The 144,179-nt window shown below is 39.9% G+C and overlaps 3 protein-coding genes across 4 annotated transcripts in view; 1 reads left to right on the top strand and 2 right to left on the bottom strand.

Annotated features, from left to right (window-relative positions):
* Positions 1-51,092, bottom strand: part of SGSM1 (small G protein signaling modulator 1) — a 52,104-nt gene extending 1,012 nt beyond the window's left edge. The window contains exons 1-23 of the mRNA XM_089489533.1: positions 51,060-51,092; positions 44,363-44,441; positions 29,134-29,296; positions 28,580-28,732; positions 27,442-27,509; positions 25,204-25,349; positions 23,500-23,631; positions 22,708-22,832; positions 19,630-19,697; positions 19,152-19,315; positions 18,942-19,071; positions 12,249-12,387; positions 9,850-9,914; positions 8,430-8,575; positions 7,415-7,543; positions 6,643-6,825; positions 5,757-5,828; positions 4,558-5,154; positions 3,076-3,200; positions 2,144-2,226; positions 1,435-1,544; positions 652-748; positions 184-351 (exon numbers count right to left, since the gene is read on the bottom strand). Of these exons, the coding sequence (XP_089345659.1) occupies positions 184-351; positions 652-748; positions 1,435-1,544; positions 2,144-2,226; positions 3,076-3,200; positions 4,558-5,154; positions 5,757-5,828; positions 6,643-6,825; positions 7,415-7,543; positions 8,430-8,575; positions 9,850-9,914; positions 12,249-12,387; positions 18,942-19,071; positions 19,152-19,315; positions 19,630-19,697; positions 22,708-22,832; positions 23,500-23,631; positions 25,204-25,349; positions 27,442-27,509; positions 28,580-28,732; positions 29,134-29,296; positions 44,363-44,441; positions 51,060-51,086 (3,169 nt within the window). The 5' untranslated portion in view covers positions 51,087-51,092. The remainder of the gene's footprint in view (positions 1-183; positions 352-651; positions 749-1,434; positions 1,545-2,143; positions 2,227-3,075; positions 3,201-4,557; positions 5,155-5,756; positions 5,829-6,642; positions 6,826-7,414; positions 7,544-8,429; positions 8,576-9,849; positions 9,915-12,248; positions 12,388-18,941; positions 19,072-19,151; positions 19,316-19,629; positions 19,698-22,707; positions 22,833-23,499; positions 23,632-25,203; positions 25,350-27,441; positions 27,510-28,579; positions 28,733-29,133; positions 29,297-44,362; positions 44,442-51,059) is intronic.
* Positions 51,093-85,446: 34,354 nt separating this feature from the next.
* LOC149290201 (uncharacterized) lies at positions 85,447-115,959 on the top strand. Its single transcript, XM_089489438.1, has 16 exons — positions 85,447-85,862; positions 87,065-88,081; positions 89,286-89,512; positions 92,205-92,438; positions 100,993-101,127; positions 101,790-102,009; positions 103,648-103,786; positions 104,227-104,361; positions 106,521-106,624; positions 107,389-107,516; positions 107,964-108,076; positions 110,357-110,488; positions 111,556-111,655; positions 111,995-112,095; positions 115,179-115,346; positions 115,882-115,959. The coding sequence occupies exons 1-16, from the start codon at positions 85,447-85,449 to the stop codon at positions 115,957-115,959; spliced, it is 3,447 nt and encodes a 1,148-aa protein (XP_089345564.1).
* A 20,018-nt stretch (positions 115,960-135,977) lies between these two features.
* Positions 135,978-144,179, bottom strand: part of LOC149290200 (ankyrin repeat domain-containing protein 13A-like) — a 15,554-nt gene continuing 7,352 nt past the window's right edge. Inside the window, exons 6-15 of one of the 2 annotated variants that reach the window (XM_089489577.1) lie at positions 143,338-143,527; positions 142,782-142,848; positions 142,568-142,649; positions 142,118-142,179; positions 141,895-142,025; positions 140,847-141,004; positions 139,971-140,087; positions 137,349-137,509; positions 136,675-136,742; positions 135,978-136,173 (exon numbers count right to left, since the gene is read on the bottom strand). In XM_089489577.1, the coding sequence (XP_089345703.1) occupies positions 135,978-136,173; positions 136,675-136,742; positions 137,349-137,509; positions 139,971-140,087; positions 140,847-141,004; positions 141,895-142,025; positions 142,118-142,179; positions 142,568-142,649; positions 142,782-142,848; positions 143,338-143,527 (1,232 nt within the window). Of the gene's footprint in view, positions 136,174-136,674; positions 136,743-137,348; positions 137,510-139,952; positions 140,088-140,846; positions 141,005-141,894; positions 142,026-142,117; positions 142,180-142,567; positions 142,650-142,781; positions 142,849-143,337; positions 143,528-144,179 lie in introns of both variants that reach the window. The other variant, XM_089489578.1, reaches the window with a different exon arrangement.

The following is a 144,179-nucleotide window of genomic DNA, read 5'->3' as shown; positions in this document are numbered from 1 at the left end:
CATGGTGCCGAGGCTTACTGGTTGAAACAAAGTAAATTAATATAAAAGTAAAATGGAACAATCTGTAGGCCTTTCATACCCCACCTTTCCAAGTTTTTCCTTGAAAAGTAAAAGCAATAAATACTTTTCACTTTACAGTCATGGCTTGCAATTCTTAGAAATCAGCCAAAATCAAGTACTTACCATTAAAAAACTTTATTATATCCGTAAAGTCCATATTGTTTTCCAAGATAATGTCACGATAAACTTCCACCAATGCCAAGGCAATGAACAGGACAAAGTGAGAGGATGACACGTGCTTCGCTGCCCAAATAGTCTCCCAAACCGAAAAGACATCGTCATAAACCAGTTCTATTGAAGAAAGGTGAGGTCACTAACTACTCCAGACAATGTTAACAGACATTAAGTCATTTTTTTTTAAGATGAACTGCATTTTTTATAGAAACTTGCTTTTGCATAAATGCAGAGCAAAGCACATTACTTGTAAGTTGCCCCAGTAAATTAGTGTGGAAGAATAATCAAACAAATATAGTAGATATGGGTTAGATGGTGTCCGCAAAAGTCCCTGACAGGCTGCACATCTAGAATGAGGCATTTTTATTTCCTAAAAGTTACTGTTACAAAAAAAACAGAAGTATCTTGATTACGGACCTCGTTTGAAGTCAAGAAGGAACCAGCGGTAACAGAAATAGAAATGAGTGTAGTCTCCATTTTGGTGCATCAGCTCAAATAGTTCAGAATCCAAAATCTGGAGAAAGGGAATTAAAAAAAATGTTGTCACAAGAACAGCACAACAAATAAAGAAGTAACGCTAATATTGTGTTAATCGAAATGAAGAGATCTGAGTGGTTCAAATATCTATTAATGTAACCTACCTTACATTACATTTAGTTATATAGTGCCAGGAGATTCCTTAGCACTTTACCTGCACATATCTGTCGTTATAGTAATACTTCTGATGCTATTTACATGCAGTAATGACAATGATTGTGAACTTTAACCTCAACTTTCATGTTTTCAAAAGGTAATAAGGCATCATGACCGTCCCAGTTGCCCACACAGTTCAAAAAAATGAAATACATTATTTTTGGATATACTATTTTATACACTACATTATAATATTTACAGGTAAAGTGCTAAATGCAAACACATCTAATTATGTGGATAATGTGAGTACGGCTCTTCTAAGTATTGAGCTGACTGTCCTTATAGCTCTGACCATTATTTTGTTGCTTAAATCCTAGAATCACCAGATTTAGTTTAGCTAAGCTCAGGCTTTCATTCTCTATTTGACAGATGAAAGGTTTGCCAAAGTGTGAAAAATAAGCAAAATCAGATGCTCACGTTTTTAGCTACATGGTATATATTGTCTGCTACTCCTGGGAGTAGCCTAGTATAAGGATAATACCGATATATCATATCCCATGAAAATACCTGTATCAGTGATCTCATGTTGGCAAAGTGTGTATCCATGGCACCTCCATGTGGAAAGTTTTGATTCATCCTCTTCATCAGTTCAGTAAAGCAGCTGAAAGCTAGGGCCTCTGTAAAACAAGGTTATAGTCTGACACTTACACTGACAGCAATACACATAACGTAAAAAGAGGGCCATTCAGACAAAATGTGTTCCAGCGGTCATCAGAATCACTCCACTGGTTGCTTTGGTGATTCTTTGCACCAGAATTGATATTTAGAAATAGCCAACTTTGTTTTAAATCCAGTCTCAAAGAATCCATGCTCTTAGAATTTGCTTATTGGTAATCTATTGATTCTCAATTTCTTATTCCTCAGTCACAAGCAAAACAAGACTGACACCTGCTAATTGTTTTTATTAATTATTGATTTATGTAAGCAGTTGGCTTCCAATTAGTTAAGTGATGAGGAATATCTCAACCTACAGACACACACATGAAGAAGAGAGGTAAGAACTTCAAAATAAACTAGAAATGAGTGTACCTTTGCTTAAGCTGTAAGAATAAATCCCTTTTAATACTAGTGGATGAAAAACTAGCAATACATGGAGTGCTCAATTGTGCGGTTCATGTACCGTTTCTTTTTTTTTCTTGCTTTAAACCCATAATACAATTGTAAATAAACTACAAATAAAGACATCAGCTACCAGTAGAATAAGAAAATATCCTACCATCATCCAGTATTACCAATAAGGGGGCCAGGAGATCACACATGCCTTGTACATAGCCAATTTCAATGTGCTGCCAGACATAGCTGAAAAACATGCAAGAACAACTAAAACTGTAAAGCTGATATTGCATTTAAATATGAAGCAAAGGAGATGAGGCAGCGTGGACTGCATCTGTATGGATTACCTAGTGGCTTTAGCTTCACATACAAAATGGCTTCTTTTGTCATTCAACAGAAGGTTGGTGGGGGTCTATTCACTAAACAGCAAATGCATGCAAGTTGCCAGAAAAAAGCCTAGCTCGCAAATTCGTAAACTTGTATTTTTAATGGGAAAAAAAATCACTCTTAGCTTGCATACTGCACATATTTATCCTTGCATCACTTGTCATTCAATAACCATGCCCTCGCCAGAACTTTTAAGCATGTAGACTGATTCATGGAAAAGCTTGAAAAGCTATCATGTTATATTATTACGTTATATTCTTAATAGTTTCCAGTGGTTCTAGTTTGGGCAGTAAACTGTTAGCTATATAAAGTAAGTTGAAATCTATTTCATACATGTTCAAAACTGGTATGTTTTTCTACATATTAAAGTGGCTCATATACTGTTAGAGACCGACTTGTGTAAGGAATACCAGGAACAAGATGGCAGGTAACTATACTGTCTTCTTCTTCTCGGTTCTTCAAGAGACAATTCTGTAAATCTTTTAATATTAAGATCTCATTAATACTTTTCTCAAGACTAAAACAAGATATGATGTGTTTTAAAGGAGACAGTCTTGTGTTGGGGGCCAGAACAAGAAGGATAACATACATAACAGAATTCTGCATTTCGTTCTGGGGTGCACCGGCTGACAGCCCTGCAATATAATGAAATAATGGTGTTGTGTTGTACTGCTTTATAACCTTCCTTTGGCTTTACATGACACATACCTGCACATAACATTGCGAAGCTTCTCCAAATTGGCAGGAGTAAAATACCAATAATTGCGGTCACACCTTTGAACATCCTTCTCGATTCGATGCAAATTAATGGTGTACATGTCAAGGAGTTCTTGCTATAGGAATGTTGGTGAGGGAGAAAGTTAAAATAATAAGCCTTTTCATCAGAACAGTAGTTACAGTGACACTGTATTTAATGTGTATTAGTAAACGCAAAATAGCAGGGTCCACCAGTGAGGAGTTTCAACATGAACCATGGCACATTGATGTGTTAAAGAAGGGGTTATTACCGTACTTGCTCGATTATAAGACGAGGTTTTTTTCAGAGCAAATGCTCTGAAAAATACCCCTCGTCTTATAATCGAGGTCGTCTTCTAATCAGACCTCGATTAGGTTGCCAGGCTGCTTACCGGGCTTTGGTCGCGAGCAGCGTCTCTTCTTCTAGCAGCAGGAGAACAGGAAGCTAGCAGAGTGTCACATAACTCTGCCTCCCCCTCCTTCCTCTGGGGGCGGGGCCAGAGAAGTTGCTCGCACAGCCGGGCCCCTGCAGAAGTCTGCGAGTGAGAGATCTGCAGTTCAGGTAAGGGGGTGGGGGAGGGTTTTTGAGCAAGTATGTGTGATTAATGGAATGAATGAGTATTTAAATGTTTGTGAATGAGTGTGTGTGTGATAGCATGGATGTGTAAGGTGGGTGGTGATGGTAGCATGGAATAGGCTGTACTCACACTCCTATCATCCCCAGGTTCCAGCATGTACTGGCTGCCTTGGCTTGATAGGAGTGTGATTGCTGTTAGCAGTTATATACCTCCAGAAATGGCTTTTAACCCCCTATATGCCACTCTGCCCCATGATATGCCTTTTAACCCCCTATATGCCACTCTGGCATATAGAGGGTTAAAAGGCACATCATGTGGCAGAGTGGCAAATAGGGGGTATAAGGCATTTCTGGGGGCGCAGGTTGACAAATAAAAGGAAATAAAAAATATATATATTTTTCTCAATCATAGCTTTTATTAGATATGAAAAAATTGTTTACATGCATTAATATTTACCAGTAAAACTTTTTTTCTATAGGGTAGTCTTATATTCAGGCTTTTTGTTTTTTTCCTAAATTAATATTTAGATTTTGGGGGGTCGTCTTATAATCAGGGTCGTCTTATAATCGAGCAAATACGGTAATATAACTGGGATTATGAAAGAGGGTTAAAAATGCTCTATGGTTTCCAATCACCACTTAGGTTACTTTTGCTAAAATTAAGGGCTATTTGTTGGCAAACCTGACTGATTAAACAGATTCACTCTTTGCTAAACCACACATTAGCCTCGTTTTTACATTTTTACTATTTACACCATTTTGATGTAGTTTTGTTAGCGAACCAATGTATGTGTGCACCATTTTACAGCACATCAAATTATGCTAAGCATACATCTGTCAAAGATAAGAAAAATACTAACATTTTTCCAAATACTTACAGAGTATGTCACTCCTGTGGATGAGACAGGTGACATTTCAGAAACAGTGGCATCAATGACAACTAATGAATCATGTGTTGGATACAGACTCTCCATTTCTGGTTCTTCTGACAAATTGTCTTCACTCCCTATAAGACTTTCTTTATCAGCTTCACTATCTGGCCAGCCTTCAACAACAGAAGGCACAGTATCCTTGTCTGGAAGGATCTCTTCTGCGCTTTCAGTCATAGACAGGAAATCATCCAGACTTTCATTGGCTGTCGCTTCCGTATCCATGCTTTCTTGGATAGGAATATCCTCTTCGACCATCTTGTTATCCGCCAGGATGTTTTCCATGCTGCCCTGCTTTTTCCCACTGCTAGCACCAGGTTTAATCTGCAGGTACGTGGCATTTTTGTTGGCCTCCAAAGAAGTATTGTCATCAGTGCTGAAGCTGTGATCTGAATACCCAGAGGTAATTGAGAAATTCCGGGAAGAAGGGTGCCCAGAATCTGGTGAGCAGGTCCCATTTGGTACCGTTCCGTTATGTATCTTAGCAGGTTTGTTATCCTCGCTTCTGAGCTCTGTTTGCTCGACTTCCTCCACTGATTCAAACACCTGTGCAAGAAATAATGTTACAAGCAATGGGTTAAAAGAACATAGACATTAATATGAAGTTGAAAAAAAGATTTTGGAGGGTTTCTGTAGGGATTTTTGCCCACTCATCCAGTAGAGGTCCATTGAACCCTATTGGGATGAACTGGAAGGAAAACTGCAGGCCAGGTCTTCTCGTCCAACATCAGTGCCTGACCTCACAAGTGTTCTACTGGAGTAATGGGCAAAAAATTCCCACAGAAACACTCCAAAATCTTGTGGAAAGCCCCCCAGATGAGTGGGAGCTGTTATAGCTGCAAAAGGGTGGACAACTACATATTTATGTCTATATATTTAGAATGCAATGACATCAAAGTCCCTGTTGGTGTAATAGTCAGGCGTCTCAATACTTTTGACCATATAGTGTATATGATTATGGATACCTATTTTATCTCGGTCACTCATGTACACTGTAATTTCTTAAATGACAATTTGCATGCTGTTTTCTTATTAGAAAGATAAAGGAATATTTGGAAAAGACAGATTGAAAAGAATAGAAACTTAAACATATTTGAAATCTAGAAATATATATTCTGCAATGCTTAAGTCAAGGAGATGCCTTTTACCTGTGTACTTGTACTCGAGTCACTCTGCAAATGCGCATGATTTTGTCGGTCAGAGTTGCAACTTTGGGAAGACTGATATAACAAACAAAAAAAGAGAGAGTCCTTTGTCATCTCCATCCCCAATATGGAGAATCATATTAACCATACTCATACTCATAAGTCCAAAGGCTATTAAAGTGTGTATTCTTTTATCAAACACACAGGATACTTATACAGGTATATTGAATATTTATATTCAAACATTGAAAATGTTTGAAAATGTACCTGCATGTGTAAGACACACTTTAATAATATGAATATCTAATTTTGGCAATTTAATTGAATTATGAAATGATTCTTCAATATAATCTAGAACAGTGCTGTCCAAACTACGGCTCGTGGGCTATATCCAGCCCTGGTAGGCCGCCTCACCTGGGGTCTTGAGGCTGGCCATATGAATATGTGTGGCTGCAGCCATAGCCGTAAGAGAGATCTGTGCCGATTGAGGCAGAGATCTCCCATTCACTGTGCGTCTGCCAGACAGCGGTGCACTGGAGATGACCTCATGTCTGGCGCGGCACTGACGGACAGACATGTAGAGCAAGACCACACTGCAAACCTAGAGGCAGACTGACAGACTCGGGTTGAGGATAGGGAGGTAAGGCGATTAACACAAGGGAAACAATGCGGAGTATAGAGATTTTCATATCATACCGATTACCCTAAAAATCCAAATAAAAAATATATTCATTCATTTGTAACTGTTTTTTTCCCTTTGACCTGTGAAAATGTGTAAGATATATTATGTGGCCCTCATGTCGAAACGTTTGGAGACCCCTGATCTAGAACAACCACTGTACATTAGCAATTTGATAAGGCATAAACAGATGCCACTGCTGGGTCTGACCTCGTTGCTGACAGTTGAATCTCTGTGCATCATCCTTTGCATCTGAATATCCAGACTGGCTCCAGACGAACATTTAAGCAAAGCAGCAGCATGAGATTCCTTCTCCCGTTGACGCACAATAGCCTCACAGCCCAGCCACTCTGCCATGGTTTGTTCGTAACAAGCACGGATTTGATCATCCACCTGCAGCATTTCCAAAAAAACAGCCACAGCATGTCATGGCAACATCAATATAACTCCCTACAATCATGATAACACAAAAACACGCACCGCCTCGCTGTTAATGAAAATTGGCTACCCACTTCTGACACCACTTCCCAGCTGCTCTCCCCTGTGGAGACCTTCCATTTTGTACTTTTTAATCTATTCGCCCTGCTCCTTCACCTGCTTTAAGGTTCATGCTGTTCATTACTGTTTCCTTGATCCCTTCTTGGCATGGATTTCACAGCTCCTTTTCTTTGATGCTACTTCATACTTGGTAAGACCCCTTTTTATTATTTATTCCTTTAGTGTCACACATAATATTAACACCCCTACTTACACGGATAGACACACCATGGGCCTTATCTTTTCTAGCCTGTGCTCAAGCACCCATTTTTCTGCTATCTGACCGCATCTTGTTATCAAAGGCTCTTTAGCTCTGCCCCAAGCCCTTCCATGTCTCCCAACAACCTTGCCCAGCAATTCCCTGCCTGTTCTTTTCATAGAATTACAAATATCAATTAACCTTCATGCAGATTTTTATAGAATCTCATTGATTTCGATAACTTGCCTCTTTTCTTTGCGTTTCTGTCATGCCAAATTGATAGTGTCCAAGGAGAAAAGGCCATACATCTTTCCTGATCTCGTGTTGAATCCCACCATAGTAAATAAGACGTAGCAGCTCCTGCTCTTCATAACTCTGAATAAAGCCAGACAAATAAAAGCATTATTGCCAGTTGACAGGGATTGGTTAGAGGATGAGTACACAGACTAAGTATTCCATTGCACATAATTTCTTAAACAGCAAACATGGGAGATTTTAGCTCCATGCTCTCTGTGCGACCTCTTCCTCATTAGTTTTTATGCACGTTTCTCAAGCCGCATGATCACTACGTTCAGTATCTTTAGACTTACTCCTGCCATCTAACAGACTGAGAAGAGTTCCCTACCTGCATGAAAAAAAGGTTTCTTAAAAAATCTGTGTGCTAAAGCCTTGAGTCATGTAATGTCCTAATAAATTATATACCCCGGTGTGCATTTATGGGTAGTCAAAGGTGCTGCACAAGAAAGGTAAATAATTGGTGCTTTCCTGGAACAGATCTACTTCACTCCCTTGCTAAATCAACCAGTTAGCCAACAAAAGACTTAATGTATCGTGTTTAATACTACAGGTTTAATAAGCAGTACTGCATCTTACTTGGCTATTTCTTAACAATCTTAGATTGCTATGTTTTTGGTTTTCTCTTCCCTGCTTCTTAGGCAATATAGGTAGCGTTAAAGCTGTTGGACTACCTCACCCACGATCATTACACAACCTTTGTCAAGTCAAATTCTGGAGTTAATGGGAGTTTTACTTCAACAGCTAGAAGATTACCCCTCAGTCTTAGATTATTTCACCCACCACTCACCTTATCTAGTCTCTCCGTTATGTAGGTTCTATAACTCAAGCAGTAAATCATATACAAGCGTCTATTTTACTTTTATTTATTTATTTCCATTCTTAAATTCCACATAACAAACAAGGAGACGTTTGTCTGCATTTTCATTATCATTAAATGAGGCTGGAATAAAATACACAAACACACCGTGCTGTCTTCTAGGTACTTTTGCCAAATCTCCACAGTCAGTCCCAAGCTGGCATCAACTGGCACATCAGGATACACAATCTTGTGATTGACCAGAGCCGATAAGTGTGTCCGCACAGTAGACAGATGTCTGCAGTAGGCAAGCCCTTATACACAGGCGATATTTAGAAATAAATCATAACGAGAAATTGTCTTCGGATTACAATAAATTATGTGATGTAACGTTCTGTTGGAGGGCTACTGAAAAACTTCTTTATCTTCCACTGCAACTTCCACTCCAACCCCAGCCATCGTTTCATGTTAAATGCATATTGGGAGTCCATTTTGTATGGACACCAGTGCATTTTGCTGCATAGAAATTGATGCAGACGATCTATAGTTATATCTCCTCCTCCAGCTGCCTCTACTGAAGGCAGGGAGTATTTGTCAGTACAATTCTTGTATATGCTCATTAGAATTCCCAAACTCCTATTGAAACCATTGGGAGTACCAACAGCCAATCACAGGTATGCTATTTGAACGCTGATGTGTTTGCTAGCATATGGTATTGGCAGCTGCTGCTCCCACAGATGTCAATATACTTCAACTACAGTGCATCTCAGCATACCACTGCTTACTAGTTTGAGCAGAGGCACCCAAGGGATGAAGAAAATGAGACAGAAGTCTCATTCACTTAACTTAATAACTAAAGAATGCTTCCACTGATTTGCATAAAGTAAAACGCACTGGTGTTTTGCTCAAAATGGACTCCAACATAAATTAAACAATGAAAAAAAAAGATTTTAGAGAGCTATACGGTTTAATATGTTGTCTTAAATCATTCCTTTTATAGATTTTCTATGTTCCAAAACACACAGGGTTATATGGAAAAGTCATTGCAATATTACTTCCCTTTCTATGATTGGCGATGAACGGTGCCCATGGTGCTGTATTTAGATTAAATAACAGCAGATTTTTACAAGGCTATGATTTAGAACGCTTATGTATGATGAAAGAGAGAAGCACAGAAAGAGAATGGGGTGCAAAGACACATTACTCATAGAAAAATACTTAGAGAAACAAGTTGATAGCACAAAGCGATAGTTCCAATCAACAGAAAAAGCTGCAGTGTATCAGAATTCTGATTGTCTAGCAGGTTTAAAATGTTTGTAATGTCATTAACATGTTCACTTTCCAATATAATTCACTGTCTTTCAATGATAAAATATACCCATTTACTATTTCTTCTTTTCTAAGAAATAATGAAGCAGTCTGTTGATGGTATTTCTTTAAATATGAAACCTAAACCCGCAGGGTACCATTACCATTTTTTTTACCTGGTACATCACATGTGAAATTCTAGGAGAAAATACAACTCCCTGGATATATATTTATAACCTGATAGCGAAATAACTCAGAAATGGGTTAAAGAAATACTCACATCCATAAAACGCCCTAGATACAATCTGATACTTCATGTTGTCGCATAACATTTTCAGAGGAGCTCTGAGAAGAAAAAACAATCCTTTAAACACAGATATGATGCTGGTTGTAGAGTTAGTTATGGCTGATATGAAAGGACAAGGCTGATAATTCCTCAAAATAAGAAAAGCAGCGGTATGTATTTCTATCCTAATACATACCTAAGCTGGCTTGTGTTAAGCCAGGCCACAAGGTAAAAACAAAGTCAGGGAGCAATGGCAGAAATACACAGAAAGTCAGAAAGTAAATATTGCCTCAAGTCCTTGTTACTCTAGGCACTCCAGTGGATACATGTGAACTGCAAACAGAACGCACAAAAAGTTGATAACCCAAAATATATAACCAGGGTAAGCCAGGGGGGCAATTGCACCCCTCGCTAGCCCTCCCCTGAGGTCTTCTAAGACATTTTTTACAAGGTTCCCCGGGGGTTCCCTGCATAGTTAAGTTGTGGAGCAAAAACTAAGTTTACTGTACAATCTCCATACACATTGAGGAGTGGGCTATGTACAGACAAGTAATTCTGGTGCAAAGTTTGGTCTTCTCACCAGAGTAACCAATCAGTACTTTTTAAATTATTAAAAAGCTGCACACATTAAGAGGTAGTGGATTCCTGTGAAGGGAAGAGCATCACAGTACACCACAGAAGGTCCATCATAAACGAATTGGGTTCCGTAGCTTCATTTATAGGACACATCATTTCTGCTGTCCCTACGCTTTCAAAGTATTTTTGGAATAGGAGCAGCATAGCTCTCCTATGAAAAGGTGATTAACACGCATTCCCCTACAAAAGCAGATATAAAATGATGCAAGCATTTATGACTACTTTATCTATGTCTCGGCATCTCGCCACTACATAACAAGGACTTTTATAAAACCATCCATATCTTTTATGTTTGACCTCAAAATTCTTTCTCTAGAGGCTAACCAATAAAGTGTTCTGGTCCTCACCCAACATTTATTGACTCTTTAAATCTGGCAGTAGCTCAAAGTGTACTTTATTTAGGAAGCAGGCATCTAGCTTCCATTACGTATGGTAATCTATAGGTTTTTTTTTAGAGAGTTAACCGGACTGTCTACTGAGGAGGCAGAACATTTATCCTGGTAGTGTACTATATCAAATATCAACTCTGCAATTTCTAACATATGTTGTACAACTAGGGGTCTGTATGATACTTGCAGGGCTTAAGGGATTTCCAATGTTGCATCCAAAATAAAGTGTAAGCAGCTAATTTCAAAAGTTTTAAACAGTTGCATTATATCATCAAAATAATCTGAATGTCCCAACTACCGTGCTGCTAATCTGGTGGCAAATCTTGGGAGTCCGTATGGCAGGATTCTAAAATAGATCGAAACAGTCAATGGGATACAAGCAGGGCCTGAGACTCCATCTGCCACAGCATGCTCATCACATCCATGTTCTATTTTTGCTGTTGCACTTTCTCTTATTCCCAGTCTGTTACAGAAAACTAGCAGATTGCAGGCTGAAAGTTTCTTTCGCTGCGACTCCTTCTTCCACCCACCTCTTTCATTGTGCCCCAACTGAGAGCCAACAATCTTCAATCCCCTCATTAAACCATACACACACATTCATCACTCTATACAGGGCTAAATGTAGTGTTTGATAGAACTAGTGCAAAAGCATGACATTTTGACTGTTTTAAGGCTGGGTGATATCCTAAAGAGAGCACAGGACTTATCGTATAGTTACCCTACTGTTCACTTAACATATTTTGTCCATGAACAGTTCTAGGTATACTTAGTTTTAGCCTTATTACCATATTACCCACATACAACTGTGTGTAAAGTGGTTCCTCACAGTGTGACATTATAAAGAAATTAAGTTTCGATAGTACTTTCAAAGTTAAACAAGTTCTGACAAATCCTGTGTCACCCTAGTGGGTGTATCTGAGGTTGAGGAAATATCTCAAAGACGTCTTGGTGGACGAGCTAAATGTTAAAAAATAGATACAAATGCCGACAACGTAAAATCTTTCAAGAAAACCTGTTTTTAGATTTGCAGTCCTCCATTACATTGGCAGTTAAATGTAAGAACTCTATGAGGGCCAAGTGACACAGGCTTGAATCAAGAAGAGAAAAGCAATGCTGTTTCTTGTTGATAATTTTACTAAATAAGAAAATCCAAATATAAACAGTATCTGAACATGTTATTAGCTGGACTCAGGTATCGTGTTAATTGAGCTTTACCTGTAATGATTTTACCTAGAGCCTCCTTGATTGGAAAAATAGTGACTGTGGGATAACAAGTTAGCTGAATGTAAACTCTTTCCCAATGATGGACACCTGGTTTGCAGCATTACCCAACTGCACACATATTTATAAGGCAAGGTAGTTGAATACCTCTCATGATTGCAGCCATTGGAATGACCTCCATCAGAAGATCCGCTGTGAGAACATGAGGAACAAGAGGACTTGCGTGTGCTGGGCTGCCACATAGAAGGAAGCCCACCACCCTGAGTTTCAATCAACTCCTGAGGTGCTGTAAAAAAAACAAAAACACCAATCAGCCCATCAGTTTGCCATTAAAGAATACTTCATTTCTTATCTTATGAAGCAAGACAGCCAATATTATAGGGCATCTCTGGTATAATGAAGAATGAGATTTACGGTTGTTCTAATTTTTTCACATTTGAGAAGTAATTAAACCAAATATTTTTTTGGGGGGGGAGGCACCAAATTAAAGAATTTCCAAGAACTGCCAGTGAAATGCATGACTTCCTTACAATCACAAGTTCAGCAGGTATTTGATTGATTAGTAACTGCCCATGTTTACCACAGTGCGCCAGAACTACTCGTTATACATAACATCTAATGAAGATGAATTAAGTTACCATCCCAACTTCATTTCCACCAGCTCTCTGTGTTGCAGACTCTGATTACATTTGAATATGCAGGTGGTTTAGACTTTCGCATAGCTTTAATAGTTCAGGCAACCACCCAACCTAAAGTAAAAACTGATCCATAGAAAATTGCTGAGTTAACGAAACATGATTGAGAATGGAACTAACCCATGCAATATACCTCCCTACAAACTACATCAACACATCTGTAATAGGGCTGAAACAACTAATCGATAAAACCGATAATAATCGATAATGAAAATCGTTGTCAACGATTTTCATTATCGATTAATCGAATCGATTTTTATCGATTATAAAAAGAGGTTTTTTTCAGAGCAAATGCTCTGAAAAACTCCTCTCCTTATATAATCCGACCTCAAACAGAGATCGGATTATAACACTAGAATCCAGATCCCCGCAACGCTGCAGGGGACCTGGATTCCCCTCACTGTCAGCCGGTCTCTCACTTCCTTCTCTCTCCCCCCTCCCATACACCCCTCTGACTCCTCCCCCTCCCATACATCACTCTGCCTCTCTCCCGACTCGTTACTGACAGGCACTTTGCAGCCTCCGCGTAAGTGAAGGGCAGTAACGGAGGCTGGCTGTGCGCATCGTGCAGACCCCCACCGGCTGACAGAGAATCATCCTCTCTGTCAGCCGGTGGGAGTCTGCATCGCACAACTGCCCTTCACTTACGCTGAGGCTTCTATGAAGCTGCAGTGAAAGTGCCTGTCAGCAACAGAGCCGGGTAGAGAGGCTGAGCGGTGTATGGGGGGGGAGTCAGAGGGGTGTATGGGAACCACCCTCCCACACACCACTCTGGCTCCTCCCCCTCCCATACGCCACTCTGCCTCTCTACACGGCTCCCTGGTGTCTTGTGAACCTCCGTTGCTGACAGGAGGCAGAGTGGAGTATGGGAGGGGGGAGGAGGCAGAGTGGAGTATGGGAGGGGGAGGAGCCAGAGTGGTGTATGGGAGGGGGAGGACCCAGAGTGGAGTATGGGAGGGGGGAGGAGGCAGAGTGGATTATGTGAGGGGGGAGGAGGCAAAGTGGTATATTGGAGGGGAGGAGGCAAAGTGGTATATTGGAGGGGGGAGGAGGCAGAGTGGAGTATGGGAGGGGGGAGGGTAGAGGAGGCAGAGTGGAGTATGGGAGGGGGGAGGAGCCAGAGTGGTGTATGGGAGGGGGAGGAGCCAGAGTGGTGTATGGGTGAGTTATAGTGGTGTATGGTGGGTATTATGAATTTCAGGGCATATAGGGGGTATAAGGCATATCGATATTAGGCATATCAGGGGGGCATAAAACATATCTGGGGGTAAAAGGTATATCAGGGGGCTCAGTGGCATATAGAGGGTATAAGGCATATCGATATTAGGCATATCAGGGGGGCATAAGACATATCTGGGGGCAAAAGGTATGTAGGGGGCTCAGTTGCATATCACTGGCATATAAGGAGTATAAGGCATATCAGGGGCACAGTGGCATATCAGGGGGCACAGTGGAATCTGGCATATAAGAGGTATAAGGCATATATGGGGGCAGAGTGGCAAGCTGGGGGTCAGATGTGCATAACTGGGGGCAGTTTGGTAAATAAAAGAAAATATAAACAAGGCTTTTTTCTCATAGTTTTTATTAAATATGAAAAATAGTTAACATATGAATTAATATTTACTAATAACTTTGTATTAAAACCTAGTTTGAGAAACACTGTGTTTGGGTTCTTGTAGCTTTTATTATTATGTCAGTAAAATAAGAAGGTGAATAGAGAGAGAGAGGCCATTGCAATAAAGAGATGAAAGTGTAAATTGTACGTTTTTTATTACATTATTTTAAATTGAAAAAAAATTGCATTTTTTTATCCGATTAATCGATTAATCGAAAAAATAATCGGCCAACTAATCGATTATTATAATAATCGTTAGTTGCAGATTTGCAGCCCTAATCTGTAATGACAAACACTGCCCGTCACAACAACAAAACATACACAATACAAAACATACATATGCAAATGTCGTGTACATGATACAGTGAAAAATGTGAAACCTCAAAATAAAAGTACTGAAGGGGAACTTCAAAAAACCACACCAGCCAGAAAAACATTTGCAATAAATATGAATAACCATTTCAACATTAAGGACACCGGATTAAAAATGGACATAGGTTTCCTGTCACATTACCAGAACTTTATTCTAAATGATACATTTTCCTAATATAACAGACCTCAATTTACTTGTCTAAAGATATATATATATATATATATATATATATATATATATATATATTTGTTTTAACAACTCCCTCACTCCCTCTACTCCTCCAAATTATTTCACACTGGCTAAACATATTTACGGCCACCTTAAACTGCTGTGACCTATCCCTTATCAGCCTCTAACCTTATACTGCTGCCCATGTATGTGTTTAGTATTGCTAACAGAGGGTTATACTCTCCAAAAATAGTCCTTAAAATGGAATGTTAGTGCAATTAAAATGTATTATTTTATATTGCAGTACTCTTTTTTTCAATAAGCATAGCTTTAAAAAACACACAAGCAGGTACACTCGTCATCCAATTCATTAAGTTGATCCCTTATGTTGATGACATTCTGGGCCTCACCGCATTCCATAAAGAACATCTCGACAAAAAATGATTATCCACAAGATGTTGATCGTCATGTAATAATTGTAGAGTGATTATTATGTGTTGTGCACGCATACATGATACTGAGGTGACAAGTGTACAGCGCTACGGAATTTGATGGCGCTATATAAAACAATAAATAATACTAATAATAAGTGTATATACAAGTAATGCCAGTGTGTGCTGCAGGTCAAATATCAGCTGTTTTGCTCCAAGCCAGATAAGCTAAAATAGCGAAATCAAAAAAATCAATGAAAGCTTGTGCAATTATTTTGTAATTATTTTAATTCTACTCACTGCATAAAACCAGCAAATTGGGAAGGGCAGACCATATTTTTACCATTGTCGTAATTCTACACCCATCCATCAGCCCCTGAACTTGGTTAAAGCAGGTGAAAAAGCAGCGTAAAGCAGGTAGACATCATGTTGCCATTTGCAGAATGAAATAATAATAATAAATAATAACAGCAATAATACCGTAATACCCAAAAAATTAACCAATGAATAGGTAAAAAGGTATCAATAATTGTAATATTTTCTGTAAGTTAAATTTATTTTTAATACAGCAGAAAAAGACAATTTATATTCCTCACATTGAAGGCCAGATTTGTTCAATACAGAGCACTTGGCAACATGTAGTCTGGGTTACTTTGCTTGGGATGAGTGATATTACAGACAGCAGACCCGACATGGTGCAGAACCATTCAGCATGATTTTGGACCTCTGCATCTTGGCTTGTTGGCCTCTTGGATCTCAGGAGGAAAGTGGAGGTGGAGTGGGGAAGCTGTATGAATGAAGGATGAAAATGACGGTGCGGAGTAACTACAGATAGAAGGAGATGGAAAACACAAGATGAGATGACACTTTGCAGAATATAAATGAGGGGGTCTGCCCAGTTTCAGAATCAATCGCTGAACTATAAGATCAAGGCCTACACTGCTAGACTCACGGGTCTCAACTACGAAACTCCAATGAGAAAGACACTGAGTTCAAAAACTGCCCGCAGAGCCACTATTTGTTCTGCTTTACAAGATAGAGCCCTATAAATTGAGAGTCTTCACCAGTGGATGTCCCTAAACTGGAGCTCTCAACATTTTTGTTAATATTATCACATATGTTTTTAATAATATTGTGTTGTTTTCTGTTTTCACATAATGTTGTAGACATCTGCATATTTGTCAAGCATGTGTCTCCTAGCTCTGTTAGCCCAATTCACTAAAGACGCTGACTTCTTATACTGCCTGTGGTAAACTACAGAATGTCATAAGCACCCATCGGAAAATCTATGAAGGAAACTCTTTAATTGTAGAAGCAGGAGTCATCAAAGAATCAGCTCAATGTGGGAAAGCCACCCAAAATACCGTGACTGACAACAATGCCTGTTCTCCAGGTCTGCAGATTTAGATTATACTGTTCTGTGGAATTTATGAGAGTTAGGTGGTGGCCGCTGCAATGGAGTGTGTGACAATTTGTAAACATTGGACTGTGTGTTGTAGGCTGGCAATTCTATATTGCCCTAAAATGTGGACTTTAAAAAAACAATAACAATGTGCCTTGTATGACATTTCCATATTATATTGTCCCTCTCAATCCTCCTTTATGTCACTTTAGATAGTAATAATGTAAAATGTCATCATGCACAGAGAATGTAACATGTAAAATAAACTTGTAGACAGACACTCAGCAGATGAATCCGTGCCAGATAAATTTGTTATAAAAAGCGCTATTACCAAACATTGGCTCAGCTTTGAATGTTGAAAAAGAATTACCGTACTGACATATTTAAACTTTACAATACCATATTACCAATAGTGCAAGTGTACATATATAAATTGCTACCCTTTATCCAATGAAAGTATTTGATCCAGGTAGTTAACGTGGTAACTACTATAGAAATAATAATAAAAGATGCAGTCTACACTAGTAATTACATAGAATAATAATCTGAATAATTAATATTATTTAGGGCTGAAACAACTAATCGATAAAATCGATAATAATCTCCTCTCTTTATATAATCCGACCTCAAACAGAGATCGGATTATAACACTAGAATCCAGATCCCGCGCAACGCTGCAGAGGACCTGGATTACCCTCACTGTCAGCCGGTCTCTCACTTCCGTCTCTCTCCCCCCTCCCATGCACCCCTCTGACTCCTCCCCCCTCCCATACACCGCTCTGCCTCTCTACCCGGCTCCGTTGCTGACAGGCACTTTCACTGCAGCTTCATAGAAGCCTCAGCGTAAGTGAAGGGCAGTAACGGAGGCTGTCTGTGCACATCACGCAGACCCCCACTGGCTAACAGAGAATCATCCTCTCAGCCGGTGGGGGTCTGCATTGCACAGACAGCCTCCGTCACTGCCCTTCACTTACGCTGAGGCTTCTATGAAGCTGCAGTGAAAGTGCCTGTCAGCAACAGAGCCGGGTAGAGAGGCTGAGCGGTGTATGGGGGGGGGGAGGAGTAAGAGGGGTGTATGGGAACCACCCTCCCACACACCACTCTGGCTCCTCCCCCTCCCATACGCCACTCTGCCTCTCTACCCGGCTCCCTGGTGTCTTGTGAACCTCCGTTGCTGACAGGAGGCAGAGTGGAGTATGGAAGGGGGGAGGAGGCAGAGTGGAGTATGGGAGGGGGGAGGAGCCAGAGAGGAGTATGGGAGGGGGAGGAGCCAGAGTGGTGTATAGGAGGGGGAGGAGCCAGAGTGGTGTATGGGTGAGTTATAGTGGTGTATGGGGGGTATTATGAATTTCAGGGCATATAGGGGGTATAAGGCATTTCGATATTAGGCATATCAGAGGGGGCATAAAACATCTGGGGGTAAAAGGTATATCAGGAGGCTCAGTTGCATATCACTGGCATATAAGGAGTATAAGGCATATCAGGGGCACAGTGGCATATCAGGGGGCACAGTGGAATCTGGCATTTAAGAGGTATAAGGCATATATAGGGGCAGAGTGGCAAGCTGGGGGTCAGATGTGCATAACTGGGGGCAGTTTGGTAAATAAAAGAAAATATAAACAAGGCTTTTTTCTCATAGTTTTTTAAAATAATCGTTAGTTGCAGCCCTAATATTATTCCCAAATAGTGAGGAGTCTATAGCATTAAAATGTATTCTGAGTATAGAGTACCAGCTACTTAAAGAAAATTTCCTGAAAATATCTTTAATGATGCAAAGGGCACACAAGGGGGCATATTGTAATGCTGGTAATTTACTGTGAGGGTGGGTACACACAAGCTGCAGCTGGGTCCCTTTACATCAGCGGTTCTCAACCTGTGGGTCGCCCTTTGGGGATCAAATGACCCTTTCACAGAGGTCGCCTAAGACCATCGGAAAACACATATTTCACAATATATAATTACCACATAATTTTATGGTTGGGGGTCACCTCAACATGAGGAACTGTATTAAAGGGTCGCGGCATTAGGAAGGTTGAGAACCACTGCTTTACATAATAGTGCTTCAAGACAAAACAATATTAAGGTCTGAATAACTGAAAAGTAGAATATCAATATCATTTGCAACAATATTTCCTGTAAAAGTGACATTTTCGTACCATACTCAGACTGAGTCCCTGGGTAGATGATTCTGAAAACATAGTCAGTGGCTTCATCTTCTTCTTTGTCTGAAGCTGATTCGGAGGAACCTTGGGGGCTTCGTTTTCTCAGCTTGGGGAACACCTTCCCCTAAACATAAAAATGTATGGCCAAGTGGGTGAGCAGACAGCAGGAATATTTCTCAACCAATATTACTCCTGAGGAATTACCTTTCCCCTTTGAGACCACAATGGAGGATCAAGCTGCCCATGTGGGAGAAGACCATTCTCCAAGCAGGAAAGAAACTGCAAAAGATGTCCTCCCCGAGGGAACCTCAAAGGTGGCCTCTGTATTCCATCTTGACTTACTAGGACTACGGTGCCCCCGCTGTCTACTGTTAACAATAAAACACAAACAGAAAAGTCAGTATATCAGGGAAGTTTTTTGGCATTGGTATATGTTAAAAATCCAGTATGGAGGCATGTTTTCTAAGAGTTCTAGATGAAAGGGCATGGTCAGATTCTCACTAATTTAGTTGACATCAAAGTACTGGCAAATTGTGTTATTCTATATTATGAGTCCTGCTTATCCTTTACCAAACAGGCAGCAATTTATGCAAATTGTAACATATTTAGACAGTAATTTACATATAAGAAACTTATGTCAAAGGTTGCTTTCTGGGGCAGTTAATGATGTATGACATCTTACCTTGTTGATGACAGTGCAGGTATACTATTTCTTCTAGGCGAATAGTCATTGCATAGTCCCAATATACACTAAAAATAAAATACATACAACTCAAATGGTTAGACAGCTATAATGCCAAAGTTAGAAGACAGAGTTATAGCAGAACAAAATGTTTATTTATTATACTTATCTAAACAAAATAACACAAACGTGATATTGTAGTTCTTTTCCTCCCAGTAGGCTTGTCTTACTATCTACAACTATCTTTATTAAATGCTTAAGGTCTGAAATAGAAGCGAACATGTGTGGTTACTTCATAATCTAATATCTTTAACTTTCGTTTTACAGCATGGAAATGAAGAATTCTTTGTTTCTAATGGATGAATAAATAAGTATCGCTGCTCTATTCCCTGTTGGACAATATTTGTTTTATTCTCATAATTTATTGAATACACAAAAATAATTACTACCTAAGTACTCACCATTCAGTTTTTATTGCATACCACCTTTAATCCTTTAATATGTGGGTATATATGAGAGAGAGGAGAGAGAGAGAGAGAGAGAGAGAGAGAGAGAGAGAGAAAGTGAGAGAGGATAGAGAGAGTGAGATAGACAGAGAGAGAGAGAGAGAGAGCGGGTCATGTGGATGAATGGAATGTACAGAGTTGCCTATGTTCCCCCAACTTTGAGATATATGGACCGCTGACATCTGCATGCAGCGATGTACTTACAGGTCACACACAGTAGGAGGGTTTCCTACTGTTCCATAAGAGTCCTACTCCTTTAGGTTTCTTCATCACCCAGAACAATGTGATATGACATCATATCCTAGCACTCAACATTAGGATGTGCTATAAAGGTACTACAGGTGTCTACACAGACTTCTAGAGTACAAATGAGCTGGTTTTAATGGTGCTGCCCTAAAACTATTTCAGTAGTAATAATGTTTAAATGTATTCAATAGATTATGGGTATTATGAATAAATACTCTTTTTTTCCAGTTTTTCTGTGCTTCATTCTCCTTTGCAAAAGCACTGCGAGATCTATTGTTTTAAAAATAAGGTGTCATAGTATGGTTAATAACAATGTAGTTAATAAGGCTGAAATTCATAAACCAACCAAGATGACACATTCAAAGCCATGCTTAATTACTCCCCAAATCCTAACTAGAGATAAAGTATCTGCTCCATTCATGACTGTGTTGGATATTTTTCTGTTGCCATCTTTATGGCATATTGTTTCACTGAGTTTTTTAATGGGTTACTCCCAGGGTGCTAATTATGTTTGGAATTACTGAATTTCAGCAGTGCTTTATTGTGCATAGTTATAAAGTATATATTTTTTCCCATTTGTCCTCGATATCACAATCACAAAAAAACAAGCAGCACCAAGACGTAGTTTCTTCTTTCTGAAGCATTTTTACACTCCACAATATGTCATTTTTATGACTCAACTGTTTGAGTCTCTAATGCGTCAGGATGAGTGCTCTAATGTGCTGCAGTTGTGTTCTGTATTGTGCACTGCAGAAGAGGCATTCATCTCACAGAACCCCATTATACTCAATCCTGCTGAACAGATCCATTCTAATGTGGTTTGTCTGCACCAGTATAATTCCATGAGACCGGAACGGTGTATGTATGTATGCAAGTGTGTATATATATATACAGTATTTGCTCGATTATAAGACAACGTTTTTTTCAGAGCAAATGCATGTCAGGTCTTAGCCCGCTCTAACAATTAGGTAAATATAACCTCAGATGAACAACGCAACATGACATTACACAGTGTCATGATTTGTTCAACAAAAATAAAGTCAAAATGGAAATGTGTGAAAAACTTACTGCTTCCATATGAATTAAGATGCTAAATAGTAGACAGGTGCTGCTAATCAAATGCCCTCGATTATTTGATCATCAGCCTGTGTGACCACCTCTATAAAAGCCAAAGTTTTAGCAGTTTGCTGGTCTGGAGCATTCAGTTGTGTTTTAACACAATGTCAATGATCTTAGAGAAGCAATTGTTGCTGCCCATTAATCAGGGAAGGGTTATAAGGCCACTTCCAAACAATTTAAAGTCCATCATTCTACAGTGAGATAGATTATTCAAAAATGGAAAACATTCAAAAAAGTTGCCAGTCTTCCTAGGAGTGGACATCCCAGCAAAGTCAGTTGTGCAACATCAAAAATATGACGGAAAAATATAAAACCAGATACGGGAAAAAAATATAATTAATAAATATATAGAGCCAACCATAAAAGTCTTCTATAAAGTCCATCGCTTGCAGGAAGAGATGCAGGAAGGTCCAATGTGCCCCTTCTTCAAACATAACAGAAATAGCCCTTATTCAGCGTCCTACATTAAAACGATAGCAGGCCGAGCATCATAGGAGCTGTAGTCTCACAGTAGTTGTGGTGCTCCATGAGGTAGTGAGCATGGCATTTTTGTGAAATAAATGAATCCTGACACCTAATGTGTTGTGTTAAAGATGCTTTGTGGTTTTCTAGGATCCTGAAGACGGAACAGGCCACTGTCCGAGACTGCTTATTCACAGCTCCCTTAAAGACTCTTCCATTACTGATAGTTTTGAGGAGAACTAATGTTCAGCCTCCCTCTCTTGACGCCCTCAGCCCTTCGACTTTAGTTACAACCCTTTTCCCTGCCACACTTTCCAACAAACTCCAGGAGTGATTTCTAACAAAAGATTTTTTTTTGTGCGCCTGGAACTTTTTTTTACTGTTTTGCCATGATTATAATTGCGTCTATGTACCGTGTCTTGTGTCAACGCATACTTGATTATTAGTACTTTGTTGTGTCTTTTAAATCTGTGAGCTATGATGTTCATGTACTAATTTATTACTGACTGTGCACTCATGCTAGGCCTGTATATTCTTGGTTATGCTGTTCTTGTTTGTGTTCTGCACTGCGTTGCAGTAATCCTTGAAGATGACATGTATGTTCCATCTTGGACTAAACTTCAGGTTAGGCTTTTTACACCACTGCTACACAAAACTGCTCCTTGCCAAGATGACAGCAAATCCATTTAGTGTATGATTATCTCGCACCGGATAATTAATCTGAGAGTGAACAGAAAGCAATTACCTTTTCTCATAATCTAAATCTCCTACAGAGCCATTCATGAGCTGGTTCGGGGTCCATTTTAGGGTCATTGTATCTGCAGTTTGGTGGAGCGATAAGTAACCTGGAATTGCTTCCATATCATCTCTCTGAGGAAAAACCAGACAAACAAGAATGTTTCAAAAGCCTCATAAGTGAACAGTGATACAAACACAGATAGATTGCCTTGGAAATACTTTTATTGGCATGCAGTATGGTCTGTGATAGGATTTATGATGAGAGGGATTTATACTTGCATCAAGGTTTGATAATTCACCAACAACTACTTTTACCTACCTCATGCTGCGCATGAACTGGTGCATTGCATTTACCTGTACCTTGTATAGTACAATTATACATGGAATAAAGCAAATATATATATATAACCATTTTTCTTTTACATGTTCAGAATTCAGAGACCTGGAAGCCCTGCTCCAAAACGTGTGAATGTACAGAACACATTGTGAAACGGTGGGGATATGCTTCAAACAGGCATGATGCATCTTAACACAGCATTTCATCATTTCGACATTCAGCTCTTAATGAGCTGTAACTGATATAAAGCAATATGCATTTATCCCTCTAAAATGTGTGACTTAGAAGTGTGTTGGAAATGCAGGGGAATTTATAAGCACACTTTTGTGCTCTACAGAATTAGAAAAGCATCAATCTAACAGATTTGACAAAACACGCACAAATACAAATACACAAATACCTGCTATGAGTTAGGATGATGCACTGTAAGTAAATAATGTTCTGACTGAGCGGTCTACTTACTGGCTGAACCATTACGTTATTTTTTCCATAAAGTAGAGTTGTCCTTGAATTTTGGTGTAGTGATTCCACATAATCGCGCGCTGACATGGATGGTCGGTCATCCATACTTCCACTTGAGTGCCTTTTTTGAATCTGGTTATGTAACAAAAATAAATACAATGTAAAAACTATGTATGAATTTTAAAGTTGAACATGGCAAATAAAGGTGTTTGAGTTGCAAATAACCATCCATTACTTAACATACAGGAAAACAATGTAGCATTTAAAATGCTAATACAGAAGTCATCCAGTTCTGTATAACTTAGAACTTGTGTATCAACCAGGAACTTTTATTATGTATATTCCAGAAATCATGTACAACCAAGAAATTCCAGAAACCATGTATGAAAACCAACACTGAATCCACTTTCTGATGTAGGAAAGGGCATGGGCAAACAGGTGGAGCACAATGCAATGTATATATATTAAAGGGAGCCGAAGTTACCACAATGAACCATTTTTGGTGGGTCAAATGTAGCAATCCACCCACAGATCAGTGCAGAAACAGACACTATTCACTATTGCTCATACATGTCGAAGAGAAACAAAGCGGGTATTTCTCTACAACAAAAACAACTTAACAGAATGTTAGACTCCTCGCCACTTTATCTTACTGTGTGGAGATGTAATTAAAATTCTCCACACTATGCCATAACTGAACATGGAAACAGCCACAAAACGTGAAGGACCTTTTGAGTAGAGGTTAATGATGCATAAAACCACTGATTTGAGCTACACTACATAGATCACGAAGACCTCTTAACAATGGGAAGCATTACATTTTTATACACTTCTATATTGAAATGCAAGATGCATAACTAAAAACACAGAAAAAGCCACTGATTATAATAATACAAGATGTGGCTTATTATAACAATAATTGTGACATGTTTGTGGCGCTATGGCCCAGACTTCCCAATTTAACCTTAAGAAATATTTTCATAAGGATTTGCAATACTGCATAAAGTATAAAAGGAGAACATGTTTCCTCATGGTAGGAATGACATCTGTACACAGTATAATCCAGTGGATGGATTCCTCCATTACGGTATAGTGATTTTATAACTATTTAGCTAGTACGGTACTAAAGATTACATGTACATGACAAGGATTTTTTTGATTTGGGCTTTATACTGTTTACCGCCATTAAGAATACTATTGCATCATCAAGCTGGCATCATTTTAGCGGTCAACATTTTAGCTAACTGTATCTCTGCTTTTCCCTGTGCTGTTGCTTTACCATTGTACGCCATTGTGGAATATGCTGGCACTATGTCAACCAATTAATAATCATAATAAAAGTGTCATTGGTCCTAATTGCTGCAGTGACAACATTAAGGAGCTGTAGATATGTGGGGCTGCTGCTGCCTAATGGCCAAGCCTCATCCCTGCTGGTGGTGGTACATGGTTATGAGACAGCACTAAGCAAACAATAAAATACTCCCTAGGTTTCTATCAGTATATCTATCATCTATCAGTATATTCATAAAAATCTCTTATACCTTTTTCAGTTGACCCCAGTACAATTTTTTTAAAACTTCAACATATGACCTGCATTAGAATGTTTTACAATTCTAAGATAATAGGGTTCTGATGGAGAATGAAGAGTGTGTTACATGCGTTACATGCGCAGTGTGGCTAGGGTGACGTATCATGTTTACTTACACATAGTGCAGGCCTCTTGGTGGGTGAGTCTTGACGGCAGTGGGAGCTGTGGATACGATGCCTTTGAACAAGCTCATCTGCAGAAGGGTCAGTCCAGAAATGGTCTGCCGTTTTCATTTTTGTGTATTCCAGGGCACATGGACCAACTGTTCGTAAACCACAGCAGTCAATCATCATACCAGTTCTGTTCACCATTAAATATGTTTATATTCAAATTTTATTTAATTCATGCAAATTTAGATAAATCCTTTTTTTATATTTTACAGACAATTTAGCTTAGCAGAACTGAATTGCTTCACTGAATCCACCATATTTCACCTTAGTTGCCATAATCAAAGGAACAATTTAGTAGAAGGAGAAAGGTTTTGTAATGCCATTAAGTATTATTACTATGACTGCTCCTATCCCTAACAAATAAATCAGATTTTTAATAACCAATATTACTTTTTTAAATCAAAAATTAGATACCAATTATTTAATTCGCTTGTTATTCATAATACAGGATCTGGAAAGAAGACAGATCCAATTTAACATGTGCAAAATCTAATTTAGTGCAGCTTGCAAGGAGCAAGCTGCATTTCAACCTGCATCTCTACAGAGGTTAAAGTGCCTGTTCCTCTACTTGACTTAGCAAATGTCATGGATGTAGCAGCTTATTGTCATAGAAGGAAAGAGTTTTAGATAAACAGACTGGGTGATGATCCTAAGAGATGTAATGTCTCATCAGATGGACAATTACAGTTTGCAATGTACGCTGTCTGTACTTAAATGAGAGTTGACTTCTCTCTATTCTTAACATAACTAAAATTATGTATTAAAACTACCTATAGCTTTTGCCTTTTGTTTTATCTGAGTGAAGCTAAGGTCCAGTAGTGTACCTAGGGGGGAATTTCCCCGGGGGTCACTCATCAGGGGAGTGCCACCAGGGCCAGCCCGTGTGTGCACCCCTGCAGAAATGGACCATACTGTTAGCTGCTAGAGGAGCAGGGCCAGAGAGTGGGGATCATGTGTGCCGGTTTCTGATGCTGAGCACTGGGACATGATGTCATATACTAGCACTGAAGCCACACCCACCACCCTTATTTAGCAGACAAAGACAGAAGAAGAAGAGGAGGAGAAGCTTCGCAAAAGGAAACAGGAAAGTCATTGTGAGAGTGTGAGAAAGAGTGAGTTAGAGTGTGATAGGAGTTGTGCTGTACCACAATCAATGTCTGGCTTAGTATATAGTGATGGATGTTATGCTGTACCACTGTCAATGTATTGCTCAGTATATAGTGATTGGAGTTATGGTGTACCACAGTCAATGTCTGGCTTAGTATATAATGATGGAAGTTATGCTGTACCGCCAGCAATGTTTTGCTCCATATATAGCGATGGGAGTTATGCTATACCACCATCAATGTCAGGCTCAGTATATAGTGAACAAGAATATAGCTTTGACAAAGTCTTTGATCAATTTACAGTAATGGGGGCTCGAAGGCAGAGGATGTAAATCAATTTTCCTTTGTAGAATAGAATGAGTGGTCACTTTGGACCTGTGTTTTTTTTTTCAAGTTTTGTTACGATAGAAAGCAGTATTATCTGTCCAGTAAATTCTATTTATTTAAACATATTTAATGTATTTTATTATTCTTATTTGTAGTTTTTTTCAACAGTTCACATTTTCTTGTAGGTTTTTACATTTTAAAGTGTGTGGGGGGTGCATATAGGATCTACCCCAGGTGCTAAAAAAAGATGAGGTCTAGAGCAAAGGTGGCAAAACGAGAATGTCAATTAATTTCCTGTTCTGAAATAATTTTGTTTCTCCTCCCCATCCTTTAAAAAGCTACTAGATGAAGCGACCACCAAGGTAGAACAAAAACTTAACGAAAGGGAAAAAGACAACCTAATGGTGAGGAATAAAAATGCAGAACTTGATAATGGGTAGCTGAGATAGCTGTTCCCATAATACACATAATGACATAATATGATTTTTTAATACATATATTTTATGTAAATTATCATTTATTTATTCAGTGTATTGAACTGTAAAATGTAAGATTTGGAAATATTTGCTTTAATACTGTTCAAACATTTTCCAGAAACATGTTTCCAATAAATGTTATGGTAGTAAAAGTTTTTCTTGTATTAAGGCACATGAATGCTCAGTACTCGAAGCCACTAACTAAAATCTGTAAATATTTTAAAACAGTAATCCATCTGGGCCTACAGAGACAACACATTTATTAGACAGTTTACCCAGCAAAGAAGCAAGGATTGGTCCTTCCACTGGATCCATCAGAAGTGCTTCTTTTTCATAATATTTGCTGAAAATGAAAAGAAAACATATTTGTTTCAAATCTATTCTAAAGTAATGGGGGAGTTGCACTGTGAGTGATTTGAGTTATAAAAGCACCAAATGTAGATTGCACTTCTAAGCTGCCTGTGAACTAAAGTCTAAAGAAAAAAACAACTTACATTTATGTGTTACTTTGTATTAGTTGGTGCTTCCCATCTAGGTTCCAGGAACAATCCAATGTCCCAGTCCCAATCCAATGTCCCAGTCCCACAAATGAAAATGCAAGTAGTGCAACAATAATAAAAAAAATCACTTACTTTAAGGAGAAGCTGCAGCTCCTCCAAGGTCCAAATGTGTTGTGTCATTTTATGGTGCTTGAAGCAGCCAATCATTGGCAAGTACAGTCTCCCAGGGAAATGATTGGGACCACTACATGTCAATGCACAAAATGGGGTCTCATTGGGGCCTTTGAAACTCTTGTGCAAGTCAATACTGGTGCTGACTGGCAGTGAGTACAACGTGCATATAAAATGTCAAGTAGTAGATGTTTTAAACATATCCCCTTCAAGCCAAGGAGTAGGATGGCGGAGAATGCATGATGGGATCCTGCTAAATCCCTCCATCCATTTGTAAAGGTGATAAAAAATTATCTAATGGGGACACAGCTATCATATACAACTGCATATAATGGCTGGAGCGTCCCTATGAGTAAATTATTGTAGATTTTGCTTATATTATTGTGTTATGATTTAGTGAGCCAGGAACTCTCAGAACTCACTGCCTGGGCATGTAAGTATCAAGGTAAAAAAAAAACAATTAAAGAAAAATACAAAAAAATCCCTTGCAGTAGGATACATATTTATTCTACCTATTTAACTTATCTTACTACATATGTGTTGAATTTAACAAAAACAAGTCACATATCTTCCATGTACTTTTATGTAATAACTGCAATAGATTCCTAAGACTGTGCAGTTCATTGTGGAAACAATGGTTATACTACTAAAAAACTGACATCTATAAATCAGTCGGTCAGCAGATGCTTATTGAGGCTGGGAGCTTCAAACAGTGCTTGCATCCCTACTGTATTACACCTACCAGCAGTTCTCCACCAGATGAACTACTATTTTATCTAACACTTTTTCTATGAGTGCGGTCCGAATCCACAGATGTTTGATTGCTTGTGGGGAGAGATTTGGGAGTCTCTGCGTCTTCCGCACACTGTCATGGACACCTTGCATCTGATTCCTCCTAGTAATAAAGAAATATCATTTCATATATTAAAACATAAGATTTAAAATTAAAATCTTAAAATCAGAAATAATAACTTTAGCATGTAAATTACATTTAAATCCCAGGGCTATTTTAGTCCTACTAGATAAATCTGCTGATTATCACTTTAGTCAAAGAAATCTAAGTGGAGGTCATCCAGTTGGACCTGCTTAATAGTCCATGTGTTTTACTGAATTGAATAATTGATTTAAATGCAGCCTGCACCCCTGATACATTTCCTATAGTTTCAAAAGGTATATTGTCACCCATATTGTAAGATTTTCAGTGTACTTTAGCACATATTGTCAAAGCACTTTAGCGGACTATAATTCTCCAGCTCTCTGTCCTTGGCATTACCTAGTAGGACAAATTGCTCTTACTTGTTCTCCAATAGTTGTTCGAGATCTTGAACCTTTTTAGAAAGTTCTTCTGCAAGAGGAAAGGTCTTCCCCACTTTCATAAACAAGGCAGCAATCTTATTGCTGCGTAGGAAGCCAGCAGCCCTTCGTTTCAATCCATGAAGCACACAGGCTTCAACCGCAGCTGCAATAAAGAGTACTTAGGGTAAACACATGCCTAAAATCTGAAAGTAAAACATTAAATAGGAGCTGGTAATAAACTAGTGTAGTCATCAGAGTGTCTGAATAGAGGGGCATGTGCAGTTTACGACATGACCAAATGCAAACCAAGGTGAAGCTTCAAATGTTCTTCATTAAAGATCAAACAGCCAAACTAATGCAGGCAAGTTCCGAGTTAGTCTCATACAAAAAAAAAAATGATGATACACACTGATGTTTCTTAGTTGAAATGTTTTACCATAGTGCATGAGAAATTGTTAACATAAAACCTTTATTCTGTCTATCACAGGTAAGACAAAGGAGGCTTCAGAGGATTTTTCATGCTTATTTATAATTCAGTAGATTACGTAAATCATTTAATGTTGCGTGGAGACATGTTGTCCCAGTGGTTTCGCGGTATTCATAAAACCAAATTTTAGGTCTTGTCCCATCTGACTTTTTGTGCCGTTATAGCGCTCTGCAATCAATGCTCTTACAGAAGTATTTAGCAAGTGTACAGGTGTAGTTGGGGAACCTAAACTTGGAAAAGAAACATCATTTTGTGCTCATTTTGGGTTCATCTTTAACATGCTAAAAGCACAGCACTGCCAGCCATAGATAAGGTTGGTAGCCCAGCTCTCCAAAGGGACCTACAACACTGAGTGCCGACAGCTCTCCCTGCGGTATAAGCTACAGAAGATTGCAAATGAGCAGCTAAACTTAAAATCTGCTTGTGTTCAATATCATTTGCCAGAACAGCTCATCCATATGCTAAAAGGCACTGTGTGAATACATATAGCTTATCATATCCCCTTACTATACCTTAAGCAGATGCTGACGCCCCCACACCTGAACACAAACAGGATACAATGTGCTGCTTCTCAACACAAGATATTGTTATGATTCATTCATACATGATTAATATTGTCATTGAAACATCAGATGAAAAACATTATGGGACCGAACAACACAATGTTAACAAACCAAACCCAGCCTAACTTTCCATTTTTTATTCTTCACTTCAGAGTAGTAGGGGAAAGAACTGTCATCTACCAGCAAAGCTTAAACAGAGCTAACCCCCCGCCGCCCCCAAACTAAGCATTTCCTTAAAAATATATACTTTGCCTAATAGCTCTTGTATAAAACAATAGAATAAAAACATAAGGCACTGCCCTAGGCTCATCATCAATTTGTAGAACGAAAATCAACTCCTGTATCAGATTTTACCACTTTCAGCCATCTGGAAACATTTTGTTTTATTATATTTACATGTTAAACAATGCAGAGGTGCTGCAGAAAGCGATGGATGAACAAATCTGTCTAATGCGGGTTAACACTCACCTCCATTTTGTTTTAACAATGTAATATAGAAACTATTGTACATGATATCAGGTAACATATAAATGGTTATGGCACAGTGTTATGGCACAGACTCTCGCTCTTTCCTTGTAGGTTTCATCGTCTATAAGCTGCCTTGGTAGAAAGGTATAGGAATGGCTACCTGTAAGCCCAGGATCAGTTTCCATCTTGTGTCTGAAAACGTGGCGAGTAACCAAACAGCTTTGAGACTCCCTTAGGGGAAGGGTTGCAATTTAACATAGGGGTGAACCTAATGTAGATGGGGTGAGGAAGAGTTTTCCCCAAGTTCAGAGACAAAACACAAATCATGCAGCATGGAATCCTGTTATGTCTAAAGTTCTAAGCATTTGTGTCATTAATGTTTCCCAAGGTACATATACTCAGTACTTAATGAATGGATCGCTAACCAACAGGGCCAGGTGACACTGCCAGCTGTTTCTGTGTGGGTCTAAAAGTAAATGTATGTCTGTATGTATCAGTACATAACCACACATCAAAGGTGCTAAAAGCACATAACACAATGCTAGCGTGTCATGCATAAACCTTGCAATGTGTCATGATACACACTCCATTTTTACTGCATATGTTGGTAAGTGGTGTTACCCAGGAAACAAGGGACTTTCAGGTTATGATAAACAGCATGGGGAGCTTAAACAAAGCTTGTTCACTTCACACCTCAGAAATTACATTTTAACTCTTAATCGTGCCGGAATATTAGGAACTAGAGAAGAAACAGTGTTCCTTAAATGAACTCTCCAAGGTCCTCCTTCTGTGTTATTTGGATGCGGACACCGTATCCACTGCCTAAAACTTAATCACTTAATGGCTGGGCACTGTGTGTTCTTCCAGGTGAAAACAATACATAATGAGCCATAGGCTAGTGGTGGGGGTAAATACATAGATAAATACATCATTATGTATGGTTTCACCTGGAAGGGTAAATACATAGACCTTAATATGTAGTTGGTCCTTTCTTTGCAGCTTTCCACAATATTTTGACATGCTTCTGTGGCAAGGTCCATAAAGACATGTTTGAGTAAGTTTGGCGTGGAAGAACTTGGCTGCCCAGCACAGAGCCCTCACCTCAACCCCATCAAACACCTTTGGGATGAACTGAAACAGAGATTGCGAGCCAGGCATTCTCATCCAACATCAGTGCCTGACCTCACAAATGTTGTACTGGATGAATGGGCCAGAATTCCCGTAGAAACACACCAAAATCTTGTGAAAAGCCTTCCCAGACGAGTGGAAGCTGTCTATGTATGGTATTTAGAATGCAATGTCATAAAAGTCCCCGTTGGTCTGGTGTCCCAATACTTTTGTCCATATTGTGTATCTTAAGGATTGCTTGGTACAATTATTATTAGTATTATTATTAATTACAATTATTATTATTTATTATTCTATATAGTGCTATCATATTCCGTATCGCTGTACAATGGGTAGACAGGACATAACAAGTAGTACATAGAATAACAATTTGACTTACAGAAACAACAAGTGAGGAGGGCCCTGCTCCAACGCTCTTACAATCTAGAGATTGCTTGGTTTGTTATGAATGCAAGTTGAATTTCACACTAGTGACAGATCAATACAGGCTATATCTGTTATCGTATATACACAGACAACATCAATCTCGGAAATAAAGCTACTCCTCAGACTTAAATAGACTGAGCCCGCAAGGGATACAGTGTTTACCGCTGCAAGCCCTCATTATCACGACTCCTGATCATAATTGCTAAGGATGTTTCCTTCTTTTTTAATATTTCCAGTCCTTCGGCAAATCCCATCAGCAAACAGGCTTAGCTTTACAGATTCTATTCTGTTTAACAAGACATGGAAAGGTTTTCATTTGCAGATTTGTGCATAGTAGTAGGATTCAGGGTAACATCTGATGCAGGATTATCTTGGTTTTTTTTACCACAATAACATAAATATGTAGCAACCAGCAACAGCATACTTGGTCTCTTTTGCTTTAACTTGGGGAATCCACTGAAATAATGATCAAGGGATTGGGTTGGGCATAGAACCTCTGTTTTTCTATGGTTTTGTTTCCTGGGGTGAGGTGGGAAATGCAAAGTAGTTACCAAGGAAACAGAATGTGTCATTACAATTACTTTTGTACTTATACTTTTATAATTTTGGCCTTGGAGTCCAACCGACCATTTCTCTTCTCCAATGATAGATAGATAGATAGATAGATAGATATGCAGGCACACATCTTACGTATCTTTTCATATAAAACTGATATGTTAATTCTTGAACCATTGTTCATTTAATGGTATTGTCTGTTGAGAGCATGGATCCAAGTCTCACCTATGCCTTCTTCAACAACAACAGAAAGGAAATGTCATATTCTGAACTTGTGGCTTTTTCAAAGCTCACTAAACATATTATGAACAAAAGTGGTCTATTCTGATGATCACAAATATTGCTTTATGTGTGTGGCTCCTATGCTATAGGTTAACATACTAATCACACTCTTAGCACTCCCAGCCCTTACTATTCATAGCTATGCACCAAAATTACTCAGAAGCATCCCAAGAGCAGCTAAAGCTCAGGATGCATTAAACACATGAATGACAATTCTTTTTACTTGAGGCCCTATGATGATGACAAAATAGAACAATACTAAAATTAAAAGTGTGATGCAGGATTAAATTAGGGCTGCAACTAACGATTATTTTAATAATCGATTAGTTGGCCGATTAATTAATTGATTAATCGGATAAAAAAATGCAATTTTTTTTAATTTAAAATAATGCAATAAAAAACGTACAATTTACACTTTCATCTCTTTATCGCAATGGCCTCTCTCTCTCTATTCACCTTCATATTTTACTGACATAATAATAAAAGCTACAAGAACCCAAACACAGTGTTTCTCAAACTAGGTTTTAATACAAAGTTATTAATACATATTAATTCATATGTTAACTATTTTTCATATTTAATAAAAACTATGAGAAAAAAGCCTTGTTTATATTTTCTTTTATTTACCAAACTGCCCACAGTTATGCACATCTGACCCCCAGCTTGCCACTCTGCCCCCATATATGCCTTATACGTCCTATATGCCAGAGATTTCACTGTGCCCCCTGATATGCCACTGTGCCCCCGATATGCCTTATACTCCTTATATGCCAGTGATATGCAACTGAGCCCCCAGATATACCTTTTACCTCCAGATATGTCTTATGGCCCCCTGATATGCCTAATATCGATATGCCTTATACCCCTATATGCCACTGTGCCCCCTGATATGCCTCATAACTTCCAATATGCCATTACCCTCCATTTATGCCTTATACCTCCCTATATGCCACTGTGCACCCTGATATGCCACTCCGCCCCCCCATAAATGCCCTGCATCACCCTGAAATTCATTATACTCCCTGATTCACCACTCTGCCTCCCCCAGATATGCCACTCTGAAATTCATTATACCCCCCATACACCACTCTACCTCCCCCTATACACCACTCTAACTCCCCCAGATATGCCATTCTGCCTCCCTGAAATTCATTACACCCCCATACACCACTCTGCTACCCTGAAATTCATTATACCCCCCATACACCACTATAACTCACCCATATACCACTCTGCCTCCTCCCCCCTCCCATACACCACTCTGCCTCCTCCCCTTCCCATAGACCACTCTGCCTCCTCCTCTTCCCATACACCACTCTGCCTCCCTGGTATTTTGTGAACCTCCGTTGCTGACAGGCACTTTCACTGCAGCTTCATGGAAGCCTCAGCGTAAGTGAAGGGCAGTAACGGAGGCTGTCTGTGCGATGCAGACCCCCACCAGCTGACAGAGAGGATGATCCTCTGCAGGAGACCTCGATTCTCTGTCAGCCGGTGGGGGTCTGCACGATGTGCACAGACAGCCTCCGTTACTCACCTTCACTTACGCTGAGGCTTCTATGAAGCTGCAATGAAAGTGCCTGTCAGCAACGGAGGTTCACAAAATACCAGGGAGCCGGGAGAGAGGCAGAGCGGTGTATGGGAGGGGGGAGGAGTCAGAGGGGTGTATGGAAGCGGAGGGGAGAGGCGGAAGTTGTCTGTGCGCATCGCACGGACACCCACCTGCCGACAGTGAGGGGAATCCAGGTCCTCTGCAGCGTTGCGGGGATCTGGATTCTAGTGTTATAATCCGATCTCTGTTTGAGGTCGAATTATATAAGGAGAGGAGTTTTTCAGAGCATTTGCTCTGAAAAAAACTCTTTATAATCGTTAAAAATCGATTCGACTAATCGATAATGAAAATCATTGTCAACGATTTTAATTATCGATTATTATTGATTTTATCGATTAGTTGTTTCAGCCCTAGATTAAATGATTTAAAATGTTTGCATTAATCTATAGTACCAAAAACTGAGATTTAAATCAGTACAAAACCAGCAACCAATGAGAAAGATGAGATCATCCAAATACTGATAAAATGCAGAACATATGGATTATTTTAAAATATCCTAAAAATTCCATTCTACATTCAACTTGAGACACCTACAATTACTGTAACTCGGCTTGGCATCTTTATTTTGGGACTCCTGGCTTTGAAGTGGTTGGTCGTGAGTGCTGTTTTCTCATTTTCTGTTTTTAAATTGCTTTGTGGTTGTTTTACCTTCTGATTTGCTTTTATGATTTCTATTACAAAAAACACTAGTATGTGTTCAGTTAAATGTTCAGATAATATAAGGTATATCTAAAATGCAATGTATGTCAAAGCGAGAATTCTGAAATACTACATACTGGCTTCGTGTAGCATGTTGATGAATTATGCATATTGTACACCATGGACTACAGAAGACAACTGCCTACATGGAGTGTTAGTACTTTATATATTTCGACTGGATTTACACACAGTGTGCCACAATATATTTATTGTATGTACAGAAATGTAGTTTTATGCTCATAAAAGTCTCATCTGGGAAAATACTACATGGCATGTTTCTACAACTTTTTCAGTATGTAAAGTTCCTTGATTTTTTTAACTTTAAAGCAGATGAGCCTCAATTAAACATATATTCATTATCTCCTCAATACGATTCTTCTCTCATTTTGGTATATGCTCCATTGTTACTGAGATGATATAACTACCCTGTTACACATTTATAATTTCTACAGGTATTTACCTTTTCTTCATAATCAATGTGACAAAGATGTCAAATTATTGTATACACTTAAAATTGTATCTTGCACATTTAAAACCAAATTAATACATTGGCATGGCCTTAAGACTGCTTCTGGAAAGTAGTTAACAACTGCCCATTGTGCCAGATATACTCTGTTGAACTAATTACGAAATTCCCATCACTGAATGTTTAAACTATGCTTAAAATAGATCTTCATAGGTCTGTGCTCGATTTCTCTTCTTGACAGTGATTCACAATTTTTCTACTTGGTCAGCAAGGACTTCTAATCTAAATGCTAATAATTCTTATCTACAAGAAAGCATGTGCACTCAGCTGCATAAACCGTTCCTAAGGTTAGCCTAAGTGAAGATGCGGGAGGCAGCACATTCACTTGAGAAGGAAAGGAGTGGGCAGCATGCGACTACACTAATAACATATGCAGAATTTCTTCAATCAGACTCTTGCCACTTGACTGCCAATTGAAAAGTACCTGAGATACTCACTCTTTTTAATGGGTAGACCAGCGATGCCCCCTCCTCGTCGGTGTCTGTACTACACTAAAAGACACCCCGTGCCTTTAAGACACAGAGGACCTGGATATGACGTCCTATCCCTGCACTCTGTTTCTTAAAGACGTTTCTAATCCAGACTATGGGGGCTGTGCTGAGTGTAGTGTACATGGACAGGTTGAGGAGATGAAAGATTTCCCCTGTAACCGGCTCATTCAGCAGCAGGATACTGGGAGACCTGATCGCCAAAGAGGTTTGGCAGAAGGGGAACTTCCATCCCCATTGACCTGCAGCCCTACATGTATGCACGTGTATATATATTATATACCTATAACTTAGCTGCAAGGAAAAATGTTTGTTCTGTGAGATTGTTATCATGGAATCATTATAAGCAAAATAACTTTTAATATTAAAGCCTCTATGAGATATGAATCTTAAAAACCCCTAGAGTGCCAACTACGTAAGAGATCCGTAGCAGGCAAATTGGGGTCAGATGGCAAAGTATAAGCTGTTTCTTAAGGTTGCCCCCTTAATGTAACCATAGAACAAGTACAAAAATGAGGCCTGGTCTCCCAGCAGTCTAAGGGTTAAGCCATAAAAGTAAGTTTAACATTTACATTTAATTTTTTTTTATTCTTTGCGAATTTAATACTGTTTCTGCCAATAAAAACTATGGTGTCACTTTAAGTCACAATTTTAATTTTTCTAAAGTCTGCAAGTAGGGACTGAAAGGCTACAAGTTAGGTGAAATATCATTTCATTGAATGATCAATTTAGAGAACAGGATAATCACAGTCTGTTGAGTCTATCACAGCTGGCTTTTCTAAAGGTTCTGTTTCTTATTGACCCACGGAGGTGACGTCAGAGAGGACACAAGGAACTCTTAAATAATTGTGAATTTATAACCAAAGTAATGTTGAGGGAAGCTCTCTATGGTAATCCTACCAGGTCCATTAAAAGCTTATCTGATAAAACAAAAACACAGATAGCATCCTGGTCATTGACAATATCCTCCTCTACAGTCTCTTCATCTTAGTGCCGGATCACTAGGCCAGCAGTCTTGTTCACTTTCATTTAAGGCACCTGACATGCAACAATAAGAAAAAAACACTTCTATTGTGATCGTTCCACTGCATTCAGCCACAAGTGTTAAACTTTGTTCACTTCAGAAAATGTTCTCTTTTGCTAACAAACCTCATTCTACAAAGAACGAGTTAGGAAAAATACCTCACCATGCATACAAAGTAAGATCCATTAGGTTCAACTCCACTGTTTTAACATAAGGCAAAAAACTCACATTGAAGTGATTTCCAACTGCGTTTTCAAAAAGAAACATTTCTTCTTGACTCCAAAAGGGCAATCTGCCTACATAACAGGCACAACAGAATAATTCAAGATGAATGCAGTTCATATTTAAAAAAAATGCAACAGATTTCAATGGTTTCAATTGATTAGTAGTTAAATGCTGAGTGTGATCCACTTCAAATAAACATCACTTCAATTATATTAGTTATTTCTCCAAAATAATACTATGAATATATTCATAATAATTAAGGACATACAGCAGATCCTTGAATTCCTAAATAGAGAGCTAAGTAGTATTATGTATAATTTGCTAAACTCTTAGAATACTAATTTTTCACCTTGTGGTGTCCTAATTTTTGCCAACATCCTACTGACCCTCCCGACTCCAACCTTTCACTGCTCCAACCCATTCTAAACACCCCTGCAAAACTAATTTGGTTATCCTATCGCTGCTATCCTTCATTTGCTGCCACACAAGTTCAGTCTCTCCACTGGATCCAGATACTCATATAGCTCTGCTGTTTTTCAATGTTTAATTACTCTCCTAACCACACTCTTCGTTCTTCTAATAACTTGTGGAAATTCTAACATTATCACCTCTTCCCACGTGCATATCCAGGATTTTACCTACCGAATTCTCTACCCTTCTCCAAAAGTGGGGCCCTCTACTCCTCCTGCACCAGTAGTTCTTAATGTGTATCAGTTATTGGCAATTTTGCAAATTGTCATTTTCAATGTTATCGTTAATTTTAACTGTCTCCCTATTGCAATAGCTCTACTAAATCTGCTGGCCCTCTATAATTAAATAGAATGAAGTATGAAAAGGTTCACAGATCAAAGAAGTTAAGCAGTTATTTGTTTAAACAACACAGGCTCATTCAAATTATAGCAAAATAGTCACATATGCCCCCATCAGATTAAAAAAAGTTCTTTACATAAATCCTCCTTGAAAAAGCTAAATAAATTGGGTTTAATTTTTTTGGTCAATGTGACAAAGAGAGGGGGATTCACGTAAGTAACTGAATTTGCTAGTTGTTAAAGATTTGTGCATTAATTACAGAAAATCTATTATGAGATGTCTAATCTCCTTGGTGCACTTTGAACAACTGCAGCAGCAATGATAGAAGATCGCGGATGGCATGGCAACTCTTTTCTAATCCAATATTAGATGTGTAGTCATAATGTTGGAAAGCCACTAATAATCAGATATATGAGGTGTTTTGGAAAATAAGCATTTTTAATGGCACTTGAGCTGACTTGTATACATACCCCTTGCTTAATCAGTTATCATTTAGCAGCTCAGAACACGTAAGCAGAATCAGAAATGAGCCAAGGGCAAGAGAGAATTCCATGTCACCCAGGTAAGCGAGGCCTGAGTAATATGGAATAACAACAGGATATTGAATAATACGGATATGCATTTTTAGAGGCTATGTTCAGGCGTATGACCTTACACATTGGGGGAAACTATCAAGGTGTTGCAAGGTTGTAGAGAATCGAACTTACACTGTGGTAGGAATGAAAACTACAACCATGCACAATATGCCTGTACTACATAACTAGTATAATAATAATTAATAAGACAAGCTAGCTATTAAATACAGTGATTCAACATGTAACTCTACTGAAGATAACGCAATGTAGCATATCTTAGCTCCTCAGTCTAGAGGATAGAAGATGGTGAGGCTCAAGGTCACAGACCAACAATGGCATTTTTGTAGAAGGGGTAGTACTCCAAAGAAGTCTAGGATCCCACATTTATTCTTTAAATTGAACAATTTTAACACTTACCTTACATTATTTAATGGAAAACATCTTTCACTATATGAAAGTTTTGTGTTTGAAGTTTGACGTTTTCAGAGCAAAGTTTTAATATGTGACATGTTACGTGAAGGGTGATAGAAAAAGGGGAGCCAATTGCTACAAATGAAACATTTTGAATTGCCATTTTAATGGTAAATTCTAAACATGCCTCTAAGTTCAGATTTAAATGACAGTTGATATTTACAAAATGGCACTTTGATTTTTTCCCCACATAACTTAATATTGTCAAATATGTTAAAGAAATGTTACACAAGCCTAAAAAATTACTTAATTTGTATAAAAATAATAAATTGTCTAAAGGAGTAAAGTATTTTTACAAAAAAAAGATTCAAATGGTGGATTCTCCACAAAGTGCTGCTGCTTTTGAGGCTTTAGTGAAAGTCTCTTCTTCTTGAGAGATTAATAAAGAAGCACTAAGGGTACTACATGAACTTTAGTTGGTTTAGTTCACAAGACAAAGCAGGAATTCAGCACATACCTAAACGAATACCATTCAAAAACAGATATCTAAGGTATGGATCTTGGGGAGTCTGACACAATACATGTCTTTATGCCGCTTACTTTGTTTAGATGGTGGTCTGATTTATAACTAATAGTATGACAATCTGAGGAATAGCCACATACAGTTATAAATTATAATATATAAATTACCCAATGTGAAGCCCCCACATAAATATACCTAACAAAAACAATGCTGAAAAAGAACACCCACATATCAATACATGTCCTTGGTATGGATGGGCTTCTTCCACATCACATGGCACACATCCTTAAAATATGCAGGATTAAGATATTTTTTTGTCTGCTATGTCTATTTAAAAATAGTTATATTTTGCTATAGTGATAACATCATGTTCCAAACACTGTCACTTTTTATAGATAACCCTCAAAGTTGCAATAATCCAATTCCTTGTCAGTCCCTCAGTGTCACGTCCATGCTTCATGACGCAGCAGCAGAAACTTAGGCTGAACAGACTTCATTAGTAAGTAATTAAGAATCTGCATTGCAGGCCAATTGTACTGTTTCTCTTTTTAATAAAAGAGGATAACATACAATACGGTGTGTTATCCTCATTATCTAGGTTATTTTGTGTTCTGCCACCTGACTGCTGCAGTATTTCCTTTAAAATGATAAATAAGTTGACTAAATCTAATTTGTGATTCAGCACGATAAAGGAAAACTTCATTTCTCTACCTTAATTATTATTTGGACATTGAACATCAGTCACTAAAATGTTCACATGTAAATTTCGTCGTCATGTTTGAGTTAGCTAAAACCTCATCTCTTGAAGGAAATATTTCCCAATCATTCCATCCCCAACCACAGGCAACACAAACCATCCACCACAACTGGTTTCGCGGCAGGATGTATTCACATGGATTTTTTGGATTACCTTGGCCTGTCTGCACAGTCTATTCTGAATTCCTAGCATTTAACAAGAATATTCTGAGTTAACTTCAGCAAGTCCTCAAAATTGATTTGCAGAGTGATGATACGTGATGGTAGATTTCTTTGGCACTCACATACTGGATCATTCAGGGAAATAACAATGATTCTGATTGCTGCATTTGTTGAGAAATATTACTGTCCAGATGACATTTCATTACAGTATACATTTCCCCAAGAGGGCCTTCGTCTACTTCTTTGTTTCAGATGAAAGAGCAGCAAAGACTAGAATTGGTTTTTCTTATCCTTTAACCATTAAAGGTTAAAGATCTGCCGGCTGTGACCAACATTACTTGAGAGATAGCTCAATACATTACTCTTGGATTAAGTACCGGGGGGTGTCTATTTACCAGGCAGAGCAATTTTAAGGACTTTTTTTTTAAGCTTCACAAAGAAATTATATGACATTATTAGCGGAAGAGTAATTTACAGCAATGCACTTGAAAAGTAAATTATTAAATGACCTACTAATTTACTAATTAATGTTAACCCCTCTTAGCTTTTTTTATATTTCTACATTCCTAAGAAACTATGAGCCAGATCCGTGGTATGATTGGTGGCTATTGGTTGATGGTTTTATAATATAGTTCACAATACTGCAAAAACATGGCTTCAAATAAACTGAAGTAGGTGCTTTGATTCATTGTAATTAACTAATTTAGGCGGAGAGTTAAACAATTTATTTTTACCAATCGCTACCAATAGTACCAAGGGATTCTCTGTGAGTGGCTTAGGAAGTAAGAGAGGTAGGGGCAGTGAAGCACACTCAGGGACAGTGACCACTCAGGGACACATGCAGTGGTCACTGAGGAAGCAAAGGAGAATTTTTAAAAGCGTGAATGATTTTGGTTTATTTACTAAAGCAGGTGTTTGCAGGTGAAGCTCTAGTTTCAACTCACCATTGTGTATTTTGGAGGGCCATTCCTGGTAGCCTTCTGCTGCAGGAAAGGCCCACTTGGCTCTGCAGAGCACAGAGTGATTTCCTGAAGGTCATCTTACTTTTTTATCTATGCACTATATACAAGGGCTGTTCAGCTAGTCTTGCGGGGAAAAAGGCCAGGGTTGATCCTTCACAATGAACAATTCTTCTGCAAACGCCGTATTAAGTAAATATTTTAGTGCTATTATACCATACTTAGCAACTTGCGAAGGTGCTGTGACGAGACACAAGAGCTTATGTGACGTCCCACATTTCATCTGCTTTTTCTATACATAGTGCACTTTGATTATAAAATCTGCCACCAGTCGTCATAAACTCGGCATAAGCAAAATTCCAGTTGCTTGGACTGTTTTAGCAAATCTCATGCTGTTGACAGTTATGCTACTCCACTTTTAATAGTTTGTTTCACATTTGTGAATGTTAAAACGATAACGTAATTTAAATATACAGTATAACTAATGCCAACCAACAGCAGAACAGAACCAGGCCTGTAATAGGGACTACATGGAAATTTAAAAAAAACACTAAGCTGTTGATATGATAGTTGGAGTGTCACCTTAAACATTTCCCTGTATGATAAAACTTCTGTGATTCAATCATTATAGGCCGTAATTAATAGAGTGCATTAAAGAAGCCCTGCCAGCTGGTGAGTGGCCTCCTTTCATGTGTCTCAGAAATATAATGGATGCAATGCTCACATGCAGAGAGGCTTTTCTGACTTTCTTGTGTTGCACTTCGCAGATCATGACTGTGCAATTGTTCACAGTGAACCTGTTCACCTACTTTTTGGCAATCTTCGACAAAGCCCTTCTAACAGCCCTTTCTGAAAACGGTTTCTTGGCACGAACAAGAGACAAATAGTTAGGCGCGAAAAAGGTAATTAGTTCCAGTCCCTAGCAATGAAACGGAGGTAACAGCCCATGGAGGTTTACAACTTCATCTAGATGCAATAACAATGTGGCCACATTCCCAGTTTTCACGTTACTGCTGAAAAGATATTTTTAATGTAAGGCGTAAATTAACAAGGAAAAGGCTGCCAGAGAGGAACAGATCCCATGTGTTTTTCTGTAACTTTCAAAAATGGTTAATAATAGTTTCTGTTATTTAAGAGAATGTATTAAGTATACTGTTGTATTAGATGAAATGCAAAACTATCAACATTGATGATATTTGTTTGGTTTATATGTAACAATACACTTCATGACTAGCTGCATACTATTAGTTACAAGGTAAGAACAAAACCATGGAATATGGAGTGCAATGTTGCGTTGTAAAGAGCACCTGTATATTCTTCAATCCTACTAAAGTGGAAAACATCTATTCATGTAAATAATTGTGTTTTCTTGAACAATCAGGACTAGACAAGTGAACCCATAAGCTAAGATCCCAACAGACAACTTTACAATCTAGTTTAAAAAGCAAGAAATGGCCTCAGAAGAAAGGATGGTGCTGGGTAAAGATTAATGGGTGTAAGGCACCTACCTTAAATGGGTCCCGGACGTCCTCTTCTCCCTCCCGGCAGAAACGCCGGCACCGCTTACTGGCACATGAAGCTCGCGCGCGCGGCCGCTTCATGAATATTTATGAGGCTGACCGCCGACTGGATTCCGCCATAGCGACGCAGGACGCGATCATGTCCCGGGACGTCAGGGGAACGCCCCCCCCGGGCTATTTAAACCTCATTCTCCGTTTCCTTAGTGCTCAGTTATTCTGGTGCTTCCTGTATCTCGTGAGCCCCTCAGTGTTTCAAGTTCTGTATCCTGTTTATCCCGTATCTGACCCTGGTCTTCTTAACGGTTCTAGTGTATTTCTGGCATCCTGACCCTGGCTATCCCAACGACTCCGTGTACTTCTGGCATCCTGACCCTGGTTATCCTTAACGACTTTGTGTACCTCTGGCTTCCTGGCCCCGGCTATCTCAACGGCTCCTGCGTATCTCGGGCATCCCGACCCTGGTCTGCTAAACGGCTACGTCCTGACCACCCGTGCTTATATCTACACTGCCAAGAGCCCTGTTACCCTCACCAGGCCCCTTGTGTTCAATTCCTGCATTCCGGATTCCTCCTGGTAAGACGAACCTCACAATGGGTCTGTTACAAGGGACATGTCCAATTTGCCCTACCAGCCCACTCAGCAGCAGCGCACTGGGTATCTAGATAACCCAATAGGGCAATATCCATCTGGTTTTGCAGCAGAGAGGATTCTACCCTCCAGACCTGCCACCCATGCCACCATCCAACATAACCTTAAATTGATCTAAATGATGTATTCTTTCATTTTACATTTTATATGCTGTCAGTTTTAGTGTTCTAATTTGTCAAGTAAATATAGAGGCTAGAAAAAAATGCTAAATAATCATTGTTGTCAATTAATAAAAAGGAAAAAAAAGCACAATTATCTACACCAAAGTGTACCATTTATAGCCTCAAGCTTATACACCACTAGTTAGGGGATGTCTGCAGAACTGTTTGATCTGAACACAGAAGATATACCACAGACTGGTGTATCATTCTGTCAAAGAACTTACCGCAGAACGAGATAATGTGGCTGCTGTCCTCATGGACAAATTTCCTGGTAACAGCTTCTTCCATTATCTGCTTCACCTGAAAAAATAATGAAAGAACAGACGCTCAGATAATAGCCAGGCCCGGAAGGAAGGTGGAAGAAACTCTACTGCTTCTGCAGCACAAAATTACTAATGCTCATAAAATCAAAACAGTGGATGCTGGTTAGCTTTTTATTAGGCGTTTGAACAAGACACATGTTTCACTGTAGCAACTTATAAACTATACAAATAATGTTACTAATTTTACGGTTTACTGCCATATTATACAACATACACTGAGATAATCCAAAGTAGCCATTATAAATAAGGTATTTTCATGTGACTAAAGCTCTTTTATCTGGGGCAAGTGAAAAAGAACAGTGTATTAACCCAGCTGGGTTTAACATTGGCCCAGCATTATACATTGCCCATTCATGTTTCAAAATCTTAAATGCAGGTTCGGGAAATTGTTTGCAAAAAAAAAAAAGAACAATCTTTAAAGGACCCTGTACATGTATAGATCTGAAGGCATGGTATGACCTACAAAGCTATATTATTCTTCTGTACTCAGCATGTCCAGCTTATATATATCAAGACAATGCTGATAGGCATTTGAAATAGTAGAAACACATCAGAATGAAAGATGGATTGAAGTGAGAACAGCAAGTTCTCATTGCCGTTCCAGATTCTGAATGTTAACTGGCTAACATAAATGCTATGCCATGCTAAGTTATAAAGCCGATGCATATGAAGTGTATCACAGAACATTCTGCTGAAAAGGACAATTTAAGAGCACGTATAAATAACTAAAAATAAAAGAAAATACCTGGTGCTCAACCCTAGACCAGTCGCAAGTGAATCAGTGTGACTCGCTTTTTACAACAAAACATAACTGATAAAATAAAATAAAAAAAATGTATACAATAACTTTGTGGTAATTTGGTATGGAGTGAAGATCAAAATTCCAAATCAAACTTGTATTTGGATTTTTTATCTTCATTTCAGGGGTGAACAAATTTGGTCTGCATCTGAAAGCCAGCCAAAAAAGATAGGAGCCAGCTTTTTTTTCTTCCACAATCATATATTTTATTTCCCTGGCACCCGGGGGTTTGTCGAACCCTTGCTATACACTAACATATGTTTACACACTCTAACACCATACAGTGACACACACACGCTGACATCTTATGCTCATAAACACTTTCTACGCTTGTGCACGCACGGGCTAACACCATACACTAATACACACACTTTAACATTATATGCTGACATACATACTCATGTCAATGCCGTACTCTAACATAAACAACACCATACATGTTAGCATCACTCTCTTATACGCATGCACACACACTGACTAACACTATACATATATAAAAATACTCATTCTAACACTACGGCATCCAGCAGGGGTTCACGTAGCTTGCATTATGTGACCCGGCTGGGTGCCTCACAGGACCTGCTACACCGGATTCATGATGGCGGGTAAATAAACAATATCATAGAAAAGCATGATCTGTGTGCTGCACGTTCTGGAGCTCATCTCCAGAGAAATAAATGTGTCATATATAAGTACATGTAACGTTTTGCATCCAGAGGGTGACTTGTTGTTTTTCTAAATAACAAACAGAGGTAAGCGGCAGCAATAAAATGAAAAACCTTAGGCATATCATGCATGCAGACAAATCCTAAGCGTCAGGAAGCAGATGGAGTTTTATGAGATGCATATATTATTCAGCAAAATCCCTCTTTATTTTTTATCTACTCTGTTTTAGTGACTTTAACACAAACAGCATACAGTATATAATGTATATATGCACACTACAGTAAGTAGAGAGAGAATAATCCATTCTTCATGCATTATTGTAACTGGAATACATATTTAATATGCCTTTTTCACATATCCAAAGAATACTGCTTATTATTTTACGTTGCTAGAGGGTTAGTAATGCCTTAATATAAACACATTAATATATACCAGCAACCAGAGGAATTCTGATAGACAAGCAAGTTATGATATTTGGCTATTTCTCCTTTTATTGCAGCAAGAAGACCTGCTTAAGATTCTTCTGATCCTATTCAAAGCGGGCGATGGAATGTTTGTGCATAAGCAGGCCCCGGTTCACATCCAATATGCCTGTATAGCATTGTACTTTGACGTTTTAGCCGATATTTGTCACCTGGCTCTGTATACTACAAACAGTTCATAAACTATATTAACACACAAAAAATGGGTAGTGTAAATATTGGATCTTTTAACAGTTATATAGGGGAGAAAGAGGAAGCCAACATACTTTATAATTTAGTTTCCTCAGTCTACACAAATAATCAGAAGAGTAACAATTCATTACCATTAATTAATTAACTTGCTTCCTGGTGATCAATAAAAAAGTATTTGAAAAGTTTGTGTAATTTAACTTACACCCTGAAGCCCAAGTATATAAGCAGCTTCGTGTGGCCCACCTCACTAAACAGGAGGCTAACAGAGAATGTTAAAAAAAGTCTTGTAGGCCAGGGGTAATTTTAGGCAGCAGGTCATTTTTTTATTCCTCTCATCCCACTCCGCACATAGCAGGGCTTTATTCTTCATGCCCTAGACGGAGGCTTTTATTAAATGGATATGAGTCATTTGTTCAGCTCCACAACTATGATGTCTTCAGTTCTGCATGATGACTATAACCACATAATAGCTTATAGAGATTTAAACACTGACACAACAGAGGCCTCCAACCTCAGCGCAGTCCCACCAGACAGCTCCTCACACAAAGCCACACTCCCCCAGTCCCAGCACAGTAAGTCTGAGCACGAGAATACAATGTCATTTCCCAGCGCTCAGCCGGTGTGTGAGGACTGCGAGGGAGCTGAAGAGAGCTAACCGCCTGGTGGACAAGAAATTTAGGAGGGTGAGGAGCTTGGTGTTTAAGGAAGTATATTAGAGTGTGTGTAAGTATGTTAGTGTGTGTGTGTTATTTTGAGTAAGTGTGTATGTGTGTGCATGTTATGATGTGTGTCTGTGTAACTATATTATGACCAGAAAGGTAAAGAGGTGTGCGTTAAAAAAGGTCCAAATGTTATTCTGGTAAATATACAAAGATTCCTTGGAAGTAAAAAAATAATATTATGTTACTGTATGTGGGCAGGAGGAAGGAGCATATGCATATGGGAGATCTTACTGTCTGCATCCATCCATTTGCAATGTGGGAAAACAATGAAGGGGGCACTCACATATTCATTAAAGTGCTGGACTGTCCCTTTAACTATCCCTCGAATCACTCTTCTCCTATATTTCTGTTTAAATAGTTTTTGTGACCTTTGTGATTACTATTCAGGCTTTTCCATATTATTATTATTTACATTTTGTTTTCAACAGCACTACTTTGAAGGGGAAGTCATTAACATGTTTTCACTGTTCCTATCTCCATATGCAATCCCAACAGCATGCAATCATACAAAGGCTGCTCTGTGTGTTACCCGGAGGCTGCTTCCTGCATTGAAACCTGTGATCTGCACATTATATCAGTACCGATGGTGTGCCAGTATCAGTAAAGGAAAGTGGCTTAACAACAAAACATAGTGGGGATTAACCACAAAAAGTGAAAAGGACCACTTTTCAAACATTGCCCCAAAGTGACTTTATATACATTAAAGTGTGTATGGTGGCTGGCATGTCCCTTTAAAGGTGTTGTTTCACTTTAATGTGCCAAGCATACAAACATTAGCATAGCTCTCATTCTACTCTTTGCCTTACTCTGAAAATGTAATTGAAGTATGACAACACAGAGATATTTAAGACATTTTTTTCAGTTTCTTTGGCAACAACCCTATCTTTGCCTGCTTTTCCCTTCACATGACAATCAAGCATTCCTTGAAACCTGATGAATGCACAACAAGCATACGATTAGAGGGTTAGTTCTGGGAAGGATTTGGATATTCAAAATTTCTTTGCATTAGAATGCTTCCTATTGGTTTTTCTCTTATATGCAGAAACAAAGAAAAAAAATAATTTCCTTGCATATTAGAGACAGGGGTCTGAGACCTGGTACTGAAAAGAACTAATCTATTGTAAACTTCCCCCAAGACTACCTACATGATATTCCTGACAGAAACACGATTATAATGTGCTATCTTCAGGTTTAAGAAGAACTTATCATACAGGTACCTTAAGAAAGACTTTTATATAAATGGCAAGGTCCCTCTATTCATATTAAATAATTGAGGGTATAGGGACTTGAGAAGTGTTAATAAAAATAAGTATAATGACAATATGTCCTATATAAATCCATACATTTTAATTTTCACAAGCCGATGATAAGATGATATTGTTATTTTAAACAATTCGTATCCTGACAATGATTTGCCCTAGGGGCAGCTGTGTCAAGAATACCTTAACTCTTGTGCTATTAAAACAAAAATGTGTCACTGCCATTTTCGAAAGACTCTTCTGTTTGTTCATCGGGATCCTATATCTCTGAGATGACCTTGTCACATCAATTTAAACCTGAAAGATACTTTGTAATTGCTATGATGATGATCTTGTTCAACAATCTACAAATATATTTTTATGCATTACATTAATGGCTGTCTCTGCAATTAAAACACAATTTCAATGATTTTAACCTTTACTGGCTCGAAAGGCACTGGCATTAGCCTCAGTATCGTAACACAGTATACAGGCTGGAATGCAAAAGTCCAACAACTGGCAGACATGAAGTGTTAAACAACCAGTTGTACTTTATATTTACTTACACAATGTTAAATAGATAACACCGGACAGTCACCCTCACATTTTTTATATATGCTGCTAATACACTGGCATCCCCCTACAAACTGCATAGGGTTCCCATGAGAAACACATTGCAGAGGCACCCTCACCTTTGCTCATGCCAGCACTCAGTCTTCAACCTACCATGGAGGATTCTATGGCGATATGCAATGTGGTACGGGACGCACATTGCATATCGCCATGCTCTGCGGACCTATGGGACGTTCATGCAGGTGATCAGAACGGGGATCCAGCCATGATACATGCTACTAGACATGTGCAAATGGGCTATAAACAATTAGGACAAATGTTTTGGTTTGTTTTTTTGTTCCCTGCCCATGTGGTTGTAAGGGATAAAGTAAATACAACAAACACATTTCTGAATAAAACACAAACATACATGTTTTGGAATAAACAGGCTGTGGTCTTTTATTTAGCGTTAAGCATAACAATTATTAATAAAGTCATTTGAAACATAATAACTTATACCACATGAACTCTTGGCCCAAACTCCGAGTTTTAAACAAACATATAAATTAAACTTTAAACAAAGCCAACTGCCCTAATGCCAGAAGGCTAACAAACTGATTACCAGCTCAACCCCTGCATAGGTTTAAACCCAATAAAAGCCACGACAAATTATACATACATATATCCCCATTTTCTAAATTATTATTTATATTTGTATCTTTTTTTTTGTCTGTTCAACAGCTCCCCTACCATTCCCACGGCTTTCCTGCTCAGCTGCTGTTCACTAGACTCAAGGGGTCAGTACAGACAGACAGCAGCTCGCCTTGCAGCATGAAAATATATTTATATCTCCTTTTCCCGCCTTTTGCGAGACGCAAGTACTTTTGTTACATAATCCAGTAAAAAAAAATGTAATCACCTTACCCATTGAACTTGTGAACTACAATTGGTAGCAGGGCTTTTCACTCTGTTCAGCCGAAAATTCAGGGGCGTTTTTAATACAGGAAAGAAATTTGTTGCCCGGTCAACACATTCACTCACTCTCTGATTCTTGTTCACTCTCTCACACTCTCTAATTGTTTCCCTTCCTTCTCTGCCGACCACTTCTGCTTCTGTCGACCACTTCTGCTTCCAAATCTTTTTTTCGCTATCTTATATCTTCCCTTCTCTTCCATCTTTAATCTGCTATCTTCGTCCACATCTCCGCGGACATAACCCAGTGGGAACTTCCACCAAAACGGCTGCGCTTCCGGTGACATCCTCTCCCCCACCCTCCAACCTGACACAGCATGTGTTCAATCCATTATATATTAAAATACGTAATGCTACTTCGTACTAGACATTAATTTCCAATTAACACAATAGTCAGAACATGTTATGTATTTAATGGCATTTATATAATTTTTTTTCATACGACCAACATTGTCATGAGTAATTACCTATTAATGTATAACATGGCCTTTATAATGTAAGATTTTAAATATACACATCTTCTAACTGCAGCCATGATCAGTTAATATATATGATTTTAACCCTATAGTTTTATCCTTACAAAAATCATGTTTTTTAAATTTGTCTTTTAATAATTTAAAAACTGACCCTTTATATATACATATATTTTGCAAATAAACAAACACAATAGTAGCCATTTCCTAAGTGGAGAAGCAGCTAAACAGGCTTTGCCATGAGCTTGTCTAATTTTTTTTCCGCCAAGCTCCAAAGGTTAGCCTCAAAGGAAAAGTATAGATCCCAAAATGGAATTTTTTATTTTTCGATGCATGTTGCTGTCCATTTTGCACAGACTCCCATGCACCATAGTGCATGCAAAATGGTATTCATTCTGTACATGCTCCTGGGAAATAAAAAATGCACCAGATATCATATCATGTCTATTTAATATTAATAAAGTTCACTAATGGTTTAACATATTCGGCTTTCTGGTTGCAATTTCCTGCCAGACCGTAATACCCTCATTTTATTCTGGGACTGTGTAAAATATATATGTTTAAATATAAATTAGAGATCAATGTTCTTATGATGGCAAGTTAACGTCTTAATTCTTTTCAGAATTTATAAAGATAAACAGTTTTGATCAGTGTTTTAAATGTAATTCTATGTCAGTAATTACTAAAATACTGCAACTAGTGACAGTAAATGGCTACTCTAAGGAATAAAATAACATCAATTAATATTAACCACTAATCTCAAAACTGCTGGAAGAGTAGTAATAGTTACTTAACCATATTCTTGGAACCTATATTAAATGGTTCAGTAAAATAACAGCATGGTTTACTTTCCATATTGAGATGAAATGTTTCATCTAACCAAACTATGCCATATCAGTCTTTCTTGTTTAAGACAAACATGCTGGCTTGCCTCCTTCATAATGTATAGTTCATTTGGTAAATAGCTCACAGACACAGATCTGAAGGTTCTACCTGATGTGCTGCTAGGTGCTGTCACCCTATTTAGCCGTATATGTGTTTTAACAACAGAACCCAAATTGGCTTCCCAAAAAAATGAATACAATCAAAGAGTTGGCATTTGTTTATATGTTCAGTGATGAGGACGTATAAATGTGCTAAAGCAATTTATTCTCCTGTCATATGATTGACTTGAATGAGCTACAATGAATTCCATACGCATAAATGCATAAGAACAGTCACAACTTTATCCGGCGTTCTGCTTCGGTGGATGCAACATGAGCTCAGACGTGTGAACTATTTTGCTCCCTTTTGAAACAATATCATTAATTTTTTATCATGTGAAACTCAATACTCAATGTCCATATAAATGTACATTTATACATTTACCCATCAATAACGTAATGTTAATTTACATTGCATAATATTGTACTGCTTGTTGACAAACGTGTGAAACGTCTTTTTATATTCATAAGCAGACAGGACAATAGGTCAGGCCATCTCAACGCATGCTCCTAGCACAGCACCTGCCTGTTTGTTAGCACAGTTGTGGAAGCGCAGAGAGATAGGAGTATAGCAGAGCATAGAATGATTGGCAAAATAGTTTGCCCCTTTAAAAAGGGTATACTCTTACTTATGTTGCTCCTTAAAAAGAACATTTTATTTAGTCTGTTTTTACTTTTCTAATAGTTCTTGATACCCTTGTTCTGCAGATAAAAACACTGGTTTGCTCCTGAAACGAGCAGTTCATTGAAACAAGTCAGGAATATACACCTCTAGTCCTCTAGCTTCCCGAAAGCTTAGTAAAGATTTTATCTGCTACCTTGTCAAAGAGAAGTGTGCTATAATCCAGAATCGGAAAATGAAATCAATACACATTAAGAAGACCAACCAAAAATAGGCAAAAAAAAACAATGTGTAGAACAGTGGGGTGCTTTGTAGACAGGAGCAGCATGATCATGAACCTTGAATGCTTGAGAGAATGTGCAGCTGCAAGGTCATCTGCGCTAGTCTTCTTACCAACAGCCTTCATATAAATATTGTCTCAAATTCACTATTTATTGGCTTTGAGATACCGTTACCTCTTTGCTCATTTGTTTTTCCTTTCTTAGTATTCTTAAGTCGGGTTTTTAGCTGGTTAAGCCTTTTTGATTGATTTGGGGGTGGAAGGGGCAGCCTACTTATAAAGTATCAATGCTTATCATTCATTTCTTTGGAGAAACCAGCTATTCTTAAAGTGGCAGTTCAGTCAGTATATCCAATTTAACGCAGTGTGATCCCTTAAAATGTTTGTGTGGTCCATTTTGTTAATGCATAGGGGGGGCTCACCAGCACTGGCTCCGATGAATGCTGTACGCAGGGGACTTTTTCCTGCTACTGGTTGATGTCTTAATGCACCAATCAGTGGCAAGAGCTGGCGGATCCTGGGGGAAGAGGGCAGCTGTTGCAGAAGGACTGCAACTTCTGTGTCAGGTAAGTGCTTTAGTTTATTTATTTTCTTTGAAAGAGGTTTAAGTACTCTGTGAGAGTGTTAAGGCTACTCACAGAGTACTTTAACCCCTTCTTTACTGAGGGTACTTTGTACCCAAAAGCCTAGAGCTTTTTTCTTGTTTTTTACGATATTTGTTTAGCTATGATTAGCCTTTTTCGTTTTTGCCGTACTCATACAAATTATACATCTTTTTTTTCAAGGACATATATAGCTTTCTTTGGACACCACTTTTAGATGTATAGTCCAACATTTAGCATGAATAATACATTTGTGTGTGATTTTGCTATGATAATGTCACTAAAGGAGATGAGTTAACCATATAACCCCAAACCCATTCGTTTTGCGTCTTGAGTTTGGAAATTCTGGCAATTATACGGCAAATATTTGACGGCATACATTGTAATCACAAACAAATAAAACAATAAATAACCCACAAAGTGCATATTTTTGGAAAGTAGACAACCTCGGGACTTTCACTGAGAGCTTTTAGCCATTATTAATATAATTTTGCATTTGTTAGCATTTTTTGCAATTGCACAACAAATCAACCAAATGTATTCAGCTGCCCTTTCAGAATACAGAAATATCCCACATGCATAGGTTGTTGTATAAACTTTGAAATCTACAGGACACTCTCATTTCACTGCACAAACAGCATAGGGCAGTGTATATACATAGAAAATAAAGGCTTAAATGACATAAAACACTATACAAACACAATTTAGATTAAAAAAAACAACAGGAGCAACAGGTGAAGGATGGCCCGCGGGAAGGGGGCAATTGCCCCACAGGCCATTCCAAAGGTCCTCACAGAGGGCCATTTTGTGAACAATGTTGGACCAGCCCGGGGTGGCAGGAATGCAGCTGGGTCATATTATGTCGAAAAAACATGGAAAAAGCATGCAAGTGTTTGTACATGAGCATGAATGTGTAAGTATATGTGAGCATGGATATGTGAGCTAGTGTATGTGTTTTAGAGTGAAAGTTTTTTTTTAGAAAGGTGAATGTGTGTGTAAATGTGTGTCTCAGTGCACATTATTTACATGGGGAGGGGGGAAAGGAGCTGATAGGAGCCACTTAGCTTTACCTGCCCCCTGGCCAGAAGGTGCCAGCCCCGCCCCCATCCCTATATGCCAGCCTTTTGCTCTTCTGGTGCACCTGCTTTTTTGGACTACAACTCCCATCACACTTTTCATCAGAATGGCTCAGGGTTATGTGAGTTGTAATCTACAGACATCAGCCCATTTGTAAAAAAGATATATATTTTAGAAAATGTTTTTTATTTTTCAATTATGAGATTATGTGATTTTGATGATGCATGACAGGAGGGATCTGACAGTTTTTCCAGTGTGCCTGCCAGCTGATCTAACTATAGATCAGCTGGCAACATGTTGGCACACTTTTTTAATTTATTTTTTTTACTTTTGATGCCATGGTAGCAGACATACCAGCAGGCTGTCTATTTCACACATTGATTTCTGCCATTAGCCAGCAATCATTTTTTTCTCTCACTTCACATGAATGGAGCATTGCGTTAATTGTGAACGCAAGGTATTCATTCATAAAGAAAGTCTTGCCTGATCATCATTGCACAAGACTTCCGGCGTAGGGAGATTTAATGGTGGTTCCCAAGGGCTGCCTCTGATAGCGATGTGCATGAACACGCACATCACTACTTTATATAAATTAAATATACAAAAATAGATCAGCCATCTGCAAGTAGGTGTGGGGGAGATGTATAAGAAGGACTGAGATGCCCCCAAGTGAATCCAGTCAAGGTACTTAGTGGGTTGTTATAGGGCGTGTTTAGCTGTTGGTACCAAGTGTTCGCGGATCACTCCCTGTCCTTTGTTGAGTTGGAGGATAAAATTGTACTTTTCCTTTTTAGACAGTAAAGGACTTAGCTGGACTTATTGGTATGTGAATATATGTTCACACCAGCCCATCATTAACCGGCAGTCAGATAGCTCCGAGCATTAATGCTGACAACACTCTGTCATCTTAGATTTTTTGCAGCTGGATTGTTGCTACATTACAGTTTTGGTCAGATGGATTCAGTGTATAATTAGGACATCCACATTTTAAGACGAGCGTTAGCTACAAGACAAAGTAGAAAATCCAGTTATCACAGTTTAAAACCCGTCTGGTTTAAGCCACGTCGAAAATGGGCCCAGTTTACATATATGTAAAAAAATAACATGATGTATACTTTAATGTTTGGCTAACAATAGTTATGCATATGTATTACTAGGACACATGCCAAGCAACAGCCAATTCGCTAATCATTGATTAATTGAGTAATATAAATACACTGATTTAACTGGGGGCAGTAACATATACAATTAATTTTATCTGGAATTGCAGCTTTTAAATTTGCAATTTCCATAAGAACACAAGTAACTTCCCACTGCTGCTTCGTTTGATGCGCATGTTAGGGCCGCACCTGCTCTGCACAGTCGGTGTTATAAAGAAAGACCCAAACCTTTTATTATTTGCTTTTGATATGTACAGCTGCACGCTAACACAGTTTCAGGATCATTCAGTACACAGCAAGCCACCCAAAATAATTATAACCATATTGAGTGTGAATGGTATTATAATTATGAAACTGTTATACATATATATATATATATTATATATATATATATATATAGATATATACACACCCATGTACCCAAGTGTACCCATGCTTAAAAGTAATAATTGCCATTATTACTTAATAAAGTGATCTTGGTCGTAAATTGTCTTTTCCAAACGGTGTTCACTAAGCCTTGGATATATCAGGGTAAAGCTGTGTTATTGCTAAACTATTTGAGAAGCCTGAATATCACAATAATCTTGTGAGTGCAATCATTGGCCTTTTTTCAAGAAGCTTTGAGTTTTATAACATCTACACTATAATTTTTTTTTGTTTTTTGTCCCTCTATTTGAACATCACAATCGGTTCATACGAGCGCCCTTAGGTGGATCTTGTTATTGCTAATAACGTGACAAAGGCTGATTTTACTTTTTGTACCCTTCGTGACAATGGTCGTTTTAACATTTCTGCGCTGCTCGTGTTTAGCTGTAATTTTCTTCTTTCCCGTTTACTGAACCCACACACATTAGATATTTTTTTTTCAGGACAAGAAGGGCTTTCTTTAGATTACATTGTTTTGATTGTATCATATTATTTACTATTAAAAAAGTATAAAATATGATGAAACATTTAGAAAAAAATGACTGTTTCTAACTTTTAGTTGAAAAGTCTTTTACTCATCTATAAAAGGTAATAAAAAAACCTGCTAAATAGATTCTACTATTTGTCCTGAGTTTAGAAATACCCAATGTTTTTATGTTTTTTTGCTTTTTTCTGCATGTTATGGAGCAATAAGTACAGGTAGCGTTTTGCTATTTCAAAGCCATTTTTTCCAAATCTGGTAATTCTTCCCCCCCATGTGCCATTTCGGGTATCTTTGAACCCGGCCAATGCAATTTACCCCATCAAGTTATATATTTTTGAAAACTAGACAGCCCAGGGTATTCCAAATGCTAATATTCTAACCCTTTCCAAGCACTTTTTCTACCATCAGCCTTTGTCAAACTTTATGGTAGTAATTTTTTTGCATTTATTTTTTCCCACACATTTTACTTCAGGTATGAATAAACAGGTTCTGGTACATGTCACTATCATAAAACACCCCAATATGTGTTTAGCAACATCTCCTGAGTACAGCGATACTTCACATGAATGATTTTGCCTGGCTGTTTGGGGGCAAAAGGGCCACATTTGGGGCATGCACATTTTTCAATGTTGAACTTTGGCATTTGGGGATCCACTGCCCATGCCCTATTTGGTACATCTTTGAGCCGGGCCATTTCAGTGTGCCCAATAAAGCCATATATTTTTGAAAACTAGACACCCCAGGGTATTTTAAATGCTGGTATTTTAACTCTTTGCATGCACACATTTTACCACCAGCATTTTTTCAAAGTTTGCAGTAGTATTTTTGTGTGTGTATTTTTCCCACACACACCTACTTTATGTATGAATTTACAGCTCCTGGTATATGCCGCTGTCACACGACACCCCAATATGTGTTCAGCAACATCTCCTGAGTACAGTGATACCCCACATGCATGGGTTTGTCATTTTTGGGGGGAACTAAAAGGCCACATTTGGTACATGTGCATTTTTCTAATTGGAAATTAGATGTGTGGCCATCCTTCCCCCCGTGTTAATTGGGACCTTGTTGAACCCGGCCAATTCAATTTACCCCATCAAATCATACATTTTTTAAAAGTAGACACCCCATGGGCATTTAATATGCCAGTATTTTAACTCTTTCCATGCGAGAATTGTTTTAAGCTAATATGCTAATTTTAGGACTTGCTCACAAAAATATATTTTTTATATATATATTTTATTTTATTTTTAAATTTTTAACATTTTTTTTCAACTTGAAGGTTCCCCTGATAGTGACATCAGTGGGAAATTATTTTTACATTTTACTGTTTTTTTTTCTAATTATTATTAATTTTATTTTATTTTTAATTTATTTTTTCTAATCACACTGTGATTAGAAAGCTGAGCTCCATTGACTTGCATGGTTGAATGCAGTACCTGTATTCAACCTGCAAGTGGAGCCAGAGTTCTCTAGAGGGTCTGGAGACCGTCTAGCGAACCTTTTCATCTATATTATTTTTTTCCCGGGCCGCCACCATCTTGCTGATGGCGAAGATCACCGGCAGCTGCGGCTGTGACCGCTCTCCGGAGCGGTCACAGTCCATCAAGAGGTAAGTGTTTGGTGTCGCTGGATGCCTCCTGATCGAGGCATTCCAGCGACACCATTTAAGTTTAGGAGGCGATCGTTGATCGCCTCCTAAACGCTTTTAAAATGGGCGTCCGCCGCCATACAAAGTATGGCGGATGTTGACGCCCCGGGGAGGGGCCAGAGATGGCCCCTTTGTGCCGATCATGGCGTTGCTGAATGCCTCGAGGTCGAGGCATTACAGCAACGCCGTTTCGGTGCAGAAAGCGAAAATAGATCGCTTTCTGCACCCGTTTAAAGACGTGCCGGTCGTGGCACGTCATTTGTCGTTATCGACTTGAATTTCGGTGACGTGCCCGGACCGGCAATTGTCATCAAGGGGTTAAGTAAGTATGAGAGCAAGGAGTTGTCTTTAGCTTGTTTGTTATGTTAATTAACAAGCTGTGCCCATACATCTGGAGGCGTTTGGAAAGAAAGCTGAGGATTGACATCATGAGTTCAGTAAAGTTTTAATTATGTTTTGGAGAAAACATGAGTCTTATAATCAAGCCAGTACAGTAATATTGATCACTTACTTCAATAAATCCCCATCGGTCTGTCCATTTACATCATGCAGCAAGCTTCTCAAGCCAAGTGGCAATGGAGCAAGCCAAGTGGCAATGGAGAAAGCCAAGTGACAATGCCTACTCTAGCAGGCAGGGAGTCTTCAGTGACATCAAAATTAAAGGGAATTTCAGCAGCTCTTCGGCTAACTCACTTTCACATTAGTGCAAATTGATTCAGCAAGAGTCTCTTAAATTGAAAAGGTACAAATCTTTATTTCATCTTCTTAAAAGACAAATAAATGGGGAAACTCACACCTCACGCGTTTCACCTGGATGGCTCAATCATTGACCAGCGGCATTTGACTGCCCGGTATGCTTCGATACTAGGGATGAGGGTACAATCCCTAACCAGTTATAGTATTCAGTCTTCGACTGTCATTGGTGGTGTGTGGAACTGTTGGCCGACATCCCTTGTGGATTAGTATGTCTAACGGAAACCATCAGTAATACAGTAAAGTGAACATTTGAGCCATTTTAAAGAGATCTGCACCAAATGAGTCTGCAGCATGCATTATTTGTCTGGCTGCCCTAACTGAAGGTGGGTGTTCCTTATTTTGTATCTGTTACCTGGGTTTGTCCACTACCTGTTCTGGGCTTGCCAGACACGTCTGTACTGAGCTGCTTGACATCCAGCTTGGTGTCTCTGACACTGCTACCTGTGTTACTTCTGGGTACATCTGCCTGGTAATGTGTTCCTTTGGCTCCTCACCGTGGCTACATTTCAGTTCCTGTACCCTGCTAGGCACCCTAGCACCTAGCTCCTGGTGTACCACTGCCTCGTTTTGGCTACCTTAGTTTTCTGCTTTGGTGACCAACTCCTGTATGACTCCAACAAAGGTAAGCTTAACAAGTAATATGTAATGTTTCCAATCTGGCTTCAGGGAGTATAGTGCATTTTATATCACAGTTTTATTTGTGTAAATAAAGGCGTCCTTTGATTGTAGCTCTTTCATCAAGTTGATTTCTCTAAGGGATTTCATTTTCATTTGAGAAGCTTCTCTTAAAAGCACCAATGGGCATGAATTGAAAATCAGACAGTACATGAAACATGAAATATGTATTACTTTAAGAAATCATCCAGTCATGAACAAACTTTATACCCCTTTAGAATTTGCCGGTAAAATGAATGCAGTTGCTGCAGATTAGGAACCATTTTTTGACATTTCAACTTATTTTCCGAATGCTCAGTAACCATGGAAGTAAAACTGCCACATGTGAGGTCTGGCAAAGAAGTAAATGGCTATCTCTGTGGCGTTATTCTACACAGATGTCTACATATTGCATTATTTTCATAAGACGATACCCAGATCTAGAAAGCTCATCTCTTCTGTTTTACTGAACACAGCTGTTTGTACTGCTGCATTCACAGTATTGACACATCAGGCTGGCTGCCTGAATTCTACAAGAAGATAATGGCGCAGATGCTAATATGCTTACATGATTCATTACCAAGTGCCTTTTTTGTAATGTTATGTTGTTCATGCAAAATCACACTGGATTGAAGAATTTATGCAGATCTAATGGACAGAATAAATTCAGGAAGGCGATCACACAACAGGCAAGTGCATGCTCTTTGGGAGAGATGGGAAGTCACCAAACAATCAAAGGACTTGAGATTGCATGGAAACAAACTCATGGTCGGGGGTGATGCCAGGAAGCGATCCCAAGCTGCATGTTAAAGGTCATCCTGTATATATATATATATATATATATATATATAGAGTGTGACACAATATAAAAGCAAAAAGGGGTTACTATGAGATGTCTAAAGTACGGTATGAGTTCAGGAAATTATCATGGGATGAAGGCTGCCCAAGAACAGAACAGGGGGGCATCTCCTTACACAACAAAATGTCATTTCAACTACCTGTCACCAGACAACTGGTGGTCGCTCAATAATCAGAGGAAATGTGTTTGACTTCCTGGCGTTGCTATGCAACCGTACCAACTACACAGCTTCATAATAAAATGGAGTGCGTGACAATCCTTCTTCACAGCCAAGCTACATGTAACAGATGTGATTAGCACAGCATCTGCTAAGACATGCTAGTTACAAAGGATCCTTCTTACTTATGTCACGTTTTACAATGTCGTTTTAATGAAACAAAACAGACTCGCTGTTTAACCCTTGTAACAACGATAGTAGCTTCCTTACTAGCAACTACCATCACTCTCGACCCAGTGCCCAAAGAACTTTAAATATATCATAATACACACACAAATTGGCAGATGAGTGATGTATACAGACAATGATCCATGTTAATGAACATAGTAAAATAGATGCACAAAGCGACAGATTAACAGCAGAGCACACTGAGCAATTGCTCCAGGGCCCCGGCAATCTGAGGGCCTATACTGCCCATCGTCCTCTAACGTGGTGATCCAATCGGGTCCCGCAACGTGGCCTCCACCGAGCAGGTGTGTGTGCGAGAGAGTGGGTGCGTCTGATGTTAATATGGAGAATAGAACTAGTAGGCAGAATGTGAAAGGTAGACAAGCAAGGTAAAACAAAAATGGAAAAGAGGGCAGAAAAGATGGGGGAAATATGTCAGCAAGTTATGTGCAAAAAGAGATAGGGCAAAAAATGCCAAAGAGAGAGGAAAGAATGGAGCAGAAGGAAAAAGATTGTAAGAGGCTAAAGGCAGAGGAAAATGAGCTTGCTAAAAGGAAATCCAGTAGCCGAGGCTTCATTTTCTGAATAAAGCAAGAATTTAGCGCATTCCCAGTGAATACCAATCTAAAGCATATATATTGGGGATTCCGTCACACTATATGGCCATACTCTGCTTAGCCCGCCACTACGTCAAAGTAACACAAGTTTGATGAGTCCTATATAATTTTTCATGGCTGTATTGCTTACCAAGTAGCTTATTTAGTCCCACTAACTGTGCACTAACTATTGCAACTGCACAATAGGTATTGGGGTATTTTGTATGGAATTTTTTTTTATTATGGTTAAGTTGTATGGTTAATGTTGAAAAATAGTTTGCCATAAGATAAAAAGGGCCCTTGCTGCACGATTGCTCCAGGGCCCAAAACGCCTTAAACTGACCTTGGATGCACATCCAAACATCCAAGCTTTGGAGAAGGATGAAAGAAAAAAAATCATATTACATTAGTATATACTGACATCTAATAAAAAATCTCAACCAGGCATGAGAAAAGGCAGTCAGCTAGACCATCTATTGGAATAAAAAATAACTTTTATTTGTAATAAAATTTAAAATTGAAGCTATTGTGAAGTTTCTGCACTTCAATGTTGAATACACTGACTGTGGCTTATTACAATAAACAGGTAAATTAGAATTAGAACATACTGTCTCTATTTGCCAGTCAATAGAAAAAATGTCCGGCAAAAGTGGAGAGAACAGCTTAGTTCTATAACTTATATTTGTTCTATATTTTTATTTTTACCCAAGTTGGGCTAAGATGCACCTGACAGTTTGTGAGTGTTTTCTACAAACCAATTCTGCCTATCTATGTCATATTGAGCTGTTCAAGCGTGAGTTGGGGCTCGCCACACACACGTTCATCAAAAAATTTGGCCCAAAAAAGTAATATAGTGTGAATGTGTAGTGAATGCACTCACAAAATACAGATGGTATACAGGCTCTTCAAGGTAAAATATTCTTTATTTCTTCTGTTTCTAAAATAGGTATAAAAAAAAAAAGCCAATGGTGCAGAATCCTTCTGTCGTGCTATAAGGAAATTGGAATACACTTACAGGATAGTAGATTTTGCCAGGCACTTCAGCTCATAAAAGTCCGGGGATTTAGGTAAAAATCCAAAACGCACTGCTTCTGTTAGGTGGTTTCTCAGGTACTTAACGCGTTTCGCCTCTCGGCTTCCTCAGGAGAAAATCGGTAGATTCAGCTTCTGCAGTGAAAACTGCAGAGAAAATCGGTAGATTCAGCTTCTGCAGTGAAAACTTTTCACTGCAGAAGCTGAATCTACCGATTTTCTCCTGAGGAAGCCGAGAGGCGAAACGCCACATGTACATGTGCCCCTATACCCGTGTCTTTTTCTGTTGAACACTGAGAGGAGTGTTGTTTGGGCTGCTGCAGTATTGCGGGAAGTAACTCATTTCATTTTTCACTTACCTTTTGACTCACTACCTGGTGTTTATTTTTTACCTTTTGGTTTTGCAATTTAATCCTTTCCTTGCCTTGTCTACTACTTCATATGAAGGTTCTCATTCCACTATTATAATGCATGCAGAATAATAATTATGTTGGCAAAAAACATACGTGTGTGTATGCTGTTAATTGTAGTGTATTTCTTAAAGCCCAGGATAAAATAAACAGAGGGGTTCTAACCACAGGCATACACCTAGACACATGATCTCAGGGTCCGCAATGTGATTAGGATAACATCTATTTAATTACTATGTTACTGTGAAAAAATAACAGCATAAAGTACATAAGGTAATATGGATCTACCAATCTATATATGCAACATTTTCTATGTGACTAAATACACTTACTTTGGTCTGGATAAATGCTGGCTGCAACTTTTATAGTAAACATCTGTGAATAATGCCAAACTGAATATTAACACGTTTTAAATATCAGTGTTGCTATGTTTTCATAATCAAAGTACCAAGAATAATTGTTATACTACCTTATCTAAACCCATTACCCATTCCTGTTTTTAAAATAACATTTTTAAAGCATGCTTTCATTGCTTTCATCTCATCGACGGTCGAAACTGCAGGGAAGCAAGTGTCTGAATTTATATATTTAGTAATAAAATCTATGAGAATTGAGGCAGCCAAACTTCTCTATGGATAGCAGCTTCATCCGGGGTAGGGTATATCATTGTGGACATAAGGAAAGTACCCGATAATCTGACGTGAGACTAGAGGCTATCCACAAAGGGACAAGAAAGCTACATAAGAACCTCGGTAATGAAGTGTCTATCCTCAGCAGTGTCTGTATTACACATTCATGCATCATGCATTCAAAATTTATGATCCCACTTACCCCCTAGCTGTGATGGACAGTTTTTTTATCAATAATGGACCAATACAATGTGTAAAAGATTTTTTTTTAATCCCACCTTAGACAGATCGATACATGAAGATGTGTACTCATTCCTCAGATAAATTATACTGAGAAATGCATAACATTATAAATATTTATAAGCAACATATAGGAAATTGGTTGCGCTACAAATATTGTCTAGGCTATCTCAGCGCTTGGCAAAGTGGTAGGTTGTGCTGCAAACCCAGAGAATGAAACAATTCCAAAGAGTTTATTTAGTTACTGATGCCCAGGATTGTAAAGCTGGATAACGCCAGGCAATAGAGTTTTTGTATGAGAACACTAGAGATCCTTTATTGAGCAAACAACCCCCACCTGAATATGGCATATATATACAAGCTGATGTTTTAATGGTCAGAACAAACTTCCAATGCTTCATGGACATTTAACTATTTATGAGCAGGCACTGGTCCATATGTGTAAAATGCAAACATAGAATAGGCTCCTATCTCAAGGATCATAACAAAAAAAACACAGAGGTGTATACTTATACGGTCTGGCAGAAATCTCCAATACAACTGCTATAGTAGGCAATGCAAATGTCTGAAAAAATGGACTACACAATAGTTGCAGTGGCAAAAAAAATAAGATTTCCTCAACATAGAACCTCACACGTTGTGAATCAAAGAAATCGTAATAATGTAATATAATGATAGTCTAGGTCAACCACAAAGGGGGTCACTGTGAATTACACAACGGTAAATCTTTAGTTACAGCTAAAGCAAAAAGTAACAAACAGCAGAAGAAGCTAAAGATCCTTGACTTGTCATTCTGTCAGTAACAGTATAATATACTGTGCTACATTGGACAGAAATAGATCAGCTTCTGAGTTGTATCAGTAACAGTTACTGTAAGGGTGATAAACTTAAGATCTTTTTTGTAAATCTTTGCAGGTCAAAGTGACTTTGCTCTGTTTCTAGGCAATACGGTGCCTAGAAAGGCAATTACATCTACACAAAGTGATTGTGCAGTTTTTAAAGTTCTCTGGGATATGTGGCGAGATGCTCTGACCTGCTTCTAGCAACCAAGCAAGTGAAGCAGACAGTGAACCAAGATTATGGCCCCAAAAATGGGATATAACTGCACTTGGAATAAAACTTTTAGGGGCAAAATGTATTTGACTCTTGTATATAATATCATTCCACTAACATATACTACCAAGTCATAGAACAACTTACCTTGCTTGTTATATCTCCACTGTACATATATTAATGGTACTAAACATGTCCTTTTACAGCCAAAGCAGGAATACAACCTCTATAGTAAAATACTGATTGACACATACAGAGTAAGCAGCTGTATAGTTTTTTGGTTAAATAATGTAGCGGGGCACATTCCCTCTGACTGCTTACAATTACAGTTTATTCCACTGTGGCCAAGTACGGGCAGTTCTACTTTAATCTCTCCTGAGCCAACAAAGGTAGGCAATGTGGAGGAGGTAATGAGGTACTGGGGTGGGAGATGGGAAAGGTGGGGAGGATATTTTGCCCCCCCTGGAAACACCTGCCCATGAAGCATACTGCCCTTAATCAGCTCGAAGTGCTTCTTCCACTCCTATCAATGGGTCCTGAGCATGTTTGATCTTAAATATATATATATATATAAGCAACAGTATTTAGCGTTAGGACCCACCTAACTTGGAGTACTTTGGCGTAGTGGTGGGCTTAGCATAATATGGCCATATAATGTGACTAAAACTCCAGTTTTGTCATCTTAGAAAGGTGTTTTTAAGTAGCTTTAACTACAGTCATGAGAGTTTACAACCTATTTGATGTGAGTGCGCTGATTTAGAGATTGTATATATATATATATATATATATATATATATATATATATATATACATGCTTGTTTATATATTTTAATTGGTTGCTGATGTCTATCATGGTTAGAAGCACAGAACAATACTTCAATATTATACGCTCCAGTTTACTTGTTTCTCCAGCGGAGAAGTGAGTCACCCCCCCACCCCAACAATATACAATAATGCAGTTACAACCACGAAGGTGTGAGCGGAGCCCATCCCCACAGGAACATGCGCATTCTAAAGGCACAGGTCGCAGAAGGCATGACTCACACACATGATTACATGTAAGTGATACGTACAAGCTATGATACTGCAAACCATTAGCATTGCCCAAAGCATTGCAGTTCTCTTATTAGACATCAATTTAATATTGAAAGAGAAATAATGTTACCCAGGGAGGTGACAACATAATCAGTATGCAGTATAACAAACAATGGCCGTGCATGAAGTTAATTCATTACACCAGAAAGACACTAGACAAGCAGTTCTCAAAATCATTGCTTAGTAGATCAGTACCATTAGGGATATATATTTGCATGCATATAGTATTGATGTTAAAAAGTCAAATGATATAATGTCTATATAGGTTTAAGGAAAGTACAAGTATCCAGTATTTTTCTTTAAATGAAGAAAAATACATTCTGAAGAAGAAATCACCAATCATTACAGGCAAGGGATTGGTTGTAGGAACCACCCACCAATAAGGTTGGAAGAAAGAAATCTCCCCTTAAAAGATGAAGCTTATGGAAAATGTATATTGCATGGCTATATGCAAAGTATTGCTGGGCTGTATAATGCATTTTTGTAAGAATCCAACCGTTTCATTTAGTCATAACATTAATTGCATTCTGTAGCATGCTAAGCAAATAAACCTTAGCGGATCAGTCATTTTATCCTTTCCTTTAAAGGTTTAATTACTTAAAACATCAAATCAAAATTAAGTCTCAGGTTAATAAATTTGCAAGCTGCTCAACTCGCCTGCAGATGAGTGTATGCATAAGTCAGTTTTTACGAGGAGCATTCAGAGAATTTGTGAGTTGCACTTTGGTCAATGCCCACACTCCCAGTTTAGTAAATTGATCCATACTGTAACGTAATTTCACTCTTACTCAAGTACAGGTTCATAAAGTAATACAAGCTTATAGAGTATTGGAGTGAGACGACAAAATCATTACCATCGTAGAAGGATACTGCTGTGTGAGGAGATCTAGCTGATGGATTCACAATTGGCATAAATTGTTGTCAGAGTCTTACTCTTTGGAGTATCCATATTTTATTGGAAGTGACCCTTGACCAGATCTTGGAAGTAAAGTCATAATCCCAGAGCACACTCCACTATAATCTTTGATTTTGTCACAGGCAGATATCAGTACAGGTCATATCATCTTATATGTATTCTTTGGCTTTGGCCAGGTATTTGATGCACAATCATGACTATAAATATAGCCCCTTTCCCTTTTAATAATGTTTAGTTATGGTATCTTACTCAGACATATCTAATAAGCAACACTCTGTGGCTTGCACGCTGTGTTGATTTTTTTCAACACGTAGCTGTGTGCAGCTGCACCTGCGCATCCAATGTTCCAATAAGTGCAGCCCAGAACAAACAGCGCCGTGTAACATAATTCTAGTTCTGTTTACTCCCATTTTAGTACAACAGATCTGTGCAAAAGCACAACATGGGGGCAATTATCGGAACATTGTTTACATCACAAAGTTGTATTATACACTGCAGAACATGGTCAGTATAACTGCGCTAAAAGGGACAGTTTACTGCGAGTACTTTAAAATGCCTTCTTCCATAAATAAAAGCATTTACCCGAGATAGAAGTTGCAGATTTGCAGTTGCAGCTTCACTCCTAATCAGTGGTCTGACAATTCTTGCCACTGATTGCCTGTCTGAGGCAGTAAATCAGTAGCAAGAAAGCACTTCCATTGAAATCAACCTGCCTGCTGCGTTAAGTATGTCACATCTCTACCAGCTGAATATATTTCCTGTAAATATGTACATAAAATAGGGGGGGTGGGGGGGTCAAATGCATATGGGGGGACTTTTCTAAAACAACACTTGGTTTATAAGAAATATCAATGGCCTCCCAACATACGCTTCCCTTTATTAACAATATCTTCAAATATGTTCGCTGGTTTTTTCTATTCTAGAAATAGTCAGTATACGGATATTATAGTCAGTATAAGTATAAGGATATTATAAGGATAATATATCAGAAATAGCGGTAAAAGCTGAGCTCAGGAATAATTCATATTTTCTATCCTACACGAGGTGATCCCAAAGTGGTTATAGAATAATTTATCAGTGTCGGTCATTTATGATTTTAATCTGCTTTATTTGAATCTTTTTTTCAATATGCTTTAGCTTACATATTATTATTGCTTATTGGCTGCTTATATCTTTTCTCCAAAGCAAGGCGATCATTATGCACTAACAGCACAGTGGATACAGTTTTTTTTAAATGATCTAATGAATGTCATAATTCTTCTGCAGATGAAACAGTAATGCATAATGACATAGATAATGTGTTTTATTGTTATGCTTAAGATGGTAAGGTATGTTCGTAGAATTCTGTGTATTCCTTGAAGTATGTGTATAAATCCTCAAAACGTTGTGCATCAGCCATTAAAATTATATCTGTTTCTGTTGATGAGGTCTGTTGTCAATCTTATGAGATGAGCTACTTCTTGGTACATAAAGCCTCCTGCGCTGGCCTTTTCCGCAACAATGTAGAGGTCAAAGATAAACAGTTCTGTGTATAAAGTGGAACAGTTACACAAATACCTGTTCAACCACATAGAAAATGATTCACTAAAAGACAGTCAGAAGGTGCAGTAATACATTAGTAACGTGTGATGAGAAACCCACTTAGAGATGCATAATGGAAAATCACTGGAACGAAAATATTAAAGCTGATGTGTGCTTACATAATGTAGTTGTTGCTGGGTTAGCTTAAACATAGAAATAACCAATACAGGCATCAAGCAGGTTATTTCAGTGTAATGGACATAATGTTTATTTTGTTACATTCTGTCATGCATATGTTATATTATATCACAAGGGAAATATTATTGATGTGATCTTGTTAGAAAAAAAAATTAAAAAAATAAATATATAAAACGTGTAGGTGTAATATCTGCGGTGAAACAGTGAAGACACTATATACGCCTTGAAAAAAAAACCATAGCAATCATATGTGGCATTATTTAAGTATTAAGTATTTTTTAAGTAGGCTTTCCATCTAGAGGCACAGAAAACATTAAATACACATTGGCACCAATTAAACTGGTATCAAATGTATAGATTACCATATTTTGTTGGGAAATGTAATTACTAGTAAGAAGAAGTATCACATTATGAGATGCTGAACAGCATAACATCAGTAATATTAATAGCCCAGAGTCACCAGTTTGGCTCGCTTAATGAATGGATTGCACTGGCCATCCTTTAAGATGCCACATTTGCCTGATGCTGGAATGTATGCAAAGCTCATAAACGCAATAACGTGGCCAGAAATTATCATGCATGTCTTGTGGAAAAGCTTATGCCATTCTCCCTTTTCTTGTTATTTCTGTATGCAAGGCTCATTAGAAGACTATGTAAGCTGTAGGGCTGAAACAACGAATCGATAAAATCGATAATAATCGATAACGGAAATCGTTGTCGACGATTTCCGTTATCGATTAATCGAGTGATCGATTCGTTGTTGGAGCACTCGGCTCCTTTTACTTACCTCCGCGAGCGTTCCCCGCTTCCGCTACACGCGCTGCACTCTCCGCCTTCTTCTAGTTGCGAGTGGCTCCGTTCGCACAGAGCGGTTCGCTCTGTGCGAGTGGCTCCTTTCGCACAGAGCGGTTCGCTCTGTGCGAGTGGCTCCTTTCGCACAGAGCGAACCGCTCTGTGCGAACGGAGCCACTGGCACAGAGCGATTCGCGGGGGTGGGGGTGGGGTTTCAGGGGATGCAGGGCAGAGTGGGGGTGGGGGGGCAGGCCAGGGTAGGAGACTGAGTGCAGGGCAGAGTGGGGGTGGGGATGCAGGGCAGGGGGTGGGGATGCAGGGCAGGAGACTGGGTGCAGGGCAGAGTGGGGGTGGGGGTGCAGGGCAGAGTTGGAGACTGGGTGCAGGGGCACAGTGCCAGGGCTGGGTGCAAAGTGCCAGGGCTGGGTGCAAAGTGCTGGGTGCAAAGTGCCAGGGCTGGGGCAAAGTGCTGAGTGCAAAGTGCCAGGGCTGGGTGCAAAGTGCCGGGTGCAAAGTGCCGGGTGCAAAGTGCCAGGGCTGGGTGCAAAGTGCTGGGTGCAAAGTGCCAGGGCTGGGGCAAAGTGCTGGGTGCAAAGTGCCAGGGCTGGGTGCAAAGTGCCGGGTGCAAAGTGCCGGGTGCAAAGTGCCAGGGGTGGGGCAAAGTGCTGGGTGCAAAGTGCCAGGGCTGGGTGCAAAGTGCCGGGTGCAAAGTGCCGGGTGCAAAGTTTCTTGAACAGTAATAGTCCACCTCTTTTCAGAATGTTTGGGGTTATTTTGTTTCATAAATATTGTGTTTGGGTTTTTGTACTTTGAAAATATTGTTTTTTTATTACATCATAACAAAATAAGAATGTTAATGTAAATTTTAAGTTGTTTTTTAACATCCAGTTCATTCAATTATTTTAAATAAACAAAAAATTAGCATATTGTTTTTTTTATCCGATTAATCGATTAATCGAAAAAATAATCGGCCAACTAATCGATTATTAAAATAATCGTTAGTTGCAGCCCTAGTAAGCTGTTATACTCCTGATGATAACAACGCAGGGCAAACCGGTGGCTCTATTAGGTAGATTTACATAGTTCTGACCAGATTTATTCATGATATGAATATCTGTTAAAGATTATGTTTAACAATTTTCAGGTTGCAATTAAGGGCTTAGTGACCTGAATCTTGTTGGTTTCTATCTAGATTGTCCTGGAAGTTTTGGAGGGAAAATAACAACACAAACTATGCAAGAATCCCCTCTAGATGAGCTGCAGTCTCTTGATTTGATACAGGGAAGCTGGCCTCAGCACAAGCCAAGGACACCATATCCCTTCCATGCAATGAAATAGGAGTGTCAAGTTTAGACACCAGAAGGACCAAGGCAGTGAGAAATCACAATATTTATATGACACCAGATTTTAACAGCCTAAATGCTAAAGAACGCAGGCTTCATTAAAAACATATTTTGTGCCATACAACCCTGGGATTCCTTAGGTGTTGCATTGTGGACTGTGCCAAGGAATTTAACCCGGGGGAGACTTGCCTGCAAGGCATTCTGCCATCTTTTTTATATAGCAAATACATATATATCAATCTGGATGTAAATTTATGTTATTTAATCCCAAATGCACACATGTGTATATACATACAGATTAATAGAAACCTAATGCTCTTTCATTTATAATCATTAGCCAAATATCAACCTTAAGAATACAATAGCAAGAAAACCTGAACTCAGCAACCCGAGGAAGGTTTTGAGACAACTCCCAGAGTTTGCTCCACAAGATTTTTATGATTTATGACCACTTTTTGAATATAGAGACCATTCTAAAAAGGTGATAGATCTCAAGGACCCCTTCCTTATTTCCCACCTATAATCTTTCAATCAATATGAACACACTAAAACGTATTACAAAGCCTGAATTTTTACCTAGAAACCATTTCCTACCTGGCTCACGTTCTGTCTTCAGCACCAAAGGCTTTAGAGAATATCATAAACCAATAATTACATATGTGAATATTCCTATGCCAATTTAGGCCTTTGTGGGTAACCTATGTAGAGAGTCCTTTGCTGGTTACTATTTATACAATCAGTTTTACCTTCACTTGTTAGGGGCAAAAAATTTTAAGCTAACTACCGGTAATTGTTACATATTATATGCACATTTTTGAATACATGCCATTTTTTCAGAACCGTTGCATTAAATATTACACACCTGCGTTTTCACGTGTTTTAACTTTGTAAAAGCCTATCGGGTCCTTCCAATTTAAGGACAGTTGTCAAGGCAACAGGAAGTCTGCCTTTTCACAGAGCGGTTTTATCAAAGGCACAGGATACTAAGGAATAATCTCACCAGCTGAAAACACACATGCATGCTATATGTGATATCTTTGAAAATGTATTTCATATATTAGTATGCAAAACTAAGACAAAATACCTGCTTAGAAAAAAGTCTGACAATAGCAACGACAAAAGTAAAATCTCAGTATTTTTGTGGTTGTCTGGTTGGGACTCAGCCAATCCAGGGCTGCACACTACAACTCCTATGATTGCCAAAGCTTGCATATTCAAGGATGCAAACTTGGGTTCCTTACTGCTATTTTGGGAAGTGTTCTAGGACTCATGGTACATGGTACATTTAGCCCCTGTGTTCTTCTAGGTCCAGCCCAGAGATATCTATATTATGCCATCTGATGATAGTTTTGGAAGCTTTCTGTTGTTAATGTTTAAGGAAGCACAGCCAGTAAGCTTTAATTGAATGGCATCACTGACCATGTTTTAACGCTGGATCACCCAACCATGCTGTGTTCTTGTTGCTGTAAACAGTAAGTCATTAGCTATGTTGACAGCTAAGCGATACAGCGATGTGCACTAAAAGGCTCGTCTGTATCACTAAACATGCACATCAGCTCTCTCTTGGCACCTCCTCCATTTTAACACATGCCAGGCGTTCTGTTCTTGGCTTTCAGAAGAAATGGAAAGCCTGTAACCACTGGCATACCTCCAGAAGAAGCAGGGAATCAAACTGATGTGATGCTAAGCAGATTACTAATGGTAATTAGGAAGGGTAGGTATGATCTGAAAATGAGACAATGATCTATAGAATGTATTGGTTACCCCTCATTTAAAATATTCAGGTCAATGTTGGTCACAAATCCATAAGGAATATGTGATTGAAATGGAAAGCGTTAAAAGAAGAGCTATAATATTAATAAGGATAATTAGATGCTTCGGCAACTATGGAGGTGGTGATCGCAAGTACTGTGGAGGCTTTTAAATGGTATTCAGGTGTACACATGGTAATTTAAATTGGTCATCCAGCAATTCTGACAGCCTTGAGAACATAGAGGAAATGTCCCCCTTCTAAGCATGTGCTTAAATAACTTTTTGCCTTCAATTGGGTCAGTGCAATCTAGGAAAGGTTGAACTCAATGGGCATGTCTGTTTGTCAACTTTACTCTGTAGCTATGTGTATAACAGGTCCACGCACCTGTATTACCTCTAGGATTAGAAGGTACATTCACTGTTGGCAAACACTCTATCATAAAATTGAATACATTGTAAGCTTGCAAGCAAAGGGTTCTTCTTCTTTGTTACCTTTGTCTAGTGTCAATTTTAATGTTAATAGTGTGTCTGACACTGCACACCGACAAGTGATGTAATTTTTAGGTACACAGTATCAGTGAGGGAGGATAAATGCCCAACATCAGCAGAGCGGATCTCCATTTCGTGGGACAGGTGTGTCGTATAGACCCGAAATACTATAGCCGAATACTATAGCCGTTGCTGCCGCCCAAGAATGATGGGAGTTTGAGCGCAGGACTTTCTTTTGTGTGTTTATGTCTCAATTTTGTATCTCACAGCCAGGTTGCTATTGCTGCCGCCCACCCCATGTGGTCCCTATTAAGGGCTAATAAATATGTAGGGGTTTAGAGAATACCCCTCTTTGTCTCATTAGAGATTTTTACCTTTAGCTCATAGCAACGAGGTGAATTGTATAGTGTAGGACTCGCCTAAGAGGTTTGCCGTGACGTGGCAGGCGAGCTTGCATTTTAATGGCCATTGGAGTGAAACTAAAAACCTCCATTTGTCTATATAAGCACAGGTGTTTGGGATAGTGCGCAGGTAACTATTTTTCGGTGTTTGGTCTATGTATTTTGGGCTGACGAATACTATAGCCGTTGCTGCCGCCCAAGAACGATGGGAGTTTGAGCGCAGGGCTTTCTTTTGTGTGTTTGTGTGGTATAGACCCGTCAGAACACCAGGGCCGTGGAGCAATTGCTCCTTATGCTGCTCTGTTAATCCGACCCCAAAGAAACCATTCTACAAAAAGCAAAAATTTTAGAATTTATAAAGATTAGTGGATTGGATACTAAGCCACATTTAATAGTAATTGGACACTGTATTGGTTTAACCATCACTGTCTCGTCCCTTGCAGGCTTTAGGGACCCTTTCTGGGGACTGGACCCCAGTGGCCCCCCTTTCCTGGGATTGGGGCACATTGTGAGCGTGGGACAGGGCCGTGGGAGTAGCATGGCATGAGGAGCATGGGATGGCTCAGGGCAGGGCAGCCCTGTGGGGTATATAACACTTTTATAGCCAAATACTGCATCATTCCTGGCACTAATTAATTCCTAATTTATCTAAAGTGGAACTGCAACTTTACGAGTCTATACTGTGTATCGACCCATCACACCAACTGACCTTTCAATTATGAATATCCACTCATCTTCTGTTTTTGGTTATTAAATACCCCAAGGCACCATACAGTCCCACCTACAAAAAATGCATATTAAAGTACTTTATAAGAAGTAGCTATACTTCCAGACTTGCAGCACACCACGCCCTCCGTTTTCAGATGTTCATGCCAGTTTTGGTTGCCTAAAGCAGCTAATCATTGGCAGGAAAGTACTCTTACTGAAACCAATGGGAGTGCTTTATGATCCTGTGCGCATGGGGTATTCCCTTGCAGAAGCCAGCCCTGGAGCTGGTGGTTAGTATGGCATAAGTGTATGGTGTTGTTCCACAGAGCCCCTGAGGAAGTTACGTTTTAACGCGTAGGGGCGGGCACCACACCAATGTACGTATTGATTATTATATGATTTTTTATTCACGTCAACGGAGTTACCAGGAGGAGAATCTCAAAAACAGTGACTTACCACACCTATTTACTGCACTCAGAGGGGAACGCTGGAGCACTTTATAGAAAGCACCTGATTCTGCATTATTTCCAGAAGAGCACTTTATCGTAAGGAGGTGTCCAGTAACCCTAATTTTATTGATGCACATTTTGGACTTGAGCTGTTTGTTGGTGAGTTCATAATAAATTGTATACAGATATTTTTAAAGAGACCTTATTACACAATTTTTGTCCTTCTTGTCTTTTCTCCTATATGTCCACCCATGTCCCGAGGGGATCATCAAGTTGGGCTTTACCAAGAAAGCTATTTTTGTTAAGATATTCTGTTTTATACTGGCTACATTTTTGGGTGATTTGAGGAGTCCTTGCAGATATCAATCTTAAGGGAGATATTTTTTGTATATACTATAAGTGTACACTGACAATCAATGTTTGGCCAAATGAAGGGGTGAAGGGCCAGAAAAGAGTAAATGTTGATATTTTGGTTTTAAATAATGTCATATCTTCTATATTAGAGTTCAAGTGCTATTAATATTATTATGATTAAGAAATCAACTAAGCAAACAATACTTATATGGAAAGAATGGTTCACACAATCTCCCCTTTAAGAGTTTAAGGGAAAAAGCACAATCAGGTACTCACTGATAAGATCCAAGCACAGGTGACAGCAAATGTATATATAAAAATTTATAAAAGCTGCCTGTGTCGTTCCTGTGTCGCCTAGGTGCTGCGTTCACATGTGCGCTCACCCAGAATGGCAGCTGTTGTATCCAAAATCCGTATGTTCAGTGGCAATGCTAGCTAGCACCTTGTCATTTTGTAATGACAGGTGAATCTTAAAGAGTCTTTCCACAAGCTAACTGTTTTAAAGGTCAATAGCACCCAGGAATCAAAAGTGCTTTTATGGTAGGTTCTCTATGACATTCAATAACATTACACCTCCTATAACATTACACAAACCTCCTAGGCCAAGATCATTTGAATGCCAGAGCTTATCGTTGACCTACTTCATGCTACAAGTACAAGCGTAAAACTACTTGATATCCAACAGTAGGCTAGATTCTATCACCTGACTTAAAATTAACTGCAGGTTTTTCCCTCAGTTTATCGGAGAATTGCTATTCAATTAACAGGGATATATGCTTCATTGACAATAGAATCTAGTCCAGTATGCCTTATGCCAAGATGGGCATGGGCATGGTCACTAACTCCATAATAGACTGTAAGAGCAAGAGCAAGGCACCTCTTTTTCTGTACCAGTATAACACGTGTCCATGTTGTTGTTAATTTTGTATATCGTCAGGTTAAATGTTTTGGGTAGTTACGTATTCTACACTATTGTAATAAAGCATCTGCAGGCATCCTCTAAATAAAATAAATAGTAATGCAGACCCCATCATCTAGTACTAGGTTGTGGTTCATCAAAGAATGACACCTAAAATCTAGAACCACAGCTAGGTAACCACAAAACCTCAGTTTCATTTTGCCTGATTATAACATCCATGTGAATTATGCTGTAATCACCATATTCTGTCACTGAAAATATTAGCAGTCCTTCGAAATAGTTGGAAAGCAGTTATTGGGTTTATGTATAAGTGGTTATGCAAGGGTAGCATCACTTGTCTTTCTTTGAGAAAGTGTAACATGTATGGCACATTTAGGAGCCTCTGCTGAAAACAAGAACATTTTCTATACTCCGGCCAGCAAACTAGAATACTTAATACTGACAAGGAAGGCTTTTTATTCATTTTCCACTATAAACACTACACTATAAATGCTACAGTCTTTAACTGCAAAGAAGTATTTACAACTTTCATGTCTTTAGAAAATCTTGATACCTGCAGTTTCACACAAAATTGAAGTTAAATACTCACCGAAAATAACACATGTGGTGGAATAGGGGTAGAGCAAATTTCCGAAGCGACTTCAAGCAAGGGGACATTTCTAGTGTGACTCCATGAGCTTTTTACATGTTCCGTTTATAATGTCAAGCAATATTTGAATCCCGTATAGCACCAAATCCCTGTTCCTGACCAGTTACAGTATCTGCCTAACACAAACCTACCAAGCCAAAGTTAGCAAAGGAAAAGCATAAAAATAAAAAAAAATAAAAAAAAAAAATCAGTGTTTTCAACTGCTGTCATTTTTGAGGACCAAATATTCTTCTGGATCACTTTTTTTTCACTTCTGCAAGAATGGATAGGGCGTCTCTGTCACCCTGCTGCTGTCACCCAGAAGATCCTATGGGCCATGGGTGCTAAACGTATAAACATAACAAATATCTACTTATATGTATTTACAATATTATGTTGTCCATAACAATATGTACAGGAGCCATAATGGTATCAACATAATTAAAATCATAATTTGGAATGTATCGTAAATATTATTATTACTGTGTCATATTAGTAATCATTATTACTGTGTAAACAATCAGTGCCCAGTGTGGCAGTAATCCTAACAATGGTAACAAAAGTAATAATAATTTATTTATTTTAGTAATGCTTTTGATACTATAAGTGCAGATGATGACAATGACACCTCTATTGTACTGCATTACATGTGATACCATCTGTGTATATTTCCTATTCTGTGTTACTATAGGCTAATTACATATATACATACAAACAAACAGCTACTGCACCCATGGGGACCGCTGTGTGTCCCTGTACTACAGCGACACAAGTGACCAGAAGGTGCCAGCTGTGCAAACACGCCCTACCACCCCAACACAGATTCACACCGATGGCAGGGGGTACATGCCCGTATTGCCACAATGCTATACTGCACACAAAATACATGGTGTCATGGGAGCTAATACACAGATAATGAGAACGAGCACCTACCTCCTTCTTCACTGTCCTCAGCAGCCTCTGCCTGGTCTCTGCCTCTGTAGAAAACAAGGATTGCTGTTTAATGCATTCACGGCTCCATGTCACTTTGGTTTTTGTTTATGGCTACACAGGGTTTATGGTTATATGTGCCCATTCCTCACCTGCTGCCCCCGAAGCCATGTTTGCACCTTCCCTTCTCCGGCTCTCTGCAGACTCTGCTGAGGGAACAGCTGCCCCTGGTGCGCGCACCACGGCTCGCTGTGACGTAAAAGCGCGCGCACGGAGCGCTAAGGGGGACGCGCCTGGCAAGGAGGCGTTCCCGCATTTATCTGCCTTGGCAGCGCTCGATGAGAAATGTAACCGGCTGTACAGGTTCGGCGGAGAGTCACGCCGGCTTACAATTATAACAACACATTTTATATAGAACGGTCGCTGTATTCGCAAATCACGTGTTCTATGTTTTAACTTCACAAATAAGGTGACCCTGACACTAACCCTTTAAAGTAACACTCCAGCTATCATATTCTCTTTTAGCAGAGTCGTCCCTTGGGGGGTAAAGCCAAGAGGTGCCATGGCCCATAACTCACATACACAGAGGCACACGTATTTACACACAAACTTACACATACGTGATAACGCACGCATATTTACACACACACAAACTGACACATTCACACATACACGCCAACACGCGTATTTGCATATTCGCTCCCACACTAATACATGCTGTAACACACTCATGCTAACACTTTCTCTCACACACACATTCATGCTAACACACACTTTCTGTCACACACATTCATGCTAACACACACCTTCACACACACATTCATGCTAACACACACCTTCACACACACATTCATGCTAACACATACACTCTCACTTTAACATACATACTAATTTTTTCCCTTAACGCCCTACCTCCTTTACCCCCTTACCTCGCCTGCAGCTTTCTTTCAGGCTGCTCACTTTTGCCACAGGGTCACATAACATTGCTGGTTACACAACCCCAAGAGTGGTCTGGTCCAGGTCTGACTGGCCCTATGTGAAACATTTTGGACTGCCAGCCCACCCCTTTAAGTTTTTCTGTCGTCCATCTTGCAAATGCATTTGGTTATTTTGCAGAATCCCCCCCTATGCATTTTTCCCTTTTCCTCACCCCTCCTGGTATTTACAATTCAATACCCTGAAGATCCTAAGAAGACCCTTTGTGGATAAGTGCGAAATGGGAGCTAGTTCTTGCCACTGATTGCCACAGCCAATCAATGGCATGATTAGTTGGACCACGTAGGAGGCGGGGCAATGTAGCTCTGGAGTTCCAGCAAATGCTATTCGGTAAGTATTACAGTACTTAGAAATTATTTTAATATGCATTTTTTTAAGGACTGCCTGGAACATTGGAGGGTCCCTCTAATGCCCCGGCACAAAGATTCTATTGTAGTGACTCTGTTGTGAACGATTCCAATACAGGTCAGGATGAAAATCAGCATTTCCCATAGAAGTGGGAAAATCAGCAGCTGGAATGCTCAGATATCATTAAAGTTGGCTCTGAAGGAGTCCGTTCTTATCTGTGTGACCTTTAGAATCATACCATTCACCCTGAGGTCCTAATATTGGTTTCAAAATGTAAGACTCACTAACCCACGAGTCTGAACATTTCAACTCACTTGTTTCTTTATGCATTAGGGAGGGCATGCCCCAGTTCAGCTTATGTACAAAGGGCTGTTGCCCAAGCACACTCAATGCCTAGTTAATTTGTTTTGGGGAGATTTATTGAACAATATTTCACTGATATTACTATATATTACCCCAATATGTCCAACACAGTTACTCTGATGGACAAGCAAAAAGTGCAAGCTTATAGTAATTTCAATAAATTTACAATTAATGTAATTTAAAGTAAGGTGGAAGCTACCATCTTACTTTCATATCAACATTTGAAAATCTTTGTAGTTTTCTACATAAAATGCTATCTGAATGAGTTCAAACTGTTTCTTATAGATCATAACATGTAACCCAGTGTCGTATTCTGGTCGAGACCGACTAGCCCCCATCAACCCATTTACACCATGTAGGCTGTACCAGTTTTGCACCTTTAAGTCACAGAGCACTGATATATGATGTCATATCCCAAAATTGCACAGAGAATCAACGGCTATAAAGGGAAATATGTCTCCGATGTAACCTTTGAAAAAGCTCTGCCATTTAAGGGTAACCTCAACAACTTCATTATTGGACTAGGATGATATACCTAACAGATTTAATTATCAACTCATATACTCATTAGAAGTAACACTGCAGCCTTATTTTCGTGTCTCATGCATACTGAAATCCATTTTGCAGGCCCTCCAATACATTTTTCTGCCTGCAAACTGGCACACTTTTTCCTCAGTTTACTTCTCCATCTAGCTGCCTCTGTGGAAAGTAGGAAGCATACTTAGGTACACTTTCTGCAAATGCTCAACAGCAAGTCAAAGGAAGCTGAGCTATTGGAATCAAATGGAGAACAATGGCAAAAAGGTGAAACTGCAATTTCAGGGCTTCAGTCACTGCCTCAGACAACTGCTCTGACCAACTTGGCTTGGGAGGAATGGGGATTGTGGCAATATTGTGGCAATACGGGCATGTACCCCCTGCCATCGGTGTGAATCTGTGTTGGGGTGGTAGGGCGTGTTTGCACAGCTGGCACCTTCTGGTCACTTGTGTCGCTGTAGTACAGGGACACACAGCGGTCCCCATGGGTGCAGTAGCTGTTTGTATGTATATATGTAATTAGCCTATAGTAACACAGAATAGGAAATATACACAGCCCTTCATTGGTTGATGCTAGAGAGGCCCCTGCCGCAATAGAGTCACTCTTACGGACCTTTAAATCCTGGCACAATCCTACTGATTCCCACATTAACCCCTGCTATACTACGGAAGACTTAAAATAGGCTAGTGGCAGTGACTTGTATGGGGGAAGGGAGATTAGCTAGGAGATATTTAGGGATTTTTTTAACTAATAGGTTAGCCTAGTATATATAGGAAGACAAATGCGAAGAAATAAAGATTCTTCTTGTTGTGCGTCTTCGTGTATGTTTATCCACCACCATTTGTTTGTTATTCTGTTTGAACAACGAAAACGCAACCTTCATATTCATTTTCATGTTCTCCCGAATACTAATGTACAACACTAGTACTAAGGGAAGGGGAACATGTCCCATTTTATCCACATAAGTATGTTTCATTTGCAGCAGACACAGCTTCCCCTAGGTGGCAGCGTTAACTAACAATTCAAGTTTGTGTACACACTAAAAGAAGGTTCATGGCCTTCTTATGGAAAATTAATTCTCTTTTTACCCTCTTTAGCCCCTATTATTTTGTAATTGGACATGTGGCACAGCGTATGATTTCTGTCATTTATTTTGCCTAAATTACAACATCTTAAACAATGATGTCAGGTATTGTGAGAACCAGCCAATGCACCTTACCAAATCAGATATTTTTATGGACTACAATAACAAGACCCATTCCAGTGCAAGGTCATATAAGGTTTGTGATGCCTCATTTCTGGCCCATTGCAACTAATTCTGTTGTGATTTTATTTGGTGAAATATGCATAGTGGACACTAAGCCTTGTCAAATACTAATTATAGCTAAAAGGCTATTATGTTTGTTAGAGGGATGCGTAGGTAACTCATTATATTGCAGTATGTATAGCAGAACTCAGTTACGTTTGTGGGTCAGATGAATACATCTCCTGGTTAACAGTGCGCATGCACACTTGCCAGCAAGCCCCAGCGCTGGTCCACATAAGAGTTCCAGGAGTTCTAATATACCACTCATCTTGCGCATGTGCAGAAAGCACTTATGGCAATATATGTTCTGGAGGGGCAGCAAGGTCTCCCTACACAGACAATCTGTTGTGTCTTTCTTGCCGATGCCCTCCAGAGGCAGACTGAACTGCCTGCTGCTGAAGGAGCAGGGCCAGTTGGGCACATCAATGATCTCCTTTTAACCGATCGAAAATGAAGGGAGTACTTGCTTGCAATGTGCACCATATATTAATACTGAGCGCTCAGCAATGAAGCTGCGTACACTACGAGGGAGCACCGAAGAGAGTAATAGAAAAGGGAAAAAAAACGAAGAACGTGAGAGACAGGAAGAGATTGAATAGATTAATAGAAAGGGAAGACAGTGAGAGAAAAGAAAGTGAGACAGGAAGAGTGTGAATAGATTAATAGAAATGGAAGAAAGTGAGACAGGAAGAGTGTGAATAGATTAATAGAAATGGAAGAAAGTGAGACAAGAAGAGTGTGAATAGATTAATAGAAAGGGAAGAAAGTGAGACAGGAAGAGGGTGAATAGATTAATAGAAAGGGAAGAAAGTGAGACAGGAAGAGGGTGAATAGATTTATAGAAAGGGAAGAAAGTGAGACAGAAAGAGGGTGAATAGATTAATAGAAAGGGAAGAAAGTGAGACAGGAAGAGGGTGAATAGATCAATAGAAAGGGAAGAAAGTGAAAGAAAGGGAAGATAGTGTAGAAAGTAAGTGAGAAAAGAGTGAGAGAAAAGAAAGAAGAAGTGTGTGTTTTGAAAGTGTGTTATGGAACTTTGTATGTTAGGATGTTTTTGTGTAAGGGCAATCATGAATAAACGTGTGTATGTGCGTACAGGCAGTTGTGTGTAAGGACATGTATACTTGTGTGTATCTTGACAGTCTATTGACTACTATTTCTATTTTGTGCCTATATATAGGGAATGGAGTGATTTGTTCTATCACAGTTTTAACCTAGAAGATCCATTAAGTGTTAGTTTAAATTAAAAAAAAACATGATTTCCTTCCACTGTCCACTTAAATATGGAAAATGTGGATTCAACTGTCTGGGGCCTGTCAGTTCCAATTTTTAATTAACAGGCAGAAAACATGCAAAAACATCCGAGTCACCGTCAATTCCCAGACATGTTAACTAAACAAATAAACCAATTTTAAACTAAAATGAAAACCTGCCTCTCTCTCATCATCTCGAGATATAACTTTTAATATTGCCTTTACATACTAGTTACTTTATCTAAATTTGCACAAATTATAGACTGAAATATAAATTGGATTATAGAGCCTTGACATTGGCTTTCCATAGTATCAGGGATATGTAATCTGACACAAATATCCTTACAGCCCCTTCAATTCATTTCACTCTGCAAAGCCTGGGGACATTTGGCAGAACTATAATACTTCAAGGGATATACAGATCTGGCTGCTAAAGGCTCACCCACTTTCCTCAATTTGTAAAGCTGAACTGTCTCTATACAGAAGCCATCTCATGAATGTTCAAAGTCAAGTCCCTTATTTCTGTTAAACTGTTAGCAATTATTTTATTTGAGCTATTAAAAAAAACTTAAGTAGGTGATTGTGGATTAGAAGCAGTTTAAAGAGAATCTGCAATTTTTCCCAAACCCTAGATTTAACGTTCTGTACACTAATTAAACATACCTAATTGTTTATGGATTAAAATAAGCACTATGAGTGAGTGTGTGTATGCATGTATTAAAATGTCACCTAATAGATATGCCATAGGGAAGGGAATCCGAAATCCTTTATAATTAAATAAACCTATTCTATGTGTTTAAAGAATAAAATAGGCAATATATATATATTTACACAACACCCAGTGTCTTCATTATTCCTCCCCATTAACTAATATTTGCCCTAAAGTAGTGTAACACAAAAGCTGCAACACAAAAAAATGCCCCTGATTTGCTACAGTAGAAGTCAGAGCCATCGTTGTGGAGCAGGCAGTTCCGAGTTCAGTCTCTAATGGCCAACATCGGAGGTACAGATTCTTAACATGGGGCAAGGCTGGAATCTCATCACAAGCTTCATCTAATGGTGGTAGTTTAAAAAAACCACATACAATGAAGCATGTTTAACAGAAAAAAAGCTATCCCACAATTTTCTGTAATGATCATATTGAAAGACTCATTTTAAAGGGATAAGTGTTGATGGTTTTAAAACATATCAAATTATTACTAATAATAATAAAAAGTTTTCAAAACAATAACATTTTTTACTTTGATAAGAATAACTGCTGTTATTTAAACAAAATTCCATCTGATCCTTGTACCTCAGCATTTAATCAGCATTTTTAGATTAAAGCAAACATAAGGCATATTTATCAGGATAAATATATTGATATAACATGGGACAAGGGATGACTGAGAAGTGATTTACCAGACATTGTTTATGAGAAGCTAGATTGTAAAATTGCAAAGCAGGGCCCTTTCTCCTTTTGTAGCAGTTTGTGATTTTGAAAATATTCTACTGACTCTAACAGCGCTACCGAATCTGCTGGCGCTATGTAAATAAATGTAATGTGATACTGAGCAAATGACCATTGGTTGTGGGACAGGTTCCAAATCTCAGAAGCAACTGCATAAAGGCAGTTTAGTTGATGCCACCCCCTTTTTGGAACATATTGAACAATTTTCACTCTTGTCAATCTGACCCTATGTCTCAAGGCAAAGTAACATTGGATGGACAGATCTTCTTCCGCTGACACTGATCATCTTGTAGAGACTGTCAGCATATATCTTTTTTGATGTTAGGAAAAAACCTCAGGCTCATTGTGCCTGGAAGAGAAATAAATTAGGTGAAGGGGAGTTCAGCAAAACATTTGGATGTGTTTTTGTTGTTGTATCCATCATGGTTATACAAGTTGTAATTCTTTACATGTATGTAGAAAGATTCAGGTATGCTAGGCGGTAGAGTTCATTCAGTTCAGTAAGTTTCTGTAAATTACCAAATCCTTCAGTACTAAATACTAAAAACTCATGCTGGCAAAATATTTCTTAATATGGGGTCCCAGTGATCAGACACCACCTTGTATCCAACAGTTATGGCACCTAATGGCTGTATCATGATGCACACAGCAATTAGTATTAATCTAACAAGTAATTTTATTTTTACATTTAAATGGATTAAAATTTATATGAAGGTTAATTCAGCTACCTGGATGACTTGGCTGACTTGGATAGATAGATTAAAACCCTTTTTATTTCTGCCTTGAGAGAGAGCATGCCATATGCAGGCTGAGGGTTCAGTGAATTGGTTACCTGGTGTTCCCTGGGATGGTATAGTATTCTAACACATGGCCTATAAGTATTTTGTGTCAATTTTAGTAACTCTCTCGTCCTCCATTTTTTTTCTCTTATTATTCTGTTTATTCCTGCGAAAAACTTCAATAAACTTTCATTTATCAAAAAATACTAAAATAGTGAGCTTAAATATTGTTTTTAAATACATATTTAAAATAATGAAATCACTTTAATTTTATGCTGACACGTAAAATGTCATCTTTACATAGCGCAAGACCAAACATCCTGCGTCTATTTCCGTTCAGGAGCCTATGTCATGCAGCACTAAATTGGGAAATCTTGAAATAATGCAACCCAGGCTGTGTAGATAACCAACCTTTAATTATGTGAATCTTTTCAATCCAATCAAGCTAAACACATCTGCTTTGGTCTCTGTTAGCACAAAACCTTTATGACATATGGAAGATAATATAATTTCAACACGTTGCAGAGATCTATCTTATGTGGACCACAGCTAGACTAAGTGTCCATAAGGGGACACCAGATTTGTGAAAATGCTTATGGTATTGGAATGTTATCCATAGGGTTACTTGTATGAAGTGGTCAAAATAGGATTGTTTAACAGTCCAAGCTGTTATCATGTATGAGTTGTGAGATCTAACCATTTATAGCAGCCACATATCATACAGATGAATTTTGAAAATAGAACTAGTAATGGCTGGAAGTGGCCAAGGAAGAAGAGGCAGTAACGTATCAAATACCTTGGTGGCTGGTGCATGACACAACATGCTGTAAGTAGCTACTTGAGTTCCATAGTAGCTACTTGATTCTTATTGGTCACCCTGATATAGTCATTTTAATACTGGAAACTTGGTCCCACGCCACGTCCTCCTTCTGACGTGGCAGACCCGCTCACTCCCCGGCGTTGATGGTGCCGCGATCTTCTACCAGGCATTGTGATCTTCAGGAGGGCCGGAACACAACTGCAGGGCCGTCCCAACAGAGACGGAGAACACGTTCCGTCTCTCGCACGCCCTCTAGTGGCGCGCGCGCGCGCGCATACAAATCCTCTTCTTAAAGGCACAGTCGGCAATATTCCCATGTGTATGGAATCAGGTCAATCTTGACATTAGAGGGAGTATCCCTCCCTCCTTCCTATAAATCTGTGTCCTTTAGTTCACTCATTGCTCAGATATACTGTGCTCCCTACGTATATACGTCAGTGCTTCCTTATCGTTGTTTTATTGGATATTGACCCTTCGCTTGCCTTATCGTGTCTGAACCTTCGCTGCCTGAACTGACCTCTGCTTATCCTGACTTCGTCTATGTCTCATCCCTATCGGTACCTCGCTTTTGATTCACCCACGTTTCCAGCCATGCATATTGTGCTCTGACTACTAGACCCGACAGAATATCTGAGCCATACCATGGAGCTCGCTGAGCTGGCTGACGTACTGGATAACCTGACTAGACAGGTATCCACCCTCACCCAAGCCGTCCATGACCTGCAGGCCCAAGCTGCGGCCCCTACACCTGGATTCCCACAACCACCACCGGTTGTACGGGTTGTAACCCCACTCGAGGAACTGACAACCAACCCAGAACCACAGGTGCCTTTGCCAGAACGTTTCACGGGTGAAAGAACCAAATACCGGACTTTTATTATGGCATGTGAAGTTCTGTTTGAACTGAAACCTCGCACATACCATTCTGATGCCATAAAAGTCCGCACTGTGATTGCCCTCCTATCTGGACCACCACAAGACTGGACCCACGACCTCCTACGCAGCAATGATCCCTGTCTCTCGACCTGGCACTCCTTTGTTACGGTCATGTCCTCCATGTATGATGACCCGCATTGACAAGAAACTGCTCAGTCTGCTATCAGGGCTTTACGCCAGGGTCGTCGACCCGTGGAAGACTACATCACCGACTTCAAACGGTATGCTGTTGACACAAGCTGGAATGAACATGGATTGATCAGCCAGTTTTGTTTAGGGTTGTCTGAACCCTTGAAAGACGACTTCGCTCATTTTGGAATTCCGGAATCATTGGAGTCCTTTATCCAACAAGCGATCCAGCTAGACCGGCGACTTAGGGAACGACGCCAAGAAAAAGCCGCAACACCTGCTGCATCACCGAGATATTCCTCGGCTGCTTACTCTCCTTCTGCTTCTCGTTCTCCAGTCCAGACTGAAGAACCAATGCAAATCAGTCTGGTTCAAGGAAGGCTGCCGCCAGCAGAATTACAACACAGAAGGCAAGAGAATCTTTGTCTCTACTGCGGTAATTGTCGACACACCGTTGAATCCTGCCCTAGAAAGGCGAGAAACAGGGGTAAGCCCCATGACCTTGCTATCATGCCATCCACTCTGACCGCCATATCACCACCCTTATCTGTTCCTCTTTCCTTGCAGTGGAATAAGAACACCTATGAATGTAAAGCTATGATCGACTCCGGGTCAAGCGGCTTTTTTCTCGACGTCCACATAGCAAATGCCTTGTCCATCCCTGTGCATGATAAAATAAATCTTTTGCGCATACAAGTCGTAGATGGGTCATTTTTGCAAACGGGTCCCCTCACTAAACAAGTCTCCATAGGGAGGCATACAGAACTGCTCACGTTTGATCTGGTTCCCTCACCTCTATTCCCTGTTATACTTGGGATACCCTGGTTGCGCCTCCATGATCCTACCATTACCTGGTCAACAGGCACCTTAACCTTCTCCTCATCCGTCTGTAACCATCATAGAGGACAACCACCGACTGGTTTCATACACTCCATATTAGAAATGAATATGAAAAAAGGACAAGAGATCATGCTACCCAAAGCGTATGAACAATATAAAGCTGTGTTCGACAAAAAAGGGGAAAGGACCCTGCCACCACATAGACCATACGATTGTCCTATAGATCTTCTGCCTGGGGCACCCATACCATATGGCAAAATATACCCACTGGCAGAAAAAGAATTACACATCTTAAAAGAATACATCCATGAAAATCTAAAGAAAGGCTTTATCAGATCCTCTACGTCCCCAGCAGGTGCCGGCATCTTTTTCGTGGGAAAAAGGATGGCAGCATACGTCCATGTGTGGATTACAGAGAAATGAATCACATCACCATCAAAAATAAATATCCTCTGCCACTCATTCCTGAACTCCTGGAACGCCTCCAAACAGCAACCGTCTACACCAAGCTAGACATCAGAGGTGCCTATAATCTGCTTCGAATACGCCAAGACGATGAGTGGAAGACTGCGTTCCGATCCCGATATGGACACTACGAATATTTGGTCATGCCTTATGGACTGTGCAATGCCCCTGATTCCTTCCAGCATTTCCTTAACGACATCTTCAGGGACCTCCTCGATCAGTACATAGTGGTGTACTTGGATGACATCCTCATCTTCTCCCCTGACCTACATACCCACCGTCTTCATATGACAGAGGTCTTGAAAAGGTTACAACAACACCACTTATACGCAAAGATCGAAAAGTGCATTTTTGAAACGGATTGTGTGGAATTTTTGGGTTTCATAATCAGACCTGGCAAGGTTGAAATGGATCCTCGCAAGGTAGAGGCAATCCTCTCATGGCCGATACCACAAAATAAGAAGCAAGTACAGCGCTTTGTGGAGTTTGCCAGTTTCTACCGGAAATTCATCCGGAACTTCTCACAGACAATCCAACCATTGACTCATCTCACTAAAAAGGTCGTCAAATGGTGTTGGTCATCAGCAGCCCAAAAGGCGTTCAACACCTTTAAACATCGGTTCACATCGGCTCCCATTCTCCATTTGCCAGATCCCAAAAGACCCTTCTTCCTCGAAGTGGATGCATCTAACATAGCAACTGGGGCCGTGCTAGCACAAAGAGACTGCGACACAGGACCCTTACATCCAGTGGCCTTTTATTCACGCAGATTAACTGATGCCGAATCCAACTACGACGTAGGGGATAAGGAGCTACTAGCCATCAAAAGAGCCTTCGAAGAATGGAGGCATTTTCTTGAAGGTGCCAACCACCCCGTCACGGTGTATACAGACCACAAGAATCTAGAGTACCTCAGAACCGCCACAGTCTCCCCGTCAAGCACGTTGAGCTCTGTTTTTCTCCCGTTTCAGGTTTCACGTCACATATCGTCCCTGTTCAAAGAATCAAAAAGCAGATGCACTCTCCAGAATGCATGCCCCAGAAGAGGCAAAACCCAAACAAGAGGAGACAATACTGCAAATCACTTCATGGGTGTCACGACCCACTTCTTGCAGGAGATCCAAAAAGCTGCTTCCTCCCTTGATCTACCAACCTCACCAGAAGGATATCCCGTCACACGGAAAAATCTATGTTCCTGAAACCATACGTCCTCTTGTGCTGCAACATTGTCACGATGCCCTCACAGCAGGGCACGGCGGGCAAAGAAAAACCCTCTATAACATTCAACGCCATTTCTGGTGGCCCTCTCTTCCCCACAATGTCAGGAAATACGTAAATTCCTGTGCCGTTTGCAACCGTGCCAAGACCGCTACCTCCAGAATGGCAGGTTTGTTACAACCCTTGGCTATTCCATCCCAACCGTGGAGCCATCTCACGGTCGATTTCATCGTGGACCTCCCAGACTCACAAGGATACAACACAATCATGGTCGTGGTCGATCGGTTGACAAAAATGGCCCATTTCATCCCAACCAAATGGCTCCCTACTGCCAAAAGAACAGCCTCCCTCTTCCTTGACTCCATATTCTGACTCCATGGCATACCCGAGTCCATACTCTCCGATCGAGGCACGCAATTCACCTCCCATTTCTGGAAAGCATTCTGTCACTCGTTGAACATCTCCGTAGACCTCTCCACTGCTTTCCATCCCCAGTCGAATGGTCAAACAGAGCAAACAAACCAGACCGTGGAAACATACCTTCGTTGCTACTGTACGTACCTCCAATCCGATTGGAAAGAACTACTCACTACGGCAGAGTTTGCTTACAATACCAGACGACATGACTCCACGCGTGCTTCCCCCTTTTTTCTCAACTATGGATACCAACTCAATAGCCTCCCTGGCCTTTCACCACTCACTTCTGTTCCTGACGTAACAGAGTGATTACGTCTACTGTCTCGCAACCTGCAACGGGCACACGAAACACTACGTGAAAGCCAACTGTCATATAAACGATATGCCGATCGGAAACGACAAACACCAACCGAGTACAAGATAGGCCAACAGGTGTGGTTATCCACTAAGCATCTGAAACTCTCATGTCAATCCAGAAAATTGGGTCCCAAGTACATCGGTCCTTTCACAGTAAAGAAACTTATCTCTCCAGTGGTGGTCCAACTAGATCTTCCTGATCGGTACAAGATACATCCTTCCTTCCACGTATCGCTCTTGAAACCGGCTGTTCCTGATCCCTATCCTTTTACGGGCTCCACACCTCCGGCTCCAGTCATCATAACAGGGGAACCCGAATATGAGGTGCAGGAGATCCTGGACTCACGTATCAGACGAAGATCCTTGGAATATCTCATACAATGGAAGGGATACGGCCCAGAAGAAAGAACGTGGTTACCTTGGTCCCACGCCGCGTCCTCCTTCTGACCCACGCCGCCGATATGGCGACGCACGAAGAGGGGTCCGACGTGGCAGACCCGCTCACTCCCCGGCGTTGACGGTGCCGCGATCTTCTTCCCGGCATTGTGATCTTCAGGATGTAGAGGGCGTTCCTCTAGTGGCGTGCGCGAATACAAATCCTCTTCTTAAAGGCACAGTCGGCAATATTCCCAGGTGTATGGAATCAGGTCAATCTTGACATTAGAGGGAGTATCCCTCCCTCCTTCCTTTAAATCTGTGTCCTTTAGTTCACTCATTGCTCAGATATTCTGTGCTCCCTACGTATATACGTCAGTGCTTCCTTATCGTTGTTTCATTAGATATTGACCCTTCGCTTGCCTTATCGTGTCTGAACCTTCGCTGCCTGAACTGACCTCTGCTTATCTTGACTTCGTCTACGTCTCATCCCTATCGGTACCTTGCTTTTGATTCACCCACGTTTCCAGCCTTGCATATTGGGCTCCGACTACTAAACCCGACACTTAGCTACATTACTGGAATGCAACATGGACACTATAAATTGAATTTGGCACCTATGTAGTTTGATGTATACTCGTGATTTTAACCTTAGTGTGTAAGCCTGGCTTGGGCTATTCAACACAGTGTATATAAGCAGCTCTCGAGCTGATGCAATGTTCAGTGGAAACACTTCTCTTATCCAAGCCTTGTGCCCCTTTGACATAAATGCCTTAAAGGGGTGTTGCTTCAAGGTTGATGAGTTACAAGAACTTTATTTTATTTAAAGTGACATAAGGAATATGCACAACACAAGAATTATATGTCCAGAAGCCCAAGGACAAGCAGCTGACTTCATTTTGGCCATGGAAAATGTTACTATAGTAATGCATACAAATAATGTATACCGATAGCTCCTTGTGGCAGCAGCTGATTGGTTCAAGCATTTGTGAGGTGACAGCAGTGGGTTACATAATGTGGATGGCCGGGTGTGTGTACGTCGCTAACCTGGAGAACACATGGCACCGGCTTTGACCCGGAGATCTCCGGTCAAGACCCTAGTCCTCCGGCTCGCTTATCTTACTCCCTCCTGTTCTCCTCTTTTTCTCAAATCTCTTATATTTCTCCTTCTGCCCCCTTTCTCCCTATCTCTTATCTTTCTTTGTCTGCCTCCACGTTCTCCCTATCTCTTACTTTTCTCCCTCTGCTTTCTTGTTATTTAGGTCCTGTGCTGCAGGCTGGAGTGGGTGTGTGAGGTCTGCTCCTTCAGCTCTCCTTCTCTGTGCACACAGTTTCCATGCTGAGTGTTGGCAAATTACATCATATCCTGGCATTAATGGCTGGCACATACTGTTAGGGAGCGCTGAAAGAACAAACCTTGCACTCCCTTAATTTTAAGCAGGTTAAAGGGAGTGACTTACCCAACCGGCCCTTCATCCACAACTGCTGATTTCCCAGGAAAAGACCTGGGACACTTAAATACCTGGACAAGCTCGTCTGGACTGTCCGGGAAAATCAGGACAGTTGGCAAATATGTTACATGTACATTTAATTACACAAGACTTTACCCCGAGGTAATGCCACTGGCAGCCCCACTACACATGGATAATGTGAAGCAGGGTTAGAGTGACACCAAGTATGGGATAACTGGTTGGCATTCTTGTCCGATTGAACAACCATACAGAGTTAATTCTTCTGACTTGAATACGCATTATGAAGATTTGCGGTCCAAGGGGTGAAATTTCTGAATGTGATTAGAAACCAGAGGCAGACAGGCCCACAGTACACTTGGCAGCAGGTAGCCACACTCGTACTGCAATATACGGTGGCCATGAGGAACAATGTGAGGTACCAGCCTACCAAACCATCTTCTCCCAATAAGCACACCCATCCCTGGGTTTACAGCAGCCATACAACTGTTTCAGGACTAAAGAATGGGTGGCTGATGATGGGCCAATTAAAGAGATGTGAATCTGAAGCTTCAGCTCTATCAGCCCATATGTTAATCCAGCCTTGCGTACAACTCACAGTTTAGTCAATATAACCCTCTAGAAAAACACAAAAGGCACTGTTGTCCTTATGGACACCTGTACACAACTTACAGCAAAACAAACAGAAGCACTGTTATGCTGGTGCATTTTCGTGGAGTTTTTAATAGAATTTTTTTTGAGCGTTGATTAAGTACCATACATGTAAGTGCCTACCTATTTATTCTTTCACAGTGACAAATACTGCATCCCAAATGAATTTGTTCTATGGAATTTGATGCTATATAAAACAATAAATAATAATAATCTCTGTTACCTTTGATCAATTAGGAATCATTAGTAAATCAATATCTATTAATGTATCAGGAGACAGTATTATCATGATCACATTGGCAAAACCTGAATTAAAAATGTCTAACTGTATTTGTTCTGCCTTTATGCTAAGTAGTTATTCTGGTACATACAGCAGTAGTCTCTTGCATCCTTCACTCCTAATACATTTTCTCCTGTATAGTTAGGACTCTGGAGGTGGAGAATACCTCTTGTGGTGAACCCTCCTCTTTTTTTCCCTCTCTCCCTCTTGTCAACACCCTAAAGAAAATCACTTTTTCCTTATTCAACTGAAATCCTGCTTAGTTCACTGGAGAGACAGAATGTCAGAGCAGAAGCCCACAGCTCCTGCAGACAAGAACCTCAAACAGGATGCAACTACCCCCAATAATAATACTATGCCCCTTCCACTTATCACCCAGACTGATTCACGGGACAAGTGGAGCAAGAAAATGGACTTTCTGCTGTCTGTCATTGGATTTGCTGTTGACTTGGGAAATGTATGGAGGTTCCCATATATATGTTATCAGAATGGTGGCGGTAGGTAATATCTTTATTTTTAAAAAGAAAAGAAACCATATTATGTAAACAGTTTAGACAAGTCATAATATTGTTATATTTTTTCTCGTTGCCTGAAAACTAGTCCAGTTAGAATTTTCCACGCTGCTTCTTCATCAGTATATGAAGAAATAGCCACTTGGATTGACTTTGGTTGTAATAACTTCGGTGATCTATTACTGTAACAAATGTACTTGATAAAAAAAATGTTACTCTTATTGAAATGTGTGAACATTGACCATCATGTAAACAAAAAGTTTCCAAAAATCATGAAATAACTCTTAAATATTTATTTGAATTAACTTCAAATCTTATTTGTTTAACAAATATACTTAAAATACAAGCGATACTAATGTGTAGGTTTAGCAGCACATTGCACAGGCTGATATTTAGGAAAGAAATTACGTCTTTATTCGGGAAAGCAGAAACTGATGAATATACAGTAAGTGGGGAAAAAAGCACTGCGTAAGCATACTTTATCTTTCTTGGGTTTACAGACTTATAGACTTACAATAGAGTACTTGGACCAATATATATATATATATATATATATATATATATATATATATATATATATATATATATACTTACATATATATAAGAATACTTTTCATTTTATGAACTAGTTAGAATCACAGAATCGATCATTAATTTTACAATTCTTTGGTATATAATACAATTAGGTAAAGTGCCAACACTGGCAAATAACCAGGAAAGATTAATAATTAATCAGTATTAGATCTCATTGCAGTAGTATCTGACTCAAGCACTCGCTGGCAACAATTGGATTTCCAGGATTTTTAATGGCGCTGGTGACACTGAAACATATTTCTACTTTAAAACCACATAAAACTAGCATATTTAAGCAAAAAAGGAGAAATCAAATCTCTAATCAATTTATAGGCTGTTACATAGCATTTTAACAAGATGTGTGCAATACTGTTTTTTGTTGTGACCCCAGGCACTGTTTGTTTTAAAAGAAGAATCATTCATTGATGTAAAACCTACAAATTGAATAACCAACTATTTATATTTTAAGTTTGTATTCCCACAGTTGTAAATTTTAGGCTTTACACTTTTTGATCGATGCTGTAGATTCTGTTGTTTTGTTTTTTTTGTGCAAATAAATGGATAATAACTGCAAATGAGAACGGTTTCGTCGCATTTCAGCTGAAAGCACAACTCAGAGATCAATGAAATAGCCACTGACGGGAGCTCTCCATGGTACTTGCCTGAAAGCCTTGTCTACTCTTGTCTTTGAAACTGTGATATGAAGATACAGCGAGGATTATAAATGAAGAGCAATTCTGGTGCAAAGTGGTCAAACAAGAGCAATTGCCATAGCAATGGAATGATCTAAAGGACAGCTTCACGTTTAACATTTTTGCACCATGATAAAACATAGCCCATAATGTGTTTCCATTCTTGCGGATATGATAAAAATCTGAATCTTGTATTGATTAATAAATAGTGTTCCTCTGATTTTGTAAAATGAAATGAAGTTTGCTGATCCGTAAGCTAAATCTCTATAAGAAAAGCACACATTGATAAAATAATTATCATGTTATCATTATGAAGTTTTAATTATTTTTATATTTATTAGTAGCGCAGTTTATATTAGTAATGTACACCCTGTAGGACTCATTTCCCATCTCCATTCCTATCTGCGCTGTTCTATTTTCTGTTTATATGGCCTAACTTATGTTTCCAATTATTTTGCTTGTTTTCTATGTAGTAATGAACACAATAGATGAAATATGTTGGAAAACTAATCAAGTAAACTTGCGGAAATGTAATTAACGTAACTTTCATTGCTATAGTTGATTGTTCCACAGAAAATTGTTGTATATTCTAACTCAGAAAAATATATGAAGGTTTTCAAGATCATGAAGCGATAGAAAGAATTATAAATCAGAGATAAAGTATTTATAAAGCATAAGCATTTTACACCCTAGACATTTGGCCATTTTTAAAGCCTTATTTTCCTTTTATTAATTAAAAAGCAAACCTAATTATTAGAATACTTTTCATCAGTGGTTCCCTTGTATTTGTTATGTCTGTGTGCATAGTTAATATTCTAGACTGGAATTGGAAGATTTGGAGATTTAGAAATAAAAGGTATACAGCTAATACATGTATTAAATAAATACTTATTGGAAAACTGTTTTTCAAAAATAGAAAAGACTCTGTGTAGGAACAGAAAAAATGTCAGTTGGTGCAGCCATTATCAAAGATTACACTCTACCCACAACCAATGTTTCCTCTAATTTTTAGCAGTTTGTGTGCAAATTAATTTTCTTGTTACAAAAGTAACGGTATATGTGCACTTTATTTGCAAGTATAGAGTAAATAAATAACACATGAAACATGGCATTGTAGGTATAGATCATCCAAAAATCACATGCAAACTCAGAATTAAGTGTGTAGATCAAATAAAAAATGCTTGGAAACCCTAAATTACAGGCATAGATCACAGATCGCACACCCCAAAGGCCAGATAGCCCCCACAGGCACCTAGATTGCACCCTAGATTGCACCCATAAGACTTGCCCCAACACCCAAATTGCAGCAGCACTTGTCCCATCACCTATATTGCACCCACAAGACTTTACCCAGCTCCTATATTGCACTCACAGGACTTTCCCCATCACCTAGATTGCACCCATAGAACTTGCACTAGCACCCAGATTGCACCCACAGGACTTGCCTCAACAACACAATTACACACACATAGACATAGGACTTCCCCAGACTGCATTCACGGGACTTACCAGCACCCAGATTGCACCCGCAGTGTTATCCTCTTAGGGTCTCAGGTCTTCTATCAATCTAGGTCAGGTGGACCCTTTATTCATTCTATAATCAAAATGGTAACAGTAATGGATAGACTGTCAGAATACACGCATATTCATACTCAACCTTACCAAATGTCTGCATGTAACTGCACCTACTTACAAACACTTTTAAAGCACAAGCACTTGCTCTCTCTCTTCCCTTTCTCATAATTTCTCCCTTATCTCAATACCTCTCCCTTTCTATCCATCTCTTCCTTTTCTGGTTACCACATTTTGTCTCCCCCTTCCAATTTATCTGTACCCCTTTCTTTGATCCTCTTTAATGTTATCTCTCTCTACATTCTCTTTATCACTCATTTCTAGATCTCCATTTCTCGTTTTAGATGCTTTCCTTTCTTTGTATCTCTTTGTTCTTTTTATCACTCGTTATCTCGTATCTTTCGTTATCTTTTATGTCCCCCCTTCACTTTGATCCTCACCTTCATCATTATCTCTCCAGTTTATTTTTATCTCATATGTTCCTTTGCTCTTTATCTCTCTCTTTATATCTTCCTTTTCTATGTATCTCTGACATTTCTCCTTATCTCCTTATGTCTATTTTCTGCTTATCTCCCCTTTCTCTTTTATCTCTCCTCTTCTCACCTCACCCTTTTCTCTCTCCTATACTTTTCTACACAATCTATCCTATACTATTCAGCTCCCACCTTTCATTATTGCTCCTGTTTTTGTCATCTCTTCAATTTCTCATCATATCTCCTACTATTTCACTTTATCTCTCCTCTTACTTCACTTTATCTCTCCTTTTACTTCACTTTATCTCTCCTCCTATTTCACTTTATTTCTGCCTTTCACTTTATCTCTCCCTTTTCTCCCTATATCCCCGTTTTATCTTTGAACTCTCCTCTTTGCTTTCATTCTCATTATCTCTCCCATTTATCTTTATCGTAGATCTCCCTTTTTTCCTTATCTCTTCTCCTCTTTCTCTTTATCTCCCCCTTTCTACCAAAACAAAGGGTCAGACCTCGCATTTCACTCCCTCTTTACTTTTATGCTGCCGGCAATTGATACTGAGTGCCGGATATGATGTCATATCCCAGCATTCAGCATCATTTGCCATCAGCGTCAGAAGTATATAGTATATAGTATATAACATAACAATAAGACTAAAAGAAAACAGGTGAGAAGGGCCTAGGCTCTGCTCAGACAAGCTTACAATATAGTTATGGACTGCTTACTTCAAAAGATCACTGTTGTGCCATAACATTTTCCTGATATTAATTTACCTATTCTGACATATTTTGAATCCACCCATTACATACTAGATTGAAGTCCATTTCAATATACAAGCTTCATTTTACAAAATGTTCTTTGTTCTTCTAAAAAGCCTAAAGGATAGCAGGGGGGAATTAATGTTGTAGTAGGATGATATTTGAACCCTGGAGGTAGAATAGTACCTACAGATAGTAGGAACTAAAACTAAGTAGTCAGGGCCGGCCCTACAATGGAGCCGAGTGGGGCAATTGCCCCAGGCGGCACTTTTGAAGGGGCGGCACTTTGCCGCCCCGCGCGGTTTTTTTTTTAAGCGGAGGAGAGGGGCGCCGAGTGGTTTTCGCTTACCCGTTCGGCGCCCCTCTCTCTCCTCTGTGTGCCCTCTAGCTCGGTCTCGGTGCCGGCTTGTAATGCTGAGCTCCGGAAGTGACGTCAATTTCCGGCGCTCAGCATTACAAGCCGGCACCGTGGCAGAGCAGGGAGACTCGCCGCTGGACTGTTTAACGGTAAGTACAAAGGGGGAGGGTAGATAATGGCGTTGGCGAAGTTTAAAATGCCGCCCCCCCCGGCGTCGGCTGGGGGGGGCGGCATTTTAAACTTCGCCCCAGGCAGCATTAAGTCTTGGGCCGGCCCTGTAAGTAGTACACTAAATGAAAGGAAGGGAAATTTTTTTTTTTTTTCTGTTTATTGCCCAGTTCTACCTTGATTGTAATTTACTTAAAATTTTCCAGCTTTTTTTTCCCTGGTAGCAAAATATGGTGAACAATTAAATAAATAAAATAAGGACCACTACATGTATCCGTTTGTCAAAATGAGTTATGTAAGCTTATTTAAAGGCTATAAATATACCTTTGTTATAAATCTGGGTTGCTTTCCTAAAGTGAAATATCACTTGCACACTAAGGTCTGATGCTTTTTGAGGAACAATCATGAATCAATATCTGGTTTAAAGCAAGACCAACTACAGCCCTTTCCAGGTTGTTTTGCCAACAAAAAACAAGACCAACATAACCTCTGACAACATATGATAGCTGCATTTACTTGGCAGCCCCAGAATCGTATTTATGGAGGGCAATCCTTAAAACCACCCTCTGTTAGATGTTACATAAACAGTAGGCACGGTGTTCTATGTAAAAACCATAGGTTCACTAACCTGTGTGCTGTCAGTACATTTCAATCATACTTACAAGTCTATTTGACATTGAACACATCTCACTGACTATAAACTTTTCTATATGGCTTTTTTTTCTACAAGTATTCCAATAACTAAGTCATTCAATTCATTCTTTAATACCATCATCATAACCTGACCCATTTCCATTAATCACATTAATTAAAAAGCAAAAAACTGCTGCAAAGTTTAATATTCATTTTCATGCAACCCACTTTATAGAATAGATTTTTTTTCCTCATGAGCCTCAAGGCTATGATAAATAATCCCAAAAGTATACTCCTTAAATGTGTGGGAGTGCAATGTTACCCCCGTCATCCTATATCATCAATCAGTCCTATTAATTACTACTTTGTTATTAATTATGTAAAGTGAGTTATTAATTATTTACACAGGGCTCAGAAACAAATGCAGCAAATTGTGAAAGCTTTTGCATAGAAAATGCTTATGTGTTCAGATTACTTTAAAGATATAATCCTCTAAAGAATTTAACACATTATTGGCCATTAACAAATTGTGTTTATATTGTTATTTTAAGTTACCTTATATAATTAACTAAAACAAGTTACATTGGTGTACGTATATATATATTATATATATATATATTTTAATATTATAAGTACATATATACAGTATATTTATATATTGGCAAGAAAAAGTAAATGTACCCTTCGATCTGATCTACATATAAGTCACAAGTATAGACAAATAAATGTGCTTAAGCTAATAACACACAAACAATATTAATCTCAAATTTTTTATTGAACACACCTATTAGACATTCACTGTGCTGGTGGAAAAAGTAAGCGAACCCTTGGATTTTTTGTTAACTGGTAGAACCTCCTTTGACAGCACTAAACTCAAGCAAGTACTACAAACTGCGGATGAGACCTGCAGAATGCTTAGGACCATTCTTCCTTACAGAACTGCTTAAGCTCAGCAATATTCCTAGGTTGTCCGGTATGAACTCGTCTTTTGAGGTCATTCCTAAGCATCTCTAATGAGTTAAAGTCTGGGCTCTGCCTGGGCCACTCCAAAAGGCTGATTTTTTTTTTTTTTTTAAACCATTCTATTGTAGGTTTACTTTGATGTTTAGGGTCCTTGTCCTGCTAAATTATACAACTTCTAGAGAGCTTCAGTCCAGTAGTGTTGTGGAGTGTCAAGGTGCTCTTTGGCAAACTTCAGGCGATGTTAAATTTGAGAGCAGTGGCTTCTTCCTGGTGTCCTGCCATTTACCCAATGCATGTTTTGCATTTGGTAGACTCATGAATAGAGATGCTAACCAGTTAACCTGTGATTCCTTCAAGTCTTTAGCTGTTACCGTAGGGTTGTTTTTTTACTTCATTGAGCATTCTGCATTGTGCATCTTGCCTGGGCATCCACTTCTATGGAGATTAACCACCGTACTAAATTGTCTCCTTTTATAAACTGTGGGCTGATGAATATGTAAACTCTTTGAAATTACGTTATAACCCTTTCCAGCTTTATGCAAATCAACAATTCTTGATTGTAGGTCTTCTGAGAATAGCAAACTCAAAATGTTTGAGTGTTTTTATGTCAAAGTAGCTCTAAAACACACTTCCAATCCTGTTTCATTGATTGGACTCCAGATTTGCTAACTACTGACTCCAATTATTGAGGGGATTAGCCTAGGGGATGTTTGAATGACGTATTCAATATGGACAAGAACAATACATTAATTCATGTATTAGTTAAAAGAGATTATGCTTCTTCATTATTGTAACTTGAAGATCATATCATATTTTAATAATTCCAAACAGTTCACTTACTTTTTCTTGCCAATATATATATATATATATATATATATATATATATATATGCGTATGTTTATGTAGAAGATTAAAATAGTCCTTTAAATCCAAAATTGACCCAAGTAGTTTAGAAATTCTACACAGGAACTACCTGAATATAAACTCATCATTAATCATTAGTCATGCTATTTACAATGAAAAAGGAAGGCTAACAATGCATTAAAGGCAAGCATCGTGTTGTGCTAAATATGGAACATTCCATTGGTAAACATACTGATTGCTCTAAATTTTACATTTTGCTGCGATTTGTTCATTATACTAACCTCTATTGATGGGACACTACTTCCTTTACAGTAGTATCACTATAAAATATACTGTTACAAGGATTTTACAGAAGCATGACGGTTGTCACTGGAAAAGTATGCTGTAATCGGAGTGGTAAACACATACTGTAGGTAGACTACAATACTGGATCTAGACTACATGTGTAAATTATAAATGTATGTAATACTTTTACTGTACATTGTGCTTTTTATATGGAGGATATTAGCTCTTACTAGACTAGCTGGAAGTGGCGGAACTACCGGGGTCGCAGGGGTCGCGACTGCGACCGGGCCCTGGAGTTCTGCCAGTCAGGGGGGCCCAAGGGGTGCCGAGCGGTTGCTGAAAACGACCGCTCGGCAACTCTTTGGCCCCCCTGACTGACAGGAATCCAGGACTCCTCTGCTCCCCGCCGCTACTGCTGCCGCCGCCGCCTGCCGCCTGCCTCAGCGCTGCCCAGAGTGCAGTGTTGGGAGCGTGAGGCGTTTGTCTCGGGTGCTGGTGCTTCACACTGAGCGCCGGCATATGACGTCATATGCCGGCGCTCAGCAGTGAAGCGCCGGCACCCGAGACAAACGCCTCACGCTCCCAACACAGGAGTTGACAGTAAGTGACCTACAAAGGGGGGTAGGGAGGGAGTGGGTGGATCGTGAGAAGGGGGGGTAGGGAGGGAGAGGGTAGATCGTGAGAAGGGGGGTAGGGAGGGAGAGGGTAGATCGTGAGAAGGGGGGGTAGGGAGGGAGAGGGTAGATCGTGAGAAGGGGGGGTAGGGAGGGAGAGGGTAGATCGTGAGAAGGGGGGTAGGGAGGGAGAGGGTAGATCGTGAGAAGGGAGGGTAGGGAGGGAGAGGGTAGATCGTGAGAAGGGGGGGTAGGGAGGGAGAGGGTAGATTGTGAGAAGGGGGGGTAGGGAGGGAGAGGGTAGATCGTGAGAAGGGGGGGGTTAGGGAGGGAGAGGGGAGATCGTGAGAAGGGGGGTAGGGAGGGAGAGGGGAGATTGTAAGAAGGGGGGTAGGGAGGGAGAGGGGAGATCGTGAGAAGAGGGGGTAGGGAGGGAGAGGGTAGAAAGGAATAGATGGGTTGCGGGTGGGGGGGCCTTAACAGATTCTCGCACCGGGGCCCTGAGGTTTCTAGTTACGCCCCTGCTAGCTGGTAATATTTGCAAGACAATGTGAATTTATACATTTTCGCCTTTCCATCCTAATGTAGGAGCATTCCTGATTCCATACACGATTATGGCAATTTTTGGAGGGGTTCCTCTATTCTACATGGAGTTAGCCCTGGGACAATTTCACCGAACAGGCGCAATATCCATATGGAAACGAATCTGCCCAATCTTTAAAGGTAAACATACAGTCAATAGATTATTGCCAAAAGAGAATATGGGTTAGGCTATCTTTTAAAATCAAGTTTAAAGCTGTATTGTGGCCAAGGCAATGTCACTTGTACTCACACAAATCAATATATATATGCATCATACTTATTCGTGTTGGCACAATGTGAAGTCCTGGTCACAATTTAGCTTTGCATAGATAGACATGATGCATATGTTTTCACAAACTAATAGCAAAATAATTAATTTTTATTTACTTATTTATACATTTTGGTTCCTGAGATGTGTGGGAGCTTAGAAGTGTTGTCTTTGTATAAGTTCCCCAATTTATAAGATCTCACTGCAAAGCTCAGCCTAGGATGCTAATTAGGCCTGCAGTGTTATCTATATTGATATATACTGCATATCAATGTGTAATATTCACATAGTAGGATGCAGAGCCACATATGCTTTTAAGACCCCAGTGGTCCCCTGTTCAACCATTAACTCCAATTTAATAGCTTACAAAATATTTAAATAGACGTTGATTGGCATCCCTCACTTCTTTAGGGCCAGACAAATCTTATTGAAGGTCCATTAGATAACTGTAACATAAAATACATTTTTGTTAATGCCCCAAATCATATAAAGTGCAAGAGTTTGGACTAATTTTTTGTTTCCTTCTTACTTTTAGGAATTGGTTTTGCTATATGCATTATTGGCCTGTATGTTTCTTTCTACTACAATACCATCATAGCTTGGGCATTGTTTTATTTCTACTCCTCCTTTTCTGCCACTCTGCCGTGGACAAGTTGTGACAACCCCTGGAATACACCCAACTGCACCAGTTACTTTGGAAAGATTAATATAACCTGGACCAATTTCTCCAAATCCCCAGCTGAAGAGTTTTACACGTAAGTGCATGTAAGTGGATATAAGTGAACAAGTTAGTGATATTTGAATATACAGTGTGTACTGTAATGATTACACTGGTACAACATGTGACCTGCTACTATATTATAATACATTTTGTAGATTTTTTTTCCGGAAGTTCGTTATATCTGGTTTTTACATTTTACATATATACCGTATTGGCTCGGATATAGGCCGCACTTTTTTCCCCCACTTTAAGTCTTTAAAGTGGGGGTGCGGCCTATATTCGGGGTCTAGCGCCCGACGCCCGGGACATGCAGTCCCGGGCGCCGGGCAGGCAGCGGGGTTAGGATACAGATCCCCCGCAGCGGTGCAGGGGACCTGCATCCTACTCCCCGATACGCTCAGACAGCCTCCCCTGCCAGCACTTCCCACGGGGGGGGTGCCGGCACGGGAGGTTGTCTAAGCGCATCGTGCGGTTGTCTAACCGCACGATGCGTTTTACCTCTGGCCCCCCGCCTGACTTACCGGAGCAGACTCCCGGGTGTCTTGCGGGGCCGGCGGGGGACATCTACGCAATACATCCGGCACCGGGAGTTGTATACGCGTATTGCGTAGATGTCCCCCGCCGGCCTCGCAAGACACCCGGGAGTCAGCTCCGGTAAGTCGGGGGGCAGAGGAGGACAGTGGCAGCATATCTCGGGGAGGGAGGAGGACAGTGGCAGCATATCTTGGGGAGGGAGGAGGACAGTGGCAGCATATCTCGGGGGGGGGACAGTGGCAGCATATCTCGGGGGGGGGACGGACAGTGGTAGCATATCTCGGGGAGGGAGGACAGTGACAGCATATCTCGGGGGGGGGGCAGAGTGGCAGCATGTTTTTTGGTGCTTTTTTAAAGAAAAAAACTTTTTCTTTAAAAAAGCACCAAACTTTTAGGGTGCGGCCTATATACGGGGGCGGCCTATATCCGAGCCAATACGGTATATATTTGTATGTGTATATGTACATATATATATATATATATATATATATATATATATATATATATATATATAAGTATGTGTAAGGTAATGTAGCTAGCTGGGGTCTCCGGAGAGGAACAAAGTGACCAAATCCGAATCACAATATAGAAGGCGAAATCGAGCCGGGTAAAAACCAGATCCAAAATCATCCTGCCAAATTAGAGAAGCAGGAGACAAGGTCAATAAACAATCCAGGTAAAGGAACAATAGCAAAAGGTCACTGGAACAACACATGAATGTTACACCAACAAAGGCTGAAAGTGAAGTCCTGGTGTTAATATAGGCAGCCCAGCAGGAGAAGGAGACTATCCAAGGTAATAAAAGTTCAGCCAGGGTCATATGACATCACACACGCAAGGTGATGTGTGTACATGTGATCATGCATTGCTGAGTAGAGAGAGAATGGAGGGAATGTTGTGGGACATCCCTGCGACCACGGAGGTAAGTCCTTACAGTATGTTAATACAATCCCAGCTGTTTGGCAGCATATAGCACCTAAAGTAATGACTGGATTCACTGTTGAACCAAGCCACAAAGAGGAAACGGCACTGGATGTGCAGTGGATGAAGTCCACATGGTTTTTAACATCTATGTATAACCAAGTCCTGGATTTCTTGCTTTGTTTAAGTAGATTACTTTGTTTCTATTTTGTTGCAGAAGGAAAGTGTTGGGCATTAATGAGGCAGATGGACTAGATGATGTTGGAGGCTTACGCTGGGAGTTACTTCTCTGTCTGTTCATCATCTTTACTATAGTATACTTTAGTTTGTGGAAAGGAGTTAAAACATCTGGAAAGGTAAAAAACCTTGATTTTGAGATCAAAATGTAAAATGATTCTTAACATATAAAGTTATTTTCTTTGCTATATGTCTTCTTAATTATCTCATAAAAATGGCAAAATACATCCTTTCGCATATATTTCTTAAATTATTTCTTAAATTATATTATGAAAACAAATAGCAAATAGAAACTGACTAAGATGCCTGTCTTGTAATGTTTTTTTTTTTCAACCTTTCCTCAAGCAAGCATCCCTGAGAAGTTCATATTCCAAATACGTCTAAAGCCAACCTAAGTTCCCAAACAACAATCCCTAATCACCCAACTATCAACTAGTAAATTTGAAAATAAAATGTACTACAGTACCCTCTGGACCCAAAAACTGCAAAATGGTGTATAGCAGTGGCCTTTGGAGGTCGAGTGGCTTCTTGTCAACCACCAATATGTTTTGTCTCCCAGGTGGTATGGGTGACAGCAACCCTTCCCTATGTGGTCCTACTCATATTACTGATAAGAGGTGTCACCCTGCCTGGAGCATGGAGAGGGATTCTATTCTATCTGAGACCCAACTGGGAGAAGCTGACAGACACTGCGGTAAGTGACCCTATGGGTTCAGTAGGAACTATAACATAGATCCATTGCTACTCACTTCTGAGCTGTACAATCAAGTATTCACTACGGGTGCCAGTACTCAGAGTCTTCAGTACACACCAAGCTGTGTATTAAGCCACATAAAATTTGCTTCAGTTTTCTATTTAAGAAATAGCACCTGCCACTCAGAGTGCAAGGATACAGAATCAGATAACTCTTTAAGAGGTTTCTGATTGAAAAGGCCATGAGCCACACTTAATGGTACATTAATGTAAGGCAATTATCATAGGTTGCTTGGAAAATAATCTAAGCCTAGTTCAAAAGACACATTCAAGCTACAGGAGAAGCCTGGCACATTTGTTCAAAAGTCTATTCTATTCTGTTTAATTATACCATGCAGTGAATATACAGCATCCTTGTCCCTTTGTTGGTTTATATCAAGCCTCAACATCCACATAAGAGCTAATGCATGACCAATTCACAATCCTGAGAAAAACTCCATGGGATTTTTTAATGCACCATTTATAAAACATTTAGTGAAATGCTCAAGTATATATTCCCCACATATTGACTAGCAATTTCACGCAACCTCTGGGTTTTTCTAAAATTAAGTTTCATTTACATAGTTTGCTCAGGATCTAAACTTAGGCAGAACTCATGATAACCAAGTGAGTGGTGATTACCTTTAATGTTCGGCTACACACCGAAACTCACTATTGAAAGGTTACAGGTGTCCTGATATATTATTGTTATGTCCACTATTTTTTTAAATGAACTATTAAATGTGACAAAAGATCAGCCTAATATATATATATATATATATATATATATATATATATGTTTATGTATCTCACTGGTTAAGCAGATAATACGTAGTAATACATGAATAAAGTATCTTTGTTTCTATAAACTAGTCGTCTTTTAACAAAAAGGGGTTATATCGATCTCATTTAAGATCATTAACTCCTTAGCTACTAGGCTGTGGTCTAGTGATGTATTGTATGAAAACACATAATACATATGAAGAAGCTCTGATTAATTCATATTGAGACACATCTGTTGTGGCTCTCTTTCTACCCCCCCCCCCACATCTGTACTGGCAGCTGGTTTAAACATCACAGACACACTCCCATTAGAGAAGAAGAGCACATTAGAGATCTGACGGGCAGTGATTGCACTGTTATCTCCATGCAGAAAAAAGACACTGGTAGAACAAGCCTTTGGAAATGTAAATGTTTCATTCAAATACCCATCTCATTTTCTCCACGACCGTATTAATGCTGGCCCCTCTGTTTTCCAAAGCATTGTTTACAATAGACTTCCTGCCTGTAATTACTTTGCAATTTAAAATTTAATCAGACATATACTTTCAAATTGAAATGTTAAGTAACATCGTGCATGATGGGTGACCGTGAGGGTAAAACTGTTCTAAACTACAAGTGCATTGCTTACTTTATGTATGGTGTATTTATTAATATTTCTATATGGTGTTGCTTCTTTTTTTTGTTCAAAACATAATGCACTATTAATTATTTAATAAATATGTAAAACACAAAATCATACTTTAAGTTTTAGTGGGGTTATGTATAAAGGTGTTGCAAAATAACTGACAAAATAACCTGCTGCATCTTAAGTGGTGGTGTGGCATGAGTATGCATAGGACAGTATATATGGTTCTGAATGCCATAAGTCATGCCATGTCACAGGATTTTATGCTTGTGCCTTTCATGCCCTTACTCTCTTTGTCTAAAATCTCCTTCTGCCCATTCTTGCCCCATGTTTTTTACTTTCTTTTAGCTATTGTGTACCTCCCTAGTGTGGGTAAAGCACAGTATTTCTCCTATATGGCCCAATAGGCTGTTAGGCTGGTCAATGCGTGTGCTTTTGTAACACAAACCTTACTACAGCTCCCGTGTAATGACCCACTGAAGTTGAGTATTCTACTTCAACAGATCACAGAGTGGTTGCAAATGGAATGTAGGTTGACAATCCTGCCCCCAGCCCCTTTCCTTAACTGCCCTCCCAGCCCTGATTTGGGCAACTGAAATGCTTGGTGATATGGCTATTGTCTGCTTCCCCTACTTGTAAGCCATTTTCATGACATTTAAACACTTTATTTTTATATATTTCAAGTACCGCCTTTTACATCTGTCTCCATTCAGGTGTGGGTGGATGCTGCAGCTCAGATATTTTTCTCTCTTGGACCAGGATTCGGAGTTCTCTTAGCCCTGGCAAGTTACAACCCTTTCGACAATAACTGTTACAGGTATGATTACCACGTGTGTAGTATCTAAAGTAGAAATGCAAATAGGTGCCCACATACCTACTAATATACAGACAGCAATGATGGTGTTTCAATGTATTTGTGCCCCAAGAACATGATTTCATTCTGTTTTTAACATTTTATGGAGTGAAACTGGACAAATGTAAAGACAAATAAATATCCCTACTCTGTACTGTGTTTGTATCATAGTCAGATACAAATTACCTCTAGTACAATGTGCTCTGATTGATTAATAAAATACAATAGAAAGTTATCATTTATAAATACATTTTAATGACTGGAATAAAATGTTTTAATACAACATAAAATACAAAAACAATTCTATGCTTCTACCTAAAATTAGAGGGACATGAAATCTGAAACATCAGCATTTTTCATTGGTGAAAAGAAGGTAGAGTAGGATCTCACACATTGTTATCAATAGGCACCAAAAGTTCAACCAGTGATGGATGATCTGTGCCACCACAGGCTAGACCATCAAGAGTTTTGGAGTCTTCTAGCCCATTTTCACTATTCTCTACTCCAATTTTTTTTAAAGGGATCGTTATAGTAGTCAAATTGTTATATGTATGGTTTGTTGGAGTTGTGCAGTGGTTAGGCCACTGTTAATCTTCACACATTTTAGTCTAATGACAGCTGTGAAAGTTTAGAAGAGGATTTGATCACATTTTGTTATGCAACATGAGTGAGATGCTGTTAATGTTCCTGTGTGCATATCCAAATTGTGCTCATCTTGTACCTTTCAGAGATGCAATTATCACCAGTGTGGTGAACTGTCTGACCAGCTTCCTGTCTGGTTTTGTGATTTTCACAGTACTGGGTTACATGGCTGAGATGCGTGATGTGGAAGTTGAAGATGTTGCAAAGGATAAAGGTAAATGTCTTTTTTTGCATTCTGGTTTCTGTCAGTGAAGAGGGAGACTAAAGAGGGATACTTTGGGAGGTATGCACTAGGTGCTCTTTTTGCATGTGGCTGTCTTCAGCTTGGAACTTATCTAAGTCCTAGAAACGTCCACAGATGTTCAGTAGCCCTTCCCTTTTACATCTAAATTGTTGGACTTGATCAATTAACCATTGGTTTGGTGACTGTTATAATTTACTGGCAACTTTCAAGGTAAACACCCTGTTTAAAAAAAAAACATAAAATGAAATGCTTTATTTCTTTTAAATGACCCAAGTATAACATTATAGTAACAGTTTTCTTTTTTTATTTAGTTATTGAAATATACTTGTGCTTAACAAGGCTAATGAACCGATTTTTATGTTATTACAGAAAGTCATTGCTCGTGTCCATAACTGTTTGATTTCCATGTTTGTATAGGTCCCAGCCTCCTCTTCATAACATACCCAGAAGCCATTGCTAACATGGTGGGCTCTACATTTTTTGCCATTATATTTTTCCTAATGATGATAACCCTCGGTCTGGATAGTACAGTAAGTAAACACATGTTAATAAATAATACTTTTCCTAAAACAAAGAATAGGGATGAACAACCAATGCCAATTGCAATTTGGTAAGGTTTACCTGTAGCCTTCCCACCCTTACCTCTGTGGTAACCATATTTATCCATACTTTGCAAATACACAACCAAACAAAAGAAATTCAGATTAAATAAAAGCAATACTAGTTTTTATTGCCTTAATTTAATCTCATTACTCTTTTTATTTCTATTCATGTTTGGGGTGTTTTCCCATTTTGCAATTTTTTTTTTGTTTATCAATACACAAACTTCCACATGTGATAGTGTTGTGATATAAATATGCCAAATATAAAGATTTAGTAATTTCTGATTTTTAGCTAATGAACTAGGTATCTAACATTCCAGGTACCTCCACAATGTACCATGTTTTTATTTAGAACACAGTGCAGCTCAGCTTTGCATTATATTTGGATGTTGAATCCCTACATATCTGAGCCATCCTCAACTGTGATATATATGGTGGTGTATTTTGGTTAGGGCTTTCCTATGCCTAAGAGAGGGCATTGCCCCAGCTGCTCCTTACCTCTGCACCACAATCCTCTCTGTTGCCTATCTGTTATAGATGTGCGCCACTGATATATATATATAGCATGCTATAGAGCAGACCTGGGCAAAGCACGGCCCGCGGGCCACATCCGGCCCGCTGAATAGCTCGGACCGGCCCGCAAAGAGTGTCCTGGTGACTCACCAATGAGTCCGGTGTCCCCCCCCGCCCCGGTCACTTACCTTAAACTCCTGTGTTGGAAGCGTTTGTCTCGGGTGCCGGCGCTTTACGCTGGGCGCCGGCATATGACGTCAGACGCCGGCGATCAGCAGTGAAGCGCCGGCACCCGAGACAAACGCCTCACGCTTCCAACACAGGAGTTTAAGGTAAGTGACCGGGGCGGGGGGGGAGATCCTGAGAAGGGGGGGTTAGGGAGTTAGAGGGGAGATACTGAGAAGGGGGGGTTAGGGAGTTAGAGGGGAGATACTGAGAAGGGGGGTTAGGGAGGGAGGTCTTACTGTGTGTGTGTGTCTTACTGTGTTTGTGTGTGTGTGTCTTACTGTGTGTGTGTGTATCTTACTGTGTCTGTGTGTGTCTCACTGTGTCTGTGTGTGTCTTACTGTGTCTGTGTGTGTCTCACTGTGTCTGTGTGTGTCTCACTGTGTCTGTGTGTGTCTTACTGTGTCTGTGTGTGTCTCACTGTGTCTGTGTGTGTCTCACTGTGTCTGTGTGTGTCTTACTGTGTCTGTGTGTGTCTCACTGTGTCTGTGTGTGTCTTACTGTGTCTGTGTGTGTCTTACTGTGTCTGTGTGTGTCTCACTGTGTCTGTGTGTGTCTTACTGTGTCTGTGTGTGTCTCACTGTGTCTGTGTGTATCTTACTGTGTCTGTGTGTATCTTACTGTGTCTGTGTGTGTCTCACTGTGTCTGTGTGTCTCACTGTGTCTGTGTGTGTCTCACTGTGTCTGTGTGTGTCTTACTGTGTCTGTGTGTGTCTCACTGTGTCTGTGTGTGTCTTACTGTGTCTGTGTGTGTCTTACTGCGTGTGTCTTACTGTGTTCATAGCTTATTCAGTTATTGTAATAAATATTTTAGCCCATTTTTTAGCTCAAAATATTTTTTCCTTTTTTTTCTCCTCTAAAATCTAGGTGCGTCTTATCAGCAGGTGCGTCTTATAGAGCGAAAAATACGGTATGCACTCCGAAGCCTTGTTCATTTTGTTCACTTCTGTGCTGTGCTAATAGTTATTCAGGCCTTACTTATTCAAGCACCTCTACCAATGACGTAGGCTTGAATAACTTTATTAAACAGCACATAAGTTAACAAAATGGACAAGGCTTCGGAGTTTGTAGTTTGTAGAGGTCTGGCCCTCTAAAACCATTCCAATTTCTCATGTGGCCCCATGGGAAAATTAATTGCCCACCCCTGCTATAGAGGCTGATCTTTCCAACCTTCAATAGCAACAAATTAACAGATATAGGAAAGGCTGAATTTGATGGACGCATGTCTTTTTTCAGCCTATGTAACTATGTAACCATGTAACTATGTAACCTTCACATTAAGTGATGCACCAGGGAGCCTGATCACATCAATAGGACAATCTGACTTCAATTATGTGATGGAGGGGCTCGGGATCCCCAGCCCTTGCGCTTTAGGTCTAGCCAGTCTAGGCCAGAATACACCACTGAATATATAGTAACAAATGAAGAACAATCATCTGAGAACCTTTTACGTTGCATTTGCCCTGTTAGTTTGGAGGACTTGAAGCTGTAATCACAGCAGTTATGGATGAATACCCACATATTCTATCTAAGAGGAGAGAACTATTTGTCCTTGGCTTGGTCACCATCTGCTTCACTGGCTCCCTCAGCACATTGACCCAGGTAACGATACATATTAATTTGCTATTGTAACAACACAAGGAACCCCTGCACAGTAGGGTGAAAATAATTTTATTTATACATAGCACTGCTTACTCAATTGGAAATTATAAAACAAAACATTTTACCTTAATAAGTAAGAATGATTACTTTTAAATAATTAATTGCAATAAAATATAAATTTAATGATACCATGGTGAATCCATATTTAAGTTTATTTATATATTTGAGTGAGATTGGCAGAATTAATGTTGGATTTCCCTCCACTGATTTCAATATTTTCCCATTATGACGTGATTTTATAGATGTTAAAAGAGCAGTCTAGTCCTTTAAATTGTAGTTTCATTTTTAATGCATGTTAGCTCACATTTTGCACGGTCTCAAATGTTTTACGGCATGCAGATCAGAGCGTCTGTTCTTTAGTTATATGGGTTAGATATTTAGAAGTCCTCTCTCGCCTGCCTCATCTGAAACCAGAAGTATGTAAACTTCTTGCACATGCATGGCATTGCCATTGAAGTCACTGAAGCGGCAGCCAGCAAAATATCAATGTTAAGGTAGCAGACATGCGATTTCAATGGGAGTTCAGCTTCCAATTGGTAGAAGGAGAGTTCTACTAAGCATGTGCAGGAAGCATATTGCAGTATGCTTCCTGAGAGAGAGACTCATTTTGTAAGTCCAGTAACTAAAGAAGGCCTTCACTGGTTTACCTGCGGTGAAATGCACTAAAGTCCATCCATGAAAATAGGCATGGAGTGCTTAAATAGGGGTATCAAAATATCTCACCAAGCCTGTGATACCAGGACACATATAAACTATTGTTAAACATAGTAATCAGCAGGTGCTGTCCACTCACCTTTGCTGCTGCTCGTGGGGCAGGTCATAGTGCAGTTGCTGGAACCCTAGACTATATACCTGACCAGGATGTGCTTCTCCCCTGCTAGGGTCTGTGTCCAACAAATATTTTTCTTGTAACTTAGCTCATTTCAAAAATGGCATTGCATGGCACTACGGACATATTTCCTGTGTAAACTGACCCGTGATTCTTTTACCAATATAATTTGCATCAGGGTGGCGCATACGTTGTAAAACTGCTGGAGGAGTTTGGAGCTGGCTGTTCTATCATTGCAGTTGTGTTTTTAGAAGCTATTGCTGTATCGTGGTTTTATGGTAAGATAAGTGATTATTATATTAAATAATTGGTCTATTAACTTAATAGCTGTTACACTTAACTGCCATTTTTTGGTGTATCATATTGTCTTATAAAATGGTTTTGGTACCCATGCGTAATGTAAACTGTAAAAAGTACTATTCTATTCTATTAGAGTGAAATAAGTAAAAACCTACATACACATATGTAACAGGGGCATAGCAGCATCTGTGCAGCATATTCAGCTAAACACAGCTTACATCAAGCTCTGCTACTGGATTGATTCTGTTAAATGCAATAGGTTACCATTCCAATGAAAACCCATGCATTCTGTAGACTGAATGTTTTCTCTTCCGCAGGAATACAGAGGTTCTGTAATGATGTGAAGTCTATGTTAGGCTTTTCTCCTGGTATATATTGGAGGATCTGCTGGGTAGCAATAAGCCCGGCATTTTTAGCAGTAAGTATAATATGATGCTATTTGTGTATTCCTGTTTTTTTAATATATATAATTTAATATACAGTGCTTTCTTTTGTAAGGCTAGTTTTCCACTTGGGTTTTTGTCCTGCGTTTTTTTTCTTGATGAAAAACGCCAAGAAAACTGCCACTGCATTTTCCTGCGTTTTGGCGTTTTTTTCTGGAGTTTTTTCTGGCGTTTTAGCCTTTCTGTGGAAATTGCTTTTTTTGACCTTAGGCAGTTTTTCCAGCCTTTACAAGTTAGAAGTTTCACCCAGCTAAAAAAGGGATTAGGATATATGGCAAGTATCTGCCCCCTGATGTCATTTACTTGGTAGAGTTCTACTTAAACGCCCCGGCGGACCCTTTTGTCACTTTTCTGTGGTTTGTAAGGCATGCTTTATTCCGAATGTCTGCTCCTCTAGGAAGATTGGCCCCAAATGATGGTGCAAATTGTTTGCTGTTGCTTTTGGCACGCAGGATCCAGTTGATGCGTCGCGTATGTTTGTTTGTAATGGCATGTTTGTTCCAAATGGTGTAGAATTCAATATGAACTTTGTTTTGTGTGAAACTGTTTGTTTCCAGCCTATTTCTCGTAGGACACACAGATACTGGGTCCATCCTCTGCATTGTAACTGTGGAAAAAACGCCATAAAAAACGCCAAGGCAATAAACCCACATGGCTTTTTCATGGCGTTTTTTCTCTCCCATAGACTTCTATTGGAGAAAAACGCCATGATTTCCTTGCAAAAAACGCCAGAGTGTCAACATGCTGCGATTTTGAAAAACTGCCACAGAGCCCAAAAAAGCAGAAAAACGCCAAAGAGGACTGAAAAAACACCAAACAAAAAAACGCCAAGTGGATATGGCATTCTGCGATTTCCTATTGAAGAACAGCTAACATCTGGCTGCAGCGTTTTTTCACTAAAAAAACGCCAGGTGGCGCTATTGGCGTTTTTATGGGCGTTTTTAGCAAAAAAACACCAAGTGGAATCCTAGCCTAATGCTGACATCTCAGCTCATATATTTCCTGCCATTTCTCTAGAACAGACCTGGGCAAAGCACGGCCCGCGGGCCACATCCGGCCCGCTGAATAGCTCGGACCGGCCCGCAAAGAGTGTCCTGGTGACTCACCAATGAGTCCGGTGTCCCCCCCCGCCCCGGTCACTTACCTTAAACTCCTGTGTTGGAAGCGTTTGTCTCGGGCGCCGGCATATGACGTCAGACGCCGGCGATCAGCAGTGAAGCGCCGGCACCCGAGACAAACGCCTCACGCTTCCAACACAGGAGTTTAAGGTAAGTGACCGGGGCGGGGGGGGAGATCCTGAGAAGGGGGGGTTAGGGAGTTAGAGGGGAGATACTGAGAAGGGGGGGTTAGGGAGTTAGAGGGGAGATACTGAGAAGGGGGGTTAGGGAGGGAGGTCTTACTGTGTGTGTGTGTCTTACTGTGTTTGTGTGTGTGTGTCTTACTGTGTGTGTGTGTATCTTACTGTGTCTGTGTGTGTCTCACTGTGTCTGTGTGTGTCTTACTGTGTCTGTGTGTGTCTCACTGTGTCTGTGTGTGTCTCACTGTGTCTGTGTGTGTCTTACTGTGTCTGTGTGTGTCTCACTGTGTCTGTGTGTGTCTCACTGTGTCTGTGTGTGTCTTACTGTGTCTGTGTGTGTCTCACTGTGTCTGTGTGTGTCTTACTGTGTCTGTGTGTGTCTTACTGTGTCTGTGTGTGTCTCACTGTGTCTGTGTGTGTCTTACTGTGTCTGTGTGTGTCTCACTGTGTCTGTGTGTATGTTACTGTGTCTGTGTGTATCTTACTGTGTCTGTGTGTGTCTCACTGTGTCTGTGTGTGTCTCACTGTGTCTGTGTGTGTCTCACTGTGTCTGTGTGTGTCTTACTGTGTCTGTGTGTGTCTCACTGTGTCTGTGTGTGTCTTACTGTGTCTGTGTGTGTCTTACTGCGTGTGTCTTACTGTGTTCATAGCTTATTCAGTTATTGTAATAAATATTTTAGCCCATTTTTTAGCTCAAAATATTTTTTCCTTTTTTTTCTCCTCTAAAATCTAGGTGCGTCTTATCAGCAGGTGCGTCTTATAGAGCGAAAAATACGGTATGCACTCCGAAGCCTTGTTCATTTTGTTCACTTCTGTGCTGTGCTAATAGTTATTCAGGCCTTACTTATTCAAGCACCTCTACCAATGACGTAGGCTTGAATAACTTTATTAAACAGCACATAAGTTAACAAAATGGACAAGGCTTCGGAGTTTGTAGTTTGTAGAGGTCTGGCCCTCTAAAACCATTCCAATTTCTCATGTGGCCCCATGGGAAAATTAATTGCCCACCCCTGCTCTAGAAGGTTGAAATGCATTTTTAACATTTGTAGCTTAATCTTGCTTGGGCTTAAGCCTATCTCGTAAAATCGGTCTTTGTGCTTAAAGAGAGGAGTACAAGCTAGAGTTGAGATCTCTTACACTTCTTTTTAAGAAGTATGCTGACACTTGACCCTATTCTCCTGGCATCCACCATTCTCCTGGCGTTTTTGCTAAGTGGAAAGTTCAGTTGCTTAGTAAGGTGCATAATGACCTTTGGCTTTTGTGCAGCTCTTCAGCCATGGAAACGCTTGTGCTGCTGTTGGCGGCCCCACTATGAGTGTTTGTGGTCTACTGATTCATGGCTGAGTTGTTGTTACAATTTCACAGTAATAACACTTACAGTGGACAGGGGTAGATATAGCAGGGCAGGAATTTCACAAACTGACTCATGGTAAAGGTGGCATCCTATGACAGTGCCATGTGTAAGGTCACTGAGGTCTTCAGTATGACCCTTTTTACTGTTAATGTTTGTCTATAGAGATAGCTGCCTATGTGCTTAATTTCATACACGTTAGCAAGGGGTGTGACTGAATCACCTCAAATCCATAATTTGGGGCGTGTCCACATATTTTTGGTCATATAATGCAGATACATCCTTACACAATACCCAATAGCGACCTTAACGTCTACACATTTCGAGGTGGTGGGGCCACTTAAAATACACAAAATAGATAAATTATTTTGTCCACAATCAGAATTGCTTTACCTGTGTTGTCTCCTCAGTTTATCATAGTCAGCTCTCTTCTGGATCAGCCACCTCTGATGCTGTTTGACTACCATTATTCTGAATGGACCATATCAGTTGGGTACCTTATTGGAGCATCATCCTTTATCTGGATTCCAGTCTATATGGTATACAAGCTAGTATGGACCCCAGGATCTCTTAAACAGGTGGGACTTTTTATTAAATCACACAACTCATCCTTAAAAGGTGATGTTAAAAAAAAACATGAACTGAACTTTCTAGCATTCTACTCAGATAAACTGTAGCAGATCTATCATTTTATCTTTTCTTCTGAAATATTTAACAACATGAAACAACACCAAAGCTATCTGTGCCTACAACTTTATAACAAACTTTATAACCCTATCTATCCTTAAAATAACAATATATCATTTGTGTGGGTACAATAAACATGGAAAAAGCAAAAATGGCAAAAAAGCTCTGGTCATTTAGGGGGGTAAAAGCACCGGTTACAAAGAGATTAAAGAGGTATAAATATTCATAGAGATTGGGTTTTAATATACATGTTGCAGTTACATATTAACTGAGTGAAGGAAGATCCTGCTCATATGCGGTTAGACATTTTCTCCCACTACACTAATAAAAAGTATTAGCATGGGCATACTCTGTATCTGTAGATTGTCTGTACTGGACAGTTGGATTTGACATTGCTAACACGTCAAGTTACATATCTCTTTTCAGAGATTGGCTGTCTGCATTCGACCAGAGAAGTCAGTGAGGGACCAGTCTGATTCTGTGTGCATGGCACCCGGCCCATAGTCAATTCAAGAGGTAATGGGCTCCAGACCAACCCGAGTGAACGGGAATTGGATAGTGGTGCTTTATAATGGACTCCTCTGCAAACAGTGGGTTCTAAAAGTGTGGTCCCACTTCAAATCAGCCAGAACATCAATCCAATAAGCCACGTAATATTCTGTTTATAATTTAAATGGGTGAGATGAACCCAAGTAAAATTGTAACAAACAGAAATCACATTGTGTCAGTTTTGTGTCTGCTTGCAATATGGAAAATGTGGATATGAGGCATCATCTTATTATTTGTAATTTATATGTTCCCTCAATTCATCAATAATTTTGTTTTTAAATTAACTATTCATGACAGCAGGGTGCTGACAGTGTATGTGTCAAACTATCCACTACAAGAGTAAATATTATTTGACATTTCCAGGAAATGTAATTGTGACTTATTTAGTTGTTGCTGTATCTCACTTGAGCAGCAGAAGATCTATGTAACAGAACATTGCTTACCTAATTTATTACTAAAGTTTTATTTTAACGTTTGTTATATTTTTGGTTCTGTCCTCTCACACACACATACATACAGTATATTATGCATACACTTCTAATTTTACAACTTAAACTTGTAGGAACTTTAGGCACTATGTCTACCAATTCAGGGGGTGCACAACTCCAGTCCTCGGGAGCCCCAAGTAGGCAAGGAATCCTGTGTATCCTTGCCTCAAAAGTAGTTTAAATAGTTTAATTTTAATTGATATCCAAAACTGTGGTTCGCAATGGATGGAGTTGTACAGTCCTATACTAGCTGGTTAGAGTATTACATGGAATGATGAAAAATATTTTTGTGTAGAGAAAGGATTTTTATAGTTCTTAATGACAACAGTATGTTTACTTGTACATAGTGAAAAATGTATTGAGAATGATCCAGATAAATTGTGAGCAATTATAAATAATAAATGTAATAAAGGATATTTAAACATATGGTAATGTGTTTTAGTATTCAGGGCCAAATTCACTTAAATCTCCCGCAGCTTTTTGAAGGATTAGTAAATTCAACAGCAGTGAAGAACTACACTTGCACTACAGCTATGTATCTCACTGCCTAATTTTAAACTATGCCCCCCCCCAATAAAAATACATTATATGGACAAAAGTATTGGGACACCTGACCATTACAGCAACAAGGACTTTTTTTGTGACAACACTTCACTGGCCCACACAGAGCCATGACCTCAACCCTATCAAACACCTTTGGGATGAACGGGAACGGAGATTGTGAGACATGCCTTCTCGTCCAACAATAGTGCCTGACCTCACAAATGCTCTACTGGATTCATAGGCACAAATTCCCACAGAAACACTCCAAAATCTTGTGGAAAGCCTTCCCAGAAGAGTGGAAGTTGTTATAGCTTCAAAGGGGGACCAACTACATATTAAGGTCTATGTATTTAGAATGCAATGTCATAACAGTCTCTTTTGGTGTAATGGTCGGGTGCCCCAATACTTTTGTCCATATCGTGTACATATCCCCTGTTCTCAGTTTAACCACTTACGTTTTTAAGTATTTTTATCATAAGAATATTACAGTGCAGCATAGTGGGTGCCCAGAAGATGAAGCACTGCAGACTGAAAGATGTCAGCTGGCAGGTAAAAAAATTAGCAGGGTTCATTACTGAAATGTTGCTGTTATAATGCAAATAGAGATCAGTGAAGGGCATTCACTGATGACTGAAAAAATGGCATGACCAGGTTGTACAGGAATAACCATTGTTATTGTTCCTGGCGTCCCTGCTCCTGGTCACATCTAGAACTGTCCTCCTTATTAGTTACAGTAAACATTAAGGCTTAATATTTAACACAGAAAGAAATTCAGCAAAAAAAGTTAGGACCCAGATAGCTTTAAACCTCAAACTGTAGAAAAGATGTACTGGAAATGATTATTATTATTTTAAAGTACCATCATACTCAGCAATACTGCGCAATGGTTAAACGAGCTTACAATCTAGAAGGAGCCGACAAGAATTTCTTTTAAAAATGATCACAAAGAAAACATAGTATATAATAAGATCCATTATAATGATGAGTATATACAAATAGGTAGTACATATTTTATGCTTTCATATTTTTCTTGCAAATTAGCTGCCAGTTACTCTTTTGTTTGTCTTGTTTTAATGCTTACACTATCTTTTACAAACAAAAGAAATAAAATTGAGAGTGTTTCATCTAAACCTCGAGTTGTTATTGTGGTTGTCTGTCCATTATAACACATTTTGTTCATCTTCTTTTGTATTTTGTAAGTTTACTGAGGCAAAGAAGTAGAATTTGTGTCCATTAATGATGTAACTGAATGCAAGGAAGCCTCGTTTCCTAAACATTTATTTAGAAGTCTATGGATATCCGGTTTCTTAGCTCCTAAATTCTATGCACTCGTCAACTGTTACTTAATATTTGAAAAATGCACAATGGAAATCAGTGAAAACAAGAATATGGATTTGTGGGGTAAAAATAAGGAATTCACAATATTTCCGAGCTGCACTTGATCCAATAATTAAAAGGTATGTTTTAAAAACCCATGTCCTAAAAGATTTGGTAATCAAGTGCTGGAAGATGAGGAGGCAATCAGCCACATCTTTAAACTGCCCTAACCCCAGACCGTTACTTTAAACCTCCTACCCAAGTATTCTGCACTCAAGCATGTGAATGGTTATGTATAATTTAAGTAAGAGTAAACATTTCAAATTGATAATATAATATTGCTGTATGTTAAAACACCACAAATGTGATTTTAATTCTAAACATTTTTACTGGTGTTTACTAAAGTAGTTTCTGATCTGCAGCGTTAATTATTTTGATGAGATGTCCTACAACCTGAAAAATGTAATGCGATTCCGACAGGATGCTCATAGATGCTAATGATCTTCAGAAGAAAAGGCCCCCTAGTGTAATGCTTTATTAAAGCAAGTAATGCCCAGAGGTTATAGAAGAAATAGTTACATAGCCAAGCAGAAAATAAAAGTTCATAGACAAAATATACCCTGTTTACGAACAGCTAAAAATAAGTTCTGGAAACTTTGCTTCGTTTCTCCATCACTCCTAATACTGACTGTGAACTGACAATACCAAATGGATTAAATGGTTCAAAAACTCTGTGTATCAATTCAAGTTTGAGAAAGTACCATTTACCAGTCTATGTGAACCTCAATTAAATGTATAAAAAAAATAATAAAAATATTCCTCTCCATGAAACACCTATGCAAAAGAAACAAATATCCCATCTCCTTCAACACATGAGTAGCGCAAAGGCAATTTTTTAAATAATAAAACCGAAAAGGCAGTGGTACTTTATTGTTGTTTATAACCAACAAATAATAAATTACCTTGTGACCATAACATTTTAGAAGTAAATTTAACCCATTACATCAGCCTTAATGGCCTGACTCCTTATCATATACATATGTGTCCACCACCCTCAATAGGCAGATGACCCCTACCCCCCAATAAGCACCATGACAGCAAAACATCCCTTAGAAAAAGGCGGGTGGGGATCTTGGTATAGCTCTTTTGCCTGTCAGCGGCACTGTCACACCGCGCAACTTATAGAACCACTTTTCACACTACCTGTGCGTGCTAGCCAATCCGGGAATGCCACCTGTTCTACCTAGAGCTACCTCGTGCCCCCTCGCCTACCTAGCGCTCGCGCCACACCAGCCAAAAAAGCTTAACCCTATGCTGCCCTGCACCCTCATGTTACAAAAGGCTAAATAGCCCTATGTAACCATTACGGTATTATACAATGGTGCTTTATACAGACTTCTAGTTGCTTACAATGATTTACTGTTTTTTTCCTTATAAAACAGCCCTGAGAAAAACAAGGTTGCTGTCTAGTGCTCTATCCTGGTAGTAAGCACCTTAATCAGATTTTTTCCTACATTAGAAAGCAAGTGCATGCAGGAGGAGGCACCAGGCACATTGTTTACATAGGGAGCTAAAACCCAAAGAATGAGTTTTAGTACGTCTTAGTGTTATTTGGACTCAACGTAAACATCACCTGTGTCTAGCATGTGTACTCCCTAACATAGCAGAACATGGCCCCTGGAGTAAAGGTGGTCTCAATCCTTTCAATGGTGCAATGGAGCCTTTCAAAATGGCGCTTCCGTAATTATTATTAAGCACATTTAAGGCGTTCATAATAATATCACTGGTGGTGTCAGGATTCAGAGTGTGCTGGCTGAACAGGAGAAACAGGACTGGTCAATAAGTGTGATAAAGGCACAAAGGCAGATACACCACAGCAAGATAGACCACAGAGCAGATAAGGGACCGCGGAGCGGACAGGGTCCTCTGGCAGAACACAAAGCTGGAACTCCTCAGGCAGGGCACACGGCAGGGAGCCCTCAGGCAGGGCACACGGCAGGGAGCAAATAGTCAGGCGAGCCAGGTCAATAACCAGGCGATAACATGAACAACAGCCACATCGGAAGCCTAGAGCAAGGGCAGTACAAGATGGCTCAGCACCAGGAGATCAAAGCTAGGAGCCAAATCAGAAGCCAAGATTAAGGTCAGGGCAAACTGGGTCAAAACAGGTAGAATCCAACAGAGAACTACTAGGAACAGCACAGGGCCTGGAAGCCAAGAAACAGCAAAGCTGTATACAACACAATGCCAATGCCTTAACTGAGGTGCTGAGCAGGTATTTAAAGGCTCAGCTAATTAGAAATTAATAAGAGGTGCTCCAGAGAGGGAATGGTGGCACCTAGTGGCTGCAGGTAGACATGACATGTGTATAATTATCACATAGTCCAGGCTGGCAGGGTGGAACCCTTACAGGTGTATTTTGTGCTCAAAAATGTACATATACACTAATCAGCTATAACATAATGGCCACCTGCCTAATATTGTGTAGGCCCCCCTTTTGCTGCCTAAACAGCCCTGGCCTGTTGAGGCATGGACTCGACTAGAGTGCTGTGGTGTGCTGTTGTATCTGGCACCAAGACATTGGCAGCAGGTCCTTTAAGTCCAGTAAGTTGCCAGATGGGCCTCCATGGATGCATCCTGTTGCCATGTGTTCTCCAGGTAAGCGACACAGACGGCCATCTATGTGATGTAAAAAAAAATGTGACTCATCAGACCAGGTCACCTTCTTCCGTGGTCCAATTCTTATGCTCACATGCGCCATTGTAGGCGCTTTCGGCAGTAGACAGGGTCAGACACTCTGACTGGTCTGCAGATACGCAGCCCCATATGCAACAAACTTAAATGTGTTGTGTGCTCTAAAACCTTTCTATCAGAACCAGCATAAACGTTTTCAACAATTTGAGCTACAGTAGCAAATCTGTTGGATTTAACCACATGGGCCAGCCTTCGCCCCCACATGCATCAATGAGATTTGGCCGCCCATGACCATGACGCCGGTTCACCGCTTTTCCTTCCTTGGACCCATTGACAGGTCCCAAGATTATCAGTGTTATTCACTTCACCTGTCAGTGATCACAGCGGTCATAATGTTATGGCTGATCGGTGTATATACATATAAGCAGTATAAGCAGTCTCCCTTTTACCGTGGGATCACGTGACAGGATGTAACAGCTGCATTCCTTTATATATTTTCTAGCGAATTAAACTCTAAATAATTTATTTTCTGGCCCTTTATGATGCCCTGAGCCTGACATTTTAACATTTAAAAATTGCTTGGTTACTGGAAGGCTGCGTTTCTACTGCATCAATGAAAACAGAGTATTTGCAGCATAAATATGGATACAATATATAATACGGGAATCTATGTTCCCCCATTATCAAATTATTCCACGCTAGACTTGGCTAGGAGTGAAAACTGGCACAGGTACCTCTAGACGGCACAGTACACTTTCATAGCAGCTACAAATACTTGCAATGTGCAGCTGCAGACTAACAGGTAAGAGGTGCTATTGGGCTTGGCCTTCCTGGCAATTACCCATTGTGTCTGATGGCCACTCTGGGCAACCTGACCCTAGGATTTGTGCCACTTTCAAGTACCCAAGGTGAACTAGTTACTTACTACCTCTCCACCACTTCTTTCTTTGCCAACCTAAGACAAAACTGCATTCGGAGCTGCTTTCCAGCTCTATGCCCTCCGCAGAGGTCACGTTTCCCTAAAAAGAAGAGCCTTTGTTTTTGGGAGGTAGGTGTTCCTCCTTATTGTGGAGACTGGAACAGGTCTTCTGTAGTGGTTCATGGCAGTGTGTACTATGGGAAATATAGAATTTAAACATATGAACTAGGGGTATCCCCTAGAATTCTTGTCATGCTGACACACAGGATGACATAACTATGGGGTTTGAAGCTGTTTTTGGTACCCTAGGTGAAACACACTATACTGTACACTGTATTAGGACACAGGACCATTACACCAAGAGGGACTTCTATGACATTGCATTGTAATAGACTTGCGCATTCGTCTTCGGGTGAACATGTAAACGAGCACGAAGAGGCCGTTTTTGTTCGTGCCGAAGACGCCCCGAAGAGAATATAGTGCCGGCAAAACGTCTTCGTTTTTGCCGCGCAGCCGCCAAAATTTCAAACAGAAGTGAGCTGATCCTCGTCCCTCCAATCAGCTCGCTCTTGTGACGTCATGCTAAGGGTCTCGTCCAATGCCTGTGCTGCTGTTTTTTGAATTCTTTATAAGACCAGAGCTTGCCTGAGAGATCCATTCATTTTTCGCTGTGACTGCTTTGGCAACACTGCTGTGCTGCATCCGAGCGTTACAGAGAGAGTGTTCTGTTCTGTGTGAGACTGGTAAGCCTCAGCCTGCCATTTCTCACAGTGTACTTCATCCTCACTTCAGTTCTACTGAATTAATATTTAATAATAATAATTTGATTAATGTAATAATTTTTTTATTTAATTTGTCATCAACTGTGTAGTGCTATTGAGTTGACAGTGCACTCAGTGCCTCACTGGCACTGGGGTGCCCTTGCCCTGGGCTGGCACTAGTGCCTACTGCCTGTCCTGCTTAAATAAATTAAATAATAGAATTTATAAATAATTTAATAGAATATATTATTAATAATTGAATACATATAAAATTATATATATATTTGTCAGTTATATATACTATAGTTAGTATAGTATTAGTAATAGTATACTAGTGTAGAGTGTACTGCAGACATTCAAGACATCTACTAGTGTCTAATCTAAAATCAGTAATATTAATAATTAATAATTGAATACATTATAAAATTATATATATATTTGTCAGTTATATATACTATAGTTAGTAATAGTATACTAGTGTAGAGTGTACTGTAGACATTCAAGACATCTACTAGTGTGTAATCTAAAATCATTAATATCAATAATTCTATAATTCTTATCTTAATAGTTAATTAAATTAGCTATAAAAAATATAATTAATAATTACTACTAGCTTATAGTTCAGCTAATCTATTAGTACTGGTGCTGCAGCTCTATAGATTGTGCTTTGTTTTAGCAACAACAAGAGACCAAGTCAATTTTTCTTAATTAATAATATTTCATTTTATTTCATTTGTTTTGCTCACCTCAGTCCATCAGTGAAGTGAACTTGTTGGGCTAGTGAGTGCAGCCGCATAAGTGCTGTGTTCTTTTTTGATCAGCAAGCAGTGACGTTAACTGTTTTGCAAAGATTTTCTCATTTATTTTACATTTTATTTTAATTTTATTAAAAAGTACCCTTAGTGTTTTGCTCACCTCAGTCCATCAGTGAAGTGAACTTGTTGGGCTAGTGAGTGCAGCCGCATAAGTGCTGTGTGTTTCAGCAAGCAGTGAAGCTAACTGTTTTGCTGTGACATTTTATTTTATTTCTAATTTCTTTTCAAGAAAAATTGACTGTGTGACGACAACAACTGTACTAAGCAAAGCTTCAAGCTACTAGCTGTAGTACTAAAATAATTCTAATCTTTAATCTTCTTAATCTATAATATATTATATAATATAATATAAATTCTAATTCATAATCTATAATATATATATAAGTAATTCTTTCTAATTCATAATCTATATGCTATCTATAATCCAAAATATAAGTAATTCTAATCTATTAATAATATAATATTATATATAATTTAACCTCACTTTAGCTTAGTGGGTTTGAGAGCATCTGCCTAGACTATAATACAAATATAGCTTTAGGTTTAGCATAGTAGTAGGATAGGCTCTTAGGCCTGTGTAAATTCAAAGTCTTTAATTTTTTTTTTATTTTTTTTTTAAATGGATCCTCCTTTTGGAACTAAGGAGGGACAAGCTCCATCTCAAACATCTCACAAACATTGTGGGAAGCTAATAAGCAGAGGGAAAGTGTCTGGCCATTTTACCAGTGCTAGCATGAAGCATCACTTCAGCACTCAACACAACGCTGTGCTATTGGGGAAAGATGCAGGCAGCATAGCTGGTGGCCGTGGAAAAACCCCAACAGCTGCTTCTGAGCCAATAGCAGCAGCAGCAGCTAGTGCTGGCAGCCAGAGACCAAGGCAGGTTGGAGCACTGCATGTCCAGCCCACCCTGGAACAATTTGTGGCATTCCAATCCAAAAGGTCAATGCCCAAAAAGCAGGCCAATAAAGTAACGCGACTTATTGGTCAGTTTATTGCTGTTGGAGGGGCATCCTTTTCTATGATCGAAGGGGAGCCTTTCAAACAATTGCTGGCGGCTGTGGCTCCACAATATACAGTTCTGTCACGTTCCACTTTCAGCAGGAGCATTGTCCCCTCATTGTATCGGTCCTGTGTTGCAGCAGTGAAAGAGGAGCTTTCCAAGGCTGCTGGTCAGTCTGATCATTTCACAACAGATTTGTGGAGTGCACCTAGTGGGCAGCATGCCTTTCTTTCTTTGACAGCACACTGGTGGCAGCCCGGTGTGCCCAAGGAAGCTGCTGCAGCAGGCTACCTATCATTCCTTCTCCATGCAGAAGTGATGGATGAAAAGCACACTTCCCAAAATATTCTGCATGCGATGAGGAAAATGTTTAGCCTTTGGGTGGGAGCAGAGGCAGGCACTAATGTTGAAGTTGGTTTTGTGGTAACTGACGGAGGTGCCAATATGGTGAAAGTGCTGCGAGATGGTCATATTGTTGGTGTGCGCTGTGCAGCCCACATCATCCATCTTGTAGTGAGGGCAGCAATGTCAGAAGGAACTAATGTGGCAGCAGTAGTTCTGTCCCGCTGCAGAAAGATCGCTGGGCACTTTCACCATAGTGTTAAGGCTAGCCAACTTTTGAGGGAAGAGCAAGAGAGGTCAGGTCTTCCCGTACACTGCCTATATCAGGATGTCAGTACACGGTGGAACTCCACGTTAGACATGCTGGAGAGGATTTTGGAGCAGCAGAGGGCAATCCATAATCTTGCCTCAGAGGAGGATTGGACAGTGATCGCCCAGCTAGTGGCAGTCCTTAAACCATTCAGGGATGCCACAGAAAATTTAAGCTCAAACACTGCCAGTCTGGCCCAGGTAATCCCAGTGTTCTCCCATCTAGGCAGCAAGATGGACGTGTTCCTTGAAAACCGTGAGGCTGTTCAAGGTGGCACTCTACATCCTGACGTAGCAGCCATAGTCAGGAAGCTGAAGGATCTGCTAAAAGTACACCTTCGCAAACGCATGGAAGAGAGTCCCGAAATGATGCTAGCGTGCCTTTGCAATCCAAGAATTAAGGGAAAGCTAGCTTTGAAATTCAATGTTCTCAGTAGCTACCGGGAGCAATTGGTCAACAAGATGCGTGACTGGCAGCGTAAAATGGGAATGCTGTCCGAGGAGGGAGAGGTGGAGGAGGAGGAAGAGATTATGTGGTCTGCTACTCCTAGCAGCAGCATCAGCAGCAGTGCCACAAGCATCACAACAACACAGCTGAGTGGAGCAGCTGCGTTTTGGGAAGAGGCACTTGGGAGTATAGTTGGACCATCTGACAGAGCTAGCAGCAGAAAGGAGAGTAGTGCTGCTGAAATGGTCAAACTTTACCTTTGTGAAGTTCCTTCTGCACCTAATGTTGATCCTCTTAGCTACTGGGATGAAAAGAAGAGTGTGTGGCCTGCACTCTCATGGGTTGCGCCGCAGCTTCTATCATGTCCGCCAACCACTGTTCAAAGTGAGCGCGTGTTTTCTATGACTGGAAACATACTGAGTCCACAGCGCTCACGCATGGCACCTCATCTGATGGAGCAGATTGCCTTTCTTAAATTCAATCTGCCCAAGTTGGGTTACCCAGCTCTTAGCTTGGAAAGTAAATTTTTTTTTCTCTAATGTTTATGGTATTTTCTCCCCCTGGTTGCACGTGTAGTGTGGCAACGTCTGCTATCTCCACCGGTGTAGCCAATTTACGTTAGGGCCTAGTTTCTGAGTTCTGGAAGTCCGCTCCCAAACGCCATGGACTGGCAGCCTTTGATGCTTTGCCCTGGGGTGAAACAGGTGAGCGGGTCGCCAATTGCCCACTCATTTGCCTTTCCCAATGCTGCTGCTGCTGCTGGTGGTGGTGCCAGCGTCTCTTCTCTGCCAGTTCCCTTCCTGTCTAGTGTCATGCCTCAAATGTCCCTAATGGTAAGGGCAGTTTCTCCCCCATGGCTGCGTCTGTTTTGCGGTGTGGCAACGCCTGCTGCCTCCGCCGGTGTAGCCAGCTTACGCTAGGACCTTGTGTCTGAGTTCTGTAAGTCCTCTCCCAAACGCCAAGGACTGACAGTGTTTGTATGCTTTGCCCTGGGGTGAAACAGGTGAGCGGGTCGCCAATTGCCCACTCATTCGCCTTTCCCAATGCTGCTGCTGCTGCTGGTGGTGGTGCCAGAGTCTCTTCAATGCCAGTTCCCTTCCTGGCTAGTGTCATGCCTCAAATGTCCCTAATGGTAAGGGCAGTTTCTCCCCCCCTGGCTGCGTCTGTGATGCGGTGTGGCAACGCCTGCTACCTCCGCCGGTGTAGCCAGCTTACGCTAGGGCCTTGTGTCTGAGTTCTGGAAGTCCGCTCCCAAACGCCAAGGACTGACAGTGTTTGGATGCTTTGCTCTGGGGTGGAACAGGTGAGCGGGTCGTCAATTGCCCACTCATTCGCCTTTCCAAATGCTGCTGCTGCTGGTGGTGGTGCCAGCGTCTCTTCAATGCCAGTTCGCTTCCTGGCTAGAGTCATGCCCAAAATGTCCCTAATGGTAAGGGCAGTTTCTCCCCCCCTGGCTGCGTCTGTTTGTGGTATGGCATGCCTGCTACCTCCGCCGGTGTAGCCAGTTTACGCTAGGGCCTTGTGTCTGAGCTCTGGAAGTCCGCTGCCAAACATCTAGGACTGACAGTTGTTTGGATGCTTTGCCCTGGGGTGAAACCGGTGAGTGGGTCACCAATTGCCCCCTCATTCGCCTTTTCCATTTTTCAATGCTGCTGGTGGTGGTGGTGCCAGCGTCTCTTCTTTGCCAGTTCACTTCCTGGCTAGAGTCATGCCCAAAATGTCCCTAATGGTAAGGGCAGTTTCTCCCCCCTGGCTGCGTCTGTTTGCGGTGTGGCAACGCCTGCTACCTCCGCCGGAGTAGCCAGCTTACGCTAGGGCCTTGTGTCTGAGCTCTGGAAGTCCGCTGCCAAACATCTAGGACTGACAGTTGTTTGGATGCTTTGCCCTGGGGTGAAACAGGTGAGTGGGTCGCCAATTGCCCACTCATTCGCCTTTTCCATTTTTCAATGCTGTTGGTGCCAGCGTCTCTTCTTTGCCAGTTCACTTCCTGGCTAGAGTCATGCCCAAAATGTCCCTAATGGTAAGGGTAGTTTCTCCCCCCTGGTTGCGTCTGTTTGCGGTGTGGCAACGCCTGCTACCTCCACCGGAGTAGCCAGCTTACGCTAGGGCCTAGTGCAGTGATGGCGAGTGCCGCTGTTGGCACGCCGAGCCGTCTCTGTGGGCACGCCGTGACCAGGGCCGGACTGGCCCACCGGGATACCGGGAAATTTCCCGGTGGGCCGGCAGATTTGTAGGCCGGGCGGCTGCCCGAAATCTAATCTAAACGGCCGGCGCTACTTCAATTCTTTTTTTATTAAAGTATTAAAGCAGCGCCGGCCGGCGGCATCAGCACTCAGCGGCCGTGTGCGATGGCCGCCTACTGATGGGAGCAGCGTGAGGGGTGAAAGCCCCGCCCCCTCGCATGGACCTTTCACCCCTCATGTTGCTCCCATCACTATGCGGCCATCAGATTAATGGAAATTTAATCGAAACGGCCGATGCGTGCTGACACCGCCGGCCGGAGCTACTTTAATACTTTTTTTATTTTACTTTATATGGCAAGCCAATCCGGCATATTCAATTTAAAAAAAAAAGAATTAAAGTAGCTCCGGCGTCAGCACGCATCGGCCGTTTCGATTAAATTTCCATTAATCCGATGGCCGCATAGTGATGGGAGGAGTGTGAGGGGGCGGAGCACCGGATGTCCTGTCACTGACATCCTGTCAACATAGAAAACGGCGGCCTGCAGCTACCAGAGGACGGAGGCCAGGATGAAAAAGCCCCAAAGTGGAAGAAGTAGAAGGTAAATAAACAAATTTATTTTTTTTAACAAACTGTATAATATTTTTTTATATAAAAGCCTTATGCCCCCCATATGCCACTCTGCCTCCTGATATGCCTTATGCCCCTTATGTGCCACTCTCCTTCCAGAAATGCCTTATACCCCTATATGCCACTCTGTTCCATGATATGCCTTTTAACCCCCTAAATGCCAGAGTGGCATATAGGGGTATTAGGCATTTCTGGAGTCAGAGTGGCATATAGGGGCTACAAGGCATTTCTGGAGGCAAAGTGGCATATAGGAGGTTAAAATGCATATCATGGGGCAGAGTGGCATATAGGAGGGTATAAGGCTTTTCTGGAGTGCCCCATGGTCTGCCTTTTAACCCCCTATATGCCACTCTGCCTCTATGAATGCCTTTTAACCCCCTATATGCCACTCTGCCTCTATAAATGCCTTTTAACACCCTATATGGCAGAGTGGCATATAGGGGGTATAAGGCATTTCTGGAGGCAGAGGGGCATATAGGGCGTTAAAAGGGGGCAGAGTGGCAAGCCTGGGGCAGATGTCTGGCACTCCACCAGAATTGATCTGTGTTTGTTTTCTGGATGTACCCTGCAATACGAAAAGACATCAGATTCTACTAACTTAATCAGGTTCTATTAACTTAAGTAATTGAAAGCTCCTTGACATGGGGCTCTGTGCAAAAGAAAATAAAAAGGGGGTAGAAGGGGCTGTTGGCAGGTTGGCAAATAAAAGGAAATAAAAACAAAAACAAAAAAAGTCTCTATCTAAAAATGTTTGCAGTAGTAAATGTTTTGATTCCATTATGTGTCATATATTTCATTTATTAGGGCCTTTTAACAGTTTTGCTTTCTGGTATTTTAATACAAATAATATGATAAAAAGAATGTTTAATAGTTATTTGTACGGCAAATAGTGTGACTCGGGTATGTATAAGGGGTGCGTGTGGGTATAAGAGCTCAATCACGAGATAAACTATATGGGGCTGCTCTCCAAATGTTTCCAGGGCTGCTTTTCAGTCCCAGTCCGGCCCTGGCCGTGACTACAGTCATACACTGTAGTCACGGCGTCGGCTCTCAAATATTCAGGTTTAATTGCAGTGTTGGCACTTTGAAAAAAATAAGTCGTTTTGGTTTGCAGTTTGGGCACTTGGGCTCAAAAAGGTTTGCCATCACTGGCCTAGTGTCTGAGCTCTGGAAGTCCGCTGCCAAACGTCTAGGACTGACAGTTGTTTGGATGCTTTGCCCTGGGGTGAAACAGGTGAGTGGGTCGCCAATTGCCCACTCATTCGCCTTTTCCATTTCATTTTTTTCCGTCTGATACACAACCTACCAAACATAACACACACAATAACACATATAACACAGTGACATAACACACACATGTACAATTCACAAATCACAAGGACCTTTCCTCCTGTTTTATGCCCTGGCCTTCACTTCTACACTCACTAGCATTAACGCTATAACTCACACTTCACCCTATAACATTTTTCCATCCACATAGCTGCCAACAGACCCAACTTTTTCAGGGACAGTCCTGCTTTTTTCCTGTCCCATCAAATTTAGCTAAACTAGGTTTGCTAGTGCACATAGGTATAGCTGGGTAGGGTAGCACTACAACATTAAATAAATATAATAAAGTAAATAATAATAAATATAACTTTAAAATAAAATTAAATAAAGTACCCATTAAAATTAAATTATTTAGACATAATACATCTTTAACCAAAACAGTGCACTGCTAATAATCTTAAAAATAACAGTACATTAACCCAAAGCTATTTTTTAGTTCTTGTCCAACATTTTTCCATTCGCATACCTGCCAACACACCCAACATTTTTGTGGACAGTCCTCCTTTTTTCCACTCCTGTCCAGTAAAAGTTGGGTTGTTGCAAAGTATGCCATTATAAATAGGTAGCAAATGTTAGGCATGTATTACAAGTGGTCCAAAATCAATTTAAAAATGTAAAATAATCCCTATTCTTTTATTAAACACCTATGGATGTGTGACTGCGTATGATAAAAACAAAGGAGGCCAAGTTCCTTGGAGCATTTGTCTAGGTAATTTTGTGTACAGTACACCTCGGTACGTGTGTGCAACTCTATTGGTCGTTTCGGCAGGGGGCTCGCCTGCCATAAACGAATGAGGTGCATTCTGCAGTTCATTTGTTGATGCCAGACCAGCCCCCTTCCGGCGACCAATAGAGTCGCACACACGTACCTTCACCATGCAATGTCATAAAAGTCCCTGTTGGTGTAACGGTCAGGAGTCCCAATACTTTTGTCCATATAGTGTATGTTTCTATTGCCCTCTTACCAGCTCTACGACCTAGGCAGATCAAGTTTACCTAAAGAGAAGAGCTGGCCCTTACTTTGGGGAAACAAGAGTCCATCCTTCATGTGTTTATATGGTACTTCAGCCAAAATTGATTTACACAAGCACTGTAGGATCTTCTGGGAATGGGAACAGGGATTTGGTGTGATGTAATAGAAATAAAAACTGTGGTAGGGGTAAAGGGATAGACAAAAGGAAGATGGACGGTAAAAAGGAAATGTGTCAAAGAATGGGATAAACTGACAATGGAAGCTGTGAACACACATACAGAAAGTCCTACACACTAACTGAATGTTTTTGCGTGACGTGCTCGGACCGTCAATTGTCGTTAAGGGGTTAATAGAAGAATAATGTTTTTGCTGTTTCTAACACGTTATTTTGACATGTAGAACACTGTGATACTCATACTCAGGAAACAGTTGGGTCTGAAAAACGGACTGTCACTCCCAAATGGGGACACTTGAGTGTTTTACCTTATGTCTATATATATATATATATATATAGATAGATACATACATAAATTTTTTAGCTGGGGCAGTGTGTGAATTTCTTCATCATTAGGCCCTTTTTTTCTTAAATATCTCACTTTTACCATTTGTTAACCATTTATTCTCTATGTTAACAGTAAATGGCCTAAATAATAACCAGCCTATGCAATAGAGAGGAACCGTGTACATGTACGTGTGCATACTAATTGCGTGCATGGTTTCTATATCAATAAGTGAGCGCTATGCTGCGCCCACAGCATATACACAACGCCGGCGTGCTCCATCACCCCACTGACACTGCGCAAGTGTCACCCCAATCAGCAGAGCAGCCGCCCGCCGCCTTGTCTCCTCCCAGTCAGGTCACACTGCTCCCTCCCCTCCATGCTGCTGGCTGGGCCGGGATACAGGAAGGATGCTGGGCCGGAGAAGGATGCAGGAGCTGTCGCGGCTGGCGCTGCTCTCCCTCGCAGTGTGCGCGTCTGAGTCCCGGGCGCAGACAGACACCACCCCGGCACTGATCCGACCCTATGCGGTGCTGCTCAAACAGAACATGGGTGAGGAAGGGGGCACAGGTGGCCGGGCGGTCAGCAGACAATCAGTGGGGGATGAGGGAGTGGGAGGGTCAAGCTGAGGATAAAGCGCCGACATGTTCTGTGGCGATGTACAATTGGAGCGCTGGGAATGGGGAGCAGCTGGGGTTTTGTCGTTAAGGGGTACCGCTGTTATCTAGTTCTGAAATGGGGCGCCTATTCCTGTCAAACGAAAGATTATTCTGGTTAATTGGGGTCTTTGAGTAAGACACCTCACCTCATGAAGGGTTGGCGGGATTAAGGATGGAATTGCCCTTAGCAGAGGAAGCACGTGGTGCTCTCCCATAACACCCTGGCACGCAGTGACATCGCCTCAGCGTTACATACTGCGCATGGCCGAAGTGTCAGGGGGGCCTCCTTTAAGCCTCCTTTAAGCTCCAGGTGGTCACTGGTATTATGGGTATGAAGGGCTGTCTTTCAGTCTCGGGATTCCATCCTAACAAGATAATCCCCAAGGAGACTAAAGTGTTTCAAAAAGTGGCTACCCTGTTCATGTTAAAGGTGCAGCTCCCCGCCTCTAACATGAATTTTCTTGTTAGACCCCCTCCCTGTGCAACACCCAGCAGACTGGCGGTGAGTAAACCGTGAGTCAGGAGATGTATTCAGCTACTGCCTGCGCGGTGGGGAAAGGAGCAGATGTGTTATGGGGGGGGGGGGCCTTCTTTAGAACCTTAAGGTGGTGCAAAGGCCACAAAGGGAAGCAGCTGTGGTGCCAAAGGTACAGCTGCAGATGTCCCTTTTGCCCCCTGACCAACATAAACAATAGATGGCACCATTAACAACTGCAGCTGACTTTGGTGTGGGTATCAAGCACCGAAGGCTGTTGGTGGGGCAGTAATTCTCCCACCATTTGCACATTCTTGGTGTTATTATTACGCCATTCACTTTTATTTCTAGTTTATATGTCGCACAGTGATCCATTTAACGCCACGTCTGTCTCTCTTTCAGTCTTGCTGGGGAGCATCTTAAGCATCTTGTTGTTAGTGATGATCTTCCTGGCCGTGTGCGTGTACAAACCTGTCCGAAGACGATAGCGGGGTCAGGCAGAACAGATCTTCTCATCCCTGCAGACTCTGGCCTGTGACCTCAGGGATCCCGACAGAAGGACCAGATTAGACAGTCTATGAACACGAAAATCTGAGGATCGCTCCAATTATCTGCCATCTTGCCTTGAGATTTTATGAAGTAGACAAGCGGAAGAATGTATTTGGTATAACTAAAAAATTGAAAAGTACAGTTAAGCCATGCCCCTGCTAATTAACACATATTGGAGTTCATATAGTATGTACTGAAACTGCATAAATTAACGCATTAATGGAGCATCTGTGGAGCTTTTACTTATTGATGAATGGCTCTATTATACAGGACGCGTTTGTATTTCAAGTATTGGACACCTTATGATGCAGTTCAAGATTATTGCATTACGCATCAACGCCTTAACACCTTCTATTCTGCAACATATGGTAAAAGGTATTATTCTGGGTAACAGTTATGGACAGCATTTTTTTCTCTTTATATTTGTGTTTAGGAAACAGTAGAGTTAGTATAAATAGTATAGCTCTCAAGTGTTTCCTGTTATTTATTTGAATCATATTATAAATGCAGTCTACCACATTAAATGTGTTAAGAAAAAAGGTTGTTTCTTGGTATGTTTTTTTTTTTTTGTCCATTTTCCAAGCTCTCCATAGCCTCTCTATTACTGCATGAGAGTCAGCACATGCCTTCATTACTTACCGAAGTATACCTCCTGCACGTGACGAGCAGCACTCCTAATGAAGTCAGTGTGAGTAGTGGCAGCTATGTATACCAGCAAAAAAAAAACAAACGATGTTTAGAGACCATACTTGCTGTTTCTTGAGCAAAGGCGACAATTTCTAATTCTGAGTTACCAGGGGAGTCTTTTTTCCCCATTAAGCAATACAGGCTCCAAATTCTTATGCACCCAAAACACATTGGAGTCCGTGCACAATGGGCTCCAATAGCATTTAATATGAAAATAGGGCTGAAGTGGACTTCAAGCGTGACATTAATTTGCCTATAAAAGGTATAAACATTAATCTGAGGTGCAAAGCTTTATAGCAGGGACTTAATTTTGCCTTGGGAAATAGATCTGTCAGTACAATCTAATCACCAAAAATATACAAGATAGGGGTGTGTGCAAAAAGCATGAGACTTACATATTCAGATTCCTGGGTTACTGCTCAATAATAATGACCAATCAGTACAAGAAACAGCAAGAATTAAGTTGAATACCATTTAAAAAACACCTAAAGGCATTAATATTGGGGATTCAGTCACAAAATAAGGGAACTTTGATGTAGTGGCAGGCTAGCAATACATGGCTATATAGTGTAACAATCTCAATATTAACAACCTAGGCTTTTTTTTTTTTTTTTAACCTGCTGTTTTGTGCTCTTTTTACTTACCGTGCAAAACATGGAATATCAGTGTTGAGTGCAGGCAAAATAAGATTATTGCAATCTAGCCATACACCATGTAAAAAAATGACGATATTGGAAAAAGGTATATTAAAACATTTTTGTACAGTCTATTTTATTCAGACACTGTGCACTCCATATACAACAGAACAGAAGCCATGGACAAGGTGAATTCCATACGTACCATAGCTTACAGCAACACTTATCGCCTTACAAATACACATCCCTGCCTGCGACCGAGTCAACGGTCATCACTAGCAGAGCTTTTACCGAAGTAAATCAGCAGTGACCCATTTGCATATATAGATTATAATAATTTGCTAGTTATAGTACATCAATGGCATTAATTTAACAAAGCAGAAAATATAATACAATACAGCCTGACAAAATGCCATGATGTACAAAAATACGAGGGTTTCTTTAAACCGTCTTTTTACATTTCTGCTTAAATTTGCATTAACTAAAAGGGATTTTAGGTGAACTGAGTCTTGCAAAAATGTTACTAACCTCCCTGTTAAAAACGTGAACCCATGCTTAAAAAAGCCAAAATGTATTCTATAGATATTCCCTTTAAGGAGTGCAGTCCTTATTACTTCGCTGTACATCAAAGCCCTGGTGAAAAGGATCTGTAGCACCAAAACAGTTATAATTTATAACTGTGAAAACCCCCCCAATCTATATTATATGGTAGGAGAATTCAGCATTTGCCAAAGGCCGGGTTAAAAACTCTCAAGACACTATTTCAGAGGAAAAAAAATGAATAATGTCAATTTTGCTGAAGCGGTGCTCCTTAAAGATGAATAGTTCTAGAAGAATGCCTATTTACCTGTAGGATGCAAGCTATTGATGAAACGGACCCATTATGAATCTCCCTGATACCTCCTAAACCTGTAGCCTATTTAAATCCCGGTATTTTAAAAAGTTAGAATTACATACATAGTTTTCATTTTTTCTACTTTGTGGGCTTAAATAAATAAATAAGTGACCACTTACTGTACACTAATAAATAAGCCAAAGAAAAATAACTTCCAAGTTTAATCACATGTTTACACAGAAATGGCACTTGTCTTTCTAGATATAAAAAAAAGAATAGTGTGTATAATTATATATATATATATATATATATATATATATATGTATTCATAATTAACTGTACACCTATTCAATTCTGCACTAAAAGCTTGAGAAATTAGGTCTGAAACCCATTAAGTGATCCATCACCCATGGCTTTGGAAATATCTCCTGACGCTTGTATGAAGTATAGAGGTACTTCAGTTGATTTCTACTGGGTGAATTTACTGATGTGCATGTGACACACTACAGTTTTATGGATTTTTATGTACTTTTATAGTAATAAAATAAAAAAAAATAAAAAAACATTCTGGATATACATCTCAGCTCCATCAGTTATAAAGGAAATCTCGCTGCTAAGAGGAGCAGACAGAAGACGTTTAATGTCACTAACCAGGAAAGAAAAAAAAGGTTTCAAAAGCAAAAAAATGCAAATCAAATGACATTATACAAAATAAATAAATAAAAATCATAATAAGCAAGTGTATCAAAAAGTATCTCAGTTCTTTGGTAGATACAGAGTCTGTAGAGTGATCTCTCGGCTGCTGGTTTTTTGAAGAATGAGGGCCAGACCCGTATCATTGGAGGTTTCTTGGGAGTATTTTGCTCATTTAGCAACGTGGCCTACTTTTCCATCAGAGACAGCTGTAAGATCTCCTGTAGCTGGGCGTCCTCTTCCTGACGCCGCTTCTCCTGTTCTTCTAGTTCCTTGGCAGACAATTCCATGGCAAACTGCAAGTCCTTGTCAAAGCTCGGAGAATGGCTACTGGGATTGGAATAAGCACTTTGGGAGTTGGCAAGAAGACTCTCCTGCACGGCTCTTTAACAAAATAAGAATGATTGAAAACGTCTGGCAGCGGACTCGAGGAGGGCTAATTGCTAACAAAGATGTCGGTCTAGTGCAATTATTATTGTTTCTCTAATTATGTTGAACATTCATAAATACATGCATGCAGCACACTATAGATTCTTCAGAAATCATTACATATCTAGAGTTGACAGGAGTTTCAGCTCCTTGACTATACATTACGAAGGCCCTACCCCAGTGGCCAGAAACCTATAGTTTCCTTCTTACAGAGTTCGGCCGGTTATAACGTGTAGTGAAGCCGGGAAGTTGAGTGTTCATCTCACCCGCAAACTCACAGTTTAGTGAAAATACCACCATTATAAAATGACAAGTCTTTTATAATACATACTATCCTTTATTTATATAGCACCAACAAGTTTACACAGCGCTTCTGACAACTAGAATTATTAAGTAAAGGGCGCCCCAGCTCGTAAGCATTAATTCTATATATTAAATAAAGAATAAAAAACGTACCTTTCATACTGTGTGTCAAACACCTGAGCAGAAGAGAGACTTCCATTTGAATTACTTTGAGACATGGACTAAAGGAAAGCAAGAACAAAAAAAGTCAATGCATCAGTGACCAATGAAAACATGATGGGTGAAGATTTGGATCTGTTGGCTATTTGTCTATTGGCTTCCTTAACACCCTATGAGCGTTTGCTTTGGCCATGAAAGAGTGGAAACGATGGAGAAAACAACTATAAATGGCGTGTACAGAATAGAACAGACAACTTTACAGCAGGCACAGTTTATATTAAATATTAACTGCCCTTCAGCACACTGAACACAGGGCCCTAAGCTATATGCAAGTGAGCAAAACCAACGTGACGTGTACATGACTATATTGTATTTAGACAAACCAATACCTCCCAACATCTCGGTTTTCGCAGGACAGTCCTGATTTTAAAAAGGTACTGCCCTGTATAGTTGCCTGGGTAGGAGCATGCACCATTTGGGGGATTCTCTGATCTCTCCTAATTTGGCAACTGAAATGTTGGGGGATACGCAGAAAGCTAGCATTAACATTGGGTGTAAATATAATAAAGTCAGAAGTTCAGGGATATATCGAAACGATTCAACAAGGATTGTACACAGTAAGTCCCTGCACGATACAGGCGTAAGGGTTTGTATTAATGTATGCTCACCTGATTCCCACTGCATTCCAATAAACTCTGCTGGATGGCAAACTGCATGATCTCTTCATCTTCGTCACGAATGTGCATGCTCCTTCCGTTTTCCTGAATATGATAGGACGGGGGGATTTCAAAGACTGACTGGTCCACTTCAAATTTAGGAACTGGAGAGGCTAGAGACACAAGAATACATTCAGAAAGGCTCCTTTCTGGCACGAAAACTCAACTAGTCCTTCACAGGAATACACGTGACGATGCTTTAGGCCACAAGAAGAGAACTGCTACCTTCTCCATTCCTCAGAGACTGAGAGGAATACGTAACATAAAGAAGCAGAACGGCACATTGCTGCTTTAGAGAGAAACGCCAGTAGTTTTGGGACAGGGATAAAATGAGACATTTAACTTAATAGACCTAAATTACTATGGATTTTATGAATTATTAGTTTTGCTCCCACTTGGGACTTTCAATTTTGAATTAAATTTTTTTGTAATTGCACCATTATAGTTTGTCGTTTACATGCACAATATTACAAAGAACAGGTAAGCCTACTTTGTTACTCTTGCCTCCATTACTGTATATTTGTAAAATACAGTATTTGCTCAATTATAAGATGACCCTGATTATAAAACGACCCCCCAGTAAACCAGTAAATGTTAATTCATCTAAACTATTTTTTTTTTTAAATAAAAGCTATGATTGAGAAAAATATTTTTGTTTGATTTCCTTATATTTTCCAACCTGCCCCCCAGTTATGCACATCTGCCCCTGAAATGCCTTATACCCCCTATATGCCACTGTGCCCCATGATATGCCTTTTAACCCTCTAAATGCCACTGTGCCCCATGATATGCCTTTTAACCATATATGCCACTGTGCCCCATGATATGCCTTTTGACCCCCTATGTGCCACTCTGCCTCCAGAAATCCCTTATACCCCTATATGCCACTCTGGCATTTAGAGGGTTAAAAGGCATATTATGGGGAAGAGTGGCATATAGGGAGGTTTAAGGCATTCAGGAGGCAGAGTGGTGTATAGAGGGTTAAAAGGGCATTTCTGGAGGCAGAGTGGCATTAAGGGGGTTAAAAGGCATTTCACAGAGCACTCTGCCTACAGAAATGCCTTATGCCCCCATTTAACACTCCCCCGGCCTCCCCCCCAAAACTTACCGGTGCTTCTGACTTCCCTGTCATGTAGCCGGAGCAGCATGAAGATCCCACGCACTTACGCTGCAGCCGGAAGGAGGCGTTGCTAGCAGCGGGGGTTGTCTGCGTCCCTCGCGCAGACCTTCCCCGACTGTCAGAGATCAGAGTTCCCCGCAGAGTTCCCCACATCTACACGCTGCCCCAGCTACACACCGGGGACTCAGAAGTACCGGTAAGTGGGGCGGGGGGAGACAGGAAGATCCAGGTCCCCTGCAGCTGCGGGGGATCTGAATCTTAGTCGTCTCATAGTCAGACCTATTGAAGGTCTGATTATAAGACGACCCCGATTATAAGACGAGGGGTCTTTTTCAGAGCATTTGCTCTGAAAAAAACCTCGTCTTATAATCGAGCAAATACGGTATTCCCTACTATATCATATACCTCTGCTTATTGTTTCCATAAGAGAAATGGTTTAGTGCACCTCCTACTGGGAAGTGCTGGAATGTCATGAGAAAACTTTTTTTTGGTATCGGCTCATAATAATAATGTTTTGCTAAGCTTACAGTGAAGGGCTTTTCACCCACATGGCTCGGTTCAGGAACGAATACGAAAGAAGTGCCCACAAAAAAGTTCAAGAACACCGTACCACCAGAATTATATGCCAAGAAAAAGTATACCCGTACAAAAAATGTTAAAAATATATTGGCACTGTGGCAAAAACCAGAAAAGCACTTACCGTGTTGGCCAGATTATAAACTGCCCCCCTAATTTAAGGCTTTCAAGTGGGGGTGCAGCCTATAATGGGGTTTAGCGAAGGGATGGGCAATGTGTATCGCCCGACACTCAGGACACCAGGTAATCTGGGGATCCATTGATAAGTCTGGGGAGGGGGGCATCTATAAGTAAGGTGCATTACAAATTAAGGGGGGGACCTTAAGATAGCTTGTATATAACATATGCTGACTAAGCTGCATAATAGATACCAAAAATGTTACAATACATGTATTTCTGTTCATTAGATAAAATACTGTTTACCATTCCACTGTGTATTTTTTCTTTAACCCCTTAAGGACAATGGGCGGTCCTTAAACCCACTGAAAACAATGCTTACGGGCTTTGTCATTAAGGGGTTAAGAATACATTTTTCTTTAGCACCAAACTTTAAGGGTGCGGCCTATAATCAGACTAATAATGTATATTTAGTTGCAAAATTTGTGGCAGAAAAGCAGCCAGTGCAATTGAGATCCCTGTTTCAGTGTAATAGCCTTTGCAAAGGATAACCTTCAGGACTGAACCAAGCGACATCCTGGCCATAACACAAATTAAAAATAAATAAATAAATCAAACAAAACAAATTGGAAAACTTCCTCCAAAGCAAAAACAAAACAAAGTTTAAAAAAGTATAATCAAGTATTGTAGTTGAAACTATATAAGATCAATACTGATCACATATGGATAAACAATTCAGCGACTTGTTGGCGACACATTACCTTCATCTTGAGACCCTTTCGGAGTGGAAGGGGTGCTTGCTCTCTCCTCCCCCGTCATACACGCGTTCACATTACCAAATGTGATTCTCGCATTCAGCACGTGAAACAATGGGATTTCTGCAGAAGAGAAGAGCATTGGTTAAACATCATGCTCTGGATCAACATTTGGTTTTAATATAGCTAAGAGCACTTACGCAGTACTGCGAGTGGCAACCATCAGCTCACTCACCAGATTCAGAGCAACGCGTGATTCCCTGGTCTCTGCAACCACATCATTTATCTACTTTACTTCGTATACAAACACCATTGGCATTTGTCACTAACGGATATTATGAAATATTGAAAAGCTCATTTTATTTGTTGTCTACGTATAGACTATGCTACAGAGTTAGATTTTCACGCACTGTCCACACTGTTTAACCTAATGAGAAAGAATATACATAGAACTACTGAGACTTAAGACGGCTTCGTTGTACTTGCTATCCATATCTAACAGGCCTCCTCCTGCTGTCTTATCATATTATACAAAACTTACATTCTCACAAAAAAAAAAAAAAAAAGACTTTGTGATTAATTATTTAGATGAAAAGCTACATCAATACATATCCATCTATGAATAATATATATATATATATATTATTTTACACAGATTTCATAAAATGATAGCAAATACTGTAGACAACAATGAAACAACCGAATAATTTTTTTCCTTGTCCATTACACGGTAGCATGTGCTAAAGGAGCTACCGGAAATTACATGGAAAACAGGGAAAGTGGTGGTGTGACAGTATCTACGCTTTTTACTAAAGCGATTACTATATATTATAGTCTGTGGATACTTTGTTGTGTGATGTAAATGTTTAAGAACAGATGTACCTATCTTCACAGGAAACCCCGGTGGGAACTGGAGTGTTATGAAGTCTCGAAGATGTGCAAAGTGAGAACTTGTTCTGGCCATCAGGTCGATGATGGGAGTGACTTGTTCTACCAAGGATAGGGGAAAGTCTTCACACATCCATAATGTAGCTTTAAACCTGAAGAAAAAAATACAATGCTTTATACGATAATGTAAGTATGCTTTTAGCCAATTTTGTTTTTTTATCTATGGACCTGGAGGCTGCTATTGTTGCCAGTCATGTGATCTCCCTACTCAATCACCACACTGAGTTGACACTTTATGGCAACGCTATGATGTCTGTTCCTACATAAATCTTTCATTAGTCAGAGCATCTTCCTTGGTGGTTAAGACGGAGGCATTTTGCAGTTGACCACAGGCCGTACGATAAGGACTCAGGTTGTTTGTCTAGTACACTGGGCTAAGATAACAGATCTAGAACACATACAAAGTGCTAATATGCAGCTGCCTAAAACATGCAAATGCTAGAACTATATATTTTAATCTTATACTAGTAATAAAAAAAATTGTAGGAGTTTCTAGTTACAGAAGAGAGATGTGACCATTGCCAGAAGGCGGTCATTGGAGTTGTAAATCCACGCTTGCTCTAGTCTTTCATAACTTGTTTTTATTTTCTGTAATACTTTTTGTGAATGGAGACACTATTACAGTTGTTCCTGTGATCCTGACAGTGACTTGATGAAATAACACATTAAACGTCCTGTGGACAAGTTACATTACGGCAGTGTTTGCATTTTGGGTAACGTTACACTTGGATACAGAAGGATATGTTTCTGAGCGATCCTGGGAAGTTTAGGATATTTAGTGCTGTAATTGGTAGCTGTTTTCTCTCTGATAAAATTATATAAATTTATTATATAAAAACTCCCAAATATCTATAGGTGACGTGAGGACCAATGAAGTTTGCAGCATATTAACTTGATCCCTTGCTATGCAAATACAGAATTCTATAGATTAAGTATGTCCCCTGAATACACGCAATAACCATTCACCACAAAACGTACTCACTTTTGAGTCCTGATGGTCAGTTCCTTAGGACGCCCAATATCCCTGTTTTTAAGCTCAAAATCTGGGTTAAAGTATTCTTGGGGAGTGATGGCGGTAGGATTGTTGGCCGTAGCAAACTCCGTGGTGAGGTCCTAATAGAAACAAAAGTTTTATAATGCAGCGTGTATCTCAGTGACCTCAGGCAATGGGTATATAGCGATGCCAGCGCAATACTTAAACTTACTCCCTGGGCGCCAAACTGGTGTTCCACTGTTCCCAGCAAGGACTCCAAAAAGTTTCTGTCGGCTAGTGAAACACAACAAAGGGAGCAAGTCATATCATGGATCTTAATTATATACCAGCTCTGACTCAAAACGCAACAGCAGGCATAGTCTTTATGAACCAAAATCTTATACAGAACTATTGGTGCTTAAGGAGTTAAAAGTGAACTGTACATGGTAACCGGAGACAGAAGGGATTCCATATTCACAAAGCTAAAAGAATCCTTTTTCAAGTAAGTGATCTGACCGAATAAAAGTATTAAAATCAATAATCCATGCACAGCTAGTAATATCTACATCAATCCATATCGGATTTATTGTCAATGTCAGCAGACTGTAAGAGATATGTAAGCATGCAAAGTAGAGTCATCTGAGTAGTGGAATGCATATAGTATAACTAGGTAATGGTTTACCTTTGTATCGCGACTTTTCGTCTTCTGTTAAATGCTCGGTTCGTGTTTTTGTCACAACATTGACATTGTTCGCAGTATACACCTTTTTTGAAATAAAAGGCAACATATGAAACAAAAAACACACAAACCTTGTGTAATCTCCTATTACAATTGGATAATATGAACAAAAACAAATGGCATATGTTTTTCTCAGAGTGACTTGCCGCTATCTTACCTTTGCTTCGTATCCATTTACGGCTTCTGCTTTATCCGTCCTCCAGCCCCAGAAACCGGCCTTTGTCCTGAAAAAATACAGCTGCCCATTAAGATGGATGTTTTTAAGTCTGAGTGCCGTAGAGTATATCTAAAGGATGCTGTCTGCCCTTATGGAACAGAGTCCATTCCTTCAACAGGACCACACACACACAACTCCCATCCAGAAATAAAGCACGGCCCCAGAGACCGGTCCCCGGTACGCATTACTTACATGGAACAGCTAGGCATGAGTGACTCGTTTTTGAAGACAGGCATTTTCATTTTGTTACACAGTGCAAGTTTTTTTTTTATGCATAAAATAAATTTCAGCTTTTTGGAAAAATATTCAATAATATGAAAGCGGTCTCTCTCTCTCTCTCTCTCTCTCTCAGAGACACACACTTTTGGAGTTTAACGGGTATGGAAGCTAATATCCAATTTACTGGCACCTTGATAAACCGCAATAGGAAGTGGAGGGTAAACCAATTACAGGAGAGAGGAATTTCTATCACGAGGCCCGCTCAGTAAAAGCTTACCTTTCAAAAGCAATGGTTGCTGTATCAAGGGAGGTGTTAATGATGGGGGAGGTGAGGCGTTTGCTCACTTCCCTTTCTGCCGGTTGCATCGAATCTAAAGTGATGCCCTCAATTTCCTGCGAGATGTCAAATCGCTCCTTTGTGACAGTCTTGTCATCGTGGTTAATCTCCATCAGCTCTGCCCAGTTATCTGCGGAGACAGAAGAAATACTAAGCATGTTATACCCAATGGGGAAATTTGATTCCTCACAACGCTCATAATAGGTAAGGAAAGTGAATTAAAAAGCCCAAGCTCTGGAAATCATGCACAGTGGAGTAGGGAAGAATACGAACTCCGGCTTCCTTCTGGCTTATGGTTCCTCCAAGAATTGTATGCAGGGGAGGGGTAGGAGGGTTAAAATCACTGTTTTCAAAGACCAAACTTTTTAAAGAGACATTAACACTGTAATAGAAACAAGACTTCCGGTGTTAACACGAGTTGTATACAGAAGCACACTTAAGCACCGAAAAGAAGGGTTTTATTTCATATTCCATTAAGTGCTTTTTATCTGCAGATCACTATTGTTAAGGTTTTGTCAACATGCCGAACACAGTACTGGATTCTTTATGGAAATGCTAATTAAGTTAAAGTGTATTATATCTTTTATGATGAAAACTGAGTCCAACAAGGCAGTATGAGAACTAATGTTTGTCTAATCGATTAGTCCTAAAAATATACAAAAAGCCAATATACTGTTGCTGAAACAGGAATACACCATTGTTAAAGGGACACTCCAACGACACAGGAGCACCCAAACAAAAAATGCATATGAAAGCATTTTGCAAAATACGTTCCCATGCAT

Source organism: Sceloporus occidentalis, unplaced genomic scaffold (assembly GCF_023333645.1).
Source record: "Sceloporus occidentalis isolate IW3139 unplaced genomic scaffold, rSceOcc1.0.p SCAF_40, whole genome shotgun sequence".
Taxonomy (NCBI): Eukaryota; Metazoa; Chordata; class Lepidosauria; order Squamata; family Phrynosomatidae; genus Sceloporus; species Sceloporus occidentalis.
Note: the sequence above shows the minus strand (reverse complement) of the source record. Positions and strands in the feature narration are given on the sequence as shown.

Bases quoted from the DNA above. Each gene is read 5' to 3' on its own strand.
- LOC149290201 (XM_089489438.1), top strand. From the start codon at position 85,447: ATGGAGCTCGCTGAGCTGGCTGACGTACTGGATAACCTGACTAGACAG. The intron at 89,513-92,204 runs GTATCAGACGAA...AATCCTGCTTAG, and splicing joins GCAGGAGATCCTGGACTCAC to TTCACTGGAGAGACAGAATG. The intron at 102,010-103,647 runs GTAAGTGCATGT...ATTTTGTTGCAG, and splicing joins CCAGCTGAAGAGTTTTACAC to AAGGAAAGTGTTGGGCATTA.